We start from the raw sequence: 137,689 nt of genomic DNA, 5'->3' as shown, positions 1-137,689 counted from the left end.
GGCTATCACACCAACTAGTGGGATTTATGCTACGCCGTTGCCCATTCAACGGTCGAGTGGTCTGCACGATAGTGGAGTTAGGTGAGATGACACACCAACTCGGTCCTTAAACACGACAAGATGGATATCTCCCTTCTTTTGCCTTGCCATATTGGCACAAGCACACCAAATGGCAAATCCGTAGAAATGCCATCCATCCCGTCTTCACATTCTTTACAAAAACACCACATTTATCCCATCCCACACTCACACATTTTCTTTATAAAGTACATAGTATTATGAGTAAAGTCCTAAGCGTTTTAATATCGATTAACGTCCAAGCAAAATCAGACGTTAACCTAGGTGGTCAAGGAAAGGTCATCACAAATCAAGGGGTGGCTATCCAACCGTGTTTTCATGCACGTAAATCATATGCAACTTTATAAAACAGGCCATTGGGTCGTGTTTAAAAAAAACTAGGACAGAAACATGCATCAAAGGATGGGATTGAACTTGCCGTCTTCAAAGCCTTCGGGGAAGTCCTGTCTTTCGGGCTCGGGGTCGTGGAACTGATCCTCGTTCTCCTGCTCACAGAACTGCTCGCTGACGGGCTCTCCTTCGTTCACTCCGCGGTCTACACACAAACAAGCATCCAATCAACACAAGATCTATCGTTGAGCTCGAATCGGAAGCACATAGAATATAGAGTACGAAGTATTATTTTTCGAGTGGTTTCCTAATGGCATGGCCAAGACTTGGTTAGGAAAAGCGTGATAAAGTTTCGGGTTGATCAGAGGTCGTTTGTTACATGAAATGATAGGTTTTAGTAAAGGTTCGGGATCGGATAAGGGGCAGGGGCCTAGTTGTAAAATAATCTTGAGTAGGCAGGGGTCTGTTTGTAATTTTTGGAAGCTTTTGGGTTATTCTGGAGAGATCAGGGGTCTATTTGAAATTAAGTTTATACTGGAAGAGGGTTTATTTGCAAATATATTAGGGGTGGGGGTGTTTCTGCAAAAAAGGCAAAAAAGGGGTGGAGGGTTTCTTTAAGAAATAAAGGAAAGGGGAGGGGCTTTTTGGGCTAAATGCCCTTTCCTTCCCCTTCCTTCTTCCCGCAGAGCAGGGGAGGCGGCCTAGGGCGCCGGCGGCGCCGATTCCGGCGGCCCTGGGCCTCGGGGAGGGGCGGAGAGGAGGGGAAAAGGGGCTCGGGTGTGCGAGGGATCAATTCCCTAGCTCACCTCGGCTCAGGGCGCGGCGAGGGAGCGGGGCGACGCGGGCCGGCGGCGGCGGCGTTAACAGAGCGCGGCGGCGGCGCTAGCGCTGAGGGGAGGGGAGGCGGTGCTGTGGCGGCTTGGATGTGGAGAAGCGGTGCTAGGGCGGGGGCTTTTATAGCCGCGGAGAGGCGGTGGCGCAGTGGAGGTGGGTGGCCGGCTCAGCGAGGTCCGCGGGCGGCCATTAATGGCGTCTCGGCCGCTAGCGGCCGTCGTGGAGCGGCTCTCGCGCCGAGGGCGGCGTGACGGTGTAGGGGTGACGGGACTCGAGCGGCAGCGGCGAGCACAGGGCGGTGGCGCAGGCGGCGAGGCGGCGAGCAGTGCCGCACTGTGCGGCCGGACAGGGCAGCGGCGGGCGTCGCGCGGCCGAGCGTCCGGGTCGAGTGCGCTGGGCGCGTGGGCCAGGTGCGGCGGCGGCTGCTGCGGCTGCACAGCGGCGGGTGGCACGTGGGGCGCAGGGCATCGGCGCAAGCGGCGAGGGCGGGACGCGGCCCGGCGAGCGGCGCGGCGGTGATGGCGGCTGCGTGGATGCGCGCCGCGCACGGTGGGAGCAGGCGCGTGCGGGCGTGCGCGTGGGCGGCGGCTTGGCACGACCGGTGTCGCGGCGTGCGGGGCACCGGGCTGGCGCTGGCAGGCGGCCGCGGCGTGGCGCGGTTGGCCCGGGCGCCGGGCGCCGCGTGCGTGCGCGCGTGCGCGTGCGCACGGGCAGGCGCGCGCACAGGGGCGGGGTGAGCGAGCTGGGTGAGGCCGGGGCCTGGGCGGCGTGGTGCGGGTGTGGGAGGGAGGTGAGGCGCGCGCGGGGTAGGCGGACCGGGGCTGGGAGCGGCTCAGGCGCGCGTCGGGGAAGAAGGAGAGAGGAGAAGGAAGAAAGAAAAGAAGGGGGGTGAGGAAAAAAAAAGAAAATAGGAAAAAAAAGGAATAAAGAAAAAGAAAATGGGGAAAAGGGGAAAAAAAGAGAAAGGAAAAGGAGGGGGGGCGGTGCGCGCCAGCGGCGACTGCGGCCGCGGTCGGCCACGCGGGTGCGGCCACGGGAGATGGGGCACGGGGCCAGGAGGGGGAGAGGGAAAAAGAAGAGAGGGAAAAAGAGGGGGCGGGATTCGCGGCGGCCGGTCACGACGCGTCGCGTTGGATGGGGAGGAGATGAGACGTGGATTGAATTCGGGTGTCGGATCAGATCTCCGGGGATCGGGAGATCGGAGCAGGAGGGTTTCCGGGAAGTTAGGGTTAGGGTTTGAGAAGAGATCGAGCTCAACGACGAGAAACAAAATTTTAGCGCACGATTTATTTTAGGTAATTTTCGGGATGTTACAAACCTACCCCACTTAAAATGAATCTCGTCCTCGAGATTCGACTGGTCCCTAAAATAGGTGGGGAAATTCCTTCTTCAAAGCATCTTCGCGTTCCCACGTAGCTTCTTTTACTCCGTGCCTGCTCCACTGAACTCTGCAAATTCATACTTCGGAGTTTCTGGTCCTCCTGGTGACGGTGTCTAGGATTTTCACCGGTATTTCCTGATATCGCAGGTCTGGCTGCAGATCTATCGTTTCAACCGGCACATGCTCTACTTCGGGTATCCTCAAACACCTTCTCAACTGCGAGACATGGAATACTGGGTGTATATCCGACATTTCCTCTGGTAGCTCCAAACGGTATGCTACTGCTCCAACTTTCTTCAGAACTCGGTATGGTCCAATATACCGAGGGGCCAATTTTTCTTGTACCTGAAATCTTCGGGTTCCTCGAATAGGCGATACCTTGAGATACGCGAAATCTCCTGGGTTAAAACTTATTTCCCGTCTTTTCTTGTCCGCATAGCTCTTCTGTCGGGACTGGGCTGCTTTCAGCTTCTCTCTGATCTCGGCTACTCTTTCTTCTGCTTCCTTTATGAGGGCGGGCCCGACTAAAGCACGCTCTCCAACTTCTGACCACATCAGAGGGGTCCTGCATTTCCTTCCGTAGAGAGCCTCGAACGGCGACATACCCAAGCTTGCTTGGTACCCGTTGTTGTATGAGAACTCGGCATAGGGTAAACTCTGTTCCCAATCTTTGCCATAGGTGAGAACACATGCTCTCAGCATATCTTCCATAATCTGATTCACCCTTTCTGTCTGACCATCTGTCTGTGGGTGATAAGCGGAGCTAAAGTCTAGTTTGGTGCCCATGGCTTTATGCAAGCTTCTCCAAAATCTAGAGGTGAACTGGGTCCCTCTATCCGAAACAATTCGACTAGGCACGCCATGCAACTTTACTATATTCTCCACGTAGAGCTTGGCTAGCTTTTCTCCGCCATAGTTGGTCCGTACGGGTATGAAGTGAGCCGCTTTAGTGAGTCGGTCCACTATTACCCATATGGAATCATGTCCTTTCTGGGTTCTGGGCAAGCCTACTACAAAATCCATCCCTATCTCATCCCACTTCCAAACCGGAATGGGTAGGGGCTGCAACAATCCTGCCGGCTTCTGGTGTTCAGCTTTGATCCTCTGGCAAGTATCGCAATGGGCGACGAATCGTGCAATATCTGCCTTCATCCCATTCCACCAATATTTCTGTTTTAAATCCATATACATTTTGGTGGATCCTGGGTGAATAGAGTAGGCTGAGTTGTGGGCTTCATCCATGATTATCTGCCTGAAATCTCCTTTCTGGGGCACACAAATTCTATCTTTATACCATAGCGTTCCTTTATTATCCACTCTAAAGTCTGGTGCCTTATTTTCTCCGGTCTGTCTCCGGATTTCCATCAGTCCCTTGTCTGACCTTTGGGCTTTCCTGATCCTTTCTTCCAGAGTGGATTGAACATTCAGCACTTGGCTAGAGCCTCGAGGGATAAGGTGCACATTTAATCGTGCCATTTCCTCTCGTAAATGGTCATTCTTGGGCCCGTAGGATTTCCGACTTAGGGCATCGGCTACCACATTGGCTTTACCAGGGTGATAGTGAATTTCCAAGTTATAATCTTTGACTAATTCTAGCCATCTTCTTTGCCTCAAGTTCAAGTCTGGCTGGGTGAAGATATACTTCAGACTTTTATGGTCGGTAAAGATTTCGCACTTATTTCCAATCAAATAATGTCTCCAGATCTTGAGTGCATGCACTACGGCTGCAAGTTCCAAATCATGAGTCGGGTAATTTTGCTCATGGGTCCTGAGTTGACGGGAAGCATATGCAACGACTTTCCCATCTTGCATCAGTACACAACCCAATCCTTGTCGGGACGCATCACAATAGATGACAAAATCCCGATGAATATCCGGCAGGGTTAGCACTGGGGCTGTCGTCAATCTTCGCTTCAACTCCTGGAAGCTCCTTTCACACGACTCCGTCCAGGTGAACTTCTTTTCTTTCTTGAGCAGCTCTGTCATGGGCCGGGCTATTTTAGAAAATCCTTCAATGAATCTCCGATAATACCCAGCTAATCCAAGAAAGCTTCTGATCTCACTGACATTGGTTGGCGGTTGCCAGTTGGAGACTGCTTCGACCTTCTCGGGATCCACTGCTACTCCTTCCGCGGTCAGAATATGACCAAGGAAGGCTACCTTCTCCAGCCAGAACTCACACTTGCTAAATTTGGCGTATAGTCTATGCATTCTCAGCTTCTCCAAAACTACCCTCAGGTGCTGCTCGTGCTCCTGGATACTCTTCGAGTAAATAAGTATGTCGTCAATGAAGACTACGACAAACTTATCTAACTCGTCCATAAACACTTTGTTCATGAGGTTCATGAAATAGGCAGGTGCATTTGTCAGTCCAAAAGACATTACCGTAAACTCAAACTGACCATACCGGGTGACAAAAGCTGTTTTCGGAATGTCGCTCTCCCTGATCTTGAGCTGAAAATAACCGGACCTCATGTCAATCTTGGAGAAGTACCTGGCTCCTTTTAACTGGTCAAAAAGGTCATCGATTCTGGGTAGGGGATACTTGTTTTTGATAGTGACTTCGTTTAGTGCCCGGTAGTCTACACATAACCTCATACTTCCGTCCTTCTTTTTGACAAATAGAACCGGGGCTCCCCAAGGCGACGAACTTGGCCTGATGAAGCCAATCCGTTGCAACTCCTCTAGTTGTTTCTTTAACTCTGCCAACTCAGAGGCCGCCATCCTATAGGGTCTTTTGGCTATGGGGGCGGTTCCAGGAACAAGATCAATGACAAATTATATGTCCCTATCTGGTGGCATACCGGGAAGTTCTTCGGGAAAGACATCGGGGTACTCATCCACTACTGGGACTTCTTCCAAGGACTTGGCTTCCATGCTAAACACCATCGGGTTTGCTCCACTTTCCCGGGTATGACAGGTCACTCGGACTCCCTCTGGGTTTGTCAGATGTACTACCTTGTCCGTACAACCTATGAGGCCATTATGTTTGCTTAGCCAGTCCATTCCAAGGATTACATCTATCCCTTCTGACTTAAGTACTACTAGGTCTGCTAGAAACTCTACCCCACTTAAATTGATCCTTACCCGTAGACAACCCAGTTGACACCTGATGTCTCCTCCGGGCGTCCGGGTTAACAGGGGTGTTTTTAGTAGTACTGTAGGTATTTTATGTTTCTCCACAAAACTTGAGGATATGAATGAGTGTGATGCTCCAGAATCGAACAGTACTGTTGCAAGAGTTGAGCTAACTAGGTACTCACCGAGTACAACGCCCTGGGCTCCTTGAGCTTCCTGTGCGTCGATGTGGTTGACGCGGGCTCGTCCAAAAGACTGCTGGGGTTGCCTCTGCTGGTTGTTGGTGTTGTTGCTGTTGCCGCGGAGGGGCACTCGGTTGGCACCGGTCAGAACTGGTTTGGGTCCGTTCACTGTGTTGGAGAAAGCTGAAGTAGCTGGCTTGTTCTTGGTATAAGGGCAGTCGGCGATGAAATGCCCTGTCTCTCGGCAGTTGAAACAGGCCCTCACATTGCTGTTGTTATTGGTGACCTGGCTCGCATTATTCTGTGAGGCCCTCATGGTGTTCTGGCTCCTAGGCTGTGTGTTAGGGGCCCGTGGTCCTGTCACTTGAGACTGAGTTTTGTACTGCATTGGGACTTGGGACCTTGGTGCGTTGTAGCTGAGACTTCTGGTCTTCTGAAAACGATCCTGTTGGCGAGACTTACTCTCCAGAAACTTGCGCTTATTCTCTTTCCTTTCATCAATCTTAGCCTTCTCGGTGAGGATTGCCTTGTTCATCAAGGTGTTGAAATCAGGATAGATCTGAGGAGTGAGCAGGGTCCTGAGTTCTGGATTTAGCCCCTTCTTGAACATGTCCTGTTTCTTTTCGTCGTCGTTCACCTCTTCTGGTGCATAGCGAGCCAATTCCATAAACTGGTGTGTATACTCCTCTACCGTCATATTCCCCTGCTGAAGTGCGCGGAATTCATCTGCCTTGCGCTTCATGGTAGCTGAGGGGATGTGATAGCGGCGGAACTCTCTCACGAATTCATTCCAGGTGATGGTGGAGGCATCTCTGGCAGCAGCGCAGTAATTTTCCCACCAGGCTAAGGCGGTCCCGGTGAGTTGATGTGCTGCCAGGAGGACTTTATCCCGATCCTGGCACCCAAACGGCTCGAGCTTCCTCTGGATCACGCGGAGCCAGTCATCTGCGTCCAAGGGGTTGCTGGATCCGGCAAAAGTGGGGGGCTTGGCCCTCAGAAAGGCTGTTAGCTTGTCGTTGAAGATCTGCTCTCGTGGCTGCCTGTTCATTAGAGCATTGGCCAGTGTCTCCAGTATGAGAGTCTGGTTATGGATCACTTGTGCCAGGTCCACGAAGGGTGGTGGTGGTGGTAGCTGTGCATCCTGATTTTCTCCTCTGCCCTGACTCACTTCTTGTTCTTCCTGAGGATGGTTTTGCCCGTTAAGGCGTACTCCTGCATCAGCGGTTGCAGGGTCCCTGACACGGGAGGCCCTCGTGACGCTTCGGGAAACCATCTGCAGATTTGGTAGGGTTTTTGTGAGATTGGGATTAGGTGATATTTAAGTTATTTAATTCGTATTTTTGAAAAAGGCAGAATTAACCTTCTGCCGAAAGGCACACACACAACAAGCACACAACAAGGCAAACAAGCAACTTTTACTAAAGCGAGGTAGGGTACAACACGGGAACATGACTAGAACGCGTACTACATGTCCGGGTACAGGTTCAACTAGGAATACAACTTAAACTGGAAGGACTAGAAGGGTACAACAACAGGGTAGGGTTGGACACTCTACTCGTGGGGCGAGTCTTCTTCTGGGGTGGTACATGCTTCCGGGGAAACAATCGGCTCGTCGTCCTCCGGGTTCCCGTTCTCTTGGGGCTGAGCAGCAACTCCTCTTTCTCTGACAGCAGTAGATCCTTCGGGGTTCTCGGGTGGAGCTCGAGGGCTTCCAAAGAGCGTTCCCCATCCTATGACGGGTGTCCCAAGTAGAACATGGTCTTCTCCGATGGCCGGAACTGGGGTCCCACTTCTGGTCCATTCTTGCATGCGCCGGTCTCGGGCCTGTCTGAGGCTCTCCTGTGCAACTGCTTCACTGCTGATCGCGGCTGCGGCTCTTGCCTCGGCTTGGGCTGCTCGGACCTGTTGGAGCCTCACCGCGAGTTCAGCTTGCTCGGCACGATTGGTCTGCTCCCTCAGCAGGTGGACCTGCTCATCGAAGAGTTGGTCCAAAGCAGTCAGATAATTAGCCACTTGGTACAAAGGGTCTACTTCGTGGCGGCGCCGTTCCAGGCTTCTCATGCGGGCTTCCCAAATAGGGGTTCTGATGGCCGGCGGAAAGAACCTCATTGGCGTGGGTGCTAGGTGTTCTTTGAAAATCCGGCATAGGTACCGAAGTGCCTTTCTGACAGCCAAGGGATAGGTGTCTTGGTGCCTGAATCCCGTAGTGGTCACTCGCCACGACTGGATGTTGGGGTGGCGCTCACTTCTGGCGATGACTATGATCACCCTGCAGCGGAGAGTGCCATGATGCTCGTACTCTCTGCTGTAGTACCTTGGGCGTTCCGTAACGCCAAGGCTCTCCAGGGCGTTGATCAACAGGCTGGGGAAGCCAGGTGCAGCTTGGCAGTCGCCCTGGGTCCATCCTTCCTCAGCCATCTGAAAACAAAGATAGGGTGAAGATCTTGCACGAATATTTGCGGTACACAAAGGGGTAGATGGTTTTTATTTATGGCATCATGATGGGGTACAACTTCATGGGTACATGATTATTAGACAAAGGTTCTAGCTTAGAGACTACTCCTATCATGGGAATTCTTCCTCAATTCTAAAGGAGCGCTTCTTCAGTGGAAGGTATTGATCCATCACATCATCCTCGGTCTGAGCTCCTAGGGTCACGTCCTACGGCCAACCTACGGCTCTGATACCACCTGAAGCGTCCCCTCATAAGAGAAGACTTAAATATGATACAAAGCACCAGTCCCAGGAAGCTGATGCCACATTTATTACATCAGATGGTTCAAAACCGTACAAACCTTGGAGGACACTCGATACAGATGATGATAATTATTAACCAAGCTACAACATAGCACCAGACCGCAAACCACATAGGGTCTACTACGGGCTCAGAGTACTGCGACAGCGGAGGCATCTCAACGGGGTCGGTTCCACAGGCAAGGTTGGGTGTAGAACGATAACCCTACTCGGCGTCGTCTGGAATGAAGTCCGGGTCTTCTTCTGTAAAAAGTGAGAATGGGGTGAGTACGAACGTACTCAGCAAGTCCAACCACACCCACGGAGGGGTTAAATCAGAATAATATGCATAGGTAAATCAAGGATGAGGTTACGGTTTAATTTGCAGAAAAACAATATTTTAAGCAGGGGTTGATTTTAAAGAAAGTCCCTTTTAGAAATCAGTTTTTGTAGCGACACGGAGTTCACGTCTTAAAACTGCTACCGGACTCCCCGTCCGTCGTAGCACACGGCACAACGGCCGGACACAATTCCAAAACAACTCACACCAGCCCATCCCAAGAAACACTAGTTATGTGACCACACCGTAACTCGCCCAATACCGTGGGCACGGCTATTCGAATAGATTCTTGACTCTGCAGAGGTGTGCAACTTTACCCACAAGTAGGATACCACAACTCGAACTCCGTCGTGTCGGTGTAGATCCCAACATAGCCATTACCCACCATAGCTAAGCCTGACTAGCCATCACGGGATGCACCAAGGGGTCATCGACCGTTCACTTAGGTATAACCAGGCATAAGTCGCTCGGGGCTTATCCCTTTTCCTTAGTCACCCGTTGCTCTCAGCTCTCCTGATGGCTATCACACCAACTAGTGGGATTTATGCTACGCCGTTGCCCATTCAACGGTCGAGTGGTCTGCACGATAGTGGAGTTAGGTGAGATGACACACCAACTCGGTCCTTAAACACGACAAGATGGATATCTCCCTTCTTTTGCCTTGCCATATTGGCACAAGCACACCAAATGGCAAATCCGTAGAAATGCCATCCATCCCGTCTTCACATTCTTTACAAAAACACCACATTTATCCCATCCCACACTCACACATTTTCTTTATAAAGTACATAGTATTATGAGTAAAGTCCTAAGCGTTTTAATATCGATTAACGTCCAAGCAAAATCAGACGTTAACCTAGGTGGTCAAGGAAAGGTCATCACAAATCAAGGGGTGGCTATCCAACCGTGTTTTCATGCACGTAAATCATATGCAACTTTATAAAACAGGCCATTGGGTCGTGTTTAAAAAAAACTAGGACAGAAACATGCATCAAAGGATGGGATTGAACTTGCCGTCTTCAAAGCCTTCGGGGAAGTCCTGTCTTTCGGGCTCGGGGTCGTGGAACTGATCCTCGTTCTCCTGCTCACAGAACTGCTCGCTGACGGGCTCTCCTTCGTTCACTCCGCGGTCTACACACAAACAAGCATCCAATCAACACAAGATCTATCATTGAGCTCGAATCGGAAGCACATAAAATATAGAGTACGAAGTATTATTTTTCGAGTGGTTTCCTAATGGCATGGCCAAGACTTGGTTAGGAAAAGCGTGATAAAGTTTCGGGTTGATCAGAGGTCGTTTGTTACATGAAATGATAGGTTTTAGTAAAGGTTCGGGATCGGATAAGGGGCAGGGGCCTAGTTGTAAAATAATCTTGAGTAGGCAGGGGTCTGTTTGTAATTTTTGGAAGCTTTTGGGTTATTCTGGAGAGATCAGGGGTCTATTTGAAATTAAGTTTATACTGGAAGAGGGTTTATTTGCAAATATATTAGGGGTGGGGGTGTTTTCTGCAAAAAAGGCAAAAAAGGGGTGGAGGGTTTCTTTAAGAAATAAAGGAAAGGGGAGGGGCTTTTTGGGCTAAATGCCCTTTCCTTCCCCTTCCTTCTTCCCGCAGAGCAGGGGAGGCGGCCTAGGGCGCCGGCGGCGCCGATTCCGGCGGCCCTGGGCCTCGGGGAGGGGCGGAGAGGAGGGGAAAAGGGGCTCGGGTGTGCGAGGGATCAATTCCCTAGCTCACCTCGGCTCAGGGCGCGGCGAGGGAGCGGGGCGACGCGGGCCGGCGGCGGCGGCGTTAACAGAGCGCGGCGGCGGCGCTAGCGCTGAGGGGAGGGGGGGCGGTGCTGTGGCGGCTTGGATGTGGAGAAGCGGTGCTAGGGCGGGGGCTTTTATAGCCGCGGAGAGGCGGTGGCGCAGTGGAGGTGGGTGGCCGGCTCAGCGAGGTCCGCGGGCGGCCATTAATGGCGTCTCGGCCGCTAGCGGCCGTCGTGGAGCGGCTCTCGCGCCGAGGGCGGCGTGGCGGTGTAGGGGTGACAGGACTCGAGCGGCAGCGGCGAGCACAGGGCGGTGGCGCAGGCGGCGAGGCGGCGAGCAGTGCCGCACTGTGCGGCCGGACAGGGCAGCGGCGGGCGTCGCGCGGCCGAGCGTCCGGGTCGAGTGCGCTGGGCGCGTGGGCCAGGTGCGGCGGCGGCTGCTGCGGCTGCACAGTGGCGGGTGGCACGTGGGGCGCAGGGCATCGGCGCAAGCGGCGAGGGCGGGACGCGGCCCGGCGAGCGGCGCGGCGGTGATGGCGGCCGCGTGGATGCGCGCCGCGCACGGTGGGAGCAGGCGCGTGCGGGCATGCGCGTGGGCGGCGGCTTGGCACGACCGGTGTCGCGGCGTGCGGGGCACCGGGCTGGCGCTGGCAGGCGGCCGCGGCGTGGCGCGGTTGGCCCGGGCGCCGGGCGCCGCGTGCGTGCGCGCGTGCGCGTGCGCACGGGCAGGCGCGCGCACAGGGGCGGGGTGAGCGAGCTGGGTGAGGCCGGGGCCTGGACGGCGTGGTGCGGGTGTGGGAGGGAGGTGAGGCGCGCGCGGGGTAGGCGGACCGGGGCTGGGAGCGGCTCAGGCGCGCGTCGGGGAAGAAGGAGAGAGGAGAAGGAAGAAAGAAAAGAAAGAAAAGAAGGGGGGTGAGGAAAAAAAAGAAAATAGGAAAAAAAAGGAATAAAGAAAAAGAAAATGGGGAAAAGGGGAAAAAAAGAGAAAGGAAAAGGAGGGGGGCGGTGCGCGCCAGCGGCGACTGCGGCCGCGGTCGGCCACGCGGGTGCGGCCACGGGAGATGGGGCACGGGGCCAGGAGGGGGAGAGGGAAAAAGAAGAGAGGGAAAAAGAGGGGGCGGGATTCGCGGCGGCCGGTCACGACGCGTCGCGTTGGATGGGGAGGAGATGAGACGTGGATTGAATTCGGGTGTCGGATCAGATCTCCGGGGATCGGGAGATCGGAGCAGGAGGGTTTCCGGGAAGTTAGGGTTAGGGTTTGAGAAGAGATCGAGCTCAACGACGAGAAACAAAATTTTAGCGCACGATTTATTTTAGGTAATTTTCGGGATGTTACATTTTGGGCGGAAGCAATCAACACGGCGTGTCATGCATCCAACCGAGTGTATCCCCACCGACTCCTCAAGAAAACTCCATATGAGCTCATCACCGGGAAGAAACCAAATATATCCTACTTTCGAGTCTTTGGTTGCAAATGCTTCATCTATAAGAAGAAAAGGCTCGATAAGTTTGAAAGTAGATGTGATGAAGGTTTCTTTCTTGGTTATGCATCAAACTCCAAAGCATATAGAGTATTCAATCAAACCTCCGGGTTAGTTGAAGAAACATGTGATGTGGAGTTTGATGAATCTAATGGCTCCCAAGAGGAGGTTGTTGGCTATGAAAATGTAGGTGATGAAGAGATTGATGAAGCTTTGAAGAATATGTCCATTGGGGATATCAAGCCGGAAGAGGTGCATAAAGGCAATGATCAAGGGGGAGGACCTTCCTCATCTACACCAAGCACCTCCACGGCACCCCAAATGGATGAAGATCAAGAAAAAGATGATCCACTACTTCAAGAAGATGTGCCAACACCAACACCCCAAGTCCAAGAACAAGAAGAGCAAAGTGTTCCACAACAAGCACAAGTCACACAAGATCCACCCCAACAAGCATCCACGCAAGTACCGCTAGTGAAGCATGGTCGCATCTCCAAGGATCATCCAATTGGTCAAATCATTGGTAGTCCATCAAAAGGAGTAAGAACTCGCTCTAAGCATGCTTCATTTTGTGAACATCACTCGTTTGTTTCTTGTATTGAACCCACTAGCATAGAGGAAGCACTTGAGGACTCGGATTGGGTGATGGCCATGCAAGAAGAATTGAACAACTTCACCCGCAATGAAGTTTGGGTCCTCGAAGCTCCTCCAAAAGACAAGAACATCATCGGCACCAAGTGGGTCTTTCGAAACAAGCAAGATGAACATGGGGTGGTGATACGCAACAAAGCAAGACTTGTGGCAAAAGGGTTTTCTCAAGTCGAAGGTTTGGATTTTGGTGAAACCTTTGCTCCGGTCGCAAGACTTGAAGCTATCCGTATCCTTCTTGCTTACTCTTCACATCATAACATTAAGTTGTATCAAATGGATGTGAAAAGTGCATTCTTAAATGGCGTTATTAACGAACTTGTTTATGTTGAGCAACCTCCCGGGTTTGAAGATCCGAGGAATCCTAACCATGTTTATAGGTTGCACAAGGCACTCTATGGGCTAAAACAAGCTCCAAGGGCTTGGTATGAGAGGCTTCGTGACTTCCTAATCATGCAAGGCTTCAAGATCGGGAGGGTGGACACCACGTTGTTCACAAAAGACGTCAACGGGGATCTTTTCATTTGTCAAATTTATGTTGACGATATTATCTTTGGCTCAACTAATGATTTACTAAGCCATGAGTTTGCTACCATGATGTCTAGGGAATTCGAGATGTCCATGATTGGCGAATTAACCTTCTTCCTTGGTTTTCAAGTCAAACAAATGAAGGAAGGGACATTCATCCATCAAGAAAAATATACTAAAGATATCTTGAAGAAGTTCAAGATGGATGAGTGCAAGCCAATCAAGACACCCATGGCAACCAATGGGCGTCTCGACTTGGATGTGGATGGTAAACCGGTTGATCAATCCCTCTATCGTTCAATGATAGGGTCTTTGCTTTACCTTACCGCATCTAGGCCCGATATAATGTTTAGTGTGTGCTTGTGTGCCCGCTTTCAAGCTAACCCAAAGGAGTCACACCTTTCGGCTGTGAATAGGATCCTTCGGTATCTCAAGCACACCCCTAGCATAGGCTTGTGGTACCCCAAAGGCACTAGTTTAGATCTCTTGGGATACTCGGATTCGGATTTTGCCGGAAGCCGTGTGGATCGCAAGAGTACCTCCGGGGGTTGCCACTTGCTTGGGCGTTCTCTAGTTTCTTGGTCGAGTAAGAAGCAAAATTCCGTGGCTTTGTCCACCGCGGAAGCGGAATATATAGCGGCCGGTGCATGTTGTGCCCAAATCCTATATATGAAGCAAACCCTTTTGGACTTTGGTGTGAAACTAGATAGGATCCCGCTCCTTTGTGATAATGAAAGTGCCGTAAAAATTGCCAAAAATCCGGTTCAACACTCTCGCACAAAGCACATTGATATTCGCCATCACTTCTTGCGTGATCACGAAGCCAAAGGAGATATATCTCTACAAGGTGTGAGATCCGAGGAGCAATTGGCGGATATATTCACAAAACCTTTAGACGAGAGTACTTTTGTTAGGCTAAGGAGTGAGCTTAACGTTCTAGATGCTTCTAACGTCATATAATTGCCTTGTCATATAGATGCATTTCATATGTACATGTGCTAGGGGCTTGTCTAACCTTGTCAAGATAGTGATGAACATGGGTCTTGCATGAGCCGGTGGTCTTGGTTTTGCTCATGGCATGAAGAATGGTTCATCATGAAGAAGCTTGACGAGGGTTCAAACTTGACAAGATAGATTTAAATTTTGCAATGCATGTGCTTGTCATATAGAATGCATCCATGTTTAATTTCACGCTTTGCATTGGCATTGCATCACGTTAGTAGCATCACAAGGGAGCAAATCACACTTCGAGAAAGATATTCATGCTAAATATGATATATCATCTCCACAAGAGTGATAAGATCAATGTTGTGCTTTCATGCCTATTGAGTCACGTCCTATCGAACTTAAAGGTTAAATCTCTAAGTTCATAGGCAAAGTGGCTCATACATTTGGTTTTTGTGTTTAAACCTCGCTTGGTTCTTAATTTGCCTAAGTTAATATAAAAGCTTGCGAGCATTTAGTTTGAGTGTTTGAGGGGTGAGGTTATCTCTCGAAAATGATCCAAAACTGAGTGTTTATGGCTTTGGCTTTGAGTTTTTGATCAGAAGTAGAGTTTGTAGTTCAGCAGAAAATTTCTTTAACCACCGGTTAAACCGACGCCGTGTTTTTTATCTCATCGGTTCAACCGGTGCTTAAGTCTTCGTGGCTAGGTTTCTGCAACGCCTCTGGAACAACCTCCGGCCGTTACTCCGATGGTTCACCGGTGCTTCCGATGTCTGGCGGATGAACCGACGCTTCAGCATCGGTTCAACCGGTGGTACTGCGTGGAGTAAATGGGCTTTGCATAGCCTCTGGACCTTACTCCTGCAGATACACCGACGCCCATCGGATGTTCCGGTGCCTCAGTGGCGGATCTTCCGGTGCCCTTCTGACCACGTTTCAATCTCGTTCAGATCTGGTCAAACTTACACCGGTGATTACACCGACGGTCTTTTCTCTGCACCATCGGACCTTCCGGTGCTTAGGGTTGGCGGGCCCGTCCGTTCTGTTTTCACTTAATCCTTCCACGGGCCCACGCGTCAGTCTCAGTCCTGTTTCTCTTCCTCCTCGCAAAACCGCCGCCTGCACCCACGCCCGTACACCGTGCCGCCGCCGCTCACGCGCCGCCTGCTCGCCACTCCACGCTGCCGCCGCGCCCGAAGCTCTCCACTGCGCCCCTGCCCGCGCGCGACCCCACCTCTTCCGCGCTGCTGCTCCGCAGTCACTCGTACGCCCGCGCCGTGCCTGCACCACCTGTGCGCCGCTAACCACCAGGCCGCCACCATCCAAGTTCTGCGCCGCCGCCTGCAGCGCCAGCACGCACACTCCAACACACGTGCAGCCTCCCCTGCTCCGATTAAGCCTCCCACGCTCAAGCATTCAAGATTGATTTGATCCATCCACCCTTTGCTTAGGCGCTCTCAAGGTGCTCGAGGAATTTCCTCTTAGGTTCTTTCTTCGTTTTCTTCCCTGATTTGCAAGGGTATGACCTTTACATCTTGTAGCAAAGTGAAATTCCTTTGTATATCATCCTTTGCACATGTGTTTACATATATCATTCCCTTGATCACACACATAAGAATCCTGTCACCTATCTTTGCACATGCTCACATAGTTAAATCTTTTAGCATGTCATCGATATCAAGGCTGCTATCCACTAGATTTCACGTCATAGGCTCAAATCAAATCTTTGTTTTGACTCTATGTCAGATGGCTGGTGACAAGAAGGGCAAGAGCAAGATGGTTGTGCAGAAAAAGAAGAAGCGTACCCGTAAGGACCGCGAGCGAGAGCAGGCCGAGGCAGTGGCAGATGCAGCTGACAGGCAGGGCTCACTCAGGATCAGAGAGCCTCAGGCTCAGGGGGAGCCACAGCAGCAGTTACGTCGCTCAGGACGTACTCAGACAGCTCAGGCCACACCTGAGTCCCGCTCACGTCCACGGACTCGAGGTGGTGGCACTCAGAGGGGAGCAGGTCATGCACCGCAGCAGCACACCGACAGTCAGACTCAGACAGGTGGTCAGGACAGTGGTGAGGAGCTGCCTGAGGTTGAGTTGTTTGATCTCAGGGGCATACCAGGACCTAGGGTCAAGAGATTGCGTTATGTGACCCCAGAGCAGTGGTTTCCCGAGCAGAGGGATGTCGGAGTTGATCGTCGTTTTTACACTCTGCTTCAGGAGTCTTTTTACCACACCTACTGCCAGTTGGACATCAAGATTAGTGAGCACAAGATGCTCCACTGGGTAGCTATGCGTGTAGCAGCAGGTGGGACTCCAGTGCTTCCTCTCTTTGAGAGATATGTTGGTTGCCTGCTCTACTCAGTGAGAGGTCCAGGTATATTCAAGAGTGGGTTCGAGTCTTCTACGCCACTCTGTTTATTGAGGAGGACCGGCAGTTTATAGACTTCATGTTCCAGGAAAGGCACTATCGCTTGACCCGAGCACGACTGGCTACCTATCTTGGAGTTCAGATTGCCGAGGAGCCACACTTCATACACTATCAGGCTTATGGCAGCACGATACCTCCTCGACGTCCTCACGAGTCTCACGTTCCATCTGATGAGGAGATCAGTGTTCTGTTTCAGCAGCCTTTCCTGCCTGGCACACCGAGGACTCCGGACAGGCTGACTCCCATGGCACACACTATCCATCTAGCCTTGAGGAAAAGCTTGTTGTTTCGGATTGGATACAACGAGGGGATCACAGCTCTGCAGCAGTGGCTTCTACTTTATATCATGACAGGTCGTGACTTTGACCTAGTCGACTTCTTTATCTGCGAGCTAGAGGATGTGATTCTGGATGGCATGACAGTTCACCGTCGGCATCCGTTTGCTCATTGGATCTGTTGGATTCTGGCTCAGCTAAGCCAGAATGAGCATATGGATGAGCTGGAGCACTCAAGGACACAGTTCAGTTTTTACTCACCAGCTACTCCTCGAGACGGTCGTCGTGGCTCGAGAGGCCAGCGCCGAGCACAGCGGGTTCTGGATGAGCGTTTCTTGGCTGAGGGCAGAGTTGCAGATGATCCGACAGCAGCCGAGGACGCTTCACTAGCAGCTGCAGAGGCCCAGCTCCCACACTACCTGATCACTGACTCAGAGGACTCGGAGGATGACGAGGACTTCATTCCCACTGTTACCGTCCCTCGAGGAGCTCATGATGATGAGGCAGGATCTTCTGGTGCAGCACGAGCCCCCGCTCCTCCAGTCTCCACCGCTCAGGTCACTCAGCCAGATGCACTCGCTGCTATTCTTACTCGGCTCTCAGATCAGCAGGACAGATTTGCAGCAGCTCAGCTGAGCATGCAGGCCGAGCAGGCTCGCCAGCAGGAGGCCCAGACTCTGGTGCTTGAGGGGATTCGACAGCAGCAGGAGGCCATGAGGTTACAGCTTCAGCAGCAGTCTCAGATCCAGCAGCAGATGTTTACCTTCTTCTCGGGATGCTTCGGTCAGCTGTACCGACACACTGGACTGCCAGAGCCTCAGCTCCCTACACCCCAGCAGCTCCAGTTCGACCCCACTGCTCCTCCTCCACCTGCTGGTGGTTTCATGCAGACACCCTTGTCATCTTTCCCGGTGTCACCACTTCTACCGACCGGGTTGTTTGCCAGTCCTGTTCCTACTGCTGCCCCGGCTCCTGCTCCACAGCCTAGTGTCTGGACAGCCGAGCAGCGTGCAGAGTTTCATAGACAGCAGCAGATCCTACACCAGCTCCAGCACCCCTCGGCTCAGTCACTCACGTTCGACTCTCCTTCTCAGCCCGAGGTGCTCCGTCCGTCCGTCGTGCGCCCCACTCAGCCAGACCTAACTCCCGTCACGTCTGCTCCTCCGACGGACTCCACGATCGTCGCCGCGCCAGCTCCTACCGCTACTCCAGCTACTTCTGCTGCTCCGACGACTCCGGTCGAGCAGAAGTCTTCTTCGGTCGACGACGACTGGACAGACGACGACGCCGACGACTCCGCCGCTCAGTTCTCCACCGGACCCAGCCGGAAGACCCCGCCTTCTCCTGCTCAGGATTAGATCGCCTTCCTTTTTGGTGCCTTGTTGCCAAAGGGGGAGAGGTGTTAGGGGGAGGGTAGAGAGTTAGGGGGAGGGTAGAGCTAGAGAGAGAGCTCGTAGTAGTTATCAGGACTTTGATTCTTTGTATCACATTTGGTGTTAATTCATGGATATGTACATTTGTCGCTTGAGTATGCCGTGCTTTGAGACATATCTATGAATTTCGTTTGAGCCGTTGAGCTCTTTGGTCCTGCTTTCGAGTTTGCTTGTGTTTATCTTGCTTTATCTTTCTCGCTCTCTCGTTATTTATGGTTGTGTTGTCATCAATCACCAAAAAGGGGAGATTGTAAGCATCTAGGCCCTCAAGGTATGTTTCGGTGATTAATGACAACCATTATTGTGACTAATGAGTTTGTGCAGCTTAATAGATCATTATCGCTCATTTGGTCGTATGTCAAAAGAGGCCCCTCAATTTTGGTCATTCAAAAAGGCGATCTCGGCTTTTAACTTATATTTGTCAAGGCTAAGGATCTTTCTAGTCCTAAGTGTCACAAAGTTGAGAAGGACACTTAGGTTAGTATAGGTTTTATAGTTTTGTAGTGATCGCACTATTAAGAGGGGTTCATGAGTTAGTAGCTTGATCAAACTTGAGTTGGCCCTAGACATATTACACACTCACTCAAAAACAGCAAAAGATGGTCAATAGAAGTCAACACAACTCTTGGAAGAAGAAACAATCAAAGTCACATTCGAATCCAAGTCAAAACAGCCGAAAACAAAGAAAATCAGTAGCACCGGTTGAACCGGTGCACAAGCATCGGAGCATCCGATGCATGGCGGAAGGACCGATGCCCTGTCGGTCCATCTTCTCTGGATGAAGGCAGATATCAAGTAAAGCACCGGTTGAACCGATGGTCAAGAACATAAGCACCGGTGCAATGAAAGTCCTTTGTTCCAGAGAGCATGTTTTGATGGATTCCAACCTCTCTTCAGCACCGGTTGAACCGACGCTCCGAAATCAAAGCACCGGTGCAATGAAAGTCCTTTGTTCCAGAGAGCATGTTTTGGTGGACTTCAACATCTCTTCAGCACCGGTTGAACCGATGGTTCAGAAACAAAGCACCGGTGCATTGGATGTACTTTGTTCCAGAACGCTTGTTTGAGTTGATCAGCGAACCTCTTCAGCACCGGTTGAACCGATGCACCTACGGAGCATGCACCGGTGCAATGACGCAAGCGTGGATACTGTGTCAGAACTCCAACGGCTACTTCTTTGACACAGAGAGACCGGTTGAACCGATGCCCATATTTTCTATACCGTCGGTTCTTCCGGTGGTCACGGTTTTTCTGCAGAAAACCTCCAACGGCTATGTGACCTCCTCCACTCTATATAAGGGTACCCCCTGGTTCATTTCAGTTGCCTTTGACACCTTGAAAACCTGAGGCCACCCTTGAGAAGAAGAAATAGAGCTTTGAGCAAAAAAAAAAGAGAAGATCTAGTGCTTAGTTTGTGCTTCAACCTTGAAGAACTCATCCATTGCAAGTGTAGCAAGTGAGCTTGAGCTAGGGCCAACTGAGTGTAGGTCAAGTGAAGGCTTAGGAACTTGTTACTCTTGGTGTTTTGGCAGTACCTAGACGATCTTGGTGATCGAAGTGTTTCTCGCGGAGCTTGCCAAGGATTGTGGGAGCCCGGAGAAGAAGATTGTACGTGGCTTGAGCTCCACCACGCCGGGATGGTGAACGGAGACTCTTAGTGAGCGCCCAAGTCTCGGTTACATGGGAGGTGACAAGACTCTTAGTGAGTGTCACAACGTGGATTAGGGGTGTGTGCCAACACATCGACACCACGGGAAAAATCCGGTTGTCTCTTGCACTCTCTTTCATTTCAAGCACTTACTTTCATGCTTTCTTTCATGTGCTTGACCCTAGAGATCATAGCTTAGCTCTACCTTGCTTAGTTTCATATCTTTGTTAGCTTGTGTAGTTTGCTTTGTTTAGCCGGTTGGTGAATTGAGCCTTACTAGCCTTGCATAGGTTAAGGTTGTTTTATTGCTTTAGAATTTTGAAAAAGGCCCAATTCACCCCCCCCTCTTGGTCCATCGATCCTTACACCGCCGCACCGAGGGCATCGTCGTCTCGGTGCTGTGGCATGCGGCGTGAGTGACCCCATGCCTCTCTTCATCTTCTCATCGCCGTTGCAGAGGATGAGCCCAGCCTCAGAAGCCTGGAGATCTAGCCAACGCCTGCACGCTCCCCACAGACGGCGCCAAATGTCGCGGGCTTTTGAGGGTACCCACAGCCGGGTGGCGGAACGCACCCGCCTAATCCCATAGGGGGAGTACTCGGGAAAGTGCTAAGCGATTAAGCCGATCTAGCTTGGGGGCAAGAACGCAAGAACACTCGGTTTTAGAGTGGTTCGGGCCGCCGGAGCGTAATACCCTACATCCACTGTGAGATGTATTGCTCTTAGTATGAATAAGTCTATCATCTGTCCAGCCGGGCTTGAATCCCCTTCCTCTAGCGAGCGTCTTCCTTTTATAGACCAAGGGAACGCGTACACAGGCGTTCTGACCCCGACATGTGGGTCTAACGTAGATGTATAATATACTACGCAGGAAGTTTCAATGGAGCTACAGCGGTTGAGGATCTCTTCTCGGATACGCTTCATTGCCCTGTAGACTCTTTGACCGAGGGGGGTCTTTATTTGTCACATCGGCGAGGCGCCCGTTGGGGCAATGTAGCTTGCGGCGTAGTCTGTCGAGGCTACCGTGTAGGCGTCATAATCGGCGAAGCCGAGCCATCGTGTCCAACTGGCATAGTAGACTGATATACGCGGCGTGGGCGGCGCCAGCGACTGCACTGCGCTCCTTGGTAATACGCGACCAACAGTGCAACCTGGCAAAAGCCATCTCGGGCTCTGCTGTGGCAGAGCGCACTTCCACCTACCGCATTGAATGCAGTAGGTAGGCGAGTCTTCCAGTGGAAGCCCCGCGGCCCCGCGCGCGTGCCCGCACCTACGGACATGTGGCGGCTCCGGACCAGTCCCAGGCAGGGTGTCGGTTCCTCCCTGCTGAGGGGTCCGGATAGTATATGGGGTCCGGGGCCCGGCGGGGGTCCGGTACTCCCTGGGAGGTCCGGGGCCCCCAGCTGTTTTGGCTGAGGGCTACCTCCTCCGGGACATGTGGCGTCACCGGACCTTCCCCAAGCGGGGAGCGGATCCGGAGCCGTTTGCCGGGTGAGTAGGGCTCCGGACCACAGGGGTCCGGCTGCTCGGTCGTCAGGGCATAGTTAAGGATAACTACGAGACTCTTGCTTAGACACAGCAAGAGGGTGTACTCCAGTCCTGGAGTACCGATAACCTGAGTTCAACAAACCTAGCCCATCCCAGCGCACCGCTAGACTAGAGCTTAATGGGCTGATTGGTTGCTCGCATGCTCTCCGTCCAGGCTCCAAGGATGCAAGGTACGCTTGTTTGGATACCTGCGTCAGGCCAGAGCCAGGCCCTCCAGGCTCCAAGTGCAAAAGTGATCTCCCAGCCAGACTCCGGTCGTGCAGAGAAATCGAGCATTTATTTGGAGTCTGGCTTGCAGTGTGTTCGGGCGCACTTTAGCTGTACCCGATAGAGATGGAAGATGCCAACATACAAACATGAAACATCTAATCACTTGCTATGTGCATCCTTGCACAGTGTGTTCGGGCGCACTTTAGCTGTACGCGATAGAGATGGAAGATGCAAACATACAAACATCTAATCACTTGCTATGTGCATCCTTTACGCGTGGATTCAATCAACCAAACGCACAGAGCTCTTGCATGCTAAGCATCTCCTAAGAGTTTGCTAAACTGGTGGCCCAACAATGATGAATTTGAGCCCACTAGTGGCCCAAATGTGAGTGGCATGACATGATACAGTACAACTCAGATACTCACAACGCACGCATATTCACACTTTTATGAACACATGTACATAAATTCTACCCATATGAGCATCTTCGAAAAGTGAGCCGGCAACTACTCCCTCCTTCCCCGTTTATAAGGCATGGTGGAACATGACACGGTCTTCTAAACAACACTTTGATTATTTATTTATCATATATTATATCACTTTTGATTATAAACTTATAATCGTTGTAAAATATATTTGATTATGAATCCAATCATATGAAATTTGCATTATAAAAATAAAAATTTAATAGTCAAATTATTGGTCAAAGATGACAAGGTTTGAATCTTGATATACGTGTATGCCTTATAAACAGGGAAGGAGGGAGTATCTATTTGGTATATTTTTGTTTTTTAAGCTCTACTCAAATAGTAACAACATTTATACCCAAATATTTACCGAGTCATAAGATTCTTTTGTTTAAGTTCTCTTAACCTGTTTATGTGATATACTTTACAATTACTGATGTAAATAGCAGTTATACATGTTTTACATATGCCTTCCCTCCTTATATCATTAGCACTTCTCTTATATCCATATTAGTAATCCTTTTAACACATTTGTTTGCACTTACTACATATTATTAGATCCGAGATACATCGGTTTAGTACTGGTAAAGATTTCAATGATTCATACATTTGAAATTCTCAATGATGTTAGTTGTGGTTCTGGTAGAGCTACGATTTTCCAATGGTGGGTCTGATAGTTTTTCGGAACATGTGGTCACTTTCAAATTATTTTTTATTGCATAATTCTTTTTACGTTGCTCATTATAAATCCATTTCTCCTATATGTGGTGGAATCTGATGTGTTTATTTTTTCTTTGCCTCTCAGTTTCCTTTGTTGTTGCAATCTGAAACATGAGGTTTGTTTTATTACACCCTTCGAGTTCTTTCTTTTCTTCCATCTTCATTTCTGTCTCAGTACTAGCAGTCTACATGTATTCTCTTGCTTATCTCAAACCTATTTCTTTTCAGGTGCCCTGGTTTCACATATTCACCAACTAATATTTTATTCTAATTTTCTCGTCATTAATTCAGTTATCTGCATTCATGTTCTCTATATTTTTTTTACTTAGTATATGATCTTTTCTTTTATGAATTCTTGTATTGACAGTTAATAATGACTAGTTTTACATCATTAATTACACTGTCATTTCAATGTAACCTAGCTGTAAATTATTACCCATGTTGTATGTATTTTAGTGGTAAATGCCTATGTATATTTATTTAAGATTTGAATCCTTTTAAATGGAAAAAACTATCGAACACCCAAGTGTTCCATCACCCTCTGCCACTTGAAATTTGAACATCCAATCATGCTGCCTGATGCAGTGGCGGATCCAGAATTCATGGACAGAGGGGGCTGACATCCTTGTTCCTCCTCCAGCACCCCCTCTCCTTCTTTCTTCTCTTCTTCTTCTCCTCATTCCTCCCCTATTTTCCCTTGATGTGCAAGCACGTAGGGGGGCTGGCGCACCCCCAGCTCCCACGCTAGATCCGCCCTGGCATGATGAATCTGCCACCGCTTGGTCCCAGCTGGTGTTTGCATGCCCACATGTATGTGGAGCTGCAAGATACTTTGCCTTACCGTGTGTTTGGTTGCGGGATCAGTGAGTTGGGTTGGATTCAACCCTCATTTTGAGAACGGATTCAACCCTCATTTTGTATGTTGCCCCACATGTCAGTCTCCTCTCTCTCCATCTCCTTTCTTCTTCCTACCCCGCTCCCGACGCCACCGCCCCGCGCCAGGCCTCCCCGCCCCCGCTGCCGGACCTCCTCGCGATGCGCCCCCGCGATGCGCCGAATCTGCCTGCCCCCCACCGCCCCCGATGCGGGCCCGCGCGCCGCCGCCACCACCTCCCCGACACCGCTGCCACCTCCTCGCCCGCGCCGGACCTCCCGGCCACCGCCGCCACCTCCTCACCCGCGCCGGGGAGGAAGCCCCGCCTCCCATCGCGGGTAGGGACGGCCGCACCGGCGAGCATGGGGCCCGCCCGGCGAGCAGCCGCGATGGAAGAAGACGGAGAGTGGACGGACGTGCGCGTGCGTCAGCGCGACGTGCGCCAACCCGTGGGAGCGGCTCCGTCTGTCGTTTTTTGGCGGAGGGTTCCAACCCGCATCTTCACGGTATATTCCCCAGAGGTCGAACCCAACCCACCTCCAACCCCCATCCAAACATCCCAAAACCGGGTCAAACCCAACCAGGTCGAACCCAACACCCCAACCAAACACACAATGTAGCAGTATGTTGTATGTAGCAGTATACCGATGTAGCAGTATGCTGTATGTAAATTCCTGTGGTACAGTCTCCTATATGTATTTTTACTTAAGTTGGTACTTATTATTTCTACATCATTAATTACACTGTCATTTACATGTAATCAAGCTGTAAATCATAACTCCTTTGTATGTATTTGCATATCATTCTAGTTAAATTTTCAGCTTCCTTCACTAATATATGTTCTTTTCTTTGATGTTTTAGTATTTTCCCCCTAATTCTGTACTGTATAGTGATAAGATCATTTTCTGCTCCTTAGTTGCTCATTTCACGACTAATCTGTTGCATAATTGATTCCGCATTATATGTGCTTCCTGAATCTGAAGTTGTACTCTTTCTTGAACAAACTTTTTGTGATCCTCACTGCTGCGACAGCGTGTCTATTTTTCATTTACGTATACAAGTTGCTGATATTAGTACTAATACAATATTAGTTTTTCTTAAATATCTTAATTACTCCCTCCGTCCCAGAATACAAGTCATCCTAGCATTTAAAATTTGTCCTATAAAACTTGTCATCCCACCTTTTGGACAATACTATGGACCCACAATCGATAGAGAATACATCCACACAGCCCCGTGATTTCCGTTGCACTGCTTCCCCTTCCAACTACTGTTATCCATTCGTTTTTTAATTCCCCGTGATTTTTGGCTCTCGTGACAATAGTGCCCGCCTTGTTTTTTAATTCGGGCTGCAACAGATCGACATGCACATGTGCATGGCGCTAAATATAAGCGCGCTGATTGATGGGATCTCCTCCAACCGGTAGGGGTTGCATGGTCATTTTACTCCCCCACTAATCTGTCTGAAATTTTCCAGGGTGACTAGTATTCTGGGATGGAGGGAGTACTTAGTTTTCTCACTTGCTCAACTTCCATGTGGGCCAAGATATCAAGCTGCCAGTTTCTATCATCAAGTTCAGATGTATCATCATCCATGTTGTCTAGTTATGGTTCCTGCAAATTTAAAGTCAAGTGTCTCCATTTCCTTCAATCCAAGCAATTTGAGTTGAGGTCGTCAAACAATGGCAGTCAGAGAAGGTGTGCTCATCCGTTTCAAGTTCACCTTGGCAGCTCTCACAGCTTGATTCCTCCGGTTTGCAGATGTTGCGGTAGAGCAGATTCGCTCAGAGTATTCAGCCGGCCGTGGTGGAGAAGCCAGCCAAAGAAACGTATCTTGGTCGGCAGCTTCGTTGCCCAAAAACGGACGACATCAGGATCTGTAGGACCATCCTGGTGCACGGCATTGTAGGTGTCGCGCGAGAAGGGGCGACCAGCATGGAAAGAGAGCGATTGCATGTCGGGGGGTATTGCTGAGGGAGAAGTGACGGAGACAATCAAAGAGAATGCTTGTTGGGGAGAAGACGCCGCGACACAGCCCTAGAGCGTCTGCCATCAAGAATGTATTTATGGAGAGGCCTGTGGCAAGCAACAAGTCATCAAGAATGGACTTCAGTTCGCGCACGGAAGCGGCGTTGCCTCGGGTGAGGGTTAAGGTGTCATCGGCGTATAGAATTGGATCGGCGACAATGATGAACATGTAAGAGGAGAGTGGGTCCCCTCTTTGCCGAAGCCTGCGCCGGCAGGTGATCCACCGCCCACGCCATTTAACATGACTGCAGTTTTGCCCGTTGAGAGGATTTTAGAAACCCAAGCTTCTCCAGCGAAGATCAAAACCCCGGGCGTGCAGGATAGCATCAACGCTGTCCCAAGCAACAGAATCGAAAGTTTTTTTAAGTCAAGTTTGAGGACAGCCGTTGGAACCTTCCTTTTGTGGCAGCAGGTTAGCGGCGTAAACAAGTTCTCCGCGATGCTACACCCATGGACGAAACCAGTTTGATCGGGATCAAGGGACGGCAGGTTGAGTTTGATCGGGATCAACAATATGAGGGGCGGCAGGTTTATTTCAGCCTGTTGACCATGACCATTGAAAAAAGTTTCATTGGGCTGTTTTGCAACGATATTGGGCGAAAAGCATCAGCAGACCGAGCGTTGTCCTTCTTCGGGAGGAGAATCTAACCATTAGTAGCCACTAAATTCATAATTCAAATCGGATGGGAACTTTTTTTTTTTAACAAGGGTGTATTCTTTCTTGTTCTGAGTTGGAACCCACGCGAGATAGAGACATGCAATTAGAGCATCTCCAAGAGTACTCAAAAAACACTCCTAATACTTGGTTTCGGTGTAAAGCTGAAAATCAGTGCTCCAACAGTGGTCTTATCCTCCGCCCAATTTTTTCGCGCAACCAAAACAAGCGCTCGCCAACACTAGATTTCCGCCGGCACTAATCGCTGCCAATCCTGAAAATTGCCCGTCTTTTCCTCCAACCAGATCGTGGGATCTCCGGCGTCTACGACGCATGTTCCTTCTGTCCATTGGCACCGGATCCCCTCAGTTCACAGCGGCAGCTCCCCTCTGTCCGCAGCGCTACCTGCCTACCTCCCGTCCACCCAGCACACTCTCCCTTGAATCCAAGTTGCTTCTGTCCACGCCGATTATTCAAGCGGAGCCCTACGAGATCAAGATCCGCTACCTTTGTCAAGGCTTGAAGGAGGTTATGGAGCAAGATATGTGTGACGAAAAAACGGATAGAGATAAAACGACAGTTGTGATTCTTCCCATGAAAAAAAAAGATAGCATATGGGGTTCACATCTTGATGATGTGACACTATTTCAAAAAATTTTGAATAGTTTTTTTTGGAACGGTTACCTTAAGGATTGGAATATCTCTAAAAAGATAGCTTTGGATAGGAGCGCTTGAAGACTAGCTATCAATGTGCCTGAACTTTGAACTTATTTCTTTCGGATTTCATCTCTAGCCTACCCCAACTTGCTTGGGAAAAAAGGCTATGTTGTTGTTGTTGTTTTTTTGGAACTGTTGGGTGGGGTCTCTTTTTTTTTCTTCTAAATTTTTTTTGCCATGATCCTAAAACTAGTTTTTAGACCAGATACTCTAGAGAGGGCAGAGGAGATATACCAACACCCGAAGAATCAGACAAATTAGTTGGCTTAATCATGATGAATAGATTTATTCAAATTAAATTCCGATTGTAGTATGTGTTTCTTAAATCAAAATCTTCAAAACAAATATGGTACTTGTCCATGTTAGGATGATATTTTTATTACATTTTTTTTGTCAAGCTTTAATATTTTTAAATAAGATTTTGCATGTCTAGAACAAACTCACAGAACAAAACAACTATACACTTCGAACAAATTACATACATTCAAAAAATGAAGTGTACACCTCGAATAAATTATGAGAACCCAAAAGAAAAGATGTGTACTGGTGAAATAAGTTATATGAATTTACCGAACAAATGTTTGTGTAACTAGAATACTCCTAAATTATACCTCAAGGTTGTCCTAAAGTTCCTCTACTAAATTATAATATGGAACCTTTATTTTTATTTCTTTAAAAATATCTAACTACGTAGAAATGATGAGACTAGAATATACCATACAAAATATGGTGAATTTTACCTAAAACAAATTATATGAACTTGAGGAAAAAATAGTATGAATTCAAGAAATAAATGATTGTGAAATTGGAAGTAATTAACAATTATACCATCTCACAGCATAAAACTGTACACCTATAAATTGAACTTCTAGTCTCTCACACTACTAAACAGAGTAATTTGGCGATCAGTATGTTGTGCGATATTGATGTTGTTACAAGTAACGGCGACTAAACGATGAAACAAGTAAGATCAATCACAGTGGAGACACACGATTTTACGTAGAAAACCCCTCCAAGGCAAAGGGAAAAAACCACGAGCGCCAGCTAGCAACACTTCTCACTATTTTCAAGAGTTCGAATTACAACGCCGTATGGCGGCGTACAAGAGAATGAATTACAGTGAAACCTTAATCAAGGGTATATCGCTCCGGCCCAGCCTTCGGCTTTACCGGGCCTCCGCTCCGCTTCGTCAGAAGTCGGCCTGTATCATGGCCAACTGAATTTGGAACATATCCAACAGATGTCGCGCCTCCCTGTCAGCCTGTCGTCCGTAATTTTACGCCGTCCATTGCACAGTCAATTTGCTAATAAAAATTAGTAGACGTCCATCGCAAGCCGGTCAACCCATGTCCACGTGAAGGATTTATGTCACTTGAGTGAAATTCCGGCTCTCCTCACTTGATTGTTTGGACTGCCGGATCAAAATCCGACGATTCTCCTTCATCTTCTACCTCCATCATCTGCTACCTCCAGACTGCGCATGCATGCTTACAATAGCACTGCAGTTGACACCTGCAGTCACTCCTCTCCGATTTAAGCGAGTGAATGATAAAAGTACATTGACATATATTTTTCTATTATCTTCTTATCTCACATTTAAGTTGGTTTTTCTTTTATTTCCTATATAATATTTTCCTTCTTTTTTTTTGCTAAGTGTTGGGCTACCTGCTGTCCCGCGGTTTGTGGTGTATTTTCTGTTTCTTTTTTTATTTTATTTTTTTCTAGTTTGTTATACTTCCATTTTGATTAATTTTTTCTTCCAAGTTTTTTCCCATTCTCTTTGTCCCTTATTTTTTCGGTAATGCTAGGCCCCGGCCGTTCGGACGATCGGACGCTGCACCAGGCGTCCAGGCCCACCGCCCCCCCCCCCCCCCCCCATCATTTCCCGAATCTGCCATCAGCCCATGACCCCTTCCCTTCCTCGATTCCCCCTCGGACTCACACACGGGCGACTCCACTTCCCCCGTCGGCCCTGCTTCCATCCCCCAGTGCCCCTACTTAGGGATGGTAACGGGTCTAAACCCAATGGGTTTTGCCATCCCAAACCCAAACCCATGAAAAATATTTGAACCCATTAAAAAACCCATACCCGTGACGGGTTTAGAATTTTGCCCAAACCCAAACCCATTAGGTTAGCGGGTACCCATGGGTCGTCCGTGGGTTTACTATACAATTTTTTCTCATGATCAATAAGTTTAATATCATAAACATCGTTGTAGCGTATTATGAGTAAGAAATATATGTTCACTAAATTTAAATGATCATAAACAAAAGAAATAAGTATATAAATAACAAGTTCTATATTTAAATGATCATAACACCATACAATGTCACAAATCTATCATATGCATGTATAAACACGACAACTGCAAAGCGACAACACCCATACCCACCACTTAAGGGTCACTAAAATAAAAATTGAAGGAAAGAGATGTTAAATTTATTATAATCTCACAAAATAAAATGACAATTGCTCTATGTTGGATCGGGTTTAAAAAAACCGATAGGTTCACAGGTTCGGGTATTATAGGAACAAACCCGTGCTCATAAACCCAACGGGTAGGACTTTGTGCCCATTAACAAACCCACGGGTCTAAAAGTTGACCCAAACCCGTACCCTAATGGAGCAAAAACTCGTCGGGTTTCGGATACCCATTGCCATCCCTACCCCTGCTCCATCCCACACAGATCGATCATCCATGCCGCTCAGCTCGTCTCGATCCTTCCCCATTCCATGCGCTCCTCCCTCTGCTCATCCCAGTGTCCTCTTCTACCCCAAGCGACGGCGCAGCGGGGCGCGGATGGAGCGGCACGGCAGGGTGCGGTTGGAGCTCGTGCGGCCGGCACATGCGCGGGCGGAGCTTGTGCAGGCAGCGACCATGGCGCAATCATGGGCATGGAGGTCCAAAGGTAGAAGACGACACGGAGGAACTTGACGGCGCGCATGTTGCAAGTGTATGTTTCAAGTGTTTCAGATGTTCAAAAAGAATGTTGTAATTGTGATGTTGCATATATTTTACACGCATGTTGCAAGTGTTTTATTTGGATGCTGCATCTTCAACGAGAGATTTGAATGTTCCATGCAACATGAAACATATGTTGTGGCGGGTTTTTCCTCATCATCAATTGATGGCTAATAACTTTTTCCAACATATTTTTTGATGTTGCAAACGGTGATTAGCTATGTTGCAAATGTTTATTTCTATGTTTCAAATGTTATTTTTCAATGTTGCGATGCACCGACGGAGCGTCCGATGGGAAATTTTCTCATTGGACGTCCGGGCGCTAGCAGTGCCGTATTTGTTTTCTCAGCCTTGATGTATTCTTTTCTCCAATCTTTTTTTCCTTTTTCTTTTCCTATTTTCTATTCTAAGGCTGCATATATGAATTTATTTCAATGTATTAACAAGATGGTGTATTCTTTTTCTCATATTTAAGAGCGAGTCATAATCAATGTATACTAATTTATTTGTATTGTAGATTCATAAATTGGTTTGTGAAATGATTTTCATTTTATATGCTAATTTGGTTAGCATGTGTGTATATGCTTATAAAATAGTTTTTTATGGTGTAGATGCATTTATCTTCATAAAATTATTTGTCTATGTATAGCTAATTTGTTCACAATTTCAAACTATTTTTTCACTTTGTAGATAAAATTGTTCCATGATGTTGACTCATTTGTTCGTGATAATCATTTTCCATTATTTATCCTACACAATCAAATACCCGAGATGTGTAATATTTTGTTCATTTTACATTATTATTTATTCGTTATTGAGAATTATTTTTGTGTTGTTAAAATATTTCTTTCAATATCCGAAACTAATTACTAAGAATTAAAAAATATTTTTAAAAAATATCATGCAAATATAGGCAAGTGCGGTGTTGTTTTGAAGATCTTGTTACAAGAAAGAGAATGGTATATTCCAAATTTAATTTGGATGCTCAATTTAGTACTTATAGTATTTTTTAATTTGGAATTTGCATGATTGTGAGTCTCGTCACCATCCCTGTCCTCATCTACATGACTACATGCACAGAATCTCTCCACCAGTTTGCGGAAATAGTCCATCTCAACAATTTGGCCTACTTACAGCCCAAATTGTTGTTCGTACCCACGGTTGTCCGCTTCAGGTGATAGTTCGCGGATCCATCACTCGAAGCGACATATAATCATGCCTTAGAATCGTATCCCCACTGGCCACAAGGTGTGTAATGTAACATTCAGAATGCTTTGAACACTGAGTAGAATTAACACTAGCTCTCTTCAGTTATGTTAGTCTCTAGTCAGGGATGACTGTACCTCCTAGGGGTGGCTCTAATCAGTGGTGTTGTGAGGCAATGAACTTGCATATTTCATCTGGAACTTTCTCAGCTACCTAGATAACGAGTGGATTAGGTCTGAGGGTATATTGTTGTATTTGAGGGTATGCATCTGGCGCTATATGTTGTTATAGAGTTAGAAATATTTTATACGATGAATATCGATGCTTAGAATAAATTTATTTTATACGAACATATGTGCACCATTTTAATAAGGTTAACTATTGTTGTATTTGTGAGCCAAATAGGTGCGTTAATCCGCATGAACAGGACTTTACCCTGTATGAACGCACAAGGGATAAACTTGTTTGCCGCAGGTATACACTTGAAACAAAAATTAAAAAAATAAATTACAGATTGGTCAATCTTTCTATTGTCGGGCCGAACAACCTAACCCTGCTGTCCATTATAGCACGCCCGCTCCATCCTACTGCTCCAGGGCACCGTACCGTATGGACCACGTTGCACCGAACAAAAATCGAAGTGCCGCCGCCTGTCTACTGCTCCGAGGGCCAACCCGTCGTCTAAGTTTTCACCAAACAAAGCAGTTAGATTAAGATACTCATCTCTAGGCTTGATCGTCTCATTGCAAGTATTCGAAATGTTGTAATTTATATGAATTCCTATTTTTTTTTCATACATACGATGTTAAATTACTTGATAGCTTTGTTAGTTAGTACATGACATTGCTTAATTTCAGGATGGAAGCAATCCAAGTGGACAAGGGACACAACATGTTACCCTTATTGTGGTCTGACACTGTTCCAACAAGTATTCGAAATGTTGTAATTTATATGAATTCCTATTTTTTTCATACATATGATGTTAAATTATTTGATAGCCTTGTTAGTTAGTACATGACATTTCTTAATTTTAGGATGGAAACAATCCAAGTGGACAAGGGACACACCATGATGTGCCCTTATTGTGGTCTGACACTGTTCCACAAAGATTCAAGCATGAAATTTTTCTTATTTTCCAACCGGGTGTGCAAATATTGTTAGCCTAGCAAACTACCTCTACTAAGTTTATCACTTTCATCAGAGATCTCAAGTTCACTCACACTCACTATCTGGTGGCTGCTGGTTGAAGAAGGAAGTGGAGCAGCGCACGCGCGCACACACAATTTGGTTGCTGCTTTAAAATAGAACTGGCTATATTTTTACAAAGTCCCCAAAGGGGTGTATATATATACAAGGAGGAAGACTCCGGACACACATTGGTTCCATACACTTCCACTCCCTATAGCTATTGTTGCCAGTTTGGCACAATTATAGCTACTATTACTATTTTCTATACTCTTCTACTATTTTCTAATCTTACTGATGTTGCCAGGCTGCAAGTTGGTATTTGCTACTGGACTTTTCTACACATTTCTAGATCCTTCTGTCAAACTAATAAAAAATGCAAGAGCTAGCTAATTATTCACACAAATATGAGATAACATATCATAATACGTTTAAAATGTAATTTTGTCAAATTGACATTGTTAACAAATCAGCCCTTTTTACTTGCTGGATGATTTCTAAAATAGTTACAACTTGATCATGAGTTTTCATGGGAGTCCTGTATAATTAACAAGACATTGATTCTGCCTTCCATGAAACGTCAACGCAAAAGTATCTTGCGCTTATCAGCAATTGCCCCACCTCTTGTAGGAACTTGTCTTTCAGCAATTGCCCCACCTCTTGTAGGAACTTGTCTTTGTTCATGGATACTTGCTATACATCTTCCAAAGTACAAGTTGACAATACATATTTTTCAGATTTTGGATTGTGATCTGCCCCTGGCTGCACATATAGGTTGTAGTCATCAGAAATTTATCCATATAAATTTACCATTGAAACAATTTGATTACCTAAAAAGGTACTCCCTCTGTTCTGAAATGTAAGTCATTTTGGTTTATTCTAAGTCAAATTAGTCTAAGTTTGACCAAATTTATAGACAATAATATTAACATCGAACTCATCAAATAAGTAAATTATGAAAATATGGTTCATCATGAATCTAATCATTCTCATTTGACGTTCCAAATGTCATTACTCTCTATAAATTTGGTCAAACTTAGAACAGTTTGACTTAGGACAAACCAAAATACCATACATTTCAGAAGAGAGGGAGTATAGTATAAACATAACGAAGTATTACAAAGAAAAAGAAATTGATGTATTGAATTGTCTCTCTAAATTTCACTCTATGGTATAGTCGCATCACTGAAAGTAGTCAGTACATAAGGTTGGACTTAACAAAATTCAAGCTTAAAAATATCCTCCAACTATTTCAGCTTGGGATCCGACGGCAGCATTTTACTCAATATAATCGTCTGTGTGGGTCCGGTATACATCAACAATCGCCTTTACTTTATCCAGGCAAATGGAACAATTTGCAAGAGATTGGAAAGACTGAAGGAAAAGGTGAGACATGAGTCATGATCCCTATTGATTTCAAGATGTAGATGGGATTTTCATCTACTAGTACTTGTCTAATGTTCCAAGGGCAACACTGATCTCCTCATGGTCTCAATGGACGCCGAGGGGTTATTCCGTGATGCATGTAGTAGCAGTGAGTCAAGATCTTCCAATGCTCTAGGAAAACACAGGCATCATTTGGATGATGAAATTGCATTATGCTATATCAAGTCATCAGCCTATCGTCTTGGACCTGAAAGAACATGATTAATGAATGATCCAATGGTCTTGACTAATATTCCATTGCTACCTGAATGTTGATTCACAGAGATGATGCTGGTCCAGAGCGAAGTAATGATCTTGTCTCATCGAACCTTGGTTCCTCAAATTCTAAGGATTTCTCATGAATAGGCTGTAGCATATTAAAATGCCTACTCAAAGTATTGACAAATTTATTTTTTTCTTTAAAATGTTGACACCGGCAGAAGCACTTTTTATTCAACGTAAATCTAATTATGTTTCAAGCAGCAAATTAGAAGGAGCTCTTTGTAGCTGGTTTCAATAGATTGTGCTATGAAAGGCCGACAGACATTGCGGATTCAAATATACTTCATATCTGATACTACTTGCTGACAGTGGCGAATCCAGGATTACCCTAATTGCCTTTCCTGTAAAACAGCATAATTATGGGGGGAATCGTGCTTACAGGAGGCGTTTTGACCAGGCCAGGGGTGGTCCCCTCCCAGGTCATGTGGCATCACCTGATAAGCGAACGGTGGAATAGCCCCCACCACCGCAACACCATTGCGTCAAAGAAAAAGGACGACAGCTCAAAAAGATGCACAAAGAAGATCCTGGAGTGATGCAAGGGATCCCGAGATGACGTGAAAACCCCGAGAAGATTTTAGGACACCCCGAAACTCCTTACAGGGCAATCCTGGACCGCGATAGCCTGGGCACACATGATAAGACCCTGTCCCACAGACAGACGCCGCTTGCAGAATGGTGCCCTCCATTTTTTGGACAGGAGGGTGGCAGCAACATGGCCGAGATCCGACCGGTGCATTGAGGAGAGCGGTGGACGGTGGACAGGAAGAGGAGGTGGGTGGTGGGCAGGGAGAGCAGGGAGCCTACGGTGCAAACTGAGACCTTGAACCATCTATATTCGATGGCATTTTTGTTGTAATTTTGGTGAAGTTTAAGGGTTATTTCGTAACAAAGCCCAAAGAATCGGCAGGATTTTCCCCACAAGCGGCAGGATGATCAATTCCTCGCGCCCGTTGGTTCGTCTGCTGCTTGGAGAATCCCTTCCGCTGGAATGAACGCGAAATCGAAGTGTTTGGCAAGGTTCGTCGAATATTTTCCACGAGATCCAGAATCGGAAACAAACTCGACCGTAATTGATCCATAACCAGCTTATATCTAACTCTATATCGCTGAACCAAAAGAGAGCCTCTAAAGTCCTCAGCGTTGTTTCCGCCAATCCTGTCATTTCGGGTGTTTTTTGCCTTCTTAATTTTTTTTGCTAATTGTGTTCCGTGTGCCAGGTCTGCTTGGGCCCCACAGGAGGTTTATTTGCTTCTTGGCATGGACATGTTTCCTGCCTCTGTTTGGGCCGTTGGTGTCTCATGGGCTGCTCAATGTGTTTCTCGTGTGTTCTGATTATTTTGGCCTCTTTACGTTGTTGGAAGGTGTTAATTTCATACCTACGATGTTAAATTACTTGACCTTGTTAGTTAGGACATGACATTGCTTAATTTCAGGATGGAAGCAATCCAGCTGGACAAAGGACACACAATCATATGCCTTCACTGTGGTCTGCCACTGTTCCAGAAAAAGCTGAAGGATGAAATTTTTCTTATTTTCATGGCGGACGTGCAAATATGAGGTAACATATCATAATATGTTTAAAATGATATTTTGTCAAATTGTCAATGTTAACAATTCAGCCCTTTCTACTTGCTGGATAATTTTTATAACAGTTACAACTTGATCATGAGCGTGGGAGTCCGGTAGAATCAACAAGACATCGATTCTACCTTCCATAAAACGACAACGTTTTCGTTGGAGTCCGGCAAAATCAATAAGACATCGATTCTGCCTTCCATGAAACGACAACGCGGAAGTATGATGTGCTTAGCAGCAGTTGCCCCACCTCTTGTGGGAACTTGTCTTTATGATATTGTTCATACATCTTTCAAATCTTTAAAAGTAAGAAACACCAAGTTTACAATACACTTTTTTCAGACTTTGGATTGTGATCTGCCCCTGGCTGCACATATAGGTTGAGGCTATTAGAATTTATCCATATGAATTCACCATTGAAACAATTTTATTGAATTCATATTTTTTATCATACCTACGACGTTAAATTATTTTAGCCTTATTAGTTATTACATGACATTACTTAATTTGAGATTGCTTAATTTCAGGATGAAAGCAATCTAGGTGAATAAAGGACACACCATTATGTGCCTTTACTGTTGTCTACCACTGTTCTAGAAAAGGATGATTTTTTTCTTATTTTCTTGTGGACATGCAAATATTGTTAGCCTAGCAAACTACCTCTACTCAGCTGATCACTTTGATCAGAGAGCTCAAGCTCACTCAAACTCAACTCTCTGGTGGCTTCTAGTTGAAGAAGAAAGTGGAGCAGAGCATGCGTGCGCACACACAAACACACACACTGGTTTGTTGCTGCTCTAAAACTGAACTGACTATACTTTTATAAAGTTCCCAAAGGGGTATATATATACAAGGAGGAAGACTCCGGATACACATCGGTTCCACACACTTCTACTCCCTACTACTACTGTTGCTAGTTTAGCACTATTGCAGCTACTATTACAAGCTTCTACACTCTTCTACTATTTTGTAATATTACTACTACTGCTAGGCTGCAAGTTTGCATTTGCTACTGCACTCTTCTACACATTTCTAGACCCTTCTATCAAATTAATACAAAAATACAAAAGCTAGCTAATTATTCTAACAAATATGAGGTAACATATCATAGCATTTAATATGTAATTTTGTCAAATTGACATTTTTAACAAATCATCCCTTTCTACTTGCTGGATAATTTCTTAAACTGGTACAACTTGATCATGAGTTTTTATGGGAGTCCTGTAAAATCAACAAGACATCGATTATGTCTTCAATGAAACGTGGAAGTATGTTGTGCTTATCAGCAAATGCCCCACCTCTTGTAGGAATTTGTCTTTATTCATAGATATTGTTTGTACATCTTTGAAAGTAAGAAACACCAAGTTGACAATACAAACTTTTGTTGTGATCTGCCCCTAGCTGCACATATAAGTTGCGGCTATCAGAAATTTATCCATATGAATTTACCACTGAAACAATTTGATTACCTAAGCAAGTATAGTATAAACATAAGAAAGTATTATGTCGCATCACCTGGCAAGCGGACGGTGGAACAGCCCCCACCACCGCAACAACCTGTCGTGTCAAAGGAAAAGGAAGACACCCCGAGGAGATGCACAAAGAAGATCCCATAGTGATGCGAGGGATCCCAGGATGATGTGGAAACCCCGGGAAGATCTTGAGACACCCCAGAACTCCTTACAAGGCAATTTCGGACTAATCTCGGATCACGATAGTCTAGGCCCACATGACAAGACCCTGATCCACAGATAGACGCCGCTTGGAGAATGGCGCCCTCCATTTTTTGGACAGGAGGGTGGTAGCAGTGTGGCCGAGATCCGACCGGTGCAGGGAGGAGGGCGGCGGACGATGGAGAGGAGGAGGCTGGGTGGTGGGCAGGGGAGAGGAGGGGGCCTACTGTGCAAACCGAGACCCTGAACCGTCTATATTCAATGGTATTTTTGTTGTAAGTTTAGTAAAGTTCAAGAGTTATTTGGTAAGGAAGCCCGAAGAATTGGCGGGATTTTCCCCACAAGCGGCAGGATGATCGATTCCTTGCGCCCGTTGGTTCGTCTGCTGCTTGGAGAATCCCTTGCGCCGGAATGAACGCGAAATCAAAACGTTTGGCAGGGTTCGTTGATTTTTTTCCACAAGAATCGATCCAGAATCGGAAACAAACTCGGCCATAATTGATCCATAAACCAGCTTATTAGCAAGTGCGACGAACTTTTTACGGGAGTTAGTAAAACCACAAGCAAACCGACTTAAAGTAAACAGTGCACCTGAAGGTAATTAACATCATCATAACTACACAGCCTGTACAGGGGAGGTCAATCGTGCAGGCTGCAGGGTCACGGATTTACCAACAAGATCTGGAAGTCTGGAACGCCAGAAGCACTTCATTCTTCTTAAAGAGGAGACCGTATCGGAAGCAATGAGCAGAGCCTGAACAAGTGCACTGGGAGGTCGGGAACACATGTTCATGTTCTAATCCTGATGCATCCTCCTAGAAAAGAAGGGGAACCCGAGCCGAGCAAGACCACCAATCCACCATGTCGGCGATCGAGGTAGCTGCATGCTATACGTACAAGGATGCCTTACACTTGAGCACAAAGCCGAGCAGCAGCAGCATGGCCATGAGCCCACCGGAGGACCCCCACACACGGTGGATCCAGTAGGGATCGAACCTCACCACGCGCCGGTCCACGAAGCACGTCACGTTGATGGCCAGGATCAGCACCACCAGCAGCGCCGGCAGCCACAGCGCCGACCCGCCGCCATCCTCCTCGTCGTCGCTCTCCGCCGCGGGCCTCCGGTCGATGTACAGCGGCGACAGGACGGCCAGGACCGCCACCACGACGCACACAAGCTTCTCCGTGGAGGACGACCTGCCCATGGCGACTTGCCTGCTTGCTTGCTTGCCTCCCTGCTCTCTCTCTCTCTCTCTCTCTCTCTCTGTTTCTCAAAGTCTCTCTCTGCTTGCTTGCTGCTTGGTTTCTTCAGAATATATCTCTGTGCTAGCTGTTTGGCGGCTGAACCGATCTTGAGACCGAAGGAGAGGAACCTTTCGATGTTATCTATCGCCAGAGCTTTTGACTACCTATCGATTCCCATCATGCAAAGGAACATGTTCAGATTGTCCTCCATTATTATCCACGGATTGGTGGTGGGCGTTGGACTGTGACGTAAAGGAAGAGAGATTCTTCAGAGCTAGTGAGCACGGAATCAGATGCCGCGAGAGGCAAGCAGCTCAACAGCCGAGTCTCTCCTCAATGCAGTGTGCATGGCTACGGGCATTGGAGGGATCGAATCGGACGGTTGTGATCATCTTGCTGGAAAGGAAGAGTAAAGTTAGCGCCATGATCTTGTGATCACCATATGAAAAGCTTTATCGTTCTGGAAGCTGCAAAGTTGGGGCAGTTCGACGTCATAGGTTCCGCAAGATTAGTACAGCGGGTTTAGGATCGGAATCCGTACGGCGGCATGAGAATGCATGCTTACGCGTGTTGGCAGCCTGGCATTAGGGGGAAGCAGGGGTAGGGAAGAACACAGACGTATCCAGATTTTGTTGCAGTGGTAGAAGTAGGAGCATCGCTTTTTATCTGCTCAGTTGCTGTTCTGGGAGTAGACACGCGTCAGGATTAAGGTTGGTATCTAATCCGACTCAGTTGGTCTCTTCTGAAATGGGAAGCCAAGCAGGTTAGGGAAGTAGTAAAGTGTGAGATGCATCATGGCATCATGCTGATGAGGAGTTCCTCTAAAGGAACTGGAGGTGTATTGAGTTAGGCTCCCACAGCTTAGCATCATTTGCCGTGGTTCGGCAAGTGTTCGGCGTCTCTACTCCGTCGGCTTTATCCTTGACGGTGGATCATCGAATCAATGATGGGTGTTGTCTATCCACCTCTTCTGTTATTCGCCAGTAACAATACGTGGAGCCCAAATGTACTACAATTATGGTGCTGCCTCCAAATCCATGGGAGATGGTCGTGTCTAGCGAGCTACAGTTAGCACGCCTTCCATTGCCCTTAGTCCCCGCTTCATTGGGTGGTCCCTCAGATGGAGGGCGACAGTAGAGCGGCGTACGTAGCAAGGGTGGTGCGGATCTGTAATAATGGTCGTGGCTCGTCTAGCGAACATGTGTTCGGCTGAGACTCCTTTTGGCAATTGATGGTCGCCCCTTGGACCGTGTCATGAATTGTTCTTTGAATTGTACAAGTTGTGTTTTTGTACTGCCTTCCTTAAAACTCGACCAGGGGTGTGAACGGATCCCACCATATTTTATTAAGGGGAAGCAACCCGGCTTCTCCCGGCCGGAAAACCCCCCAAACTCTGGCCCATGCCCGACAGAGAGCCAAGCCTCGTGGCGAGCACAGCAAGTCCACAAACAGAAATTCGTCCCGTTTGGGGTTTGAACACCAGACTTGTGAGGTGCTACTGCCAGCTAGCCAACTCGCTCGGCTAGTGTGTGGTTCGTGTCGTGGACCAGCGAGTAGGAATCGGAGTTGAACACTTGGAGAAGAAGAAGAAAAACTCTGAAACGGGAGGAAGAAGACAGAGATAGCAGAACAGAGAGACAGGGGAAGTTTCTGAACAGAAGAGTATAACAGAATGTCGTGTTCAAGTCTATCTCTCTTCTTGTTACATCCGGTTATTTATACCGGCTAAAACCACAAGCACAGCTGGGCCTACAGAACTGGGCCACTCATGGGCCAGAAACATTCATATGTCCTAATTGTAATTTGAATCACTTACTCATTGCCTTTCGCAGTTAGCCATGCACTGCACCTCTGCACTACACCGATGGGTTCACCCGGTCATGACATTCTCCTCCCCTTGAGAGGCAGCTTGACCCCAAGCTGGGGCTGATGGAAAACGACGACGAAGGTCAGCTTCATCCTCCACTGTGATCAGAGCATCTGGCGATGTACCCCACTGAACTATGATCCGAGCAGCACTTGCTCCAGCATGAGGAATCAACCGAGAGTCCAGAACACAAATCGGCTCCATGGAGTCAACATCAGGAGAATGGACTGAAGTGAGATCAGTGAATACTTCTTGACGAGGAGGGACATGCTTCTTCAGCTGAGAAACGTGTATGACAGAATGAATGCGAGAGCTCGGTGGAAGATCCAATTTATAGGCCACTTCTCCAACTTTCTGGATAATTTTATAAGGACCATAGAAGCGAAATGATAATTTGTGACAATAGCAAGTAGCCACCGTAGACTGCACATACGGCTGAAGCTTCAGATAGACCAAATCACCAATTTCAAATGCTCGTTCAGACCGATGCTGATCGGCTTGTGACTTCATACGCTGTTGAGCTTGCAATAGCTGTTGTTGAATCATAGTAGTGAGAGAGGCCCTCTCTTTCAGCCAGTCTGCTAGATCAGGAACAGTGCATTCATTTGGATCAACAATGCCCAGCTGTCGAGGTGGGTAACCATACAAAACTTCAAATGGAGTGCGACCAATGGCAGACTGAAAGGAGGTATTATACCAAAACTCGGCCAAGGGTAGCCATTTGCTCTATTTACTGGGAAATGAATGAACTGAGCATCTTAAGAAAGCTTCCAAACATTGATTTAACCTCTCAGTCTGTCCATCCGTTTGAGGGTGGTAAGAGGAGCTCATCAGCAACTTAGTGTCAGACAAGGTGAACAGTTCCTTCCATAATGTGCTAGTAAAGATAGGATCCCTATCTGATATGATGGCTTGAGGAAGATCATGCAATTTATAGATATTGTTGAAGTATGCTTGAGCTACTTGCAATGTTGTATAAGGGTGGGAAAGTGGCACAAAATGAGCATACTTGGAGAATTTGTCGATGACAACTAGAATCACATTTGAGTTCCCAGACTTTGGTAAACCTTCGATGAAATCCAAACAAACAGTGGACCAAGCTTGAGATGGCACTGGAAGAGGTTGGAGAAGGCCTGGCAATTTCACATGTTCCACCTTGGCCTTTTGGCAGATGTCACAGGATTGAACAAATGCAGTAACAGTTGCTTTTAAATGAGGCCAAGCAAACAATGACTTAATCCTGTGAGAAGTTGCATGAATCCCTGAATGCCCCCCTATTGCACTGCTGTGCAAAGCCTGAAGAATGTGATTCTGGGCCAACTGGTTATCTCCAACCCAAACTCGACCTTTAAATCTGAGTACACCATCCTGCAGAGTGAAGCCCTTATCATTCTCAAAGGAGATACTGAGTTCAGTAAGCAGTTGCTTAGTGTGTGGGTCATCTTCATAACCTTCCTGTAATTTTTTCAACCAAGAGGGAATGCTAGTCGAAATAGCAGCCACTACCATGTTATCAGGATGACGAGACAAGGCATCTGCAGCAGCATTAGATACCCCTTTTTTATACTGGATTTGGAACTTGAGATCCATCAGTTTAAGGGCTGCTTTCTGCTGAAGCTTTGTGGTGGCCTTATTCTCAGTGAGATATAACAAACTCTTATGGTCAGTTCTTATGATAAATTCTTGAGCAAGGAGATAGGGTCTCCACTTCTCCACTGCTAGCAAAATAGCCATACACTCCTTCTCATAGGTTGATAATGCCTGATTCTCGACACTCAATGGTTTGCTCAAATAAGAAATAGGATGACCTTGTTGCATTAGTACAGCTCCAATACCTGAGTCACAAGCATCTGTTTCTATCACAAATGGCTATTGAAAGTTAGGAACTGCTAAGACTGGAGCCTGAATCAATGCATTTTTTAGCAACACAAAAGCTTCTTGAGCCACAGGTGTCCACTGAAACTGCACACCTTTTTTGAGTAAAGAAGTCAGAGGTCGACTGATCATAGCATAGTGTTGAATGAATCTCCTGTAATATCCAGTCAACCCCAAAAACCCTCTGAGATCTTTCAGATTCTGTGGAATGGGCCAATCAGATACAGCCTGAACCTTAGAATGTTCAGTAGCCACACCTGCAGAAGATATGGTGTGACCTAAATACTCGAGCTCATTCTTAGCAAATTCACACTTGGACATTTTTAAGAAGAAATGATAATCCTGCAGAATTTGAAAGACTTGCTGGAGCAAAGTTGCATGGCTGTCCAAAGATGGTGAGTAGATCAAAATGTCATCCATAAAAACTAGAACACCATTTCTCATGAGGGGAGCAAATATAGAGTTCATTGCAGCTTGAAAAGTAGCTGGAGCATTTGTCAAACCAAAAGGCATGACCAAAAACTCATAAAGACCATGATGAGTTTTAAATGTTGTTTTCTTCTCATCTCCAGAAGTGATCCTAATCTGATGATAGCCAGATCTGCAGTTCAATTTAGTAAACCACTTGGAACCATGTAATTCATCCAGCAACTCATCCACAATAGGCAAAGGATGCTTATCTTAGACAGTGATTGTGTTAAGTTGCCTATAATCTACACAAAAACGCCAAGATCCATCTTTTTTTTTTGACCAGCAAAACAGGTGAAGCAAAAGAGCTGACACTTTTCTGATTGATGCCCTTTTTCAGCATATCTTCCACCTGTTTCTCAATTTCAGTTTTCTGATGGGGAGCATATTTGTATGGTCTAACATTTACAGGTTGTGCACCAGATATAAGAGGGATAGAATGATCAAAATCCCGAAAAGAGGGTAATTGAGAGGGCTCATGAAACAAATGTGAGTATTGCTGAATAATAGCCTGAATGCTAGATGGCACTGAAGCTGGTAATTCCAATTGGTCAGAACCCATGGTTGCTGACTCCACAACACTATGAACTCCAAGAGGTGTAGCATCAGAGGCAGGTACCTTCTTGATTTTGACACAGTGGGTTACTGCATTTTTTTTCAACAATCCTTTCAGCTTATGGGAAGAAACTTTAAAGCACCTGGAAGTGTCATCCTGAATACCATGTAACTGAATGCGACGGCTGTAATGGGGAATTCTCATAACTTTTTTCTTCCAATGCAGCCACATGGGACTGTGATCTTCCAGCCAATTAGCTCACAATATCATATCATAACCTTTTAGGGGCATGTTTGTATCTCTTATGCTCAATCTGAATAGGTATTCTACAAGCGCACAGAATTCACCGGTGTAGCACTTCATCTTGGAGTATTCTAGGGTATCGTGAAAATCCTCAGGGAAGCACTATGGTAAGGTGTATCGTAAATTGTAGTGACAACCTTTACTGATATTATCGGCCGACTAATTCAGCAGGGGTAAGCCAGATAACTGATGAGATAAATGGCCAAGCTATGACTGTGTGACACAGAATATTCTATACCTTAGAGAGGTAACAGCTGGGAGGACAACGAGCAAGAAATGACTCCTGAAACACTTCTAAACTACTGAGCTAGCCTCACTAGAACTAATCTAAGTTTCTAATTTGATGTCGGAACCAGGAGCTTACTTCGGCGGCCTAAGCGAAGGGCGCAGACAGGGGTGAGAAGGGGCCCAACATACTTTCAGCAATCCTACTGCTATGAAAACACCCGAACATGGTGGACTACGAGGGACGGAGAAGGCTGTCACCACTTGCCGCCTACCACTGCGGTACCGTGGGGTGGAACACACTTTCTAGCTAGCACTGAGTCTTTTGCTCTCGGTACTAGGATTTCTCTTGAGGCCTTCAAGAGAAATCCCCCTCAACCTAGTGAACTAACTTGAGTTACACTAGTACGGGCGAGAAAACCCATAAGACTAACTCCGACAAGCAAGAAAGGGAACTTAAACTGAACTAGAGGTAAAACTTACTCCCGCAGACAAGTACAAGTACTTGGGAAGATAAAACTTGCGGAAAGTAAAACTGACTCAAGTAAATAAAGAAGATAACTTATATTGAAAATAGTCAAAGGAAAAGATACAAGAGCTTTACCGAGCTCCGATGACGACTCCGGATCCCCGAGACAAGCTCGACTCGACTCTAACTCACAACTACTAACCTACTCTAGACTTGAGAAGAGAGAATTGCTCCTTTGAGTGTGTGTTTACAAGTGAGGGGGAGAGTGGTATTTATAGGCTTCCAAGGTCGGTAGAAGGCAGGTAATTCCGTTAGCGCCAGGTGCACGCAACTGTAGAGGTGGAGCTTAACTTCCACGCGAAGCCGGGAGCTGAGAAGCTGCAAGGTGGGGCCGGGCGGCCCAACCTAGGCCGGCCGGCCTAGGATTGTGCCACCTGGCCACCGACCTTCTGTGGGTGGCCTCTGATCCCTCCTGGACGTCGGTGCTTTGGGTATCTTCCTCAGATACTGGAATCTTAGGCTGGGCGGCCCGGGGGAGGCCGGGCAGCCTGGTCCCGGGGCCTCTCAGCCCTCCGTTTTGACGACGTTGCAAATCAACACTCCACATTGCCTCTGGGATGGGTGGTTTCCTCATTTGATGATCTTGGCACTGGTATGTGGGTCTTTGGGTTGATCCTTGTGCCTTCCGGGTCTACCAACAGGATATGAAATATTTGCCTTGTTCTGAAACCTTATGAACATGTCACATTGCTCCAGTAAATGTATTGGACCCATGTATGTGGAGGTGTCAGGCCGGTCGGCACGGAATGTGCCGGGCGGCCGGGGTTTTCTCTGATTTCGACCATCTTTGGATAGTGGATTCCTACAAACACAACTCATCCAAAACTTGTGGAACTTATTAGAATCAAATAAAATATGCATAGGACATAGTGCAAAACTCAATTTATTCCCGAGAAGTTGGCGGTCAGAACGTGAGATAATGGCCGTTAACAGGGCAGTACCCTAGTATCATACTGAAAGGAGTGGCCCTGAATGCACCATTGCAACTGAGGAATATATTCAGAGGACAACATAGGACTACCATCTGTAGCTAACAACTGTAATGGAGCACAGTGTTGCACTAAGGACGACAGAGAAGCAGCCACCTCTTGGCTGATGAAGGTGCCAGCACTGCCCGAATCCAACAATATGAGGACCTCTAATTTACCAATGAAACCTCTGAATCTTATGGTTTTCCATCTCTTAGGAATAGCAGCAGGAGGTACCTCAGGAAGAGCTGGTTGAACAGCCATGACCGACTGGGCATCTTCCTCATCACTAGATGGATAGTCAGGAGAATCATCTAACTGAAAAAGCTCCAGTAATTCCTGGATAACACTGATGGATACATGATCTGGGCACTTATGTTTCTTATCCCACTTTTCACCACAAGTAAAGCACAACCCATTGGCTCTTCTGAATTCCTTTCGAGCTTGCCACTTTTCATCCAACACAGCTCTATCTGACTTCTTGAATTCCTCTTTCTTGAAGGCAGGTTTGATAGAGTCATTGATAGTGAAACCCTTACTACCAGCCTTGTAGTCCTTGCCATCAGATTTGCCCCAAGGACGTTTCTTATTGGATTGCAATTCTTCTTCCTGCAATAAAGCCAGAGAACTAGCAGCATCGACAGTTGTGGGACGATGTAAAATGATAGGAGCACAAATTTCTTCAAGCCATTCAGAAATCGTGTGACAAAGAAAACATCATCATAAGAAGTGTTATAGAGCAGCTATGGGACAATTGCTCAAAACGGTGATAGTAATCTGCCACGGAGCCAGTTTGTCGCAGGGCATCAAGTTGACGCATATAGATCTGATACTGATCTCTATCAAAACGCTCACAAATGGCTGTGCAAAGAGCAGACCACGACTGAACACGCCCACACGCAGCTCTAGCGTCTGCAACCAGCTAGCCGCAGGACCCTCAAAATTCAAGGCTGCAAAGCGGGTTTTCATGTGCTCACTGACTCCAAACACCTCAAAATACATTTCGCACCAATCCTTCCATAATTGTGGGTTTTCACCGTCAAATTTCGGAAACTCCATCTTAGGCAGAGAAACAGGTTTGCGAGCAAAAGCACGACCATCATCCCCAGACCCAGACTCATGAGGATTGGGATCAGGAGACGTACCCGTGACCGGGTGTGGCGGGTGGGAACCAAGGATTCCACCGCCAACATCCCGGTGATTGGTGGCGACGTGGTGCCCGCTGGGCCGCCCCGACGAGGATGCAGGTGGGCGCATCTCGTGATGGGGAGCCGAGTTCAGGTCAAAGGGGTTGGTCCACCTCGGTGGAGGTTGCGGCGGAGCAGTCGCTGGCCGTGGAGGAGGACGCACGGGTACCGGGGCAGGGATGAACTCGATGGTGTCGACGCGGTGTGCCGTGCGCTCGGATTGAGCCAGCAACTGGTCCATGGAGGCGCTTGCCGTAGACTTCCACGCTTCGAGCGCCGTGAGCTTGTCCAACACCTTGGTCATGACGGAGTCGAAGCCATCAAACTTCTTCGCCAGATCTTCCATGGCCGTCGACATCTGGGCTTCAAACTTGGTGGGCTTGCGTGGAGCCAGAGCGAAGCCACCCCCGCGTCACCTGTGCCAATTCGTTCCCCAAGTCTATACCTAAGCGGCGCGAGGGAAGTGGGTGGGCGACGGCGCCGAAATGGCTAACCGGCGCGTGGCGGTGGCCGCCGCCGACTGGAAGTCGGTGGGCGGGGCGAGGACGCCGGAATCGGGGCGAAACCGGCGGAGCGACCTGAAACGCCGATGAGGCAGTCGAGGTCAGGAATGAAGAACACACGGTGAGAAAAAAATTTCTGAGTGAAATCCGCAGAGGGATGACCGGAACACGGCTCTGAGTACCAATTGTCGTGGACCAGCGGGTAGGAATCGGAGTTGAACACTTGGAGAAGAAGAAGAAGAAGAAATCTGAAACGGGAGGAAGAAGACGGAGATAGCAGAACAGGGGGGTTTTACATTTTTACCATTATAATGAATGACGCTCATCAAATTATCACTCTTATAATGGCACCTACAACTATACCAGTGGAGGAAAGTTTAAGTTACATTTTTACCACATTTGCTGACGTGGCACGCCACGCCAGCCCCACGCACTGGCGCCTTGTCAGCAGACTCGGGTGAAATGTCCTCGTTGCCCTGATCTGCTCCTCTCTCCCTTCTCTGACAGCTGGGTACCGTAGCTCAACTCACTTCCATGTGGGCCCCACATGGAAGTTCCGTCTCCTACCTCCAGCACCTGAAGACCGACGACCAATGGCCGCTTGAAGCCTGGGCCGGCGAACTTCGGAGAGCGAGTCCCAACACCGGTGGAGAGCTCGTCGAACTCGCAAATCACGATTGGCTCCGGCCATCCCGGCTGCGGCCGTCGCGGATCCCGCGCCCACAAGCGCGGCGTCGCCCCCGATCCCGACCTGTCTGTGCCGCCGCGTACCCGTGCATCAGCCGCAGCGCGGGCACCAACGCCACCCCGTATAGGATCCCGCACGCCTCTAGCACGTCCGGAGGCTGCCGGTGTCGCGCGCCATCGCCGCCGCGGCGTCCCGCGTCGAGGCCCCGCTCGCGGCCGTGCCCGGCACGGACCGCAGCCTACGGAGGCAAGCAAGTCGTCGGTCATGTGTGGCAGCAACAAATACCCCCGGGACAAGGGGTCGCACACCGCAAGGTCCGAGGACAAGCGCCCCTGCCCCCTGCTTGACAAAGCGCTTGCAGTAGAGGACAAGGCCATCTCGGACATCGCACGGCCACCTACACCACCTGATGAAGCTCGCCGGCCCGGGCTTCAGGCGGCCATTGGCCCTCGGTCTTCATGCGCCAAAGGTAGGAGACAGAACTTACATGTGCGGTCCACATGGAAGTGAGATGAGCTGCGGGACCCATCCGTCAGAGGGGGAGAGATGATCAGATCAGGGACAAAGAGGACATTTCACCTGAGCCTGCTGACAGGGCGCCTGCGTGTGAGACTAGTGTGGCGTGCCACATCAGCAAATGTGGTAAAATTGTAACTCAAACCTCTCTCTGCTAGTATAGTTGTAGGTGCCATTTTAAGAGTGATAATCTGATGAGTGTCATCCATTATAATGGTAAAAATGTAAATACCCCGCAGAACAGAGAGACAGGGGGAAGGTTCTGAACAGAAGAGTATAATAGAATGTTGTGTTCAAAGTCTATCTCTCTTCTTGTTAGACCGTCCAGAGAGGCAAGAGCAAATCAAAGAGCAAATGTACTATTTGTCACTGTAGATGTACTGTTTGGCACTGCAGACAGTGGAGGCACGAGGAACGAGGAGGAAAAGGAGCATTTTGCTCCACCGGATGCTCCGGCCGCTGTGGACGGTCTTACATCCGATTATTTATACCGGCTAAAACCACAGGCACAGTTGGGCCTACAGAACTGGGCCACTCGTGGGCAAGAAACATTCATATGTCCTAATTGTAATTTGAATCACTTACTCCTTGCCTTTCGCGGTTAGCCACGCACAGCACCTCTGCACTGCACCGATGGGTTCACCCGGTCATGACAGTTCGTCCGTGTTGTCTTGTGTTGATATTTTGATACTCAACGATGTGAGGTCGCCCTGGGGTGAGCTGATATCCGACGTCTCACTGACAACTCCAGTGGCAACAAACAAACCCACCTTTGTTCTCGCTTGAATATACTACCTTTGCTTCTATTTTGCCGAATTTGACGGTGGATTCTGGCAATCATTTAGTCTGCTAACGAACATTAGCGGGACATGCTCCTTTAGGCTACCTAGACCTTCATAATCACTAGTCATCTCCTTGGCAATGTTGGTACAAACTATGCTGGTCGAATTGTTGGTAAAAAATTGCCACTATCTGGTAAGTTTTGGCAAGCAACTTTGTATGTTGAAAACTTTTCTCGAGCGGGTGCATTGGCAACATGTGATCAATCATCACATGGAGTACACCGAAATTTATCCATAGCCGATAACATGGTCCATCGTGTAGCCCGCCCAATCATGTAGGCAGCCTACAGCCTGGCCGTATGGAAGCGGCGGGAGGTACCAGCGTGATTGGACTTTTTTTTTAATATTTCAACTCTTCAAATACAAATTGTAGTATCTGAACTCAAATACAAACTCACACAACCTAACTCACACCCACTCGCCGCGTGCGGGCGAAGCCTAGCCTGAATGGAAGTGGCCATCCGCCACCGGCGAAACACGACCAGCAAACCACACCCCGCTGGGCCCACAGAACAGCCGAAGCGGATAGACGAAAAGGCAAAAAGAAAAAAACATAAGTGGGAAGACGCGGCCGCAAGGCAGGCAGACAGACCACGCCGCACGCCCTGCTTGAGCCGCGGCGCGCTCCGGCATTTCTCCTCTTCCTCCCGCCGCTCCGCCCGCCTCTGCCGCCGCCGACCCACCCGCCTCCTGCCTCTCGTCTCGCGGACTCCGCGGCTGGTGCTGCCTCCACACGTCTTCCGCGCGGGGGCTGCTGCCGCGACCATGGCCACCGGCGCCGTCACGCCGCCGCCGCCGCCGCCGGCGGCCGGCGCGCGGCGCGGCGTCCGTGCCCGGGGGATCCTCCACCGGCGCCTCGCCGCCTCGTCTATGTGAGCACCTCCTTCCGTCCTTCGGTTACTGCTGTGGTTCGGTTAATTTAGTCTCTGGTTGCGGTTGCTAGAGGAATTTCGTTGTTCTAGCAGGGTTCACCAAACTGGTGGGAACCGGTCCGGTCCGGTTCCGGTTTGGACCGGTACCAAACCGGCCCAAATTCAAATTTCAAATTTAAATTCAAAAAAATGAAAAATTCTCAAAAAAATCCTAAAAATACTTCAAGGTGCGACGAATCTAATGGTGTCAAATTTTCTCAAAAATTCGTTCATTTAGTATAGTTTGCGGGGATTTGAAGTTAAACAAAAAAAGTGTGCATACAAAAATATACAAATACAATGTAAAAGTAGTACAAAAAAGGATTGGAGGGTTCATTTAGACTAAAACATGTTATACAAACATTCATTTAGTATATTTTGCGGGCATTTGAATTTAAACCAAAAAAGAAAAAAATTTGAATTTGACCGGTTACCAGTCAAACCGACCGGTTACCGGTCAAACCGGCCGGTATACCGGTACGAACCGTTTGAACTGCGAAATTTGAATTCAAATTTGACTTCCACCGGTACCGACCGGTTTCCGGCCAAACCGGACCGGTATACCGGTACCGGACCGCACCGGTTTGGCCAGACCGGTCGGTAAGTAAAACCCTGGGTTCTAGTTGCTGATTGCGGCAGAGGGAAGGGAGAATCATGTCGGTCAAGGAAGTAGGGAATCAGGAGAACTTCACGGCGCTATTGAGTAGGAGTACTGAATAGATAGGTTGTATCCTGCAGACTAGATTTCGTGACTAGAACGACCAAGCCAATCAGTCCAATGCAGGATCACACTGTTATTACTATCCTTCCTTTATGGGAAATCTGGATGGTACTCGTTTATTGTGCTGATTATGATGACACGTGTTCCTTCAACCAGAAGAGAAAACGTAAATATGCTGTGGTACTGATGGTCCACTGTGGTTCTAAATATAGAAAATTAAAAGAAAAGGATGCAGCAGAGCTTTTGTAAGATCTTGTGCGTATAGATGTACTGATGGTCTTATGTGTTTTTGGTGATACTTATGACTAATTGCTATGGTGAAGCTAGAATGGGATATTCAACATTAGGACCTATAATTCAACTTACTAGGTTACATTGAAGCCAAGTCTTCAGTGAATATGTCCTTGCTTTTCAGTTACGGAGCTAGTGCTGAGCATAACGTCGTGCTTAGATCTTACGCCTGCTGTTCCTTTATTTTCATGCACAGTCATTTATTTCTCCCAGGAAAGATGAATCTGTGATTTCCACAAATGGCGGAAATGAGGAAATGGTCACTGATAGCCTCAATGTTGCCAGAGGATTGTCTCACCCGGGTCTTTCATCAAGTTTATCCAATAAGGCATCTGTGGTCCCAACTCCTTTGCTTCCTAACGAACCATCTGACCTCCGGTTCAATCGCCTTCGACCCTCAATTGATGAAAGCAAATACAAAAGACTATTTGACTGCTATGTTGCTCGTGAGGCTGTAATTGATGAGGAATACTGGGTATTACTCTTTCTACAGCATATTAGACATTGGTTCTGTTAGCAGACATAGCTTCTTCCACATGTACTTGTACTGGGCTGATTGCTAACTGGTGATTACTAATGATAGTGACTGCTAGCTATTTATTGCTTGCATAACAACATCTTTTATTCAGTGACAGAGAATTATAATTTACTCTACCACTATGCCTTACAAGTTACATCCCTCCTTACTAATAATTCATAGATTGCTGCATGGTTGAGAGCAGAAGATCACTTTGAAGGTCAGTCAGGAAACCGGTAAGTCTTCTTTAAGAGAAAAATGTTGCATTCTCTTCCTTATTGTTTGTAGTACTCTTAACATGGTCCTTGGAGCTACTTTATCATTATTTTTGTTTTCCTGCAGCTATGTTGAAAGCTTTAAAAGAAAGTTTGCATCTCAGGTACTTGGGTAAACAACTTAGTCATCATTTTTACATGCTTAAACACAACTAAGATAAAATGTACACCTTCTTTCTATATAGTGAATGTTAGGAAATTATAATGACCAATGTTCAAATAGCTTCCTTTAGGCTATATTATAAATTGTTCTAATTAATTTTTCACATTCTGATCATTCAATAGTTTCTGTTCTGGTTCACACGTATCAACGTCTGTCATCTCATTGCAGGAATTTCATGCATTAAAGAAGCGATGCAGCAAACAGCATGGAGAAAAGTATATATGTTTTGTCGCGGTATGAGATAAAAAGCTCTGTTTGATTTGCTCATCAATTTTGTTACTAGGTCTTGGTTCCAGCATGCTTAGCTCATAAAACATGTCCCAGGGAATTGATGAAGAATCAAATTGGCTCTCTTACAATTGGCTAATGATTCATGAAAGCTTCATTGTGCAGTTATTTCAGTTTACATTCCATTAAAGCTGTTTTACTGATATTTTCATCAATTTTTACAACTGAAAATCTTGGTGTCCTATGGTTGTTAATATTGCAGGTAAAGAATGATGACCTCAGGCGAACTGTCCTGAATAGCGTTGTTGGTACCTTAGATGTATGTGTAAGGCATCCTCTACATGGGGAGAAATTTCCTGAGGTAGGGTATAATAGCATCTTTTCTATGTTTTTTTCTGCTGCTGGCTTTGGAAGTTACATCTAGAAGTTACTCACAGGAGCCTGGAAGGTCGTCTCTTCATTGTAGAATCTATCAGCCGGATCAGCCAAAATTTGGGTATTTAACTAATGTATGTGTTGCTAAATATGCAAGGCGTCAAGGGATTGCCAGTAACATGTTGTTATTGGCCATAGATGCTGCAAGAATCAATGGTAAAACAATGAGCCATTCTGGAGTAGCATGCCTCAGATGATAATGCACGATCTGCTGATATCTCAAACCTTATCGCAGGTGCTGAAAATATTTACATTCATGTGCATAAAGATAACTTACCAGCGTGGAGGCTCTATAATCAGATAGGATTCAAGGTATATGCCTTGTTTGTTGTTTCTTGAATCCTGATTTTTTTTTCTAAAGTTACAGGACTCTAAATTGAATAACACCTATGGTGTTTACTTTTAGATGGTTGACCAGGATGGTGCCCGTCATTCATCAGATCTGTGCTTACTCACCTTCGGTTCGTAGGGCTAGCTGACTAGGATAGGAGAAGGGACATGCTTCCTTGTTCCATCTCCCTGTGCAGAGAAATGCCACCAGTCCTCAGCGATTTGGAAAAGCAAGAGGGTGTGTGCCAAGGAATACCTTTACAATCTTGTACATGATGAAATTTGTTTTCATAAGTTTGTGAGTTCTGAGGTCGTCACTAGCCCGGTGACAGTTCTGATGCCCCGGAATGTTGTGGTATCTGAATGCTTCAAAAGCTTCTGTCATTGTATAGTTTGTGAATCCTACAAATGTTTGTTGGTTGTTCCCGCCATTCTGCAATGAATTCATACTCTTGAGCATCTTATACTGGAACTAATGCTCTTGTTGCTGATGATACAACCTACAACTGTGAACTGTCAAGTAATTGAGCACCAAATGGACATCAGTGACCTGCACTGCTGATTTCAGATTTCAGGATACTTTGGTAACCACATATACCAGAATCGAGTCTTGCAGTTCCTAGTGACTGGTGAGAATGTGAGATGTGAGGTTTGCTACTTCGCTTGGTGCCTGTAGCTGTGCCGAGTTCTTATATAGTGGTACTATAACCACACAAAAGAATCACTATGAATCCCTGGTACATTTGGGGATCGGCAAATTGTACGTGTTTGTACAAATCGAGAAGTTGAGGATTTGCATACAACAATCAGGCTACCGAGATTAATTAGCCCTATCCAACTGTCTACTTCTACCCTTTTTTTCTGAAAATTCACAAATTTGAAACGTAATCCTGAAGATGAACGACTTTAACCTCCATGGTTCCTCGTAATGTTACTCTACTAGTATTCGGCCCCGTTTGCTTCATTCTAACCTATTCTATTCTATTCTCTTGTAGGAGAGAATCTATGGAGGGTTAGATGAAGTCTATTTGCAAAACCTCTTCAAGAATGAGTGTAACTTTTCGTGACGAATCTAATGATGATAATTAATTGATGATTAGCTACAGTGATGTTACAATAACCATTCTCTAATCACGCAGGCAAAAAGTCATCATTAGATTCTTCAGGGTTCCTAGCACATGGCTCTGGAGTTGGTTTTGTAAACTAACTTTGTTTAACACTGTAATTAGCGGTCACAATCTATTCTAGTAACTTCTAGAGAGTAAGCAAACGAGGCCTTCTTTCAAAAAAAAAACTCTACTAGGAGTATATTCGTTTCACTATACACAGCTGAGCACCAGAGTAATCTCCAGCTCGGATCGGACCCGAACTGACCCAACCAGACCCGCCCCACTGAACGAGACGAGAAGGCGTGTCGCCGGCGGAAGGCGACCCGCCCGACCCAACACTCCCCAGCCTGCCAGCCATGTCGGCGCGTGACCGCGAGACGGCCGAGGCGCTGGTGCGGCTCGCCGCCTCGCTGGACGGGGCGGTGCTCGGCCTCGGCACGGCGGCCGTCGCAGTAGCGTCATGGGTCAAGTACCTCGCCGTCTCGGGGCAGCTGCGCCTCGTCGCCTCCGCGGCGGCGTCCTCCATCTCCGACCTCCACTCCCTGCTCCCTGGCAGCGGCGGAGAGCCGCGGCTCGCGGCGGTGCGGGGCTACGTGCGCCCCAAACCGGGGGGCACGATCCTCCGCACCCCGTTCTCCGGGGAGCACGGGGTCGTCACCAAGCACACCCAGATGGTGAGTTGTTGCATCCATCGATCAGATTAGGGTTTATGCTGGCCTTTGGCAGTATGTATGTTTATGCACTAATTTCGTTTGAGTCTTAGAGAGCCTTCAAGGATTGGGTGCTTATTGATGGCTCTCGTGGATGATAAGCAGATGTATTGGGCGTTTTGGCCATTGGAGCAGTCAGGATATTCTATTTACTGTAAATTCTGCGACGTGAATTAGGTAGAGGTCTCGAATTTCTGTACAAATCCTAAATAAAGAGACCCTCTGTTCGCGACACTATTAGCTCTGTTTACTATTAGCTGTAGTTTCCAGGAGTTAGAAGCTAAGTAGTTGGGACTTAGGAGTTTTACCATTTCCATTTGCAGGAATGGGTACTTTGGATAGTATTTGCTGATTTTATAGTTTCCTGGTTGGCTTGTATCCTAGTTTCTCTTATTCGAGAATCATTAAGAAAATTTTAAGAACACCGAGTCTTTATATGTGTTGAAGTATCTGAGTTTTAAAGTTTGTTAAAAAAAACTTGAGAAGAATTCTTAGATTTTTTCCCCCTTTGTTATTTAAACACACAGATTTTGCCTGCTATTCTTCCTCTATATTGGTGTCTAATTGGTATTATGTGATGTAGTGCTTGTTCACGGAATGGAGAGGCATCTTTGGATGGACCTTTGATCTGCATGCTCTTCTTTTCAGATCATGGAAGGAACAGATTGTAACATCTTTTAGAACGGTATTCCATCTACATTCATATACTGTTATTATTAGGAATACTTTTACCTCAATTTTGACAATGCTTCTATTTTTGCAAGGTTCCGTTTGTTCTTGCCAGTTCTGAGATTGGAAACCCTATTGGGATGGTTTATATCAATGTAGAGAAGGCGGATCAACCATTACCTCTTACAACTGTGTTTCATAAACTTATCCCAATTGAGACAACTCCTTACACATTGTTTCAAACTATTATTGGCAATGGCTATCCCGTAAGTTCTCTCAATTACTACATTGAGAACAGATATTGGTTATGCAATACTGAGCCCTGGAATATATCTCTTAAGCTGTCTCATTGTTTGTTCTATAGATTGCATTATTGGATGAAGAAAAAATACTACCAATTGGAAAGGAGCTTACAGCAATAGGACTATGTCGAGCAAAGGATGAAAGTGTTGAGATCAGCTCATGCCCAGATCTCCCCTTTTTCTTGTAAGATGTTATGTGACCATATGTTTTCGTATTCTTTCTTTCGTGAGGATGCCAAGCACCATGTGGATAAGGGAAGATGAACATGCACAATATGGTATATTCATGGTGCAGTTCCAAGCTTTTTAACGCTTTGCCTTTACTCAGATCTGAGCTGACCAAGGATGAGATGCAAGCTCAGCTGGCTTCGCGTGCTAGGACACTCTTTTGGGGTAGTATTGTTTTGGGAACCTTGTCTGTTTGCCTAATGGGCCGTGCCATTTACAGGTATCTGTTGTGATTTGTGAACTCATTATGTGAACCAATGTACTGACATACTTTCAAAATTCTTGTGTTCGTCTATCAAATTATGCCATTTCTATATCTTTTAGGTTATCATGATTGATACTTGATTAGTTTTAGGGAAAATCCTTTTGAGAGATTTAGGTTTTTGCAGTCCTATGTATCTGATAATTTGAAGTTTGTAAAATTGCAGGTGCTGGAAGAGAATCAAACTGCGGAGAGAGGCTAGGCAAGCACAACAGTTATTTGAGGATGCTGAAGATGCTATTCAAGAAGGTGACTCCAGTGATGAAGAAGTAGGGGACGGGCAGCTATGTGTTGTGTGCTTAAGGAGGAGAAGGAAAGCAGCTTTTATTCCTTGTGGGCATCTTGTCTGCTGTTGCAAATGTGCATTAAGAATGGAACGTGAGGCTGAACCATTGTGCCCGATGTGTCGGCAGGACATCAGATACATGATGAGGATTTATGACTCTTGAGGTACGTGTAAGACTTCATTTGTTATTTTGAAGCGGGTGGCACGTTCTTTTTGTCTTAGTGATTTCTTTATATAAATTACAACATACTATCGGGACCAATACACTGAATAAAATTGTACCTTGTTTTGTTTTGTTGCATCGCATAAAGTACGGATAGATTTGGTTCCGGACATGAAAAGAACTTTATAAGGTCATGTGACGTGGACTAAATTGTGTTTGCTTCAACTGGCAGAAAATGTTAACACATTGCTTCAATCTAGGAACTGGCAGCAACTGTCTTGAATAGTGTGGTTGCTGCAGTGATTGTTCAAATAATGGTAATGGCTGCCCATGCAATGCTTCTACTGTGGATAACTCTGAGTCACTGTGTGTTTTATCTGTTCATGGATGGAATTCATATTCCTATCCAATTTGTCTGATTTAAAAAAAAAACTTAAGTAGCATATGCAACAATTGGAGTTAGGACTTAGGAGCTAATTCTTTTGTTCTAATTATTGCAGGTCCCTTTGCTGATAAAATCTCTGACACTGGCAGGTCCTTTTTACTAGCTGTCCCTGCAAACATGAGGAGCACAACTGGTTATCGTCCTGGACATTTTCCTAGTCTAGACTACTACCTAACCGGCTGCCATGGATTTGTGAATATATAAAAAGTTTGAACCCCTCCCAAGTTATGCTCTTGGCCGCGTAGGACTCTACCTGGCTTATCCTCTTTTTCTTTGCATTGCACATATGTTTGCCCATCATGTAAACATTGAGTTAGCTGTAAAGATAAGGCTAAAAAATTGGTTATTTTCTGTCGTCTGATCTTCACGTCTTGTGGTGCGAAGTGTGTGTTGCAATTGATCGTTCTTGATGTGGATGCAATGCTATCGCATCTCTACGGCAATGCTGAACGGTTGCGGCGGCTTGTCACCAATTGGTCCGCCGGAGCCGTGCCGCTTGCCGCGGATAACATTGCCGGAGCTTGTCTTTTGGCAAACGTCTTAGTTGGACTCAACCATTTAGTTTCGTAGTTACTGTTTTGAAGTTTTGGACTGGAGCATGAACTTCAAACAAAAAATGTCGAGGTCTGTGCCAAAGAATCCATGTTTTCCGCGTAAGCTGGAGTATTTGGAACACTGAAGTTGGAAAAACCAAAAACGAGCATTTGTGAGACAGCGTGTGCTACGGCTACAGCGCAGACATTTGCGTTCGGATTAAATCGCTGGTGCGCGCTTCGCAGGGCTCGTAAGACGCAGCGATGAGGCAGAGTAAACCATCTTGGTACGTATAAAGACAAGGGGAAACAGGTGGTCAGGCAAAGCTGCAAACGTCATCTACAAGTCTGGATTCGCAAACTTTCTTTTTTGAACGGCAGAACCCAAAGAGAAGCCAAAGGAAGCACGGGGAACTGCTGAGAACAGACAGTAATCATCGGCTCCACTCCCGGCGCCAACTTAGCCGTTGCTCCAGTCCTTGGCTTCACCCCGCTCAAGCTCAACGGTCACCCCCTCCCGCTCTGTATTTAAACCTCCCTCAGGCGCCCCGCACTTCCCTACTCAACACCACCTCTCACCCGATCACTGTCGAGCTGACAGCTGAGGACAAGCACCGCACCGCACGAGTCAGAGCTCAGAAGGCAATGGCGTCGCCGTCGGCCACCGGCAGCTCGAGCCTGCGGAGCAGCTGCTCCCTCCCCAACCTGCTGGTCTGGATCCTCAACCTCTCCCTCCTCGCCCTCGCCGCCGCCGCGCTCGGCCCGGTCTTCCTCCTCCGCCCGCGCCCGACGGCCTTCGGCTGGGCGCTCGTCTCCGTGCACGCCGCCACCCTGCTCTCCGCGCTCGCCGCGCTCTGCGCGCAGCTTACCCACCTCTGCCTCGCCGCCCACGCCGCGCTCGCGCTCGCCGCGATGTTCGGCCACGCGCTGGCCTCCGCCGCCTTCTTCCTCCGCCGCGACCGCAGCCTCGCGCTCCTCGGGTCCGCCAGGGACCGCCGGGAGCAGCTCGTGCTGGCGTTCCTGGAGGAGATGCTGCTGCTGGGCATGTTCCTGGCGCAGGCCGTGGCGCTGGCGGCCGCGTGCGTGGTGCGCCGGCGGTGGGCGCGGGAGCACCAGGCGGCCGAGGCGGAGAAGGCGGCCGTGGCGAGGAAGAGGGGGAGAAAGATGGCGCGGGTGCAGGCGGAGTCGGCGGCCGCCGCGGAGGCCGGGGTGAAAGCCGTCGACGAGAAGGTGATGCGGAGCAGCAGTGGCAAGAAGGTGCACTGGGCCAACAACGATGGATTCGAAGAGTGCTAGAAGAACAAGGCAGTTGGACACAAGTAGAAGAATCAGTAATAATCTCCTGTGTCATGGTTCAGAGATATGATGGCCATTATAGTGTGGCCAGAATTGCCTAGAGTTGCTATTTGTCGTTTGGATTGGGGCTATTATGTACAACTAGTGTGAGAAGTTCTGTTTACTGAAGTTTCCTCACTGCATGTGACTGAAATAATGCTTAGCTTGTCGCACAATGCTAGAACATGAACAGTAATCATGCATTCATACGCCCCAATGATCTCATCCAATGAACAATAATCCACTTTGTTTACAAACAGGCCCTTACAAATTTATTTGAGGGCTCTGGCAAAAGGTAACCTTATTGCCCTTCCGGGTGATCGGTATATTTACTACTCTACTTATATGGTACACAAGCATGCTACCCATGTTATTAGCACGATAAAACGATGAAACGTTCGAGAGTAGATTTGAACATTTAAACGTTTACACGAACGTTTAAACGTCGTGACAGACAATATAATAAAATATCAATATATCAGAAATTCCCACAATATACAAAGTTAAATACCAAACAATCAAAATAGGTTCACATAATATAGGTTACCAAATGGCCCAGCCGAGCTCCTCTCTTCTAGGGCACACACATATGCTCCCTCTGGAGCTCTCTCTCCAGTCCCCCACTCCCCCTGCGCCGCTCTCTGCTCCACCCCGAGCTCTCCCCTCCGCACGCCGCCTCTGCTCCACCCCCTCGCGCCGGCGCCGGCGCCGCCGGACCACCAGGCGTCGCCGCCGACAGGGCCCTGCCCCATGGGACGCCGCCACCGCCAGACCCGCGCGCCGTTACCGTCGGATCCGTCGCCGGCGACCCCGGCTGCCGTCCGTGCCAGCCGCACGGCGCCCGCCCGGAGTCCCGCGCCGGCTCCCCACCTCTACGCAGGCCGGATCCACGCCACGCCGGACGGACCCCTCCCAAATCCCCACGTCGGCGGCTCTCTTGTCCCGTCCCCCGTAGTGGGACGACGCCCTGTGGTGCAGGAGGCGGCCGGCGGAGAGGGATGAGGGCAGGAGGCGGCCGACGGAGAGGGAGGAGGCGGGCAGGCGGCCGGCGGACATGGTGAACAGGGAGTATGGCAAAACGTTTCGTCGTTTCAAGATTTCTGGGCGTTTTACCGTGTAAACGACGTGAACTTTTAATAACCAGGCATGCTACAACTGACAAGAATCGCGTGCTAGTTTTAGTTCGCCCAGTTTCAGCCCGTATGTCTTGAGCTGGAGCAGGAAAACCGGTATCAGCACACTCTATCATCCAGTACCATGATGAAGCACTATCATACGGCTGGGAAGACTGAACGGAACGATTCAATTTAATCTAGAGCTCAAATCACCCTGTCGTTTCTCTGTGTTCTGAAACGACCCATGCAGCTGCAGAAGCAAAGAATTGCTGACGACAAAGATGGAGCTCATGGCCATCAACCCCCCTGCACCATACACCGCCAAGAGACCAAGATAGTGTCATTAACAAAGCTCAACGAACTAATATTAGGAAAAGCCCCCAGTAGTCCTGATCAACATTTACCTGAGAGTGATGGTGTCATGGCGAAATCAAATTGAGGTAGTAACACTCCAGCGGCAATGGGAATGGCTACTATGTTATATGCCACTGCCCACGCCAAATTTTGGTGAACTTTTGCCATAGTTGCTTTCGACAGGGACAGTGCATCTACAACCTGAGCCAGAGAATGTTCTTGATCACCATCAATACCACTTGGGTTCCTCTGATAAAAGAATCATGAGGGCAGAACCTTACCTGAGAAAGTCTGTTGCCTAATAGAACAACTGAAGCTGCATCAGAGGCGGCATTCTCTTTTGAGTGAGTTCGCATAGCTATTCCAACATCTGCAGCTGCCAAAGACGGCGCATCATTTATTCCATCACCAACCTGGAAAACAGCAAGTACAATTAATAAAGTTAGGAATCAATGTCAGTAAACAGGCTAATACTTTGTATTATCTCAAATGCTGAGTTTGTCAAGCTTCTATTTTTTGAATATGCTCAGCACTAACACTTATTTTAACATAATCCAAAGCAAGAGAGTACTAGACAGAATGGTTTTATGGTGACAAATAAATTACCATTGCAACTCTGTGTCCCTCCCCTTGCAAAGTTGATATAATGCTTGCTTTGTCCTGCGGAGTTAGGGAAGACTTTATGTTTTCATTCCTAATTCCAACAGTCCTCCCAATGCTTGTCACTGCTTCTTCCCTATCCCCTGATAGTAGAAATGTTGAAATGCTTTCTTGCTGCAATCTGATGATTAAAAAGAGAAGACCGATTTAAACGTGCTGCACTGCTTGGAGCCTTGGACTATACAGATAAGGCAGTAATAGTTGTAAAGCTTGCATGATACGTTAAAAATAACATTAGCAGCATAGCATTTCATGGCACTGCTGACTGCTGAGTATAACCCAAGACAAGAGAAATACATCTGTAATGAGAAAATAGTCAAATACAGTTAAAATGCATGTAATTACTCCAGAAAATACCTGTCGACAGTTAACCTTGCATCTTCTCGCAAAATATCTGATATAGCAATAGCACCTATAATTCCTTCTCCTTCACGACCAACATAAGCAATTGACTTCGACTGATTTGATGATGATGCTTCACTGGACAACATAAACTCCAGACGGTTTCTAAGGTCTCTCAGTTCAGTTGGTGATGCTTTAGTTTCAAAACGATTGTGTACCCAATCCAAAGCGCCTACTGCAACTAAACACCCATCTACTTCTGCCAAACAGCCAAATCCAGGCTCTGTAAGCTGACCAATTGTGATTGGAATGTCCAGCTTGAGCAGTTCAGCCTTGTTCATTATAGCATTTGCGATTGGATGCAATGCTGTTTTCTCCACTGCAGCAGCAAGCCGAAGAACCTCAGCCTTCTCATATGCCAGAGAAGCAATAGAGGTAACTACTGGTTTTCCTTCTGTAAGTGTCCCTGTCTAGAATCAGAATAACTTTAAGAAAAAATATTTTACATGAAAAATGAATATGATAAAGGAGACATGCGTACCTTATCAAGCACAAGAGCATCAATTCCAGCCAAACGCTCTAAAACATCACCTCCTCTAATAAGTAATCCTCTTTTAGCACCTAGTCAAAGGAAAAGGAAGTATATGGGACTAAACAAAACTATACAATCAGGAAAAGTTGCTGTATGGCAGTATAATGAGCGACTGAATTTTAGAGCAGTGGCCCAAGTTTGCTCATCGAAGAGTCAAAAATTGTAGCTAAATTCCAAATTGTATTATATAATCTAAGATCAGAACAAACGAATGGAAATAGATTGTGTAGGAAGTTACCCAGGGAAGTTCCTATTAAGATAGCTGTAGGTGTAGCTAATCCAAGTGCACAAGGGCAGGAAACAACCTGCAGGGTGTATGTTCATAAAATTAGCCCAAAGAACACTTCAAACGTGGTATTGAGAAAGGAAGTTCGGAACAGCTTTCCAATGAGACTTAAGGTTTTGCTTGTGCAACATATTAAGGGTACTCGTAAACTTGTTAGTTGATCAATTATGAAATTATTCAAATGTGATAAATTTCCATGCCCTAGACTGAAACACTGAATTTCCTTCTACTGAACAATAACCATAGCAGGACCACTTACTAGTACATCCACAGCAAGCTTTGTACTCAAAAGCAATGAATCCCCATCTGGGCCAGCAATATCATTCAGAAGGACCTCCGGAAATAAGTGTGTGCCAATGTAATACCTTAGGGAGGGAGAGGGTTAGAAAAGCAATATTTGCTTGTCACAACAAGATTTTCGTGTATATTTCATTGAATAAAAGAAAATAAAAGTAAGAGCACACCAGAAGGAAAAGGTTGCAGCAGCCAACGTCATAACAGTATACACAAATGGTCCTGCAATGGAATCTGCGAGCCTTTGAACAGGAGCTTCACGTGCTTGGGCATCCTCAACCTGTTCAAGGATAAAGCATATATAGTCAAACACCTTTCCCTGCTTTGTTTTACGGTCAACAGCAAAGGGTGTGTTTCCTGACCATGCGGACTATCTTAGCAATTGTTGATGATGGTCCAGTACAAGTTGCTCTGATCTTCAACGGGCCATCCTTCAAAACAGATGAAATAATGGGCTGTTAGTTTATCCAGCTAAGAAGTCTGTCGGAACTTGTGAAGTTTGAAGGTAGGGCAATATCCAAGTTCAGGTGAGAGCATTGTAGTGAATTTTCTGAAGTATATCTAGTTAAAGTGTCCTTTCTACATCAATCAAGACATGGTAAAATGAGTGAAGAACTTACCAAAAGTCCAGTGATAAGCAACTTTGAATTGATTAAATAAATATGGATGAGGAAAATGCATGACATGGAAGGCAACATTTTAAAGAAACATTATGTTTATTTTTGAAGCACTTAAAAAACAAAGTTGATTGGAAACATCTTATTTAATTACAGACCAAGAATATTGACCAAACTTTCAGGCAAGAAATTATATGCATACCCAGTTCACTGTTCCTGCAAATACAGGAAGCCCTGTCTCCTTGGCTACAGGCAAGGACTCTCCAGTAAGCATTGATTCGTCAACAAAACTTGATCCTCCAATGACATCACCCTGCAAAATGGGTATAAGATAGTTCAATGGATTGGTTAACAAGCAAACAAAAAAAAATGAAACTATGGAATGTCTCCATACATCTACAGGTATAGTTTCTCCTGGTAGGACCAATATCGAGTCTCCAACACGGACATCATCAACAGGAACCTCAATTGTGATTGCATCAGAATTCAAAATAGGGTCCGAAGAAGGGTCATCACTTGAGGAAGTAATAATTAACCTCGATTGAGGTGATAACAGAGACTGCCATAGAACACCAGACGTCATTAGTTTTAAATAAATCAATTATGTTGCACGAAGGTTATATATGGTGTGTTCCTTTGCTATACGTCATTTTACAAAACAATCATTTTTCTCTAGGGTTTGTAGAAAATGGAATTAAAGATGGAAAAACTGCTTCTCGCTGGAACATTAGTTAGGCATAAATCAGTACTTACAATGAGCTCGTTCATATCACTGGATGCCTTAAGCCTTGCACTTTCTTCAAGAGATCGTCCAAGAAGTACAAATCCAAGAAGCATGACCTGCATGCTACAAGGAAACTTTCTTTAACAAAATTTTGCTATGCAAAACTGAACTCACAACTCAAACTGTTGTTCAATCAACTAGAAAATTGGTTTGATGATGTGTGAAAAGCAAACTAAGTTTCAAAGTTCAGTGAATTGATACTGGTTTTCTCAAAAATATTGCAGGATCCAAGAGCAAAACAATACTGCAGCAGTAAACATAACAACAAAAGAACAACTTAGTTCAGTTAACAGAAAAAAAATGGACTCACCGGTTCATCAAAAAAGGTTGAATTCCACTCCAACTCAGGGTTCAGCAAGGACACCTTATGAAATGGAACGCTACATTAGTATTTACCTATATGGCTAGACAGAGAAGTTGAGCACTATAGACCCACTTACTGCACTGATAGCAAATGCAGCTGCAGAGCCGAATCCTACTAGAGAGTTCATGTTGGGGGAACCTTGCTTGAATGCTCTAAACCCATCAAACAGTACGTCTGGAGGCACACATTGAAATGATGTGAGGAAGCGAGAATGGAATAACTGGAGAAGCAAGGTGCTGAAAATGTGATGAAGTTTCATCCAACTTCAGTTTTGATTCTTAATTCTCACAGATCAGAGCTGTTAAGATTCATAACGTTCTTAATTCTGAGAAATTGATTGTATATAAAAAAAATAGCAAAACTAGCAGTCGTTATCACACGACAGCGTGTACACGGCACATTAATGCACACTATGAGGAAATGTTGGAACAAATTATACCTCTTCCTGGCCCAAACAAAGCCGTGGTAGCAATGCCACATTTCACATAAGTATTATGCAACAAATCCAAAAACGTTCCTGCACCATGCATAAACCGATCAGAGGGCCCTTCGCGACAAAAATAGGCTTCACATTGCCAAGCCGCAAAATTAGATCACGCTCTGATCTCTCGTAATTTAAAACTCACCGTGCCCGACGTGGATGCCAAGCGAGTGGAGGATGTGGGACGCGTGCGAGCCGCAGCAGAGCGCGATGAGGGTCCACGCGAACGCCACGCGGCCCCGGCTCCGCGCCAGGAGCTCCTCCTTCCTGGCCGCCATCTCCCTCCACTTGCGCGCGCTCTCCCCGGCCCCCGCGGCCGCCGCGCCCCCTCGGCGCGCCGTGGTCGGGAACCCGCACTCCGTGAGCTTCGCCGCGAGCTCCTCCCCCGCGCCGGGCGGCGCCGGCGCCCGCAGGCGCACCGCCGCGGACTCGGCGAGGAGGTTGACGGCCGCCGTCTCCACCCGCGCGTCCGCGGCCAGGATGGCCCGCACCCGCGTCGCGCAGCCGCCGCACATCATGCCGCTCACGTCGAGCAGCACGGCGGAGCCGGCGCCGGCTCCCTCATCCGCCGCCTGGGATCCCGCCGCGTCGACCGCGCTCGAGGCGGACGAGGGGTCGGCCGTGGCGCGGGGTGGGCCCGCAGCAGGCACGCCGCGCGGGTGGAGGCGGCGCTGGGAGTGGGAGGTTGGTGCAGCGAGGCGGCAGGGAACCGGGCGGAGACGCTTGAGGGGGAGAGGCCTACCGCCCGAAACCGAAGGCCGGACGCGTAGGAGGGAGTAGGTCGCAGTGGTGGCCATGGAGACGATCCCGACTCCAGAGGCCTCTCCAGGCAGCGGGGCGGAGGCAGAGAGCTTAGGGTCGTCCGGCGCCGTGTGGGGGAAGGACGTCCGTGGGGGAAAGGGTGGAGGCTGCCATGGCCCATGGGTGGGACGCGCCAGCTGTGGTGATGCGAGCGAAATGAAGAGGGGGAGGGGTGGTGGGTGGAGTGGACTGGTGGTTGCTGCGCGCCGGGATTTTAACTCGCCGTCTCGCCGATGGCGACGCGGCGCGGCCGAGACGACAGGGTGTGCAGTGCAGTGCAGTCCATTCCAATGAGGACTCTGATCCAATCCGTTTCGTTTGAGCTGGACGGGTCGGGTTTCTTCCGGACGGCAGCATCTGAGCCAGTTTTTCTTTTTGAGAGGAAATCTGAGCCAGTTTTGGGCTAGCTTCTGCCGTGATAAACGTGGCGGGTGTTCGCTGTTTGGGATTGGGAGTGAGCAGGTCCAAGGATTCGTGAAACACGACTGCACCCACCTACACTAACGCGAGTGTCAGGGGACCTTGGGTGCCTACTGTACGCTGTCGCTTGCATGCATTGAATTGAGGCACAGTCGCACAGAGCCACTAAGGTCCAATGAGGAGGTACATATGTAATATGTTCATATCTAAATATCTAATGGATTTCACGTTTCATTTGGTTTCTATAACTTACCAAAAATATTTTTCAAAGATATGATTATAGGCTTATCCTTTGAAAATAACTAAAATGCTAGAGAACACCTTTTTGAAGATGTTCCGCCATGTGAACTAGGATGGAATTATTGCAAAATTACCACAGTTGATGAAGCATCTTAAAAGAACAACGGTTCATATCTAAATATCGGAATTCGGAAGGAGTTCTTTTTACATTGTGATACAATCATCCCATGAAAAAGAAACTAGAAAGGGTTCGTTACCAACACTATCAATCAGCTCCGGGTTATGCTGTTTTGCATTGGTGTCGTCGGTGGGCTTGCTTCGGAAGCTTGGAATTGCTCTAGGAAGTACGGGATGCAGTTTTAATATTATCCAAATCATATTAGAACTCAACAATTGCTTGATTTCTCTTAGCTTCTGCTAATTTCCAAATACTCCAAGGGCCAATCTGAAATAACACGATATCATCTGATTCTGTCTCGAAACGTTATCTGAATTCTGTAACCTCTCGTCCGCCAATCCGCCTCGTCCCGCTTGAGCGCCGCCGCACCAATGGCCTCCCCCAACGCCGACCCGCCTCCACACCACGCCTCCACGCCGCCACTCCTCCTCGCCGTACGCCACATCCCTTTCCCCGGCGTCCACCGGCCGCGCGCGCTCCCCGCCCCCGACGTCCTCGCCCCTCTCGCCCGCCGCCTCGAGGAGCTCGCGGCCGCGGCCGCCGCGCACCCGCTCCTGAAGCCGCTCTTCGCCGTCCACTCCCACCTCTCTTCCTTCTCTGAGGTAGGCAAGCACACACCGTCTCGTTGACCTCGATCGCGATACATGCTAGACACGAGAGCTAACGCCGTTTGTGGTTTTGATGGAATGAGCAGAGCAGGAGGCGGCTGGTGGCGGCGCGGCGGGACACGCTGCTGTCCGGGGAGCACTGCTTCGCGGCGGTGCTGGGGGACTCGGTGGCCGGCATGGTGGTGGCCAATGGCATCAACAACTTCCTCAGCCTCTACAACACGGTGCTCGTCGTCCGCCTCGTGCTCACCTGGTTCCCCAACACGCCACCCGCCATCGTCGCGCCTCTCAGGTAAGCATCCACTGCAACTACCTCTCATGTAAGCACGATACACTTGTTATCGATGTATCGTGCGAAATTTGAAAACAACTCAGCCCCTAGGTCGCTAGAAAACATTATGGTTTTTTACAGCAACCCACATTTCCTACTAGCCACCATATTTGCTACTAGGATGTGCGATTTCCCATCAAAAGTTTCAAAATATGGTTCAGTTCTAGTTATTCAGTCAGTTCTCCAGTAAGTTAAGGAGACCAATGAAAACCAATACTGCAAGAGCAGAAAAGCTTCTGCTTTGCACGTTTCTTCAGATAAAAGAAGAGCTTGGGCATGGCGAAACAAGTAGCCGGATTTGGATGCTCCAACGCGCCAAAAGTCTCAGAATATGTAGTTTTCCTGACGTGTACATACATGACCATGATGCTAATGCAAATGCAGCACGATCTGTGACCCCTACCTGAACATCTTCCGGGGCATCATCCCGCCGCTCGGGGGAACGCTGGACCTGTCGCCCATCCTCGCCTTCCTGGTCCTCAACGCCTTCACCAGCACCGCCGCCGCGCTTCCGGCAGAGCTCCCGGACCCCGCTGCAGCTCCACAGCACCACCGCCAGAGCTGCGCATCGACATCCAGCTGCTCGGCGCCCCTTGACCTGACGGCCAACCAGAGGAAATGGATGCAAAGAATGCAGTCCCGAAAGTCACACGGAGGAGATGGTGATCACTAAGCTTTGTGTTCATCAGTGCCTTGTTACCGGCTGGAGAATGGCTCTGATCGGACGCTCGCAGAACCTGCACCCCCAAGCATCAAACGCAGTTCTGTATGCCTGCTCTGTAACCATCGAATGCAAACCTCCAGCAATGCGGCATGCAGAACTATTTTGGTCGATCACGAGTACGCTTCAAATGTTCTTTTGTTGTATTGTGTTGCGTACTTTTTGAGGTCTGTGCTTTCTGCATGTATGTAGAGGAACCTGCTTGACTGTTAGTATTACAGTTTCATCTTCAGGCGCCCAATTTTCTTAAATTTCAACTATGTGAGCGCTAACTAAATTCTGACTGTGAACGCAAACAAGCACAAGTTCGAGCCATAAACTCATAAGGTAATAGCGCCCGTAGCGCCTGCAATTACTTGATAGCGGACCCAAGATAGCACTATTTGCTACATTGATGGTTCCAAGTGACAATGAAGATCGATCAAATGGCAATAAGAATGTTAAAAATAATGATTTAAGTGATGATAAAGAATGTTGGGATGACAATGCTCTTCTTTCATGATATGATAATCAAATTTTAATATGTATCCATTCATCTTCTTACATCTATTTATTAATGCTTCTTTGTCATTCTTGTACCGTGAAATGTAATGGCTTTACTTAGAATTTTTAGATTTTTTTAAGTAAATTTGATGTTAATATTCGTATATGCTCCAAATTTTGAATATTTTTTGAATTCCACTATTCAGACTTAGCACCCTCTATCCGGAATCGACTTGACAGACACTAATCTGCAACTATGCCGCTATACGATATTTATTAGCTTGCCGTAGCTCCTGGTTCAAGCTTTCAGCTACTTCTGATTATCGCATTCTGCAACTAATGAACTTGACTCTGACATGATGGGGAGGATCCAAACTTTCCATTGACCACAGTGCACAACAGATATCTTTACTGGCTTGTGGAAGAACAAAAGATCAATGAATGTTCCCCATACAAAAAAGAAAAAAGAAAAAAAATACAATAACAAAGCTGTAAGGCCGTAAACCTTCTGTTCCTCTCACCATCCTAATTACTTTTCTTGTGACTTACAACACATACTCGGTCCAGTTCCTTCTCTGGAGCGCCTCATGCTCTCGTCGATCAACTTAAATGTCTTCTTTACAAGTTTCTGATCCAGGGCAGTTGTTCTGTAAATCTTGAAAACTCGGTCTACACGATCTGGCATGCTGCTCTGGAAGTAGAGCTCCTCAAACTTCTTTTTCACAAACCTGTAAAACGACCGTCTAGACCATAAGCAGCAGTTTTGCACATGCATGTATAGGATAGCAAAGTGGGAAGTTGTTTTTTGGCATGTAAATCTGGCATTGATAGAGTGATGGGGAGACAGTAGCACACTCACTCGTAGGCATGTTCAACCTCCTGTTTACCAGGCGCAGTAGGCTGGTAGTCTTTAAACCACTCACAAACACTCAAAGGAACCTACATAAGGATGAATCAGACAAACGTTGGTGCGCGAGCAAACTTAGCATTACTCAGTACTTGGTGTTAAAAGATGACCTATACCTTTTGTATTTTCCTCTCAAATATGTCGAATTTGTTGAGAAACAACATGAATGAGGTTTTCTGGACGTCAGAATTGCATCAAGGTAGTGCTCAAAATGACCAGAAATTAGCATGAGAACAAAATACTCTGATGAATTTTACACAAACCTCGAAACATCTTTGCTTTAGGACCCAGTCAAAGAGTTCTTTGGTCTCCATCATTCTGTTCTTAGTCTCATCCTCAAATAACACCTGATCATACCTGAAATTAACAGCAAGTGCTCAACTTTTGTTCAGAATATTTCAAATTTGTATTTAACGGAAAATGGAGTTAATATCAGAAACACCCCAACTAAACATAACAAACACATGAATAACGAAATGTTCTGGCCATCAAGAAGCATTGATCAGATTGTACGCAGCAACTTATAAACAGAAACTTTCTTGGTGCTGTGCATCTTGACAAAAATATAAAGTTTTCAGAGAAGAATTCGGCAGTTTAGGATATATTCAAATCAATGAAGTGTGAACAATGAAAATGTACTTACTCACTAATGGCAGCGCAAAAGATCACAGCATTAACACCTTCAAAAAGATGAATCCACTTCCTTCTCTCATTTCTTTGGCCGCCAACATCATATAACCTATAGACCTCTCCACCTCTTTTGCTCTCTCCTAGAGGGCTGCAGGAAAATAAAAACTCACTAATTAGAAATTTTATGTTAACTCAATAATAACAATTTAGTTTGTCATTCAGACAACAGAAATATGCAAATATCATGTCAGCAGGTTACCTAAACTGAATTTCTACCACACCATTTGTCCGTACTCTTGCATGAAGCACATCCTCCTGCAAAATCAGTCCGTGTCAAGTACTACACATAAGTACTTCAGAGATAAAATGCAAACCCTTAAGACCTATTATCGAATATCCATGCACAGAAACAAAAATAATACGATGGAACATTCACAAAAAAGGACACTAAAACAAAAGATAAGTTTTAGTTTCTATACGCCTTGAGAATGACTTAACCAGAACTAGATGATTCCATTGTATCTAAAGGCTACTTCTAAATGCACCACTATAATATTTCAAACAAATAAATGCAATTTGACAAATTTCTTTGCTTAGGAGGGGAAATCGTTGCAAAAACTGAAACATGGTCTGGATAATGTAGCGCCATGCTTATGTTTTCGAAGTTGTGGAAGGAACCAAAAGTCTTTTCAGCAAAGAAAATTGAAAAGGGTTCTGGTTGAGAAACACAAGGAAACACAAAAGGTTGGGGACATCTATAGCAGTCTAGTAGAATTTTCCCTCACTTCACTACAACTGTGCATCGGGATTCTATTCAAGCTAATATACAACATATAATACTGAATACTTATACTAATAGCTAGGGCTGGATAACGAGCCGGCTCGGCTCGGCTTGGCTCGGCTCGCTCAAGCTCGGAATCTTACCGAGCTAGCTCGGCTCGGCTCATTAACCTAACGAGCAAAAAACTGAGCTCGGCTCGGCTCATTAGAAGCTCGAGCAAGCTCGGTTTGTCTCGCGAGCTGAAGAGGACGAGCACGCAAGCAACGCCGCAAGGGCGAAGGCCGCGCAGCAAACGATGGCGTGACCTCACAGTGAAGCGCAAGTTGGCGACCAAGTTCATCTCCATCGTTTTAGCAAGAAAGAGAACAGAAAGAGAACGGAGCAAAGGGGAATGGTGTAAATTTCCAGAGCGGGATCAAGCGAAATTGGAAATCATGGCCAAGAAAATCAACATTCAAGAAATTATAAGTGGCAGCATTCACAACACAGCGATCCACAGACCACAGGTGATTAGGGGAATGGTCGTATCACGCACAAGACTCCAAAAAAATCTTTAGCAAAAACTCTGCAAAATCATATAGCTGGTCAATTGGAAGGGGAAGGAGTAGCAGCGAGATTCTTGAGAGGTCTCCAGTTATTTGGATCTAGAGAATACGGGGTACAGCAACGGAGCCACGGATGTCATGAAGAGGAACGGGATGGATGTGCGCACGCGAGATCTACCGCTCCGGCAGCGGAGCCTCCATGGCTGCATGTTGTGCGAGAGGAGGATTGACCAACTGGGCGATGCAGATGCAAGCTGAGCTCGGACGCTTGGACCAGGGGTACTTGTAAAAATTGGGCTGGACCTGCCTATTGGGCCGGCTGGCCTGCTGCTTGTGCTCGGCTCGTTGAGCTCGCAAGCTGCTTGCGAGCCGGCTCGAGCCAGCTCGTTATTTAAAAAATACCAGCTCAGCTCGCTTGAAAAATGTAACGAGCCAAGCCGAGCCGAGCCGAGCTAGTCACAAGCCGAGCGAGCTAACGAGTTACGAGTTATTTGTCCAGCCCTACTAATAGCCTCCTAAGGTCTTGAAAAAAAGGGCGATCTATATATCTCTCATTTGACCCAGCTTCTAATGCACTAAACACAGTCAACACAAAATAGTACGGTAATATCAGAAAACCTGTAACTAAGGCTGTCTCTTTAAAAAAAATTAGATGGACATAGTTGCATACCTTTGTTGGTAAATAATCTACTTCAGCTAATCGGTCCAAATTGTTCATGAAGTACTGTGCACAGTCAGGGACTTGCAGAATACTTCCACGTGAATAAGTTTCCTACAAATGCATTTCTCCATAATCAAGTTATCTGTTCAACTGTTTATACAATTTATTTAAATAAAGTAGCAACGTTTTTCACCTGAATGGCTGGATCTTGCCATAGTTTTCTTACATCCTGTACAAGTTCTTTGTTCAGCAATGGGTAATCCATTCTTGCACCAATTTCTGATAGTTTCTCTCCAATCTCCTGAAGTTAGGACAAAGTTGTTACTGGTGTTACTGGTTCAATAAAGTGGACAATTATAAGCTTCTATGAGCTAGCAAGGCATCACAATGCCTACAAAGGTGACATTTGATAACTGTTTAGCCTCAGAACCAAGAGCCAAAAACAAATGTTACAGTTGAATTTTGAATACTCAACATTTCAAACAGAAATTAGTCAAGCATATCAAGCTTAGCCTTCTTCTCCCAACCAATCGGATATATCAGGAAGGTTTCCATTTATCAAAAGAAATAAATGATTTTCTAGAAAATCTAAGGAGGAACATATAAAATGAATGGCTACACATAGTTTTCCCCTTTTCCATTTGGTTGGGTTTAATGTTCAATGGATATCATTTCATTAGCAAGTGAAACAAAAAGCATAATAAAGCATTTGAGATCAGCACAGTTACAAGCTGGTTCAACTATTGCAATCATATCAGCAGTGCCACATTAGAATCATTACATTTCAGAATAACCAAGTTTCTATATTGACAAATTTAGCTCTAATTACTGAAGAAAACAAGGGAACAAACCTGATTATCTGGGGATAGAACATATTTTGAGGAATCTGGTTCCACTTGGGCTAGCTCTTTAGCTCCGTCATATAGAATCTGTGCACATATAACTCATTACTGAGGCAAAATATATGTAAACACATCCCCATAGGAGCAGCATACGAATCTAAAATCAAAATTGTTCTGCATAATCCCCACTATGCTGTAAGAAACAAAATGACACACCCTTTCTAGTATAGCATACTTTAATTGTCTGATACACATTTGCATGGATGACTGAAGTATAGCTCCTAAGTTCTGTCTCATCGAAACCAGTTTGGAAAAGGAGCTTTATCTGCAAATGAGCAATCAGAAATATATGTAACCTGCTGATGGCATAGGAATTATGATCCGCAAAGGGATGCCATGGGCCTTACCTGTTTAAATATTGTCGACTTTCCCGATTCTCCAGCACCTTGCAAAGAAAGATAGACAGGCAAACTAATTTATTGATGACCAACATGCAAAGATAGCATTTTCAAGACTAAAAGATAGACAAATAGAATTGAATAGGGAGAAAATATAGAGATATTAATTTTGGCTGACCCAGCAAACTATCAAGACAAAAGTCCACACAGCAACAGATACTTCACATGACAAAACACCTCTTGAGTTCGAGTAAGTAGGTGCTACCAAGAAGTAAGAGCTTGTGGATGTGTTGCTCTGCCTTTGTCTCTTGCAAAATCCGCCGGTCGATGTCAGCAGACTGGACACACATACCATATGAGTATCAGAAGGCATCAAATGCAGCTGCTAGTAAGTGCTAACCAACTCAAAATCGAAACCTACTAATAGCATTTACTTGGTCTAAACGACAAGTTTACCTTTGCATTTTCAGTTGCTTCAGCCTCGTTTAAGGAATGAGGTCTGCTACAGGATGAGCCCATGCTTTCAATCACGCAGGTAAGCACAGACATTATTCTAGATGCGCACTCTCAATCAGGGGCGGACCCAGCATATGACATTGGTTAAACATATACACCCGATAATTCTTGCAAACGAAATCGAAGTTAGTAGGTAATACATTGTAACTGGATTCAGATCCGAACACAAATAGTTTTGTTAGGGTTTGGGGTGCTCCGTCTCGCACAGCAGAAGGAAAGAGAAGGGGCGGGCATACCTGGAGGATGTGCTCGTCGCCGGCAAAGGGCTGGGCGAAGACAGGACAAATGGCGCCGCCGCTCGTCCAGTCGTCGCCGCCAGGGAAGGAAGAGCAAGGAGGTGAGAGTCCGAGAGACGAGAGAAGGGAAAGGTTTAAGAAACAGAGGGAATACGTGAACCTGAGCCGGATGAGCGGTTTGAGCCCTGAGCGGGAGGGCTGTGAATGAGCCGAGCTCGAGTGACCCTGCCACCTAAAGCTGGAGGACGCCGAGCCGAGGTCGATCCAAGGCGTGAGATGAGATGTAAACTTGATCACGACAGAGCGACTTTACGAATAGAAAAAAGTGTATTTTTCATCCCTTAAGTATTGTAAAAATGTCTTATATTTCATTTGGTGCAAATCAATTTCTTAACTAACTAAAATAGTGTATTTATAATCTCACCTTAATTTAATAATATTTTAGTATCATATAATATTATTGGCAAAATAGCCAAAATAATTCCTGAACTCTTGCCAAAGGGTCAACTTCGTCCCTGTAATTTCGTTTAGACCAATTTAGTCTTCAACTATTAAACTTGGGGTCAGTTACATCCTTCACCCAAACTGATGTTACTAACACCGTTAAAACAGCTAACACCAATTAGGAAAAGACTCAATTGCCCTTCCGCCCTTCATCCTCCATTCCAGAGTTGGAATTTTATGGATATCATCCTATTTAGAGGGTTGGAATTTGTCGAGAATCTGATGAAGATGCTCTTGCTCGGAACACGTGGAAGTGGAAGCGGAGAAAATTAAAGCGGCGGTTAGATGCTGGCTCGTACGGTGACTGCAGCAGACAAAGCGGCGCAAAGTCATCGTCTCATCTCATCGACAATTCGGCGTGGCGTCGAAGCAAGCACAACCTTTTCCGGTTGCAGCGTCACTCGGTACTTGGCTTGCATGCCAGTATACTCCACGCAGCATCTTCACGAAGAAAATCGGTTCGCTTTTGCAGTTACAAATAGCCATATGGCTGAATTGAGATGGTGTCATCTATAGAGCAAATCTGTACCAGTGAATGGAGTGAGGCGCCTAACCAAGTCTTATTACAAAGTACAAACAAAGCAGGGCTACCAATCCACAATGCATCTTGCTGCGAGTCGCCACTAAACCGAGGGATCGGGCTTGTGAGCAGCCAGCAAGAAGTCTAGCATGACCTTGTTGAACCGGGCCGGGTCCTCCAGCTGCGGAGCGTGGCCGGTCTTCTTCACGACCTCCAGCCTAGCGCTGCCGTTCAGAGACCTGAACAACACGGCAACGTTGGCACAGGGCCGGCACCCATCGGTTTGATAAAGAAAAAAAAAAGGAATTGCACAGCGTGCGCGCGGAAACCGTCAGAGTACCTCTGAACCGCAAACGCCTTCTCCAACGGGAACAGCTGGTCGTGGTCTCCCCATACAATCAACACGTCCTGCACATGCACAGCACACGTTGGACCATTCCAAGACCTCATTTTTTTTTGAAGGAGAAAACCTTGGCTTTTCTTGAAAGCAATAACGTTCGTTACAGAAAAGGAGTGGGGAAACCCATTTAACAAGAGAAGAAGAAAACAACAGGTCTAAGCTTTTTAATTGATCACAGCATGGCGCCATCTAATAACGCATGGAATTATGAACAGATAGTACCTGAGGTATTGGTGTCACTTGGAATTTCTCCGTGCCGACTGTAATCCCCTTGAGGAGATGAACAAGACGCTCCCTGTTCTCCGTGAAGAGTTTCTGACAGATGATGGTAAAAAACCATTCAGTAATCAGCACTGAACTGACTGGCCTAAAGAAGAGGTGAAATCAAAGACAAATCAATCTCTGGAGGAGCACGGCTGCACCGACAGGACTCCAGCCGTATCAAGAAAAGGACCATTCCGTGCCGTTCCGGGCGTGGAATGGCCAGGAATGGTTCCGGCCCTGTGTAAATTATCGAAGGACGCTTCGGCAAGGAACCATTCCGACGCAACCGAACGGGGCCTAAGTATTATTGCGAGTGGCTCGGTTTGTCTCTGCCCAAAGTAAATGCGCGATTGGCAAAGTAGTTGCTGGCAAGTGTGGACTACAGCAGCAGTGCTCTGGGGTTCACGACTTCACGCCAGTCTGAATCTGACTGAAGAAACTGCTGCTGTTGCGAACCAAGCTGATACTATCTGTGGAATGGAATGCATCGTTCATGACCCTAATTTGTTTGTTTAAGAACTCGATCGAACACTTGGTTAATTGTGTGGGTTAGGTACCTCGCGCGATGAGACGAGATGCCCACGTTATTTTGACTTGTTTTATAACGCGGATTGCGATTGAAATGACAAACAAGTGTAATGTTACTAATGTACTAGGATGGATCCATGTGGTGTTGACTTGAGGACCAAAGAAAGGTCGTTGGAGCGCAAGATTCCGGTATGCAATCGCACCTGGATGAAGTCCCGGAGCAGGAAGTCCGGCGTCATCGCTCGCGGCGGCGGGCGGTAGGAGGCCAGCTCCAGGAGCTTCCGCATCGCGGCGGGCTCGGCGGGGAGGAGGATCTGGTCTACGCCGCTCCACCCTTCGCCGGCGCGCTTCAGGAACCCCCTGTCGTCGGCCGCCGTCTTGAGCAGGTCGGAGCTCGCGATCACGACGGGGCCCACCCGGCCGGCCCCCGCGGCGCGCGCCAGCCAGTAGGCCACGAACCCGCCGTAGCTCGTGCCCGCCGCGGCCACGCGCCTCCCCTCCATCCCGGGGAGCGCGTCCAGCAGCGCGGCCAGCGTCGCGGCCTGCGTGGCCTCCGACGGCGGCGGCGCCGTCTCGAACGGGTACGTGCTGCCGCCGAAGCCCAGGAGGTCGGGCACGACGACGTGGAAGTGGCGCGAGAGCGGGCCCACCTGGCAGCGCCACTGCCAGGTGGCCCGGGGCCCGAAGCCGTGGACGAGCAGGAGCGGCGGCAGGCGCGGCTCCCCCGGCGGGGCCCAGTAGTGGACGGTGCACGTCGCCCCGGCGCCGCCGTCCGGGTACGGGAGCGTGACGGCGTTCGGGCGGAGGCCGGCGGCGAGGAAGTCGCGCCGGGCGAAGTAGTCGAGCACCGGCACGAGGCTCAGGCTGCCCCCCATGGCTGGCCGGTTCTGTTTGGTGGCACCACCGAGCAGTCTCTACCAAGCGAAAGGTGCCAGCAGCTAGCAAACAGCACCAGCCGACAGTGTGGAAGTTTGCATGCCAAGGGATGGAGGGAGTGGAGGCGATGCGCATGTGCTTAGCTTAAATAGAGCCAGGTTGGTGGTGGGGGAAGGAAACGGAGGGCTTCCAGTCATTGCGGGTTTGCAAGGGAAGGGTGGTTGAGTGGACCAAACATTTTGCAAACAGCCAGTTAGGAGGAGGGGCCTTTGAATGGGGACGCTGGTGATGTTGACAGCTTCAACGAGAGAGAGAGAGGCATCTGTTAAAGATGTAATAGGTGTGTCGCCGATGTGGTGCTAAAGAGAGTAGCGAGCAAGGGAAGGCTCATGCGCTTTCTGTTTCTTCTTCTGTCGCTGAAAGGGGGGATTGTTTAGCAGAAAGAATAAAATACGTCTGACGGCATAAACTCTAGAGTGATAAACTTTTTTGAAGGTTGATGAAACCCCTGTAACCGATTCAAGTAATGTACTACTCCTTATTCTTTAAAGACGAAATCAGATGGCGGACGTTCTGCGCGCAGATCAAACGTCCGCAATGGTCCATAAGAATGATTGCAGATCATTCATTCTATCTTGTCCGGATGACCGGACATAGAAGGCTCTGTCTTCCTGCGTTTGGACCCACAAACACACACACTCGCGTTCGCGTCGTATGCATCTTCCGTTGGAAGCAAGCACTCTTACTGGCGGTGGTGAATGCAGGGCCTTTTCTGGGGTTTGCTTCCGTGCTACGCCGAGGCCCGGCCCGTTTCGTTCAGGCAGGAGGAAAACAATTGATAAATTTGTTCACCTGGTCGGCACTCGGCTGGCTCATATTCCTCCACTTCCCTTTGTTTTCTTCTCTGGAAGAAACAAGGAAGAGGACCGCCCACCAAAAGGGTGATTGATATGTATGTAAAGGCAGCACAGCATGATGCCGAGCAGAATTGGATTACATATCAATGAGTCAACAATTTCAAATTTGCTAACATTTACGTCTTTAAATAGATTTAGTTTAAACATATATTACATAATTAATCTAGTAATTCTCATTTTATAACATAAACGTTAATACCATTTTGTAAATTTAATCGAACTTAAAATTGTTTGACTCCATGGGAAACCGAAAATGAGAGTTGCATTCCTTTTTTTAGAGAAATATTGGAGGATTGGAGTATATGCTTCACAAGTGGACTGTCAGCATCGCAAGAATACATTTCGCACATAAAGTCAAAAGGGCGGACAGTTCAGTAGTATGGCTCGCACTTGAGCCAGAGGAAAAGACAGGGACAGACTGTGAGCATCAGGGCACCCCCGCAAACAGAGCCCTCTGAATTTCAGCCACAGAAGTTCAGACATCATGCTACAATTCCTTCGAGCTCCCACATTGCATGATTGCGGGTTTGTCGAAGCAGATCATAGATGCTCTGCTACATTTTTTTAATTACAGTTACATTTCTGTCCGGGGCTCCGGATCATACGATGCGAGCCTTATTTTCCGGCATGTGGTGGAGAGACACCAATCCACCATTGGTGGTAGTGTGCGTTGGAAGAGCTCGTTGAAGCAGGCCTTGCTTCTGCTGGGCCTCTCCGAATTGAAGAAGAAGAAGAAGAAGAAGGAAAAGGCCTTACTTCTGGGCCACGGCGACGCCCGGCCCAATTCGCCGTTCGTCCAGGAGGAACGACTTGATGAAGTTGTTGACATGCTCGGCCCCCTCCAGCTGCAGCGCGTGCCCTGCGTCCTTGACGATCTCCAGCCTGGAATTGCCTCCCAGATGCCTGCGTTCAGTAACGATTCATGGCAAAATGTTCAGAGATGAATCTAAAAAAGATGTTCAGACATCAGAAGCAAAGAAAGAATTCTGCACAGTGCTGCGCGTTTTGCACCTTTGCAGCCGGTGGCCGAGGTCGACGGGGAACACCTGGTCCTTGTCTCCCCAGATGATCAGTGTTTCCTGGGGAGTGGAAGCTGAAGCTTGTTAATGAACCAAGAAGCCAACGCAAGAACGACACATGTGCATGCAGGTGTAGCTGTGATGTGGTAGAGTGGTAGTACTAGCTAGTTACTAGTTACTCCCTCCGTCCCTAAATAACTGTCGCTTTCGCTTCCCGAGAAATATCTTTGACTAATTTTATATAAAAAATATTAATATTTATGATATATAATTAATATCATCAGATAGATCTTTTAATCTAGTTTTTTAACATATTTATTTGGAGATATAAATGTTACACATTTTTTTTTACAAATCGAGTCAAACTTGTGGCACGCACACCAACAACGACAATTAAAAAGGGACAAGGGAGTACCTGGGTAAGAACCGGGAGGGGATCGAAGCCAGCTCCATTCTTGAGCAGTTCCAGCAGCAACTCCGCCCTCTCCTTCCTCTGATCCACGCACATGAGCTGCGGCCGAGATCCGAGAGAGACAAAACAAAACAACAAAAAAGAGAAAGGCTTCACTATCACTGTCAGCCACCACGTGCAAAACGTGCTCGATCGAAACCGACAGGATGGCAGAAACTGACAAGCAAAGTGTGGACACGAAACCGATCGAGCCGCCGGCCCCTGATAACACACGGATCCGCTGATGGAGATGGGCACCGCACCGGACTTGTTTCGCGGCACAGCGTAGCATAGCTGCCGGAAATGGCCGGGGACAGGCGAGGTTTGATCCCATCCATCCATCCATCATCAAGAAACTAAGAAAGAATTTTATTTGGGGTCTCGCTACGGCGGGCTAGGTAGCACGTTCCACGTGCACACACGTCGCCCCTAATCCTCGCCGCGATTACGTGCTCGGAGATCCTTCGATGTCCGACGGCAGGCGCCAGCCAGATCGTAGGTTCATCGGAACTAGCTAGCGAGACGGGGCGGAAACCGAGCCAAAAACTCAAAAGAGAGAGAGAGACAAACACAAAAGCCAAGAAGGAAAGGGGGAAAAAGGAAAAGAAAAGGCTCACGCGAGCCGCATAAAAGCGCCATCGATCTATACCGTTGTTATTTATAAGAAAAATGTATCATTTTAAAAAAATCTATCATTGTTTCAGTTTAATCTCCCTCACACAAAATACTATTGAATCATTTAAAATCAACAGCTTTTATTCTGTCTCGCATAATACTTATATCTTGGTTTGCAGCCACAATGCAAGTAAGCCACTCGTGCCTGGCAGAGCCCCACGTGGGCTTACATAGCTGCACCGGCATGGTCGAGTGCCGAGCTGAGTTTGGTGGTTCCAACTTCCAACCTGTTTTTGATATCGTAACTCTACAAGACAAGGGATGGAGCCCTTTTGTATAATTGTACTACACTACAACTGGTTGTTGTTTAATCTAGACTAGATGGGCAGCGCCTCCGATGGAGCCAACGAAGTTGGAGTAGGTGCTGGATCGGCGGAGGGCTCCACCAGGAACGTGTCGAGTGGCGGCGGCAGCCAGCATTCAGGATTAGGGTGGGGGCACGGCGGGCGTGGGAGTGCAGTCCTGACAGTGTTTTAGGATCGGGGAATCTCTCTCTCTCTCTCTCTCTCTAACTAACTACTCCGGGTGGGCCACGTAGTGAGCCAGCCGGGCGAAGGAACCGACGAGATCCGACCGCGTCCGACCGGCCGGACCAGATCTACCACGCCCCGTCCCGAGCCCTTCTCCCGGCCCCTCGCTCTCTGGAAGACACCACTGCCACGTTGCTTCAGCGATCAGCCCCAAGTGGGGGTTCCACCCACGTAGAGAAAACGGTGAAAGCTAGCTGGCGCACAACCTCCAGCGTACTTACTAGGGTCCTAGCACGTTGAATCGAATTCAATTGCACACGAGTTGTCTGATTCAGTTCGGTTAACCGCCAGAAGTTCATCATAACCAAAGCGGCAGCTACGTTTATTTAACCTTTTGACCCCCACTCGATCATAAGTAACTCTAGACCCTAATTAATCACAAACTATTATGGTTAGTATGCCCGAATAAAGTTATTAATTAATTATTATAACAAACACGTACGGTAAATGGTAATGGTAAAAACACCAACATATGAACATAGCACACACAATTGATTCGCCGGTATAGCAACTACTGATGCAGTATGAAACTTTAGTAGTTAGTTGGGCCAAAATTTGTCATCAACTTGTTCATTTTCGAGACGGTTGCATTGTTGGCAAGACGTGGCTAAAGGGTTAGTTAATTAATGCATGCACGCACTGGTGCGCCACCTAGTTTCGTACAGACGTGTTATCGATCACTAACCCCTATCTAGCCTAGCTAACCATGCATAATCTCAATTCTGGCCGGCGATCGATAGATATTGCTAATACCAATAATGTTGGGCAATGCGCCCACTAGCGGGCTAGATCGAGATGGACAAAATTTAACACGAAAGCAGACAAGCATGCTGCAGCATGCACATCAAAATCTACTCCACCACACCACGCAGGCATAGAAAGCTACTACTATAATATTGTACACCTGAAAAAACAATAATAGCTTGGGAAAAATATTAAGAAACAGACAGAACGGGAGCAGTGACTAACCTTGATGAAGTCGTCAAGGACGAAGTCCGGCATCCACGGCGGCGGGCGGTGCATGGAGCGCCGCACGAGCAAGCGCAGCCCCTCGGCGGTCTCCGGGAGCAGCGCCTCCTCGACGGTGCGCTCCTCCCGCGCGGCCATCTCCCGCATCTCCCCCGGCGTGGCCGCGACGCCGCTGGTCATGACCACGACCCTGCCGACGGCGCCCCTGGCCTCGGCGGCGGCCATCCGGTACGCGACGAAGCCGCCGTAGCTGATCCCGGCGACGTCGTAGCGGGGCACGCCGAGGAGGCGCATGGCGTCGGAGGCGCAGCGCGCCTGGAACGCCACGGAGCGGAGCGGCGAGGCGGAGCGGGAGTGCGCGCCGAAGAAGACGAGGTCCGGGGCGTAGACGTGGAAGTGGCGCGACAGGCGCGGGAGATTGCGCGCCCACGTCCACTTGGCGTCCCCGCCGAAGCCGTGCAGCAGGAGCAGCGGCGGCTTGCGGGACGGCGAGGCCGGGCACCAGACGCGGAGCGTGGTGGCGCCGGGGAGGCGGAGCAGGACGGGGCGGAGGCGGACCCGGGCCAGGAGGTGGAGCGAGAGCGCGGCGTCGCGGAAGGCGGCGAAGCGGAGGCGGAGGAGCAGGCGCAGCAGGAGCAGCGAGAGGGAGAGCAGCGCCAACAGGGTCGACGCGCCGTGCCCGTGCGGCGGCGGCTTCATGTTCATGGCCGCCGCGCCGCGCGACAACAAAGATGCCTTCCCAGATCGGGGGACCCCGGAGCAGATCAGCAGAGGCGCAGCGTGTGTATAAATAGGCTGCCCCGCTCGTCTCGTAATTAACGAGGTCAAATTACCTAGAGGCCGCTCGAGCATGCCTCACTGTGCGTGCAAGGTAGAGTGTCAGTGTACCCATGCGGCAATGCTCCGTCCGAGCAACCACGCACGCCGCCATATTCCTGGCCCTGGCTGCATCTTCTTGCCTCATCCCGGCATCAGCGTCGGGGACCATGGCGAACTACAGTGTCGCTTGAGCACAGTTTTGTAGATGCAGGCGCTCGAGTCGCGTGTGGCCCGCAAATCTGAAGAGACGATCGTCCGATCCCATCTCGGCTCGGCAGCCAGATAATCTTGGGAAGCCTGATGTGCCGGTTGGCCGGCGAGCATCGGCGTCTCCTCTTTCCTGGCAATGTACCGCCCGGCCCGGGGGCGCCGACCGTGACTCGGTTTCTCGGCGCACGGGCGCACGGCCATTTGCGACGGATGCCCGGCACCATGTGGCGCCTGATGCTTGGGAGAGCATGCTCTTTGCCTCTGAACCACTAGCTCGTCACTCCTTACACACATGACACATTGGTTGAGTATTGTGAACCACTCAGTCTTGTTTCTCAGTTTCTCAATTTCGACCGTCAAAGTCCAGAACCAGAAACAACCAACGAATGATTGTACAGTGCCTTTTAGAAAAAAAAATGTTCACGACAAACTAAAAAGCTACTAGTGAAGTGAAAAGGGTAGGTAAGTTAAATAAATGGTGTATAATTATTAGTGTTGTGAGGTGACATCAGATTATTAATGATGTTAGACACTTTTTTTTATTTATAACATATACTTAACGGGCCAAGATTTTGAGCCCTCTCGTGAGTCTTGCCCCAAGTCTTGCCCCACGTGGGACGCATGTACTGTTCATGCGAGACCCACCTATTCTTAAGGTGGGGCCCATGTACTATTTCAGTGGGACCCATGAAATGACCCTGCGTGGGACCCACACAATGTTCGTGCGGGACCCAGTGGGACCCACGCAATTTTCCGGTGGGACCCACATACTATTCTGGTGGGATCCATGTGGGACCCACGTACTGTTTAGGTGGGACCCATATACTATTCAGGTGGTACTGTTCATGATCCCGCGTACTCTTCAAGTGGGACCCAGGAGGGACCACAACTCTATTGAATGAGTCTCTTTATCTTTTTCAAAAAATTATGTTCATTCTATTATTTGAAAACATAACTATATATTTATTTATTACATATATATATAAATAACAACTAGATTTTGTATATTACGATCACATGTGGTAACCCTAATACTTTGTGGACTTTGCTTTCACTTTGTAAACTCCCAAAATACAATCGAATTATTCATTCATTGCCAATTTTATCTTTTTCCCATACCAAAAGCAATATTCAATGTACACTAATCCATCAACTATATCTACTAATACAAAAAAAAAATGAATCCCTAACAAAAATAATCTGTATTCGTAATTGTCACGCTCTCAGATTCGGAACTACTATACCAATTTAATGTAACTTTTATATTTGCTTCAACACATCCATACGATGTTGCTTTGAACATAGCATGGGATAATAATTTTCCATTATTATTTTAGGCCAATTTTTTAGGTATAGGCGCAGGCGCGCATAGCGCGCTAACCTGTGTAGTTACTACTAAAGTCGATTTCCATTTTCCAATTTCCATCGGGGGCAAAAGCAAAACGGACAGCGACTAGACAGCCTCACAGCCAGCACCAGCAGGCATCCACGGCGAATCTTTGGAGGCATATCGAGCGCGAATCTTAAAGCGTTAAAGCAGACTCGCAGTTTCTCGCCCTCTCCACTCGCTCGGGCAGGCGCCGTTTCCGGACGCGTCTAAACCCTTCTTCTCCCCCGATGCCTTCACGCCGCCGCCGCTTCCGCTTGCCGGCGGCCATCGCCATGTCGCCGGCGGCCGCTGCAACCGACGGACGCATCCGGAGCTACGAGGACTTCGCGCGGGTGCACGCGTACCTGCTGGCCGCGGCCGGCATCCCGCCGTCGCTGCACGAGCGGCTGTACCGCAAGCTCGCGGACGAGGTCTTCGACGGCGGGGAGGTCTTCGCCGTCGAGCCCTGCGAGGGAGGGATGCAGAGGCGCCTCGTGCTCGCCTCCGAGGAACCGCTGGGGAAGGAGTCCGATGTCTTCCTCGTCGACCACGCGTGGTCCTTCCGCCTCCCTGATGCGCTCAAGCAGGCAAGTGGCGTGCGCTCGTGATGCGCGGAGTGAGTTCAGTTAGCTTGTTGAGGAGCGAAGTGTTTGGGTTTTCAAGGGTTCAGCGTAGCTTCACGTTTTTGTGACGCGTGCCTCAATAATCAATTAATCACTACTCCTACGAATAACGAATTGGAAAAATTGCCATGAATCCGTTCAGTTAAATTATCTGCTTCCAGTGGAGTATGAGTCATTTCGTATGCCCTATTTCAGTTTTTGGCTAATTGGAGTGATTAGAAAACGTATGGGCTGAAAGTGTTTACAGTTGGTCATTCTATAATGTGATTCATGAAGTGGCAGCTGGAATTTCAGATACCTTAAAAGCAACTAGTGAAGTGATCTCATGCTCGAGTTTTCAAGGGTTCAGCGTAGTGTCCACTTGCAGGTTTTTCATGTTAGTATAGGTGATCTCATGCTTGGGTTTTGATGATTTTGCAGTTGCGGGAAGTACCAGGATTGGCTGAAAGGATGGCAGCATTGATGTGTGTGGATTTGGACCGGAAGGTCGAAACTGAAGAGTCAGAAGATGAGCAGGACGATGAGAAGAATGTGAGCTTGGAACATGTCTTACAAGTAGTGGAGACAGAAAGGGCTAGAGTACAGGAAAGGGGAACTGATTCTGCAGCATGGCTGGAACTTGAGGAACTTGGAATTGATGATGATATGCTAGTAACCTTGGATCTATCTGCGAAATTTCCGGTCTGATTCTTTTTTCTAAGAAAACCGATCTGATTCTTTCTGATGTACATGTTCTCATTTGCTCATTTTTAATATACTCTTTGAAAAAAATGGTTATGCGCTTGATGTCAAATTCCCCATAAAAATGAAATGGAAATGTTTTTTTTATTATAGATTTATCTGTGAATTTTGGCGTTTGTCTAATACTTGAATATTTATAGTGGCAACTTCAAGAATTTTTTTTATCACTTTCTATGTTAGTTGTCAGGAGAATTGTTTTTGACACTTTGTTCTTTTTACTCATTTTATCTGACCTATTTCCTTTTGTATGTCACTAGAATGTGGTAGCTCTCAACCTGTGGGGAAACAGGCTGCAGGATACAGAGAAAGTCATACAAGAAATCAGGAAGTGTCCAAAGCTAAAGGCACTTTGGTTGAACGACAATCCTGTTCTTGGCAAAGGGTCAGAACTGAACTTATCTTTTCCTTCTGTTGCCTGCTTCTCTAATTCTTCTGTGCATATGTTCATGGCAATTCAAGGGTCAAACAGAATACAAATTGAGGAAACTTGCTAATAATTATACTGATGGAAGTTGGAAGTGATTTGTCTTCACAAAATACTTTAACGTGGACTAATCATAGCGTTCATGCAAATCCTAGGCCCAACATTTGTACTTTGTGGTTGGTCAAACGATTGATTTAAATATGGATGGATTTTAGCTGCCAAAAGTGGGTTTCGGAAGGAAAAGAAGTAAACCTGTTTGTCACCTCTTTGTCATCCATGCATTCTGAGCTATTATATTGTCATGTGGTCCTCAGTATAACATAAGAGTGGTTTTGGGTCTTCTCTTCTTACAAGGGCTAACAAATATACGCGCGGAGGTTGGGACACGTAAACTAATTATCTCAAATACAGATGGTCTACTGCTTTACATTTGATCACAGTACATGTTTTTGGTAATAAACAGCAATGCCATGGAAGGGAAGTGTGTATCTTCCTGTCTGCTAAGAATCAAGGAATCATTCCTTCCTGGATTATTGGATTCTTCTAGAATTTCATGCAATAGTCTTGTAATAGCTTATGCTATCATTGTCTGACATTGTGTTGTCCTTTTGGTGTTCTAGTATTGACAAAGCAGTTCTAGATAGTCTCTCTGGATTGGAAATATACAATTCACGTTTTACGAGTAAAGCTGGAGAGTGGGCATTGAGTTTCTGTGCTGACATTGTTGGAGCAGATAATCCCTGTTCCTTTGTGGAAAGCACATTGTTGGATAGTATTGCCACTATCGATCTTTCTGATAGGTGCATTCACAAGCTACCAGAGGTATCCAATGTCCTCGACTGATCTTTTATAAATAAATACACAGCTTTCAGAACCCTTTTACTGACAATTTCCCTCTCTGTGCGTTTAACTTCCCAGGCTCTCTCTCCTAGTAAACTGCCATCTCTGTCAAAATTGAACATCCGTGGTAATCCTCTGGATCAAATTTCTGGTGACGATCTCCTTAAGTTACTTAGTGGATTTACTCAGTTACAAGAGTTGGAGGTATTATGCACCAGCCTACACATCTTCCTGTGTCCTTTCTCAAGCAATTCTCTATATTGCACTACTGTTCCACTGACATGCCCAAGATGATGTCAGCTTCTGAATGAGTGGCATATTGCGGAACATTCACTTATTCAGTAGCATATGGTGGATTCTCTTGTTTCCTTTTGCCCCCTAGATTCTTGAATTGGGTCACTTAAATAAAGTTTTACATGACAAACTCATTTCACAGGTTGATATTCCTGGTCCTCTGGGAAACAGTGCAATTTCCATTCTTGAGTCTCTTCCTAATTTATCGTTTCTAAATGGTGTGAATTCTTCAAGTATAATAGAGAGTGGGAAGCATATAGTTGACTCTGCACTTCAACCGCGGCTTCCAGAATGGTCACCAGAAGAATCCCTCGCTGAAAGAGTTATTGGTGCAATGTGGTTGTATCTTATGACATACCGGCTTGCTGATGAAGAAAAGATTGATGAAACACCTGTCTGGTATGATTTCCAGTCTTTCTTCTTCACCTTTTCTGAACCATTACTGCCTCGCTTTTAGTAACTTAATAGTGGTCTCTCAAAAGTTTGCCCAGAAGATAATCGTTCCTAGAATTAGATTACGGGCTTATCTCAGAGATCTACCTTTGCATTATTGTAAACAGAAAACATGGGCTGCCAGCACAGGATATTTTGTTGATCAACTGTATTATCATTTGATGGCTGGCTATTTATGCAGGTACGTCATGGATGAGTTGGGCTCAGCCATGCGCCACAGTGATATTCCAAACTTCAGAATAGCTCCATTCTTGTTCATGCCAGAAGGGAAACTAGCCTCTGCTATAAGGTACTGCACTTTGAAAATCAGTTTTTCTGTAACCTAACTAACACTATATAGTTTGCTAATATTCAATATTTTCAGTTACACAGTTCTGTGGCCCACTCTTGATGTTCATACTGGAGAAGAGTGTACCCGGGATTTCTTGTTTGGTATTGGCGAGGAGAAACAACGTTCAGCTAGGCTTACAGCTTGGTTTCACACACCAGAGAACTACTTTATTCAGGCAATTTTGTTCTTTTTTTTACATGAAGATACTTCTTTTGGGGATTGGAGGCTGGGGAAGTAGCCTTATGCTAACTCCAAATATATAATTTTTTTTAAAAATACTTTATAGGAATTCAGGAGGTACCAGGAACAACTACAATCAAATAGCATTTGTTCTTCGACAAAAATTAAAGAGACACCCTCAACCAAAAGTGTACGTCCAAGTGATGGCCGTGCACTTCGAGTATATACTGACATACCTCATGTAGAGGAGTTTCTAACACGGCCAGAGTTTGTTCTCAGTAAGCAACATTCATTCCTGTCTTATCATTTGTCTCTTCTTTTCTTTCACGGATTGGCTGGTTTTCAAGATGGAAATGTATTCTAGCTATCATTCGCTCAAGTTGTTAACCCATCCTTGCGGTCATTTTCCTTCTTCTTTCTGCACCTTTTTTCCTTCCCATCAGAACTTACGTTAACTTGAAAAGGAATGATTAGCTTGTCAACTACAGGAGTATTCATTTATATGGAGAATCTTAGCCTTTATGTAGCTATTCATTTTTTCTATTGCTTTATCCAAGAACTCTAATAAATATTATGTTATCTTTCTTGTACCCTGTTATAATACTCCGTGCTATATTTCATGCACCATATAATTTGTAATAGTTTTTAACTTGTATTGTCAACCTATCTTTTAAAATTTTCAGGAACAAACCAAAATCAATGTGAGCTAATTTGATCATATATTTCATATCGTTTCCTTTAATACACTTTTAGAGTCATGACAATTAATGAAACTTAGTTGGGCGTCTCCCTGTATTTCTGCAAATATATGCTTCAAAGGCAACTCTTTGACATATTTTCTGTTTACCTGCAGCAACTGATCCAAAGGAGGCGGACATCATCTGGGTAAGCATGCAAGTGGATTCAGAAGTAAAGAAGGCAATAGGGCTCACGGACCAACAATACACAAATCAATTTCCTTTTGAAGCTTACCTGGTCATGAAGCACCACCTAGCGGAGACCATCCATAAGGTGAGCTACCGGCATGTTCAGTGTGTACCTCTCCTTCTCGTGGGCAGGGGACCTTTTACAGCTTACAATGTAAATATAGAACTGGTTTGAGTTCGGCAGCATAACCATTAGTGGCATCTGAAACTAAGATCAACTCATGCAGGCATGGGGCTCACCAGAATGGCTTCAACCTACATATAACCTAGAGACCCATCTGTCTCAACTGATTGGTGACTATTGTACAAGGAAACGAGATGGCCTGGACAACTTATGGATCATGAAGCCTTGGAACATGGCAAGAACTATTGACACCACAGTTACCGGTGATTTATCTGCTATCATCAGACTTATGGAGACAGGTCCCAAGATATGCCAAAAATATATAGAACGCCCTGCCCTTTTTCAAGGAAGGAAGTTTGATCTTCGGTACATTGTTTTGGTCCGCAGTATATGCCCTTTGGAGATATTTCTTTCTGATGTTTTCTGGGTATGGCCTGAAAGTCTTTTGATACTTGATAAATCTATGTGTCCATTATGGTTCCCTGTCTGATGTTGATGCCTGTGAGTCCTGTTTATGTTTATTTTATCGCAGGTTAGGTTAGCAAACAATCAGTACACTTTGGAGAAGACTAGCTTTTTTGAGTATGAGACCCATTTCACTGTGATGGTAAGATCCAACTCATCGCCACTTCTATGGAGTTACATCATGAACTAGTTGCTGACTTGGTGTTGAAGATTTATTAATGTTGCAAGCACTTTTCTATTATATCAAGTACCAAGTCAGGTTATATCTTCTAGCTTTATTCTTATACTGTAATCAGTTGTCATGATAAGTAACCAGTTACCTAATTGTTCTCCATCCAGAATTATATTGGAAGGATGAACCATATGAACACGCCAGAGTTTGTCAAGGAGTTTGAGAGGGAGCACCAAGGTAAAATATCCTGAATGCTTTCCTCTTTTATGTAACTTCTGACATTGCTGACACTCAATTAAACTTTTAGTTAAATGGCTGGAGATCCATGAAAGCATACGTTCTATGATACGGTGTGTTTTTGAGTCGACTGCCGCTGTTCATCCTGAGATGCAGAACCCTTTCTCCAGGGCCATCTATGGGGTAGACGTTATGCTTGATAGCAGATTCAAGCCAAAGATTTTAGAGGTTCGTCTCAAATACTTTCCTGTCTGACGATTGGTACCTTGGATTTCTCTTCAAGATATTGTTAGAAAACCTGCTTTGAACTTCTCTTCATGAACACCAACTATAGTGATAAGTGCTTGCTCCACACAGGAGCTAGAAAAAAGCTTTAAGTTTCACCATTTTATGCCCGGCTCAATACGAAAATACGTATGCAGGTGACGTACTGTCCAGACTGCGGGAGGGCGTGCAACTATGACACGCAAGCTCTGGTAGGGAGCCAGAATACCATCAGAGGCAGTGATTTTTTCAATACGGTGTTTGGCTGCCTCTTTCTCGACGAGCAAACAAATGTATCGCCGTTGTAAGCATCACCCGGAAGGCTGTTGTAACTCGTAACATCAAATTTACTACATGGCATGTATAAGCTGTCAGGCTTTTTTTTTTGCCCTGTTTCTGATCGTAGTTTGCCGAAGCTTTCCGTGAAACTAATTGTTTTTTTCTCGAATATGCGCGCTGCGTATCATTATATTAAGACGAAGTAGAAATTGTTATAGTGTTCGGTTACAACCCAAATGGAACGGACTCTAGATGGACACAAGCCAGTAAGCCAGCTGAACACAATTCAAAAGATAAACTCTCACGTGAACTACTTATATCCCGCACAATCTAAATGAAGCGTAGCTCTCAGTCAACGCTTCATTCCATAAAGGGAGAGTTTTTGCTCTTGTTTTTCAACATCGGAAACATGTCCTGCAATGCGTCCACGTGATGTGGCGGAGGTTCGTGGAAGAAATTGTCCACTGCTTGCTCCACCGAAACCGCCAAGAGCAGAGGCGCACCAACCTCACCGAGGCGGCCTATCAGGAGCACCCGTTGCTGGTTTACGTGAGACTAACTGTGATCCTGTAAGTACTAGCTATTCAGCACCGTTGCTGATGAGATTTTGATGCTGCTTATGCTTTCAGTGCTTGATAAAAACGCTGCATACTTGGATCAAAAGAAACATAGCGCAAGCTCAGGTCTAGGAAAAGCACGTCCTGAAGGCAAGCTAGCCCTTACCCCTCTGATACTCATTCTCACAGTAACTTGAAAGCATCGTCATCATACGAAGCTCGCGTGTCATGAACTCGATTCATCAATACTGCTATTTATACGCAGCTACGCTGATCACTGAACCTTAACAAAGACATGCTAGCTAGCTCGTTTCGTGCCAAAAGTCGGAGCAAACCAATCCAAGAGCAACCATGAGAGCAGCAGCTGATCGTGCTGCCAGCATCATCCATCGAATCCTCCTCTCTCTCGTCCTCCTCGCCGCCCTCTGCGAGTCCGACCCCGACCTCCTCTTCGACTACTGCGTCGCCGACCCGGCGGCGGCCGCGTGGTTCCACCTCAACGGCCTGCCCTGCATCGACCCGGCGGCGGCGCGCGCGGAGCACTTCGCCACGTCGGCGCTCTCCCGCGCGACGAACCCGTCCGCCACGCTGTTCGGGTTTAACGTGACGGTGACGAGCCCCGCCGCGTCCCTCCCCGGCGCGAACGCGCAGGGGCTCGCCATGGCGCGCATCGACCTGGCCCCGGGCGGCGTGGTGCCGCCGCACTCCCACCCGCGCGCGTCGGAGGTGGCGCTGGTGCTCGCCGGCAGCGTCCTCGTCGGGTTCGCGGACACGTCGTACCGGCTGTACACGCAGCTGCTGCGCGCCGGAGAGGCGTTCGTGTTCCCGAGGGCGATGGTGCACTTCCTGTACAACATGGACGTGGCGGCGCCGGCCGTGGTGCTGTCGGGGCTCAACAGCCAGAGCCCCGGCGCGCAGCTCGTGCCGCTCTCGGCGTTCCGGACGGAGCCCCAGATGCCGGAGGAGATCCTCAAGATGGCCTTCAAGATCAACGGCCAGGACGTGCACAGGATCCAAAGAAACCTAGGCGGATAGTAGTCATCATAGAGACGAAAGAAATTCACCTCTGCTTTCTCAGATTTTGCATAATATCTTTGGATTAACAATAATAAAGTTTAAACATGGGACACCCAGGAAAAAAACAAAAAGGGCCGAAACTAAAAGCTTGGGCTTCTTTTCATGTCCATGGCCCAGTAAATACTGTGGAGAGAAATACGAAGAGTGACACACGAATCATGTTCATGTCACGCTGATGCACACAAAAGCTATACCTAAAGATGATGATCTCTGCATTTGACTTGTGAAGGTTTCTGGACGGTATTCGGGCGCAAGGTTTCGCTCATCAGTTAATCTGCGTGCGTATGATGCGTTGGAAAAAACCCGGTGAGACCTGCTGCACGTGGTGGGCAAGCCGGTCAGCAAGGTGCAAGGATGAACAAGAACACGGGCTAATCTCAGTAGAATTTAAAAGCACTCTGCTTTAGCGAGCGAGAAAGAGATCGGCCCCCTTTTTTTCCTCCTTGAAGTAAAGGAAGAAGAGATCGATCTCTCTCAGATACCACTTTCTACTCTCCTTTTAGGGGACACCGATGAATTCCCACGGCCATGGCCAAGCTCCGATCCATGGGTATCAATCTTTATCTTGTTCGTCGTCTTCTTCGACGTGAATCTTCCATTGACAAGCAAGCAAAGCATGACCCAATTTTCCTCTCTCTCCCGTCTCTTGTGTGGCCATCGTTTGTCCTTGCAGAGCAGAAACAGTGTACTCTTCTGCGTCTCGTACGTCTACGGTCTACTCCTGACGTGAGTCCGTGGTGGTTGGCGCGACCTCTTCCTCCGTCGCCGACGACCTCCGGACGCGATCTGAAAGCAGAGGCAAGGCGCCTCTGCTTTCTACGCCCCCGGTCGAGCCTTTTCCGATCCCCTCTTTTGGGGAGCATCGGCATCGATCGGTAAAGGCGAAAGGCATGGCGGCGACTGAAGCCGTCATGCCGAGCATCTCGTTTCCTGCCCAGATGTTCTGCCCGTTTCTGGAACACGACTAGGGCTCGTGTGATTTTCGACGCGGCTGTCTGAATTCAGAAGTATGAATGAACCGTCAAACAGGGCAATCTGAACGCGATCCACATGCTCGCGGCAGGTGAAAACCCGTCAGATCGACAAGCGGCTTACGTGATTTTTTCTTACAAGATCTGAGGTCATGAACACAAACAAAATTTTCTCTCTCATTTAGTTTCAGCATCCCTTCTGTGTGACAAGCTACATGGTACTGTGCCAACTCTGTGCTAAACCTGAGAAGAATACATGATCCAAGACATCCATGAAATCTAGCAGGAGGCTGTCTATTAGCCTAGCATGCTGCAGCAGTTGTGGAGTTCAAACTTCAAACTGCACGGCATGATATTCTCTATTCTGCAGCAACAGCTAGTAGAGAAACAAAACCTGAATATGCTGAAAAATGGCTGCATGATTTGATATCTGAAGACTCTGTCAAGAATCACAGTGGTTCAAATCAGAATTCAGAAGTGTAAGGATCGGGTGCTCTAGCCTAAGAGGGGGAGGGGGTGAATTAGGCTCTCTAAAAATCTTAGACCTATTGCTCAAACTAGTTTGCACAAAACTTAAACTAAAACAAGCTATTTAGATGTGCAATTATGGTTGTTCTAGTATGAAAACCCTATTCCAAAAGAGTTTAGCAACCTATAGACTTTCCTATCAAGAAACTACTATATGAAAGTAAAGTCATACAAAAAACTAGTATGAAATGCGGAAGCTTAATGAGCGGGATAGGAGATAGCAAACTCTTGACGCGGGTATTTATCCCGTGGTTCGGTTAGCCACAAAGGCACACCTACATCCACGTTGTTGTAGCACTCACTAAGAGTATTGCTACTCGGCCACCAAGTCTCTTCTGTGAACACAATCACGGTCACCTTGGCCCCGGGTTCTACTAAGGAGCTTCTCCACAAAGGATGGGGGTCTCCACGTCCCCCGCACAAAGTATCGTCGCCGCTCCACACCAAGTCGGAGGGTCGGTGACGTTGCCGGCGAGCTTCACAGCTCCAAGGGGCCGGCGCACCAAGCTCTTCTTTTGGTTCACTAGAGAACCACAGCACAAGGGCTCAAGGCCTTGTAATCTCACTCACTAAGAGCTAATCTTTTACACAACACTCTCAAAGTGTGCTAAAGGTTAATGATATGAACACTAAGCTCTTGGATGGCTTGGAGTGGTTCTTGGGTGTGTATGTGACTTCCTTGAACTCCAGCAAGCTTCTGCCAGGGATGACGTCGGTTCATCCGGTCACTCTAAGCAACTGAAGTAGCCGTTGGCTTCACTGACACAGGACCATCGGTTAGACCGATGCTTAGGGCGTCGGTTCAACCGGTCAACTGGACTAGCCGTTGGACCTCCCTCTTCCGCTGACGTCAATGCACCGATGTTTTGCCGGTTCAACCGGTGCTGAAGACTTGGCTCCTGCGCGCTTGACATCGTCTCTGGAATATGGTACGTTGAATGCACCGATGCCTATCTTGAAGCCGTCGGTTCAACCGGTGCTTCACTTGATTTTCACATGACCTCCAGAGGCGCACAGACTTGTGCCAATAGCCAGGCCGTCGGATCATCCGACAACCATCGGATGCACCGATGATTATAGCATCGGTTCTTCCGGTGCTACTGATTTCAGTAGAACTCGTCCAATTCAGTGTTTCTTTGAGTTATTTCTTCGTGTTTTGCTTTGCATGGCCTTTTTACTTCATCCCTGGGATCTAGAAATGTTCACTTAACAATACAATTAGTCTCATTTATTGCGTTGTCATTCGATCACCAAAATCACTCGAAATAGCATAAATGGTGCCATGTTCGTTACAAGAAGGCATGAGTCGTGTACAACTAATCTTGAAAGGAGATTAGACTGACAACATACAATTCATCTGGATCTGAAACGGACTGCAACTTCAAACTAGAATAATCTCTGATTCTTGTATGCATATCCGTCATGGCTTCGTTTTGCAAGAGCACACAAGGCGTACAGGCACTGCTTCAAACATGTGCCGCGCACGCTCCAATTACAAGCAATTTCAAGGGGCCCATCGATCGTTTTCGGTTGTTCTAGGTAAGGACCGATTCGTCTTCGTCTCAAGTCATGTGGGACTGGAAATGTGTTCTCCTGGTGAAGTTCAGATATGGCGCCTGAAGTGTGATGTCTCTCAAAACTATCCTGCAGACGCAATCCAGTTTGCTGATACGAAGTGTTCAATCCTGCACCTAATCCCTGACATGGACATGGCAGACTATACACTGATAGGTCGTCCGACAGAGACGGAATCAAAAGGGTGTTTAAAAAAGGGGTGGCTGCTTCTGAACTGAAAGTTTTTCTTGCTCAAGAAAACTGGAAAGACAGTAGTAGACTTCACCATTCTGTACGTGAACAATTTCTAAAGGCGGCGTGGTTTAGCTTTGCTTGCTTCTTCCGGCGTTGACAGTAAGCTGGTTAAAGGGCCGGCTAGGTTAACTTAGAATCGTTAACTTGGCAGCTAGTTTTCAATGTCGATTGTTGTTGTTGACAAATATTTTGCTCAAAGTCAGTGTGTTTCAAATTTCAATCCGGCTAAATCATGTCTCGTTGAAATCCGAAGGATTCAGCTCTAGTAGATCACCAAATTCAGCATCTCTTTGAATTGTGCCATGGAAAAAAAATGGTGACGCCCATGAATGAATGCATGGGCAAGGTTTAAATGATGAAATCTTGATAACAAATTCAGCATTTCTTTGAATTACGCGGTGGAAAAAATGGCGTGTTCATGATTGAGATGAATGGACAAGGTTTTACACGATCAAATCTAAGGCCAGCTTATATGATACATGCATCTCCATCTCGAAATTAACTGTGTATTTCTATCTAGAAAGACTATTAGTCGGCAGCCTGCTGCCCATTCGTTCTCTCTCTCTCTCTCTCTCTCTCTCTCTCTCTCTCTCTCTCTCTCTCTCTCTCTCTCTCTCTCTCTAAAACACCCTGATTAGCAGGCGTGTTTCCAGTATATATCAATCATGCTAGTCATCTCTCGGTAAAGTAAACCTGAAGTATTAGCTGTGGTTGTACCCAACTCTGAGTTAATAGGGGAATCGCTCATAGGCACCCTATGTGGTCTTGACGTCTTCTCCATCTCGATCAAGATGTTCTTGTCGCTTCTTGACTTGCTGCACTATGCTGGCAGTTTGTTCATCTCAACTTGATCCTGTACGCGCTGCCAATATAATGCGTGTAAAATACTATGCTTTCAGATGGTTTCCTAGCTCTTCGTCGTCCTCTCTCTCTCTCTCTCTCTCTCTCTCTCTCTCTCTCTCTCTCTCTCTCTCTCTCTCTCTCTCTCTCTCTCTCTCTCTCTCTCTCTCTCTCTCTCTCTCATTATAAAATCGGGGCTGTGTGGATCAGATCAGGACAAGCACCTGCGTCCAAGTGTGTGTCGGGATCACTGATACATTTGATTAAGACGCGCTTGCTTGTCGTCCCTTGCATATACCACTACAGAAACAGGGTCGAGCTGTCCGTTGCGTTCAACAGGTCAAAGGCCGCTGCTAGACTTGCTTTTGATCAGGAATCGGACGGTCGACAGACTCTGTATCGACAGGTTATTAAGCAGCTGGCATGTAGGAGAAAAGAAAATCCTGGGAATCACGTACTCATTCACTCGGGAAAATTCTGGCTAGTTTCGTGGATGTACGACTGGGCAGCCCAATCCAATCGTTAATGTAGCACGTGGAAGCTACTGTGCACAGCTGATTTACTGCTAGTAAAAGTAGCTGTTAGGCGAAACTAGGGATAATAAACGGATAAGCGAGAGTACATGTGCATGGATAGACAGAGATCGAGTTTGCACTTGGCAGGCCAACCAACACTTACATTTCCACATCAAGATTCATGGTGGATATTTTTCCAAAGGGGAAATTAGAAATAGATGAGCATCAATTGATTTTCACAGCAGCTCACCAACCCCCGTTTAAGATCTTTATTTAACCCTTGGGTCCCAGGCCTGACTGTTGCTGTCAAATGAATCCATGGTACTCATCGAATTGGTTGGTTGGTCGGCTTGGCAAGGTAGCACACAGGACTTGCCTTGGGTTGCGGCGGCCGGGGGGCCGGGAGATCGTCGTGTCCTCAGCTCGAGCTCGACGCCGACGTGGGAAGCGCACGACTATGGATGGATCATGGATGGACAGCTGGATCATGCTGCGAATTGCATGCAGAGCAGAGGCTGTCGCGCGCATGCACAGTCCTGCAGGCTGCAGCTGGGATGACGACGGCCGCCCGGCCGGTGGCTTGGCTTGCTCGCGCTCCACCGGCCAGGCTCCGGCTGGGTCAAGCATGCATGCAGTGTCAGGACTCACAGGAGTATGCATGCGGCCACTTTTTTTTTTTTTTGCAAAAGTCAATCCGGCCACTTAATTACCCACATGAATCTTAGCAAGCCATGAATCTGATCCATGGCGGCCGGCGCTTTATTTCCAAAAAAAAAGAAACACGAAATTAATAAACTGAAAACAACGTGTGACGAATGTTGAGTGGTATCCGTTTCAAAAAAAAAAGAATGTTGAGTGGTAGTAGCTTTGAATTCAGATCTAGCAGGAAGGCACGAATCTGATCCATCTGGCCTGGTCTCTTACCCTGTAAAGAAATTCTCCGTGCAATGCGCCTGCCTGCCTCGATCCACCATCATGCAAGAAAAGAGGACAGAGGAACGAACCTTCTGTTAGATTTAATGTGGGGTTGGCCCATATTTTATTTAGCAATTAAATCAAATAAATTCTAAAGCTCGTGTTAAATATTGTGCGCAATATGTGGAGTGCATGCCGCTGGCCTGAAGCGGACCTGGTGCTTGCATGACGTGGTTCATGCATGAATTGGATTAACTGCTGGCTATTTATGGGCTAGGAGTGACCTATTGGAGTTTTGCCCAATGAAGGTTAATGAGGCAACAACTACGGGAGTTTTAGAAGTTTCTGCATGGAAATTATGAGGAAGGTTATTCTTCTGTAGCGTCGTGACTCCTTGGTTCTGGCCCTTCAGTAGCCTCTCCACCTTTTCAGTTTTCTAAGCTGTGAGATAAAAGGCAAGACTCGCTTGCTACAGTTTAGTGATTGAACGCGCACTGGTCTTCACAATTCTGCTGCACCCAAAAGCATCTCTGTTCCGGTTCTTGCGCGCACAATCACTGAAAGAATAGGCCTCCGAAACGCTGTTGTCTTTGAGTTCACCTGCTCGGGTGAAGGCCAGCAATCACATTTTTGGGGAGTGTCCGCAAGCGGCACGACTACTCGCTTCGTCCTCTCCTTCCTGCTGGTGACGATCATCTACTTCCCGGCGTCTCGTTGTTGATCAGCACTGCTTCCTTTCTGCACTGCATCGAGCGAGACGACTCGACCCTGCTTCCAACTCGGTTTATATCAAGCCAGCTCGAGCCGGCTCGCGAGCTGCTCGCGAGCCATAACAAGTCATGTTAAATCTCAAGCTAACAATTAAAATTGGCTCGGCCCATATAACCACACATCCCTTGACAGCTCGGCCCAGCCCAATTGTGAAACCCTAACCTTTGTACAGTACACCACACCACCACCCCCGGTCCACTCGCAGTCAGAAGCAAGTCACGAAATCATGGTCTCCTTTCCCTTTCGCCCTTTCCTCTCCTCCGGATCCCGAGCCACCGCCGTGCCTGCCACTGCCCGCCACCCTGCCTGCGCAGCGCATGCCGTCCTGCGCGCGCGGCACCGCCACCGCCCCCGCCAGGCCCCCTGCCGCTTCCCTATTCGCCCACCGCCCCTGCCAGGCCGCCACCCTGCGCCCTGCGCTGCGCACGCGGCATGCCGAAGCTGAAAACCGCCCTGCGCATGCTCTGAGAACGCCGGCTGCACCAGTGCGCCGAACGCCGCCCGCATCATTGCGCCAGCTCGAGCTTTTGTGATTTTGGCTCGTTAGCCAAACGAGCTGGCTCGAGCTTTTTAGCGAGCCGAATTGAGCTGGTCTGTTGGCTCGTTTGTGTAATGAGCCGAGCTGTAACGAGTCGAGCTGGCTTGATATCCAGCCTTAGCCACGTTGCCCTGCCAAGCGCAACTACTTAACACAACGCAGGATAATTAATCTGCTGACATGATAGCTTTTTACCTTAGCTTGTTTATTAAATATCAATCCGCATCATCGTTGAGTTGAGTAGTATATCCTGTGCCCTGTGCGTGCTTTTGTATAAATATAGCAGCGCACCTAACCGCCGGCTCTTGTACTATCTGATTAATAATTAAATACTCTTACCACCATTGTTATATGAGGGAGGGTTGCTTTCCTAAGCAGAGGCTATCTCCCGTCTTCCATATGTGTGCTTCACGGCCAGCTTGGATGAAACTTTCTGAAATTTGGTGTGCTATCTGTCCTGTTCTTGAATTGGACAATCATGCTGAACCATGCATCACATGGTTTTTTTTGGGTATGTAGCTAGAGAGAGAAGGTCCTGTTTAGTTCCCAAAAGTTTTCGGACAGCACCCATCATATCGAATCTTTGGACACATGCATGGAGTATTAAATGTAGTTGAAAAAAATTAATTACACAATTTAACTGATTAGCACGAGACGAATCTTTTAAGTCTAATTAATTTATGATTGTATATTAATTATCAAATAACAACGAAAGTGCTACAATATTAAAATCTAAATTTTTTTGCGAACTAAACAGGGCCAAAATATCTTTTTTCTAGATAATCTGTTCCATCTGATGTGATGGAATATTTTAAAATGTACGTACTTGTGCGCATTTATATATGGCACGGACAGTGTATTTGAATTGTCTTTTTTTTAGAGTAGTATTTGATTTTTTAATTTCAACTCTATTTGATTTTTTTCAATAGAACCGTCACATTCGACACCGTGCAAGACTCTGTTTGACACTTGCACTGTGCTACACTTTTTAGCAAGGAGCAATGGAGCATGTGCAAATAGTTTTTAGTAGGATGTGGGAATTATTATTTTAATATTAAAAACATAACCCATGATCATGTGAGAATAGTTACTAATTTATGTATTGCTAGATTAACCTTGACTGCGAGTCAAATTTTGTAAAAACGACTCTTAAAATCCGCGAGCGCCCTATGAGAAGAGCAGTGAGGGCATATATTAATATTGCTCCTCCTACCATATAGCTGAACTTAACTGTCTAGTTTATAAGAAAAATTAAATGCGGCTATGCTTGATACTTCAAAGCAAGTAAAAGTTTTGAACAAAACAAAACATCACCTTTCACTCGCTCTCCCGGACTTTGGACCTACCGTGGTTTTCTTAAGCGAGGAGGTTTGCATGCATGGTCCAAGCTATATAAAATATCGCCCGAAGCAACACGAACTGGATCACACTAACCCCACAAAATCCCAGACAACCTTAATCTAAATTGGAGCCCAATGACCGAGAAGCCCAGTGATACGTGCCCATTAGCGTGCGCGAGTACTATATGGTTCACCAGATTTGCTCGATCTCCTTGCTGTTTAGAGGTCGCCGTGCACGTATACGTACGTGTCTCCGGCGGCCGGCCGGTAGGCATGCAGATGCTTGCGGTGCAGATTATTCTGAAGCGTTTGCTTGTTGCTCAGGCCGTCCAAGCACGAACAACTTCCCTGGCAAGACTGTTGCAGTACGAGTTCTCGAAAGCACAAGTCGTGGTACAAGTTATTGCGATGTACAACACTAGTACACAGTAACGAGTCGTAGCAAATCGATCGAGATCATGTCAAGATATATGGTACTGCAAATAATAAATCCTAATCCCCCCCCCTCCCACCCCAAATTAAACACACGTGCTGCATACACCTGTGATGGCTAGCTTGGTCTCTGTACCGTCTGAAATGAACGCAAATAAAGCGGCCACTTGTGAATTGTGATTTGTGAAGTCTCCAAAAAAAAAGTGGTCATTTGCATCCACATACATATCAAGCCCGCATTTTTTGTTTTCTAACCTTTCTCGCAAAAGATTTTCACAAATAGACCCTCAGCAAAACGAATTGCGTCTTTGGACCCAAGGGGTCGGCGCCATGGCTCGTGGCGCCGAGATAACACGTCTCGGCGCCGTGAGTCATGGTGCCGAGATATTTGCCATTGCGCTGATGTGGCGTCGACATGGCAGCTACCTCCGTGCCATAACCGGTGGCGCCGAGCTCAGCTGCTGCGGCGCCCAGGTGCTCCTCGAGCGATGGCGCTGCACCACCGGCACGCTAGCAGCTGCCCAACGTAAGTACTGTGCCACATGACGCCACATGTATTTCTCTGTCTTTCTGTGTTTTGGCCCTACGCCTGGAGCTTTCACCAAGACGCATATCCATATACTAGTTTGACATTGTAACATCCCAAAAATTTACTAAAATAAATCATGCGCTAAAGTTGTTTTTCGTCGTTGAGCTCGACTCCCCCTTAAACCCTGAACCCTAGTCCCAGAATTTCTCCTGAACAACCCGACACCTGTTTTCAATGTGTGTCCCATCCATTTCCCATCCAACGCGACGCGTCGCGTCCGACCGCCGCGAATCTCTCCCTCTCTTCCTCCTTTTCCTCCCTCTCCTCCCTGGCGCGCACCCGACCGCGCACACCGGCCGCTGGCCCGCGCAACCCGCGATCGCCACTGGCGCGTGCCCACTTTTCCCTCCCTCGTTTTTTTGTTTTCCCCTCCCCTTTTTTTTTCTTTTCCTCTATTTCTTTTCCCTTTTCCCTTTTTTTCTTTTCTTTCCTTCTTTTCTTTTCTTTTCTCCCTCCCCTCCTTCTCTCTTTCCTCCCTTCCTTCCCCGTCACGCCTGCCCGAGCCGCACCACGCCACCACGCGCGTGCCTGCCCGGGCTACTTCGGTGCACACGCCTCCCCTCCTCCCCGAGCCCGAGCGGCCTGACCACCTCGCCAGCCCCGCGCGCGCGCCACGCCGCCCCGCTCCGGCCTGCTACTACCGGCCTCGTTCGCGCGCACCGCAGCGCCCCGCCCCGGCCAACCGTGCGCCCGCGTGCGCGCTCGCGTCGCGCCGAGCTGCGACGCGCACGCGCACCGCGTGCCCGCGCCACGCGCCGGTCCGTACCCGCGCCGCTCGCTGTGCCCGCGTGCGTGCCTGGCCACGCCGCGCGCCGCCCGTTGCTGCGCCGCCCCGCTCAACGCCGAGACGCCCGCCACTAGCAACTTGCCCCGGTCCCGCTCGCCTGCGCCCACGTGCCCGCGCGCTTGCCCCGCCGCGGCCACGCACAGCGCCCGCCCTCGCCGCTAGCGCCACCGCCCTGGGCCGCACAGCGCCACCCTGTGCTCGCCGCTGCCGCTAGCGTCCCGTCAACTGTGGCCGCCTCGCCGCCCTTGCCTCGCTCCGCGACGCTCGCAAGGGGCCAAAACGCCATCAATGGTGCCCGCAAGGCTCGCCGGCCGCCATCACCGCCTCCTCCACTCCACCGCCTTCCCGCGGCTATAAAAGGGACCCTAGCCCCGCCTCCAAGCCCACCTCAACCTAGCCGACCCCTGCGCGCCTCCTCCTCACAGCTCTCAGTGCCGCCGCCGCACGCCGCTAGTGCCGCCGCCGCCTGCTCACGCTGACCCGCCTCCTCACTACGCCCCGGGCCGAGGTGAGCGGGGGGGATCAATCCCACACATCCCACTGCCCCTTTTCCCCCTACCCCGAGCCGACGCCGAGCCCCCACGCCGCTGAATCGCCGGCGCCGAGCGCCGCCCCCCCTCCTCTCCTCTGTTCCGCGCGGGGAGAGGAAGGAGATGGCAATTAGCCCAAAAGCCCCTCCTCTTTTCCTTTATTTCTTAAAGAAACCCTCCACCCTTTTAGCCTTTTTGCAGAAACACCCCCACCCTTAATATATTCGCAAATAAACCCCCCTCTAGTATAAACTTAATTTCAAATAGACCCCTGATCTCTCCAGAATAACCCAAATGCTTCCAAAAATTACAAACAGACCCCTGCCTACTCAAGATTAATTACAACTAGGACCCTAACCCCTTGATTAACCCATAAACCTCTACACAACCTATTATTTCATGCACCTAACGAACTCTGATCAACCCGAAATTTTACCACGTCTTTTCTAACCTAGTTTCGGCCATGCCATTTAGAATCCACCCAAAAATATTACTCCGAACTCCATATTTTATGTGTTTCCATTTCGAGCTCAACGATAAATCTTTAAGTTCTGTGTCTTGATTGGGTGCTTGTTTGTGTGCACTGTAGACCACGGAGTGAACGAAGGAGAGCCCGTCAACGAGTAGTACTGCGAGCAGGAGAACGAGGACCCGTTCCGCGACCCCGAGCCTGAAGGACAGGACATCCCAGAAGGCTTTGAAGACGGCAAGTTCAATCCCATCCTTTGATGCATGTTTCTGTCCTAGTTTTTATAAACACAACCCAATGGCCTGCTTTATAAAATTACATATGTTTTGCTGGCATGAAAAAACGGTTGGATAGCCACCCCTTGATTTGTGATAACCATTCCTTGACCACCTAGATTAATGTCTGATTTTGCTTGGACGTTAATCGATATTAGAACGCTTAGGACTTTACTCACAATACTATTTATTTTATAAAGAAAATGTGTGCATTTGGGATGGGATAAATGTGGTGTTTTTGTAAAGAAAGTTTAGACGGGATGGATGGCATTTCAAAGGATTTGCCATTTGGTGTGCTCGTGCCAATGTGGCAGGGCAGAGAAGGGAGATATCCATCTTGTCGTGTCTAAGGACCGAGTTGGTGTGTCATCTCACCTAACTCCACTATCGTGCAAACCACTCGACCGTTGAATGGGCAACGGCGTAGCATAAATCCCACTAGTTGGTGTGATAGCCATCAGGAGGGCTGAGAGCAACGGGTGACCAAGGAGCAGGGATATGCTCAGTGTGACTTATACCCCGGTTATACCTCCGAGTTAGGTCGATGACCCCTTGGTGAATCCCGTGATGGCTGGTCAGGCTTAGCTAAGGTGAGTAATGGTTATGTTGGGATCTACACCGACACGACGGTGTTCGAGTTGTGGTATCCTACTTGTGGGTAAAGTTGCACACCTCTGCAGAGTTAAAAGCTATTCGAATAGCCGTGCCCACGGTATTGGGCGAGTTACGGTGTGATCACATAACTAGTGTTTCTTGGGATGGGCTAGTGTGAGTTGTTTTGGAATTGTGTCCGGCAGTTGTGCCGTGTGCTACGACGGACGGGGAGTCCAGTAGCAGTTTAAAACTTGAACTTCGTGTTACTCAATACAAAAACTGATTTTTCTAAAAAGGTTTTCTGTTAAATAAACCCCTGCATAAAATATCATTTTTCTGTAAATTAAACTGTAACCTTATCCTTGATTTACCTATGCATATTATTCTGATTTAACCCCTCCGTGGGTGTGGTTGGACTTGCTGAGTACGTTTGTACTCTCCCCACTCTTACTTTTTACAGAGGAAGACCTAGACTTCGTGCCAGACGATGCTGAGTAGGGTTATCGTTCTGCACCCAACCTTGCCTGTGGAACCGGCCCTGTCGAGATGCCTTCGCTGTCGCAATACTCTGAGCCCGCGCTAGACCCCATGTGGTTTGCGGTCTGGTGTTATGTCGTAGGTTGGTTAATTATTATTATTATCTGTATCGAATGTCCTCCAAGGTTTGTACGGTTTTGAACCATCTGATGTAATAAATGTGGTATCAGCCTCCTGGGACTGGTGCTTTGTATCACATTTAAGTCTTCTCTTATAAGGGGACGCTTCAGGTGGTATCAGAGCCGTAGGTTGGCCGTATGACGTGACCCTAGGAGCGAAACCCGTTTTCAGACCCTTTACCTTAGGACTTTTCTATCCATAACCCTTTCTTGACACAAACACTTACCTTTGGTTCTTGCCCTGTTCCAGATGGCTGACAATGGATGGATTGGCGGAATCTGTCATGCAGAGTCCGGCCTTCCAAAGTTGTTGATACTCAGCCTGGAACGAATCGGAGTTGTGGACCCACCGGAGTTTCTCTATCGGGAGTACGACTCCAAGGGCACTCTTCGGTGTGACCTGATGATCTTCATAGCAAGAAGCACCCGCTACCCTGATGTGGACCCCTGGTTCATCTCCACCACTGGATTCCGTTTCCCGGATACCTATCGGAAAGCCGCCCGTAAAGCCCTGCGACGGCTCCGAATGATCTACAAACATCACCTTCAGCGGACTCCTATGGGATTCTTCCCGCCAACTGAAGGAAGAGGACGCACCTGGATCGCCCGGATGAGAGGACTCGGAAGAGAAGAAGAAGACCTAGAAGACACAGTATCCCACCTGTCCATCTACCTCACCGGCCTGGATGAGCTCTACCGCGAGCAAGCAGCACAACTAAAGCAACAAGTCCACAGAGCAGAAAAGGCAACCCAGGAGCTGGATGAACAACGGACGAGAACCGTACACGCCGAGTATTCCCTAGCCGCCCTCCAAGTCCAAATGGAAGAAAAAGAGGCAGAACTGGAAGAGCAACAGGTAAGAGCCACACGCGCCGAGAATTCCCTGGCCGCTCTCCAAGCCCGAATGCAGAGGTACGAGGCTCGCTGGGGAATAGGTGGGTGGATAGAGGAAGACGAAGAAGAAGAACCCGAAGAGGCTCAATGGGATGTAGGCATTCAGACCGAAGAAGAAGAACCCATGGAAACCCATTAGGATGTTGGTACTCAGACTGAAGAAGAAGAACCCGAAGAAACCCATTGGGATAAAGGCACTCAGACCGGGGATGACTTGATGGATCAGTATCTCCCACTGAAGAAGCGCCCTCTTAGGATCGACGAAGAATCCCCATGATAGGAGTAGCACCCAAGCTAGAACCTTTACCCTTAATAATCATGTAACCATGCAATCTGTACCCCACCATGTTGTAATAAATGTGATCTACTCCCTTGGTGTACCCCAAATATTTGTGCAAGTTTTTCACCCTATCTTTGTTTTCAGATGGCTGAGGAAGGTTGGACCCAGGGCGACTGCTAAGCTGCACCTGGCTTCCCCAGCCTGTTGATCAACGCCCTGGAGAGCCTTGGCGTTACGGAACGCCCAAGGTACTACAACAGAGAGTACGAGCACCATGGTACCCTCCGCTGCAGGGTGATCCTTGTCATCGCCAGGAGTGATCGCTACCCCGACATCCAGCCGTGGCGAGTAACCGCTACGGGATTTAGGCACCAAGACACCTATCCCTTGGTCATCAGAAAGACACTCCGTTACCTGTGCCGGATTTTCGAAGAACACCTAGCACCCACACCAATGAGGTTCTTCCCGCCGGCCATCAGAACCCCTATTTGGGAAGCTCGCATGAGAAGCCTGGAACGGCGCCGCCATGAAGAGGACCCTCTGTATCAAGTGGCTAACTACCTAGCCACTTTGGATCAGCTCTTCGATGAACAAGCCCACCTGCTGAGGGAGCAGACCCATCGTGCCGAGCAAGCTGAGCTCGCAGTGAGGCTCCAACAGGTCCGAGCAGCCCAAGCCGAGGCAAGAGCCGCAGCCGCGATCAGCAGTGAAGCAGTTGCACAGGAGAGCCTCAGACAAGCCCGAGACCGGTGCATGTAAGAATGGACCAGGAGTGGAACCCCAGTTCCAGCCATCGGAGAAGGCCATGTTCTACTTGGGACACCCGTCATAGGATGGGGAACGCTCTTTGGGAGCCCTCGAGCCCCACCCGAGAACCCCGAAGGGTCTATTGCTGTCGGAGAAGGAGAAGCTGTTGCGCATCCCCAAGAGAACGGGAACTTAGAGGACGGCGAGCAAGGACTACTCGCACGTACCGCCCCAGAAGAAGACTCGCCCCGCGAGTAGAATGTCCGACACCACCCTATTGTTGTACCCTTCTAGCCCTTTTCGGTTTAAGCTGTATCCCTAAGTTTGAACTTGTACCCGGACGTGTAGTACGCGTTCTAGTCGTGTCCCCGTGTTGTACCCTGCTTCGCTTTGATAAAGTTGCTTGTTTGCCTTGTTGTGTGTGTGCCTTTCGGCGGAAGGTTGATTCTGCCCTGTTACTCGTATTAAACAACCTAAACATCACCTAATCTTAACCCCAACCCACTTGTTCTACAGATGGTTTCCCGAAGCGTTACGAGGGCCTCCCGCGTCCGGGACCCTGCAGCTGCTGATACAGGAGTACGTCCTAACGGGCAAAACCATCCTCAGGAAGAACAAGAAGTGAGCCAGGGCAGAGGAGAAAATCATGATGCACAGCTGCCACCACCACCCTTCATGGACCTGGCACAAATAATCCATAACCAGACTCTCATACTGGAGACACTGGCCAATGCTCTAGTGAACAGGCAGCCACGAGAGCAGACCTTTAATGACAAGCTGACTGCTTTTCTGAGGGCCAAGCCACCCACTTTTGCCGGATCCAGCAACCCCTTGGATGCAGATGATTGGCTCCGCGTGATCCAGAGGAAGCTCGAGCCGTTTGGGTGCCAGGATCGAGATAAAGTCCTTCTGGCAGCACATCAACTCACCGGAACTGCCTTAGCCTGGTGGGAAAATTACTGCGCTGCTGCCAGAGATGCCTCCACCATCACCTGGAATGAATTCATGAGGGAGTTCCGCCGTTATCACATCCCCTCGGCCACCATGAAGTGCAAGGCAGATGAATTCCGCGCACTTCAGCAGGGGAGTATGTCGGTGGAAGAGTATACCCACCAGTTTATGGAGCTGGCTCGCTATGCACCAGAAGAAGTGAACGACGACGAGAAGAAGCAGTATATGTTCAAGAAGGGACTAAACCCAGAACTCAGGACCCTACTCACCCCTCAGATCTATCCTGATTTCAACACCTTGATGAACAAAGCAATCCTCACTGAGAAGGCCAAGAGTGATGAAAGAAAGGATAACAAGCGCAAGTTCCTGGAGAGCAAGGCCCGCCAGCAAGATCGTTTCCCGAAGCCCAGAAGCTTCAGCTACAACGCACCAAAGTCCCAAGCCCTAATGCAGTACAGAACTCAGTCTCAAGTGACAGGACCACGGGCCCCTAACACCCAGCTCAGAAGCCAGAACACCATGAGGGCCCCGCAGAGTAATGCAAGCCAGGTCACCACCAACAACAGCAATGTGAGGGCTTGCTTCAACAGCCGAGAGATGGGGCATTTCATCGCCGACTGCCCTTATGCCAAGAACAAGCCAGCTACGTCAGCTTTCTCCAACACAGTGAACGGACCCAAGCCAATGCTGACCGGTGCCAACCGAGTGCCTCTCCGCGGCAACAGCAACAACAACAACAACAACCAGCAGAGGCAATCCCAGCAGTCTTTTGGACGAGCCCGCGTCAACCACATCGACGCGCAGGAAGCTCAAGGAGCTCAGGGCGTAGTACTCGGTGAGTACCTAGTCAGCTCAACTCTTGCAACAGTACTGTTTGATTCTGGAGCATCACACTCATTCATATCCTCGAGTTTTGTGGAGAAACATAAAATACCTACAGTACTACTAAAAACACCCCTATTAACCCGGACGCCCGGAGGAGACATCAGGTGTCAACTGGGATGTCTACGGGTAAGAATCAATTTAAGTGGGGTAGAGTTTCTAGCAGACCTAGTAGTACTTAAGTCAGAAGGGATAGATGTGATCCTCGGAATGGACTGGCTAAGCAAACACAATGGCCTCATAGGGTGTACGGACAAGGTAGTGCATCTAACAAACCCAGAGGGAGTCCGAGTGGCCTGTCAAACCCGGGAAAGTGGAGCAAACCCGATGGTATTCAGCATGGAAACCAAGAACTTGGAAGAAGTCCCAGTAGTGAATGAGTACCCCGATGTCTTTCCCGAAGAACTTCCCGGTATGCCACCAGATAGGGACGTAGAATTTGTCATTGATCTTGTTCCTGGAACCGCCCCCATAGCCAAGAGACCTTATAGGATGGCAACCTCCGAGTTGGCAGAATTAATGAAACAACTAGAGGAACTATAACGAATTGGCTTCATCAGGCCAAGTTCGTCACCTTGGGGAGCCCCGGTTCTATTCGTCAAGAAGAAGGACGGAAGTATGAGGTTATGTGTAGATTACCGGGCACTAAACGAGGTCACTATCAAGAATAAGTACCCCCTTCCCAGGATCGATGATCTTTTTGACCAGTTAAAAGGAGCCAAGTACTTTTCCAAGATTGACCTGAGGTCCGGATATTTTCAGCTCAAGATCAGGGAGAGTGATATCCCGAAGATAGCCTTTGTCACCCGATACGGGCAGTTTGAGTTCACAGTGATGTCTTTTGGGCTGACAAATGCACCTGCTTATTTCATGAATCTCATGAACAAGGTGTTTATGGACGAGTTAGATAAGTTTGTCGTAGTCTTCATCGACGACATACTTATTTACTCGAAGAGTATTCAGGAGCACGAGCAGCACTTGAGGGTAGTTTTGGAAAAGCTGAGAGTGCATAGGCTATACGCCAAATTCAGCAAGTGTGAGTTCTGGCTGGAGAAAGTAGCTTTCCTTCATCATATTCTGACCGCGGGAGGAGTAGCAGTGGATCCCGAGAAGGTCGAAGCAGTCTCCAACTGGCAGCAACCAACCAATGTCAGTGAGATCAGGAGTTTTCTCGGATTAGCTGTGTATTATCGGAGATTCATTGAGGGATTTTCTAAGATAGCCTGGCCCATGACAGAGCTGCTCAAGAAAGAAAAGAAGTTCACCTGGACGGAGTCGTGTGAAAGGAGCTTCCAGGAGTTGAAGCGAAAATTGACGACAGCCCCCGTACTAACCCTGCCGGATATTCATCGGGATTTTGTCATCTATTGTGATGCGTCCCGACAAGGATTGGGTTGTGTACTGATGCAAGATGGGAAAGTCGTTGCATATGCTTCCCGTCAGCTCAAGACTCATGAGCAAAACTACCCGACCCATGATTTGGAACTCGCAGCCGTAGTGCACGCACTTAAGATTTGGAGGCATTATTTGATTGGAAATAAGTGCGAAATCTTTACTGACCATAAAAGTCTGAAGCATATCTTCACCCAGCCAGACTTGAACTTGAGATAGAGAAGATGGCTGTAATTGGTCAAAGATTATAATTTGGAAATTCATTACCACCCGGGAAAGGCAAACGTAGTGGCCGACGCCCTTAATCGGAAATCCTACGGGCCCAAGAATGACCATTTACGAGAGGAAATGGCACGATTAAATGTGCACATTGTCCCTCGAGGCTCCAGCCAAGTGCTAAACGTTCAATCCACTCTAGAAGAAAGAATCAGAAAAGCCCAAAGATCGGACAAAGGACTGATGGAAATCCGGAGGCAGACCAGAGAAAATAAGGCACCAGACTTTAGAGTGGATAATGGAGGAACGTTACGGTATAAGGATAGAATTTGTGTACCCCAGAAGGGAGATTTCAAGCAAATAATCATGGATGAAGCCCACAACTCAGCCTACTCCATTCACCCAGGATCCACCAAAATGTATATGGACTTAAGACAGAAATATTGGTGGAATGGGATGAAGGCAGATATTGCACGATTCGTCGCCCGTTGTGATACTTGCCAAAGAATCAAAGCTGAACACTAGAAGCCGGCAGGATTGTTGCAGCCCCTACCTATTCCGGTTTGGAAATGGGACGAAATAGGGATGGATTTTGTGGTAGGACTGCCCAGAACCCAGAAAGGACACGATTCCATATGGGTAATAGTGGACCGACTCACTAAAGCGGCTCACTTCATACCCGTACGGACCAACTATGGCGGAGAGAAGCTAGCCAAGCTCTATGTGGAAAACATAGTGAAGTTGCATGGTGTGCCCAGTCGAATTGTCTCAGATAGAGGGACCCAGTTCACCTCTAGATTTTGGAAGATTTTGCATAAAGCCATGGGCACCAAGTTAGAATTTAGCTCCGCTTATCACCCACAGACAGATGGTCAGACAGAAAGGGTGAATCAGATTATGGAAGATATGTTGAGAGCATGTGTTCTCACCTACGGCAAAGATTGGGAACAGAGTTTACCCTATGCCGAGTTCTCATACAATAATGGGTATCAAGCAAGCTTGGGCATGTCGCCGTTCGAAGCCCTTTACGGAAGAAAATGCAAGACCCCTCTGATGTGGTCAGAAGTTGGAGAACGTGCTCTAGTCGGGCCCGCCCTCATAAAGGAAGCAGAAGAAAGAGTTGCCGAGATTAGAGAAAAGCTGAAAGCAGCCCAGTCCCGACAGAAGAGCTACGCCGACAAGAAAAGACGGGAAATAAGTTTCAGCCCAGGAGATTTTGTGTATCTCAAGGTATCACCCATTCGAGGAACTCGAAGATTTCAGGTACAAGAAAAATTGGCTCCTCGGTACATTGGACCATACCGAGTTCTGAAGGAAGTTGGAGCAGTAGCATACTATTTGGAGCTACCAGAAGAAATGTCAGATATACATCCAGTATTCCACATCTCGCAGCTAAGCAGATGTTTGAGGGTACCCGAAGCGGAACATGTGCCAGTAGAAACGATAGATCTACAGCCAGACCTGCGATATCAGGAAATACCGGTCAAGATTCTAGACACTGTCACTAGGAGAACCAGAAACATCGAAGTACGGATATGCAGAGTTCAGTGGAGCAGACACGGAGTAGAAGAAGCAACGTGGAAACGCGAAGACGCTCTGAAGAAGGAATTTCCCCACCTGTTTAGGAACCAGCCGAATCTTGAGGACGAGATTCATTTTAAGTGGGGTAGGTTTGTAACATCCCGAAAATTTACTAAAATAAATCATGAGATAAAGTTGTTTTTCGTCGTTGAGCTCGACTCCCCCTCAAACCCTGAACCCTAGTCCCAGAATTTCTCCTGAACAACCCGACACCTGTTTTCAATGTGCGTCCCATCTATTTCCCATCCAGCGCGACGCGTCGCGTCCGACCGCCGCGAATCTCTCCCTCTCTTCCTCCTTTTCCTCCCTCTCCTCCCTGGAGCGCACCCGACCGCGCACGCCGGCCGCTGGCCCGTGCACCCCGCGATCGCCGCCGGCGCGTGCCCACTTTTCCCTCCCCCCTCTTTTTTTCCCCTCCCCTTTTCTTCTTTTCCTCTATTTCTTTTCCCTTTCCCATTTTTTTTCTTTTCTTTCCTTCTTTTCTTTTCTTTTCTCCCTCCCCTCCTTCTCTCTTTCCTCTCTTCCTTCCCCGTCGTGCCTGCCCGAGCCGCACCACGCCACCACCCGCGTGCCTGCCCGGGCTGCTCCGGTGCGCACGCCTCCCCTCCTCCCCGAGCCCGAGCGGCCTGACCACCTCGCCGGCCCCGCGCGCGCGCCACACCGCCCCGTTCCGGCCTGCTCCTACCGGCCGCGTTCGCGCGCACCGCAGCGCCCCGCCTCGGCCAATCGTGCGCCCGCGCGCACACGCTCGCGTCGCGCCGAGCTGCGACGCGCACAAGCACCGCGTGCCCGCGCTGCGCGCCGGTCCGTACCTGCACCGCTCGCCATGCCCTTGTGCGTGCCTGGCCACGCCGCGCGCCGCCCCGCTTAACGCCGAGACGCCCGCTGCTAGCACCTTGCCCCGGTTCCGCTCGCCTGCGCCCACGTGCCCGCGCGCTTGCCCCGCCGCGGCCACGCCCAGCGCCCGCCCTCGCCGCTAGCGCCACCGCCCTGGGCCACACAGCGCCACCCTGTGCTCGCCGCAGCCGCTCACGTCCCGTCAACTGTGGCCGCCTCGCCGCCCTTGCCTCACTCCGCGATGCTCGCAAGGGGCCAAAACACCATCAATGGTGCCCGCAAGGCTCGCCGGCCGCCATCACCGCCTCCTCCACTCCACCGCCTTCCCGCGGCTATAAAAGGGACCCTAGCCCTGCCTCCAAGCCCACCTCAACCTCGCCGACCCCTGCGCGCCTCCTCCTCACAGCTCTCAGCGCTGCCGCCGCACGCCGCTAGTGCCGCCGCCGCTTGCTCACGCTGACCCGTCTCCTCGCTACGCCCCGGGCTGAGGTGAGCGGGGGGATCAATCCCCCACATCCCACTGCCCCTTTTCCCCTACCCCGAGCCGATGCCGAGCCCCCACGCCGCCGAATCGTCGGCGACGAGCGCCGCCCCCCCTCCTCTCCTCTGTTCCGCGCGGGGAGAGGAAGGAGATGGCAATTATCCCAAAAGCCCCTCCCATTTTCCTTTATTTCTTAAAGAAACCCTCCACCCTTTTAGCCTTTTTGCAGAAACACCCCCATCCTTAATATATTCGCAAATAAACCCCCCTCTAGTATAAACTTAATTTCAAATAGACCCCTGATCTCTCCAGAATAACCCAAATGCTTCCAAAAATTACGAACAGACCCCTGCCTACTCAAGATTAATTACAACTAGGACCCTAACCCCTTGATTAACCCATAAACCTCTACACAACCTATTATTTCATGCACCTAACAAACTCTGATCAACCCGAAATTTTACCACGTCTTTTCTAACCTAGTTTTGGCCATACCATTAAGAATCCACCCAAAAATATTACTCTGAACTCCATATTTTATGTGTTTCCGTTTCGAGCTCAACTATAAATCTTTAAGTTCTGTGTCTTGATTGGGTGCTTGTTTGTGTGCGCTGTAGACCACGGAGTGAACGAAGGAGAGCCCATCAACGAGCAGTACTGTGAGCAGGAGAATGAGGACCCGTTCCGCGACCCCGAGCCTGAAGGACAGGACATCCCAGAAGGCTTTGAAGACGGCAAGTTCAATCCCATCCTTTGATGCATGTTTCTGTCCTAGTTTTTATAAACACAACCCAATGGCCTGCTTTATAAAATTGCATATGTTTTGCTGGCATGAAAAAACGGTTGGATAGCCACCCCTTGATTTGTGATAACCATTCCTTGACCACCTAGATTAATGTCTGATTTTGCTTGGACGTTAATCGATATTAGAACGCTTAGGACTTTACTCACAATACTATTTATTTTATAAAGAAAATGTGTGCGTTTGGGATGGGATAAATGTGGTGTTTTTGTAAAGAAAGTTTAGACGTGATGGATGGCATTTCAAAGGATTTGCCATTTGGTGTGCTCGTGCCAATGTGGCAGGGCAGAGAAGGGAGATATCCATCTTGTCGTGTCTAAGGACCGAGTTGGTGTGTCATCTCACCTAACTCCACTATCGTGCAAACCACTCGACCGTTGAATGGGCAACAGCATAGCATAAATCCCACTAGTTGGTGTGATAGCCATCAGGAGGGCTGAGAGCAACGGGTGACCAAGGAGCAGGGATATGCTCAATGTGACTTATACCCCGGTTATACCTCCGAGTTAGGTCGATGACCCCTTGGTGAATCCCGTGATGGCGGGTCAGGCTTAGCTAAGGTGGGTAATGGCTATGTTGGGATCTACACCGACACGACGGTGTTCGAGTTGTGGTATCCTACTTGTGGGTAAAGTTGCACACCTCTACAGAGTTAAAAGCTATTCGAATAGCCGTGCCCACGGTATTGGGCGAGTTACGGTGTGGTCACATAACTAGTGTTTCTTGGGATGGGCTAGTGTGAGTTGTTTTGGAATTGTGTCCGGCAGTTGTGCCGTGTGCTACGACGGACGGGGAGTCCGGTAGCAGTTTAAAACTTGAACTCCGTGTTACTCAATACAAAAACTGATTTTTATAAAAAGGTTTTCTGTTAAATAAACCCCTGCATAAAATATCGTTTTTCTGTAAATTAAACCGTAACCTTATCCTTGATTTACCTATGCATATTATTCTGATTTAACCCCTCCGTGGGTGTGGTTGGACTTGCTGAGTACGTTTGTACTCACCCCACTCTTACTTTTTACAGAGGAAGACCCAGACTTCGTGCCAGACGACGCTGAGTAGGGTTATCGTTCTGCACCCAACCTTGCCTGTGGAACCGGCCCTGTCGAGATGCCTTCGCTGTCGCAATACTCTGAGCCCGTTCTAGACCCCATGTGGTTTGCGGTCTGGTGTTATGTCGTAGGTTGGTTAATTATTATTATTATCTGTATCGAATGTCCTCCAAGGTTTGTACGGTTTTGAACCATCTGATGTAATAAATGTGGCATCAGCCTCCTGGGACTGGTGCTTTGTATCACATTTAAGTCTTCTCTTATGAGGGGACGCTTCAGACATGCTGTCCCTGTGTGCGGACTCGAGAAAAGTACTCCAAATATTTGCTCACTTATTCTTGTATTAGTCTTTTTCCTTCTACCGCATATGTATTTGATTAACTTGGCTTGTGAGATACTAGCATCTAATCAATTGTAAGGGTATTCTTAACCTTTCTACAGTTTTAATAGCATTAAATATACCTCTACATATTTCCTCTGTCCTCAAATATAAGGCATTCTGATATTCAAAATTTGTCATCAAATATAAGACATCCTAAATTGAGAGTGGACCCAACCATCTTAATTGTGCATTATTTTTAGGTCTTTTCTAATTAAAAGATGTGCATGCAAGCATATAGGTGCATGAAAAAGGACATGCTAGTTTAATTAGCACACTTTCGATGCTTGTGCTGATCAAGCATCGGCAGCTCCAGTGGCAAAATCGAGGCTTAGAAATTTCTCTCTCCCAGCTTTTCACTCACGCTGTGGCTGCTCTTAAAAAGTCAAGAAGGAATAAGCATTGGGATGCTAAAGCTCTGATGAACCGATATCAGAAACTAGTCAGGTTCAGTACTTGATCGAGCACATATATTAATTCGTAACATAAATGCAAGAAAGTGTTGGACAGCTGCTAGCATGCCGGGCAGCCCATCCCTCGAGGCTTGCAGAGCTGAGCACCTCAGCGCCGCAGCAGTTGGCGCTGAGCTCGGCGCCACCGGTTATGGCGCCGAGGTAGCTGCCATGTCGACGCCACATCAGCTCAGTGGCAAATATCTCGGCGCCATGGCTCGTGGCGTCGAGGTGTGTACCTCGGCGCCACGAGCCATGGCGCCGACCCCTTGGGTCCAAAGATACAATTGTTTCGCTATGGGCCAATTTGTGAAAATCTTTTACGAGAAGTATCAGAAAGCAAAAAATGCGGCATATCAAGCTTCCTGGCTCCATCCTCCCAGCCATCCAAACCAAGTCAGAATCGAGGCGTCCGTACGTACGTGTCCGGCCCCACAGTTCAGTCTCGCTCCGCCCGAGCTACCAAACCAAACCACGGCCGGTTAATCACCCGACCGCAACCACTCCGCCTCTCTCTCTCTCGCGCGCGCGCGTCTCGCTCCGCCCGAGCTACCAAACCAAACCACGGCCGGTTAATCACCCGACCGCAACCACTCCGCCTCTCTCTCTCTCGCGCGCGCGCGCGCGCGCGCCAGGATTAAGGATTAACCCACCCCGCAAGCAATCCAACGAGCGCCACCACCACCGCTCCGACCCCGTATATATACCTCGATGCGTCCAGCCAAAGCAGCCGGAGAGGGCGCGCGGTGAAGAACCAAACCGAGCCGAGACCGACGACCGGCCGGCCGAGACTACGAGCGTTCCTCGCGGACGCGCGGCATGGCGAGGGCGGCGTGGGGCTCGCTCTTCGGCTGCTTCGGCGGCTCCTCCGCCCACGGCGGCGGCGCCGGGAAGAAGAAGGGCGGGAAGAAGAAGAAGAAGGGCAACAAGAAGCCCAAGGTGGCGGCGGCGGGCGGCGGCGGCAGCAGCAGCGGGAAGCCGCGGCTGCAGAGCCGGCTGTCGTTCACGGAGCTGAGCGGGATGGTGTCGCCCGAGGACCTGTCGCTCTCGCTGGTGGGCTCCAACCTCCACGTCTTCAGCATCGCCGAGCTGCGCGCCGTCACGCGGGACTTCTCCATGACCAACTTCATCGGCGAGGGCGGCTTCGGGCCCGTCTACAAGGGCTACGTCGACGACAAGACCAAGCCAGGCCTGCGCGCGCAGCCCGTCGCCGTCAAGCTGCTCGACCTCGAGGGCGCCCAGGGACACACCGAATGGCTGGTAATTTTATTCTCTTCTTATATATATATTGCTCTGATCCATCATTTGCTAGCTTGCACCATGTACACTCACTACCTGGCTAATTAACCAACGTAGTATATATTTACTATAAGTACTAAGCTACTCCCTCCGTTCTTAAATATATGACACTATTGACTTTTTTTCTTCGTTTGACTATTCGTTTTTTCTACAAATATTTATGCAAATAGCCAAATCTTCGAGTTAGATTCAAGAGACTCTTGATAATAGACGTAAAGGTACTCATTTCACTTCATTTAACTAACTGATTAATTAAATAATATTGGTCAAAGTTCAAGAAAAAAATTAACGGTGTCATATAAAAAAGAACGGAGGGAATACTATAGGAGTATTTCACTTGTAGTATGTAGGATCGAGCTGCTACTTGGCATGATTGACCTCTAGCTAGTTGATCTTCTGATAGTCACTGACATATTGAGTGGTCCGGATAATAAATAGCACGGGCAAATTTTAACTGAGGAGGAGGAATTTGCTGATCATGAAACAGGATCAGCGATGTTGTGCACGCATGAGGAGTGTTTAGCGTCTTTCAGCGCTGCTTTCTCTCCTGCTTTAATTGGTTGATGAGACTTTTTTTTGCTTCTTCCAAGTTAGTTAAGCTGCTCTGCTGATCCTCAGGTTTGAGTCAGTCAGTTAATTAGCTCGATCGGAATTCTCATCATCACCTTGTATATGCATATAGGCCCCTTGAAACCAATCAAATTTGAAAGGTATTTATTATTAGTGCTAGTTAGATTATGTTGTTGACATTAGCAAGTTGTACTATTAAAGGCAACATGCTCCCAACAAAATGTTAAGATTTTGAGAATCATAAAAGGCCGGCTGAAGTAATATTTGGCAAATAAATTGTCTCAACATGCACGTTTCTTTATTTTATTAATTGAAGGATTATTAATCATGTATTTGTGTGTACCTTTTAAATTATTTGTCAATACTCAAACAAGTTGCCTGTTCTTAGAAGCAGAGGTTCTCTGTTTTGACGCATTCCACGTACTGAACTTGCTCCCGAAAGCCGAAAGCCCTGCCATCCAGTTGCCAGCATGGGCAGTAGAGGGTTCTTCAATGGAACAGTGTTTGCTTAGTCCAAAGGCTTCGTCAGCCTAATGAAAGGCAGCAGAATAATGAGAACGATTCCCTTTCCACTAACTGACATACCCATCGAACGCGTTGTTCTGAAACCATGCAGACCGAAGTCATCTTCCTGGGGCAGCTGCGGCACCCTCACCTCGTGAAGCTGATCGGCTACTGCTACGAGGACGAGCACCGGCTGCTCGTCTACGAGTTCATGACCAGGGGCAGCCTGGAGAAACATCTCTTCAAAAGTAAGCACCTCTCATACATACATAACCACAGTTTTAACGTTAAATTAAAAAACCATTTTCATTGCCTGGTTACATTAATTACCAATTTCAAACATTGACATGCTCTTTCAAAAAAAAAACGTTGACATGCCATTTCATACATGGCATGTCATTTTCCTGTGGCTGCAAGAGTAAAGCGTAAAATATAGGCCCTAGAAAACACTGTAGCGGCAAGAGCCAGCGAGAGCATCAGAGCATCGAGTTTGCAGGCGACAAGGAAAGGATATCCCTTGCACGTTGTTGTCAGGCTCCTTTTTATTTTCTTCTCCTCGTCGCTGCATCGCTAAGCTAGGAAAAGGATTGGAATCTCGAGGTGCACATCAGCCTCGAACCGGACGGACGGCTCGATCCGTCTCACCAACTTCTTTTCTCGCATAAATAAAACTTTGATTTTTCGGCGAAAATTGGTGGCGGAACGGGATCCGTCGAGAGCAGCTACCTTTCCGTGCTCCACACCCTTCGATTTTTTTCCCTTCCTCTCCTCTCTCCCGTTTTCCGTGATGGTTCAAACTGCCTTTCGGACCTGTCGTTGCGGCGTCAATTGCAGCCGTGTTACATTATCTCATCTCTCAACTGGTCTCCCGGCCGGCCTCCTCTCCCAGTCATTTTCTCTTAACCACCTTGATATTATTCACACCCATCTCGATGATCATGCCAGCTGCCTGCAAAATGTCAAGCTTGATTCTAGGGTTGTAGGAGTAGCAGGACACCTGCGCCACTTGCTGCGCATCTGCCATCTGGTACGACTTGCTGTGTGTTCCCTGCTTTAATCTTTATGCAAAGTAAAAAAAACCTATTTTAACTGCTTGTGATTAGAATCAGTCAAAAGGTTTGTGAATTGTGTTACCACTACGTACGATCCATCTCGATCATTACAGGCACTCGATCGAAGGGCCTCTTATTTAGCAAGATGCTCTTCATGCTTTAACAGAACGTGGTACAACGACTTCCATTCACTCTCCATCATGGTTATCAGTAGAGTAATTACATGGTTTAATTTTCCAGATAGTGCTTGGATTTTTTTTAAGGTTGCAACTTGCAAAGTTATTAGTACTGGAAACAGTTAGCCACAGTGGCGGAGCTAGAATTTTGTAGTTGGGTATTCCCACTTTCTAAAAAATCCAATAAAAATACAAGTTCAGAATATCGACAATTAAAGATACAAGCTCATTTTTTGGATCTTACTTCATATTCAACAATGAACTAGTTCATATGCTAGGTGAACAACCTATAGTTAGTTAAGTCTAGCGCTACTTTGTAAAGATTGTAATTGTTCAGTCCCAAATTTGATCATAAGTCTGCTCTTAAGTTTGCTCTGATGGGTAAAGGAGCATTTAAATGTTCAAACTACACATAATTAGCTAAAAATACGCAGCTTCTTCTATCAAAATTTGGTACCTATAGCTTGTTCAGATAAGCTGCAATATATGATTGCCACAGACTAAACCATATTATCTCAGGGTAATCAACAGATGGCGTCATGATGCCTGAAGCCTCGGCATGTTCTACCGCGGGTGCAGCCACACCGCCGTCCATGGCAGCCTTGCCTCAGGCTCCCTAACCCTAATGCATTGCTAGCTTACGGCGGCTGGTCCCTCCCATTCACCCTAAGCACCGACTACATGCAGCTATCTGCATCCTTGCAACTGGGTTTTGGTTTTTGGGAACCAGGACGCGGTTGTACAAGAATGTGCGTGAGATAGATTGAATTGATACATGGACAGAGAGAGGATTTGTGGGCGATGGGACCTCTAAAGATCGTATTTGGCTGATTTCTAACCTAGAGAACAGAGAATATAACCTAATATAAGTTATACATATATACATACTTCAAATGTACGTGATTGTTTGGGGAAAAAGTTGGGTATTCCTAGGAATACCCAGGCATCCACCTAGCTCCGCCCATGGTTAGCCAATGACGTGGAACATCAATCTTACTATTACTAATTGGAGGCTCCTTTGAAGTCTCCACATGAAGCCACTTAGGATCCTAGGTGGACACTCTAAAAAATAGAGAAATTATATAAATTTTTACAAAAAATCAGAAACATCTAGCCATCAATTTAACAACTCTAATTATAATAGCTATTGGATCTGTTATCTTTTCTTATAAATTACCCACCTCTGCCATTATAAAAATATACTAAAGTAACCCCCTAAACATGTATCTAAATTACTCACCTATGCCATTATAAAAAATCTAAAGTAACCCCCTAATCTTCGTGTAAATTACCCACCTATGCCATTATAATACAAATAACCCCTAAATTTGCATATAAATAATCCAATTATATCATTATTAGAAGTTAAATTACTCATAAATCTGAATTTAAATTATATAATTATAATAAAATATTAAACTATCAATATAAAAATCTAAATTACAATTTCTATCATTACTAATATTATTGTTTATATAAAATTCTACCCACGATGTGTCACCATGTATTTATGTATGATGGAAGAGATAAGACTACCAATTTACATACAAATAGTTCAACTATAAATATATATATCGAATACATATGGAGGTGGGATGCAAAATGAAATCTATTGTAACTAAATAATGATAAATTTATATTTTATAGTATGTGTTATAATATTTAATTAATGAAAAGACCGTGAGATACGTAATTATAATTATTGATATCATTCTTATATTAATTTTAATTTGCCCGTGCGGGGGCACGGGTTGATAGGCTAGTAAATAATAATTAGGCAAGTGAATTGCTTGTTCTTTTATACGCTGTGTATGTTGCACATGCTATACAAATCTGAATAGCTAGCTGCACGTGGTTTGATGAAATACGTAAAAAATAGATTCGTATCATATATGCTACTGCAGATGAGTACGTCAAGAATTAGGTGAAGTTCATTTTACTCAATCTAAACTAGAGAGGATGTGATGGTATCGGAAATGGACATGTTCCAAACAATTTGACAGCCAGCTGTACATGTTTTTACTCATCCTCATCATCACAGCTTCCGTCAATGCAAATTCGATGCTATCAGCACTAAGTTTGATTACATCAGCTGATCAAAACCCAACTAACTTCTTGTACTCGATGTATGTGTACATGTGTGTGTGTAGAATACGCGGCGTCGCTGCCATGGTCAACACGGCTGAAGATCGCCATTGGCGCTGCCAAAGGGTTGGCCTTCCTCCATGAAGTCGAGAGGCCGGTCATCTACCGGGACTTCAAAACCTCCAACATCCTGCTCGACTCGGTGAGTGCCTGAATGCGTAACAGTGCACGCTATCGACCCACACACATCTACCTACCGCTCTCTCCACAGAAAGTTCAGGGTCATCTCATCTATCTGCGGTTGGGTTTGGTTTGGTTTGGTCGATCTGGTCTGATGGAGCGAGTGAAATATCCATCCCAAGCAAGCTAGTGAGTAAGCTGCTGCTGAAATCGTCAGGTCGCCAAACCAAATGCCAAACTTCTGAACAACAAAAGCTTGACCTGACCTGACCTGACTATTCATTCAGGCCTGTGAACCAGAACGGGTCAAGTGTCAACCATTGCAACGCCGCTATAGCTCCCCGATGGCCCTATCGCATTGGCCTGTCGTGTTCATGCATGCGTGCCACGAAAAAAAAAAGATTACCTTTTTCTTGAAGAAAAAAATTAAAAATAGTATGATAAAATCTCCAATTCCTGCATCTGATAGATTAATGGAGTAGTTGGAGGTTAACTGCTCTACGCAAGGCTGCTGACGTTCGCGTCCATTGGCTACAGTAGTGCCGTTCTCATCACTTATCGCCTGCTCTTCTCTTGTGGATTTTTTTTTGTAGGATTTCAAGGCCAAGCTGTCCGATTTCGGTCTCGCCAAGGACGGGCCGGAAGACGACGAGACCCACGTCTCGACACGAGTCATGGGCACGCAGGGCTACGCCGCGCCGGAGTACATCATGACCGGCACGTACAAGCAGCTAGCACACCAGATCAGCTACGATAAATTATTTGTCCGACGACGACGGCGGCGGCGACTAACCTCGCCGAGCATTTGTGCGCGTGCGTGCAGGTCACCTGACGGCGAAGAGCGACGTGTACGGCTACGGCGTGGTGCTGCTGGAGCTGCTGACGGGTCGCCGGTCGGTGGACAAGAGCCGGCGGGCGCGGGAGCAGAACCTGGTGGAGTGGGCGCGGCCGTACCTGACGGACGCGCGCCGGCTGGACCGCGTCATGGACCCCAACCTCGCCGGCCAGTACTCGGGCCGCGAAGCGCAGAAGGCCGCGGCGGTGGCGCACCAGTGCGTCAGCCTCAACCCCAAGTCCCGCCCGCACATGTCCGCCGTCGTCGAGGCGCTCGAGCCGCTCCTCGCGCTCGACGACTGCCTCGTCGGGCCCTTCGTCTACGTCGCGCCGCCGGAGGAAAACAGCAACGACGGCGACGCGGCTGCGGGCAAGGGGGGCTCCGGCGGGCGAGGCCGGAGGAAGTCCAGCGATGGCGCGGCGGCCGTCGTGCGGCCGGAGTAGCTAACTAGCTAGTATGGGCTTGCAGTGCTTGCTCGCCCTGTCTCTGGATTGTTGCTGCCTGTAGCAGCTGGCTGAGCTGCCGATTAAGCCAGCGTTTGTGTAATCGAAGCAGGTTGCGTTTGGCATGCCTACAAGAGGTTTTGAAGCGTGCACGGTACATAGGAGCATCTCACACTTACTCCAAGAGGATGCACCCGTTTACTTTCTTCAGGGTTTGGGGAGTGGATAATGGAGCTTAAAAATAGTTAAATGAAACTGTATACTCCCTCCGTCCCATAAAACTAGTCATCCTAGAAATTCTAAGACAAATTAACAAGAAGGTAAAATGACCATGTTTACCCCTATATATTATCCATATTTGACGCTAATTGATTCTTGCATGCACATGCACTTTTTAAATAGGGTAGAGTAACTTATTTTTTGGGACAAATTTTGAATCCGAGGATGACTAGTATTTTGGGACGAAGGGAGTATGCATTTCAATTTGCAAACAATGTTTTTGCACGCACGCACGCAAATGGACCATATATAGTTCTGGAACTGAGGCCCATTCCGACCCAAATGGGCTGACAATGGGAACGCGCTCAGCCAGAAGCTCTAATATTATTCACGTCAGCCGGATCCTCCTTTGCTGCATCATGGAATTATGGGAAACAAACTACCTGAAACCAATTTACAACAGAACACACTTTTTTTTTGTTTTTTGCGAAGCAACAGAACACACCTTTTTTTTTGCGAAGCAACAGAACACACCTTTTTTTTTTGCGAAGCAACAGAACACACTTCCATATCACATAGGGGTATATCATGTACATGGTAACCTATCGACAGACTATAAGAGAAAGCGTAATGATCAATAAACAATCTATCAATAAACAATCTATCTACACAATTGTATTATAACAAATTGCTAGTGTAATGTATCTTTATCGACAGATGGATACGATGAGCAGCTCCCATCTCTACTAGCATTAACACCTTGTGGACTCTCCATGAATGTTGTCAAGGATGGCAATCACGCCGACTACAAAGGCCTGGTCATAACCTGGTTGCACCACCACCTGGTAGAAGTCCCTCCCTGCCACCATCCCCTTCACACCAATCTGCGGTGCACATCAACAAAAGAACCCCCCAAAAAAATGCATCACCCATTGGATCATAATGTAATTCTACTCCAAAGTTAGGGCCTGATTGGTTCAGTGCCAAAACTTGCCCTACCAAAATTTAGGCAGGCCAAATTGTGGGCATGCCAAAAAATTTTGGCCAAAACATGGGCAAGAATATTTGGTTAGCACTTGGTTGAGTGCCAAAATATGACAGCCAAAATTTTGGCCACCAATTGGTTTGATGCCAAAATACCAATGCCAATATCCATGAATCAAGCTATGCTATAACTGATTAGAACATGCCATTTGCATTACTGCTGATATATTTACAAACTACACAAATGAGTTCATACTGTCCAGGCAGCTTCATCTAAGATCAACACAAAATAATATCCCTTGTGCTAAAGGATCGAGTACATTTTTCATTGACTACCTACAATAGTTCTCCGTAGCAAAAGTTACAGCAACATGCTCCTCCACTACTCCAGCGCCCCTCATCACCGCCGGTTCAAAATGGCCATCACCGCCGGTTTTGAGGGGCGTTGGATTTAACTCGACAGTGATAAGGAGGGCCATCACCGCCGGTTCCACAACCGGCGGTGTTGAACCTGTCCCAAAACAAAAAAAAAACCCTCCTGCTGCTCGCTGCCCGCCGACGCAGAGAGGAGGTGGCGGTCCCCTGCTGCTCGCCGCCCGCCGCCGTAGAGAGGAGGCGGCGGCCCTCCTGCTGCTCGCTGCCCGCCACCGCAGAGAGGAGGCGCCGACCCTCCTGCTACTCCCAGCCCGTCGCCGCCCCACGAGCCCTCCTGCAGTGGACTCTCCTCGCCGCCGCCGCCCTGGGCCCGCTCCGTGCCGCCCCCGGACCTTGCTCCGTGCCGCCGCTGCGTGCTCGCCGCTTCCCTACCTGCAGGGGAAGAGAGGGGAGGCGAGGTTAGGGAAGGGGAAGGGTCGGCGGAGGCGCTCTGTGTGACGGGGGAGATGAATGGGGAACGGACGGAGCGAAGAATGGATGCAACGACGATCCGGCGGCGGGCGGCCAAATCCGGCCAGGTGGGAGCGGCGGCCGGGTGACCACGGCCAGATCTAGTGGCGGGCGGCCAAATCCGGCCAGGTAGGCGCGGCCTCCGGGCGCGCAGCTGCCGACGAGGGCTAGGGTGACGTGACCGGCGAAGCAAGGCAGGGTCCTCGCAGCGGCGGCCCACACCCACACCGAAGCTCGCCCAGCTGCGACGGGGCTGGGTCCTCAGGACAGCGGCCCGCGCCCGAGATGGCTCGCGCCGGTGGTGAAGCTCGCCCTCGCCGGAGCGCGCCGAGGTTGGGGCCCGTGCGCCGGAGCATGGCCTGGGCGCATCCTGTCGCTGACCATAGCGGGTCATGGGAGGAGGCGGAGCAGAAGGGCAGGCAGGCGAGCAGAGCAGAAGGGCAGGCAGGCGAGCAGAGCGGGCAAAGGAGCGGTAGGAGGGAGCGGAGGGGCGGGCTGGATGGCGAGAGAAGAAGAGAGGGAGCCTCGGGGGAGATGAGTGAAAGAGAGGTTTAGAGAAATTAAAATAGGTGGATAACACATCACCGCCGGGTCATATTACAACCCGGCGGTGATGCTAACATATCACCGCCGGTTCGTAATACGACCCGGCGGTGATACTCTCGAGAGCATCACCGCCGGGTCATATTACGAACCGGCGGTGATACGTTAGCATCACCGCCGGGTTCATTTGGAACCGGCGGTGATAGTCTATCACCGCCGGTTCGAAACAAACCGGCGGTGATGATGCGTTTGCGATGATGTATTCTGTAGTAGTGCTCCTGTCCACTGACAACACTTCCAAAATAATGCCATTTAATTGCATCTGGCCTCCTAGAGCACGTCCAAAATACCACCAGCTTCAGCATCCAGGCCATATTCACTCAGAGGTACCATATTCACCTGCATACTTTTTTCTCGAACGTGCAGGAGAGCTGCGCATCAATATATTAAGAAGGAAAAAACGGGGGTAAAGAGCCCCTAGAACAAAAGATGTTACAACATTGGAGGGTTTGTAACACACCCTGAAAACACTTAAACTGATTCTCTCAAAGAACCCTAGGACCAGACCAGACTGACAACAAGAGAGACTAGGAGGGAGCCAAGGCGAGGAGGTGAGACACTCCTCGAGCCCCTGCTACAGACCAGCACTGAGCCTCTTCTTTAAACTCTGAAATAACCCAGGGTAAGGCAGGTGTTCCTCCATCAAAAATGCAGTGGTTGCGATGTTTCCAAACTGACCACGCTCCAAGGATAATAATGGAATTGAATCCCTTTTTTTACTTGACCCGAAAGCCTACTGCTTGCTCCATTCCACCATTCTACAAAAAACTGATCATTCATCTGTGGAGCAACAGCCTGTAGACCAAAACTCTGTAGAATGATGAACCAAAATTGCCGGGTGAACACACAAGAAACCAATAGGTGGTCAATTGTTTCACCCTCCTGGTCACATAGAGGACATTTTGGTGGGTGATCAAGACCATGCCGTGCAAGCCTATCAGCAGTCCAGCACCTTTTGTGGGCCACTGTCCACATGAAAAATTTGCATTCCCCGGGGCCCAACTCTTCCAAATTATTTCCCAGGGACTGAACTGAGTTGCTCCAATAAACAATGCCTCGTATGCTGATTTGGACGAGTATTTTCCAGAAGTTGTGAACTTCCAAATGTGTGCATCTTCCACTTCCGGCTGCAAGACGACATTGGAAAGAATGTCCCACAAATGAAGATATTCAACCAGCACCGGCACACTCAAAGCACCTTTAATATCTGAGATCCATTTTCCATCATTGAGTGCATCATAAACCGTCCTTTTCCTTGCTCTGACTGCTATAGCACTGAATAAATGAGGTAGGGCCTGTTTTAAACTCTGGCCGAGCAGCCAGCAGTCTGTCCAAAAGCGAGTATTTTTGCCATTGCCCACTACTGTTTCAACTGCCACTTCAAAGAAGGATTGGACTTTAGATGAAGCTTTGATGGGGATGATGGCCCATGCCTTTTCAGGGTCCGTTTTCTGCAGCCATAACCACCTAAGTTGCAAGGCATATCCCATGTTCTGAAGGTCAGAAATGCCAAGACCCCCCAAATAAATTGGTCTTGTGACCTTTGGCCAGGCTAGCAAGCAATGCCCTCCCCTTGCATCTTTTCTGCCTTTCCAAAGAAATCCTTTCCTTATCTTGTCAATTGCCTTCAAGGCACAAGGGGGCAACTCCAGTGCCATGAGGATGTATACAAGCATTGAGGTGAGAACGTATTGCACCAAAATTGTCCTGCTAGCTTTAGTAAGCAAATCAGCCTTCCAGCTTGGGAGTCGATCTGCAATTTTTTCAATGATGGGTTGTGCCTGTGCTTTGGTTAACTTGTATGGGGAGAGGGGTACCCCTAGGTACTTGCAAGGAAATTCAGACACTTGGCATGGCAAGGAGTCCTGCAGAACAATCTTGTCCTCTTCATTGCACTGTATGGGGAGAACACTACTTTTCTGAAGATTTGTTGTGAGGCCGGATGCATTACCAAAGAGCTGCAGGATATCCAAGGTGATTTCAATGTCGCTTGCTGACGGTTGCAAGAATAAAACCACATCATCAGCATACAGAGAGATCCTGTGCTGCAAGGCTCTTCTTGCCAAAGGTTGCAATAGCTGTTCATCTGCGGCTTTCTTTACCAAATGACATAGCACATCCATGACCAGAATAAAAAGCATAGGAGACAGTGGATCCCCTTGTCTTAGGCCACGCTGATGGTGAATCTTTTCCCCCGGGGAGCCATTCAGTAACACTTGGGTGGAGGAGGTGGCGAGCAAGCCACTGATGATGTCGCACCAGACTTGTGTAAATCCCAACTGCTTCATAACTTCCAGAAGAAAAGGCCATGACACTGAGTCAAATGCCTTGTTGATATCCAGTTTGAGGAGAATGCGAGGTTGTTTCTGCTGGTGTAGGAATTTTGTAGTTTGATGAACCAACATGAAGTTGTCTAGAATAAAATGCCCTTTTATGAAAGCACTTTGATTAGGAGATACCAGCTGATCCAAAGTACCAGCAAGCCTGTTGGCAAGAATTTTCGTTACAAGTTTGGCAAAAGAATGTACCAGACTGATTGGCCTATAGTCCTTGATGCATGAGGGATCCTCTTTCTTAGGTAGGAGGGTGATGTAGGCAGAATTGAGCAACTCAAAATTATCAAACTTTCTGCTCCAAACAGCTGAAATTGCAGCCATTATATCTAATTTGATAATCTGCCAGCACCCCTTATAGAACTTGCCTGTGAAGCCATCAGGACCAGGGGCTTTGTCGGAAGGTAGGGAGCTAATCGTTTTCCAAACTTCTTCTTCCGAAATAGGTGCTTCCAAATTACTGAGACCAATGCTTGGCATGTCTAGTTCTGACAGGTTAACTGTCACTTCCCTATCAATGCTCTTTCCCAACAGATTGCTGTAAAAATAAAAAATGTTCTGCTCTTTTTCTTCATGCTTAGTGAGAACAACCCCATCAACAGTTGTGAGTCTACTGATGAAATTTTTTCTTTTTCCGATGACGGGCATGGGCATGAAATAAGGTTGTGTTTGCATCCCCCTCGCTAAGCCAACTGATGCGTGATCTGCTTCGCGCTATGGTGCGCTGCAGGGAAGAGAGAGCCAAACAATGTGGTTTAAGCTTATTTTTCAGCCAAGTTTCAAGCATGGAGAGACCTCGTGAATGAGCTATTTCCAGTTGATGGAGAACTTCCCTGGCTAAAGCTAGCTGTGAGTTTACATGCCCGACTTTCTTTTGACTCCAACTTTGTAAACTTCTCACTGTTGCTCTGAATTTTCTTGCTAGGGTGTCCAAAGGACAATGGGAGACTGGTTCAGATGCCCAAGCAGCTGCCACAACATCCTGGAAACCATCCAGCTTGGTCCAAAAAGGTTTCAAAATGAGATCTGGCCCTTCCTGGTTGGACATCATTCATTCCTAAAAGAAGTGGGCAATGGTCCGAGCCATCAGTAGCGCAACTCTGCAGGAGACAATTAGGAAACATTTGTTCCCAGTGTGCTGAGCAAAGAACTCTATCAAGTCTGACAAGTGTAGGTGAATCCTGCTGATTAGACCATGTATATTTGCGACCTAGCAGAGGTAACTCACTTAGTTCTAGATCATTGATCAGACGACGGAACCTTCCCATCATTGCTCGGTTAACATGACCATTATTCTTATCTTCAGTGCGTACAATTAAATTGAAATCCCCGAGCAGTAGCCATGGTCCAGGACATGCTGCCCTTACATCTCGAAGCTCTTGCAAAAAGAGAATTTTATTGTCATCCCCTTGAGGACCATATACACAAGTGAGCCACCATGCTTGTGAGCCGCTAGGAGAAAACTGAATTGAGATGCTGAAATTATCAACTCTGGTAGCGCTGGCAGGTCCCAGCCTATGGCGCCATGCTACCAGGATTCCACCACTTGCACCCGCAGAAGGCAGTTCAAGCCAATATGGAAAATCCGACCCGAGCAAAGAAAGAATGCACCCACGGGGGATGCCTGACATTTTTGTTTCCTGTAAGCAAACAATTTCAGCTTGACAGGAAGTGATCAAGGTTCTTACAGTATCTTGGCGCGCCCTGGAATTTAGCCTGCGCACATTCCAACAAATTAACTTGGAGGGATTCATTTTATTTGTCACAAGAGAGGAACACGACCATGAGCAGTGAGATGTCAGCGATCAGCCGCCATTCCCTGTTCCTCCTCCTCCGGAGCAGCCCATCCAAAGAGTGCTGACAATGCCAAAGCCTGGCTGTCGGGGAGATGTGCTGAACCAGTGAAGAGCTTGCTGTATTCCTCCAGACTTTGTTGGTCAATGCCGGCCGTCTCACCGATGATACCCAGAGCCCGCATCACCTTCTTCGTTCGCAGAGAGTCCCCACCACTAGGGGGGCAGGTTCCATCCCAGTGATGCGACGGCTACGTCGCGGAGGGGCGCAGGGGGCACAAGTGCGGGAGCGCAGCCTGTTAGCTCGCGGGGTAGGGAGGATCTTCGACGTCTTCTTGGTAATCTTTGCCAAGAACCTCCCCCGCTGACCAGATTGCGGACTTGCGCGAGCTGGTGAAGAACATGGCCCAGGAGGTGCGGCATCCAGCGCAGGGAGCCGCCGGGTGTAGACGCGCGCAAGACCAGGAACCAGCGATCTTGCAGGTTCAGACGAATTAGCAGCTGCCGAGGTGGTCGCAGCTCCTGATCGAGCATCCGCCGTGGGTGTAGAGAATCCGCGTCCGCTGCAGCCGTCATCGCAGGTGGCAGAGGCGCGCCGTCAACGGAAGCCAGGGGCTCCGGAGGCGTGCCGTCCAATGCCGAGCAGGGCACGGCGGTGCCAAGCGAAGCGGCGATCGCAGATTCCTGACATGCCGGGCTGGTCGCAGCAGAATCAGCCGTCGTCGGGGGTACGGATGTCACAAGAGTCGTAGGAATCGTGTTTGGTCGCCGTCGATGAGGGCGTCATAGAGGACACGATGGGAGACGCGTCCTTGTTTGCCGTAGCAGAGTCAGGCGCAGCACCCAGGCAATCCAGACACATCGTGGCGGCCGTAGGGAGATCACCACTGACGGTGGCCACCGGTGTCAGCGTAGTCACGGCCGCATCGCAATCCTGGGCGAGGGCCCCGCCAATTGTGGGCCCAGGGTCCACCGACCGGTCAACCCAGGGAGATGAGGGAGCCGAGGCGACGAGGGGGGCAGCTGTTCCGCCATCGGGGGAGGCCCCGAGGGGACATGAGTAACCACAGCCGCCGCCGTCGCATCGTCAATCCCGCATGATGTCGCCTGGGTGGCAGGGCAATCAACGCCAGGTACGGAGGACGAAGCAGCGCCTTGGGCAGGGGGTTGGGCCGCATCCGTGGTCCCCAGCCGTGACAGGACCGAGACACGGCCCCCAGCAGGTGTCGCCGCCGCACGACGTCGAACCCACCGTCGGCGACGATGATGATCAGTGGCCAGAGGAGGTGGAGCATCCGGTGCTTCCGACTGGTCGCCACGGGTCCTAGCGGAGATCCAAACAGGGTAGGATAGCGTTTGCCGCGTCTGCACATCCTGCTGCCTCACGCCCTCTGGTTCCGGGATCTCCAGATCAATCACGGGGGATGCAGCTCGGACTAGAACACCATGCCGTGATGCGGAAGACCTCCCGCTGAATGTCAGTATCCGGATGAACGACGCTAGGTACACAGCAGCCGCTCAGGAGCTGCAACACCGTCTCCAGCTCCCAAGCGTGCGTCGGAATTCCGCGCAGCTCGACCTCCATCGGCATGGTGAACGCCGCAGCAAATGACTGGAAGAAGCGCGTCCACCGCATGAAGTGAATGCGACCAGGAGGGATAGACAGAGGTCGCCCGTCGTTGAGGATCCGCGTAGCCGAGAACTCGTCCGGTGAAATCAAGAGGAAACGGGCATGTCCAAAGTCGATGATGGACAGCAAGGTCTCCTCGATCTCGAACCGGCGGGCAATCGCCGGAATGATGTGCTCCTTCAGGCTGTCAGGCTCATCCGCGATCACAGAGACGATGAGAGCACACCCGGCCAAGCGCTCTTCCCGCTGAGCGATGGCAGCCAAACGTCTGATCATGCAGCGCGGACGAGCAAGGCCGTCAGCAATGGCATCCCGGCTAGCGTCATCACTAGAGGAGCCGATCAGATAGTCATTGGGATCTTCGGGGTAGGGAGGTGGAGCCGAGGGCGAGGACCCACCCATGTTGCGCCGCTTGCGGGAGCGCCGCCGTCGCCGGCTAGGGCCAGGGGCGTCCCCAGGAGCGGTCATCGCAGCTACCGGAGTGGGAGCCTAGGCCATCGGAGCCGGAGTCGTCGAGGGTGCAGCAGAGACAGGCCGCCAGACCAACCGAGAACGGGGACCCGACGAGGTGACCACGCGCCGTTCCGGATAGTCGGAGCACCGGTGACCCGTGGAGCGGCACCGAAAACACCGTGTGCCAGAGCGGCAGGATGCCGCGCGGTGCCGGGCGGAGAAGCAGTTAAAGCATCTGCCTCGGAGGTCCGCCGGAACATGCCGGGGTTGACGCGCCAGACACCGTAGTTCCTTCCTCTTGCGACGGCTCACCACGGAAAACCAGCCGTCCGCATCAGGGACGGGACAGTGTCCGAGATGAGAGGAGCCGCACGGGCGCACCACGACGCGAGCGTCCGCACGACCAGGGGCGGAGGAGGGAGGGCACGCCGGCGCCGCCGAAGCCTTGAGCGCAGCCAAAAGGACGTCCTTGAAGGAGCGCAAGGGGGCGCCGCCTCCAGACTTGCCCGACGGGGGAGTATCCCTGCTCCAACGCAGCGCCTTGCCGCGGCCAGATGGTGCGCCAGGAGAGCAGAGTGGGGAGGTGGCCGCCGAGGTCGGGGTGACCGCCGGCGTGGGGCTGGTGGTGGGGGTGGCTGCGTCTGGGAGGGGAGGAGTCGGAGAGGGGGCGGGGGGAGACGAGCGGAGGCCATAAGGGAGACGTTGGTAGTATTGCTGGTAGCAAGTACTGTCCCAGCAGTCACTAGAACCATACTTGGCACCTAAGTAATCAGTGACCCAAGTTCCAAATGACTGATCAGATGCAGCGTTCAAGTAGTTGCGCAAGTAAACCTGCTCGGGCTTGGAAAGGAAGGATGCAATATCAACCTTATCTCGTGCTGGGAAAGGTATATCCTCAATACGCTTCCAAAGATTAGCATAAGGATCTGCAGGTGCATGGCCATTTGATGCAACAGAATTGGCAAGCATGACAATACTTGCTGCAATTTTATCATTCTCTAATGCTTTGGCACGTTTTGCTTTCTGCTTTCGAAGCCTTTTCATAGGCGATTTCATATTTTTGCGCTTCATACCATAACTGAAGCCAAGTCCAGGTGAAATGCTACCGAGCAAAAGGGCCTTCAACTGGTGGACTGCACCGAGCGATAGTGTCAGAATCATTCTCACCAGGTTCAGCAGTAAATGAATCGTCACTCCCTGATTCGGATGTATCATCTTCCGCGCCCAAAGTGTATTGGTCAACAGCTAAGGATCCTTTAGCTTGGCCAGATTCTCCAAATAGCTCTTCCATGAGATGGAAGAATTTGATAGGTCGAGTAAGATAGTTATATTTCAAAGTCTGAAATAAATATTAACCAATGAGTCAATTAATACCTCCAGTAACTCATACATGAAGTACACACTATTGCACAACCTAGTGACTATGTACATGTTATACATAAATTATGCAATGGAAAACTTACACCAAGCTTGGAAGGTGATCTCTCTGAATATGGAAGATTGAACCTTTTTGACGCTGCATCAAAACCATTGCCACTCTTGGCCATAGCTTGCTTTATCCAATTCCATTTCTCCTTGAATGCCCTAAAGTGACGATAAACTTGATGTCTGGTAGCTCCTATTCCAAATCTGGCATTCAAAGCTTCTGCACATAGATGATGGTGGTGCTGCTTCCACCTAAAAGGAGCAGGTTTGTCCTTTTGGTAGTCAACATACCACTGAAGCATGAACTCCGTGCTGTCATCAGTCCAGGTTTTGTACTTGTCACGACATACAACATCAGCTCTTCCAACTTGCTTCTGCACATGTAGTCGTTGAATAGAAGAAAGTTACAGTACTAAGCATAGCAATCATGTCATTAACTTCTCAGCACAAGTTCATTAATATAGTATACAGACAAAATGGCTACACAGGCACCAAAATACACAAACAGAAACAATATTAACTACCTAAACTAACCCAAAGACAGGAGCTGCTGCTGAAACACACTAATTTTCAACAGTAACATTGTCGGTAAGTCTATCGTTCCACATCTGCTGGGCTATTGAATCACGTATGGCAGCCCACTCACGTACATCAGCTTCTTGGTCAGAGACACGGTTCTTACTCCTAGGTAGATGGTCATACCAAGTTGCCTCATCATATATGAACTCATCAACTCCATCATCCAGTATCCAATTATGAAGGGCACAACAGGCAATGACCACCTTTGGCTGTGACTTCAAGGGTATGAATGGCTTGCTACTAAGAATCTTGAAGCGATTCTTGAGAGCGCCAAATGCCCGCTCAACTGTTGTCCTAAGTTGGGAATGACGATGATTGAAAAGCTCTTTTGGACATTTGGGGTCATGGGCTCCATGAAACTCTTTTAGGAGATAGCGAACACCACGATAGGGTGGCAATATACCTGGTCCAATAGAATTTCCCTACAGCCAAGTTAAAATATCATGTAGTGTTAGTTTATGATGTTAGCACTATGTTCCAATTTTCAAAATTCATTAATACCTTCTGGAATTTTGAGCCCATTTGGACGAGACGGCATCACGCAACACGAGAGAATCATGAGCAGACCCCTCCCACCCGGCTAGTACATAAGTGAAGTGTAGATCAAAGTCGACAACTGCTAAGACATTTTGTGTGGGGTACGACTTGCGGCCCCTAAACCTATCCACAAATTTAGCAGGCACACATGCCCTGATATGAGTGCCATCGAGAGCCCCTATACATCCCTATGTACAAAGAGAGAAGCATGTGTCAAGCATTTTTGCATATAAGTTGTTAAAATAAATATGTCCATGCATTTCGGAGAGTTACCTCGAAATATGGGTAAAATCTGTTTGGGCTGTTGGTAATCTTAGGATGTGTGGATGTTGATCTAACATAAATTAGTTCAGGAGCCAACTTCACAAGGGCACGTAAGACGATGTTAAAATATCTACTAACTGTCCATCCAGATCTCCACATTCCAAATGCTACAGAGGACTGTGTGTGATATTGCCCAACAATCTTCAAAAACATAGCCACTTGCTCCTCTACTGAAACATGAAGTGTATCAAGCAATAGCCCCCTCTCCCTAAGCCGAGAACAAAGCTTGTAGAACACAGGTCGGGACATCCGCAGCTGGCGCATACATATTCCATCGGAGGTATCAATCAACCTAATTAGTTCACTAGTACGCCAGATATCCCGCTGCAAAAGCGGAGCATACTTTACACGTTTGGCTCTACTCCTCTTGTCATTTTGGTTCTTCCACCATAAGACCAACAGTAGAACAAGAACAGCTAGAGCATTTTGCCTCCACACAAAGTAATAAAGGAATGGATGCTGATTGTTGTCCATCTATCTACAGGCCTATATCCAACATCGGGAAGCAAAAAAGGAAAACAGAGATGCAAATCATATATTACAAGCCAAATTAAACATTGCTGAAATAATAAAAGACACAGGCAGGCTAGTGCGTAGCATAGATCAGCTGTCAATGAATTGATTCTCTCTGGTAAACACATCAACTAAAATACTGTCCATCAAGTGTGAGTAAATTGACACTAGATGAATATAAAAAATATACTAACATGTCAATTAGTCTGTTAACACTTTAACATTATGATAATTTTATTAAGAGTTCCCAAAATGCTTGTAGAAATTATATGAGCATGTCAGGATTTCTATGCAAGGTCTGCACAAATAATGAGCAGGATTCACTATCATGTAAATCAGAACCCACCATGTTAAATAAAGGTTTGGGTGGCAAGTGTCTGACCTATAATACTATGACCTATAATACTATGGCAGGTGTCTAAAATTGAAAAGAACAAAATTTTATTGGTATGCAGTTGGAAATTCCTGAAGCAACAACATGAAACCAGTAGGACTAGGCAATATTTGACGGTCGAAACTGCAGGCCGCCAAGCTGACTAGGTGGCCAGGCAACAAAATCCCCCATCCGGCAGTCCCTCAAAATATACCAAATTCCCAGGTCTAGAAACGTAGCAGCTTACTACAGCTATGCGCCAAGAGATCAAAGGAGGAGAATTTCAGAGAAAATTACCTTAATCTTTGGACCAATGGATCTAGCAGGTGTCGATTTAGTTTATGGATATTTTCGTCAGCACTTTGGTGCATCAGATCTGTAAACAGAGACTCATAGAAAGTTAGATCTACAAAATTGATGGCTGTCGTGGAGGAACACATGCTAGTTGGAGTAGATGGATCGATTGGGGAGAAGAGAGCACCAGACCAGCGCAGATTCCCCCGGGTCCTCAGCTCATGAAAAGATTTTCCTATCCCATCTGTACTCGAGGTATGCCTTTTAATCTGCAACAGGAATGTGTGGGGGAAGTCTGGGGCTTTGTTGCTGAAGGCTGAGAACTGGGAAGTGGGAACTCGAGGAGAGGAGATGGCGGGCTCGTTGCGGCTGTGAGAGGAGGAGATGGTGGCGGGCTCGCTGTGGGTGTGAGAGGAGAGCGCCAGCTTCTTTCAAAAAAGAGAGGAGAGCGCCAGTGACGGGAAGAGGGAGTCCAGCCGGGATAGCCAAAACGTTGGCGACTTGAACACCGCAGATTTGCCCAGAAAGTTCGGCGCGCCTACTTTTTGGTTTCAAACCAAGCGAGCGCCAATTTTATCAGTCCGCCCTTATTTTGGCGGGGCAAGTTTTGGCACTGATCCAATCAGGCCCTTACTCCAAATTTCATAGTCCTGGTTGTGGAGCCTTTACCTGCGCTGCGACCTGGCCTGCTTGGTTTTTGATGGCACAAGATCTCTGGACAAAAGATCCAGTCACCTCATAGTCCCAGTGCCTGTTTCGCCCCTTCGGTTCCACAGTGACCTGAACATCACCCTTCATGCAGAGGACAGGCTTAGGATCCTGCAAGCTGAAAACCAGCTTACTTGGTTCACGGTTCACCATAGTCGGTCAGATATCCTCTCCACCAGTTGTTAACACACAACGCTTGAACAACACCTCCCTGTGAGATCAAGTTTGGTCGGTTTTTCAGACACTTGGAATAGCTGAAGATCTTTTGTATTAGTAGAAGAAGCATTCAGAAAATTTGATCGAAGATTCAGAAAAGGAAACAAAAACATTAAGGTTAGCTCCTGAATTCCTTTCACCTTCTTGTGAATGAACAGGATTGCATTGCCATCACCATCCCTGACAATCAGCTGCCCACTAGCACCTATGATCCCACAGCCATCGACGCTGAAAACGGCCCTCTGATCCTGGTCCGTGACGACAAAGCCACCACCATTGACAGTGGGAGGGCGCCTGCGCACCATCAGCACAGCGTGCGAAGAACTACAGAAGATCTTGCTGACAACGGGAGCTATTGTTGTACATGCACCCATGGTATGCAACCTATGTAGCTCTTTCTTACAGTTGAGATAAAGGAATAAATAATATTTTCCAAACTCGCAGATAGCTATATATGTGCTATGCTTCTAGGAGGCACATGCATTCGCTTGGAAACACAAACAAGGAATATATAGAGTCATTTGAGTATGGATGTGTCGCATGACTCATCTGTCTACCTGCCTAACAAGGATTGCCCATAGAGGTTTATGAACTCGTTGATCATTGCGAGCCAAGCATTATTCTGGATGAAGTATGACATTTGAA

General features: G+C 47.9%; 14 protein-coding genes across 28 annotated transcripts in view; 7 read left to right on the top strand and 7 right to left on the bottom strand.

Moving 5' to 3' along the window:
- Window positions 1-38,095: 38,095 nt before the first annotated feature.
- LOC120692721 lies at window positions 38,096-40,230 on the bottom strand. Its single transcript, XM_039976104.1, has one exon. The coding sequence runs from the start codon at window positions 38,819-38,821 to the stop codon at window positions 38,504-38,506; it is 318 nt and encodes a 105-aa protein (XP_039832038.1). The 5' UTR covers window positions 38,822-40,230; the 3' UTR covers window positions 38,096-38,503.
- A 5,269-nt stretch (window positions 40,231-45,499) lies between these two features.
- Window positions 45,500-47,626, bottom strand: LOC120692720. The gene is made up of 2 exons (XM_039976103.1): window positions 46,798-47,626; window positions 45,500-46,261 (listed from the first exon to the last, which is right to left on the bottom strand). The coding sequence occupies exons 1-2, from the start codon at window positions 46,843-46,845 to the stop codon at window positions 45,611-45,613; spliced, it is 699 nt and encodes a 232-aa protein (XP_039832037.1). The 5' UTR covers window positions 46,846-47,626; the 3' UTR covers window positions 45,500-45,610.
- A 2,324-nt stretch (window positions 47,627-49,950) lies between these two features.
- On the top strand, window positions 49,951-53,758 carry LOC120692719. Its single transcript, XM_039976102.1, has 9 exons — window positions 49,951-50,260; window positions 51,525-51,786; window positions 52,012-52,064; window positions 52,171-52,207; window positions 52,435-52,500; window positions 52,757-52,855; window positions 52,932-53,085; window positions 53,165-53,241; window positions 53,336-53,758. Exons 1-9 carry the CDS (start codon window positions 50,154-50,156, stop codon window positions 53,396-53,398), a joined length of 918 nt encoding a protein of 305 aa, XP_039832036.1. The 5' UTR covers window positions 49,951-50,153; the 3' UTR covers window positions 53,399-53,758.
- Window positions 53,759-54,609: 851 nt separating this feature from the next.
- Window positions 54,610-57,794, top strand: LOC120692716 (E3 ubiquitin-protein ligase SPL2-like). Of its 3 annotated transcripts, XR_005682713.1 has the most exons (8): window positions 54,633-55,042; window positions 55,662-55,763; window positions 55,843-56,013; window positions 56,112-56,233; window positions 56,378-56,497; window positions 56,706-56,989; window positions 57,221-57,305; window positions 57,489-57,794. XR_005682713.1 is itself a non-coding variant. In XM_039976099.1 (7 exons), exons 1-6 carry the CDS (start codon window positions 54,725-54,727, stop codon window positions 56,986-56,988), a joined length of 1,116 nt encoding a protein of 371 aa, XP_039832033.1. In that variant the 5' UTR covers window positions 54,610-54,724; the 3' UTR covers window position 56,989; window positions 57,523-57,794. The 3 variants fall into 3 exon arrangements, 2 of the variants coding, with proteins under 2 accessions (XP_039832033.1, XP_039832032.1); XM_039976099.1 differs by lacking the exon at window positions 57,221-57,305 and having other exon boundaries at window positions 54,610-55,042; window positions 57,523-57,794; XM_039976098.1 differs by lacking the exon at window positions 57,221-57,305 and having other exon boundaries at window positions 54,615-55,042.
- A 518-nt stretch (window positions 57,795-58,312) lies between these two features.
- LOC120692718 lies at window positions 58,313-59,512 on the top strand. Its single transcript, XM_039976101.1, has one exon. The coding sequence runs from the start codon at window positions 58,612-58,614 to the stop codon at window positions 59,260-59,262; it is 651 nt and encodes a 216-aa protein (XP_039832035.1). The 5' UTR covers window positions 58,313-58,611; the 3' UTR covers window positions 59,263-59,512.
- Window positions 59,513-59,761: 249 nt separating this feature from the next.
- LOC120692714 (copper-transporting ATPase PAA2, chloroplastic-like) lies at window positions 59,762-66,292 on the bottom strand. The gene is made up of 18 exons (XM_039976090.1): window positions 66,275-66,292; window positions 65,336-66,011; window positions 65,149-65,226; window positions 64,786-64,883; window positions 64,656-64,709; window positions 64,315-64,401; window positions 63,956-64,120; window positions 63,764-63,874; window positions 63,307-63,375; window positions 63,115-63,224; window positions 62,910-63,015; window positions 62,603-62,669; window positions 62,314-62,393; window positions 61,788-62,242; window positions 61,377-61,551; window positions 61,052-61,183; window positions 60,821-60,971; window positions 59,762-60,722 (listed from the first exon to the last, which is right to left on the bottom strand). Exons 1-18 carry the CDS (start codon window positions 66,275-66,277, stop codon window positions 60,604-60,606), a joined length of 2,736 nt encoding a protein of 911 aa, XP_039832024.1. The 5' UTR covers window positions 66,278-66,292; the 3' UTR covers window positions 59,762-60,603.
- Window positions 66,293-67,142: 850 nt separating this feature from the next.
- Window positions 67,143-68,740, top strand: LOC120692717 (ylmG homolog protein 2, chloroplastic-like). The gene is made up of 3 exons (XM_039976100.1): window positions 67,143-67,431; window positions 67,524-67,729; window positions 68,153-68,740. Exons 1-3 carry the CDS (start codon window positions 67,201-67,203, stop codon window positions 68,439-68,441), a joined length of 726 nt encoding a protein of 241 aa, XP_039832034.1. The 5' UTR covers window positions 67,143-67,200; the 3' UTR covers window positions 68,442-68,740.
- A 592-nt stretch (window positions 68,741-69,332) lies between these two features.
- On the bottom strand, window positions 69,333-74,694 carry LOC120692715 (guanine nucleotide-binding protein alpha-1 subunit). 6 transcript variants are annotated; one of them, XM_039976095.1, is made up of 14 exons: window positions 74,489-74,694; window positions 74,193-74,359; window positions 74,002-74,074; window positions 73,746-73,783; window positions 73,555-73,663; window positions 73,348-73,425; window positions 72,690-72,797; window positions 72,506-72,607; window positions 70,769-70,824; window positions 70,523-70,657; window positions 70,143-70,236; window positions 69,996-70,055; window positions 69,832-69,911; window positions 69,333-69,700 (listed from the first exon to the last, which is right to left on the bottom strand). In XM_039976095.1, the coding sequence occupies exons 5-14, from the start codon at window positions 73,633-73,635 to the stop codon at window positions 69,502-69,504; spliced, it is 993 nt and encodes a 330-aa protein (XP_039832029.1). In that variant the 5' UTR covers window positions 73,636-73,663; window positions 73,746-73,783; window positions 74,002-74,074; window positions 74,193-74,359; window positions 74,489-74,694; the 3' UTR covers window positions 69,333-69,501. The 6 variants fall into 6 exon arrangements, with proteins under 6 accessions (XP_039832029.1, XP_039832025.1, XP_039832027.1 ...); XM_039976091.1 differs by having other exon boundaries at window positions 73,574-73,663; window positions 74,489-74,692; XM_039976093.1 differs by having other exon boundaries at window positions 73,746-74,074; window positions 74,489-74,693.
- Window positions 74,695-75,420: 726 nt separating this feature from the next.
- On the bottom strand, window positions 75,421-77,712 carry LOC120692583 (2-hydroxymuconate semialdehyde hydrolase-like). Its single transcript, XM_039975939.1, has 4 exons — window positions 76,908-77,712; window positions 76,135-76,227; window positions 75,853-75,920; window positions 75,421-75,751 (listed from the first exon to the last, which is right to left on the bottom strand). The coding sequence occupies exons 1-4, from the start codon at window positions 77,577-77,579 to the stop codon at window positions 75,616-75,618; spliced, it is 969 nt and encodes a 322-aa protein (XP_039831873.1). The 5' UTR covers window positions 77,580-77,712; the 3' UTR covers window positions 75,421-75,615.
- Window positions 77,713-78,816: 1,104 nt separating this feature from the next.
- LOC120692898 (2-hydroxy-6-oxononadienedioate/2-hydroxy-6-oxononatrienedioate hydrolase-like) lies at window positions 78,817-83,203 on the bottom strand. Its single transcript, XM_039976286.1, has 4 exons — window positions 82,142-83,203; window positions 79,932-80,027; window positions 79,509-79,576; window positions 78,817-79,400 (listed from the first exon to the last, which is right to left on the bottom strand). Exons 1-4 carry the CDS (start codon window positions 82,991-82,993, stop codon window positions 79,250-79,252), a joined length of 1,167 nt encoding a protein of 388 aa, XP_039832220.1. The 5' UTR covers window positions 82,994-83,203; the 3' UTR covers window positions 78,817-79,249.
- Window positions 83,204-84,714: 1,511 nt separating this feature from the next.
- On the top strand, window positions 84,715-91,063 carry LOC120690472 (tubulin--tyrosine ligase-like protein 12). Of its 2 annotated transcripts, XM_039973124.1 has the most exons (15): window positions 84,715-85,126; window positions 85,583-85,843; window positions 86,161-86,285; window positions 86,948-87,149; window positions 87,246-87,371; window positions 87,604-87,860; window positions 88,096-88,203; window positions 88,279-88,420; window positions 88,532-88,703; window positions 89,279-89,436; window positions 89,579-89,902; window positions 90,008-90,082; window positions 90,280-90,349; window positions 90,420-90,577; window positions 90,772-91,063. In XM_039973124.1, the coding sequence occupies exons 1-15, from the start codon at window positions 84,788-84,790 to the stop codon at window positions 90,919-90,921; spliced, it is 2,667 nt and encodes an 888-aa protein (XP_039829058.1). In that variant the 5' UTR covers window positions 84,715-84,787; the 3' UTR covers window positions 90,922-91,063. The 2 variants fall into 2 exon arrangements, with proteins under 2 accessions (XP_039829058.1, XP_039829059.1); XM_039973125.1 differs by lacking the exons at window positions 90,420-90,577; window positions 90,772-91,063 and having other exon boundaries at window positions 84,740-85,126; window positions 90,008-90,163.
- Window positions 91,064-91,723: 660 nt separating this feature from the next.
- On the top strand, window positions 91,724-92,699 carry LOC120691440 (germin-like protein 3-1). Its single transcript, XM_039974510.1, has one exon. The coding sequence runs from the start codon at window positions 91,801-91,803 to the stop codon at window positions 92,482-92,484; it is 684 nt and encodes a 227-aa protein (XP_039830444.1). The 5' UTR covers window positions 91,724-91,800; the 3' UTR covers window positions 92,485-92,699.
- A 24,035-nt stretch (window positions 92,700-116,734) lies between these two features.
- Window positions 116,735-123,425, top strand: LOC120691915 (serine/threonine-protein kinase RIPK-like). 2 transcript variants are annotated; one of them, XM_039975117.1, is made up of 5 exons: window positions 116,742-117,291; window positions 118,517-118,652; window positions 121,783-121,919; window positions 122,491-122,614; window positions 122,721-123,425. In XM_039975117.1, the coding sequence occupies exons 1-5, from the start codon at window positions 116,851-116,853 to the stop codon at window positions 123,173-123,175; spliced, it is 1,293 nt and encodes a 430-aa protein (XP_039831051.1). In that variant the 5' UTR covers window positions 116,742-116,850; the 3' UTR covers window positions 123,176-123,425. The 2 variants fall into 2 exon arrangements, with proteins under 2 accessions (XP_039831052.1, XP_039831051.1); XM_039975118.1 differs by lacking the exon at window positions 121,783-121,919 and having other exon boundaries at window positions 116,735-117,291.
- A 2,788-nt stretch (window positions 123,426-126,213) lies between these two features.
- The window catches only part of LOC120691289, a 12,594-nt gene continuing 1,118 nt past the window's right edge, over window positions 126,214-137,689 (bottom strand). Inside the window, exons 1-6 of one of the 6 annotated variants that reach the window (XR_005682170.1) lie at window positions 137,185-137,689; window positions 136,308-137,039; window positions 136,124-136,202; window positions 134,890-135,426; window positions 134,581-134,804; window positions 133,895-134,501 (exon numbers count right to left, since the gene is read on the bottom strand). The exon at window positions 137,185-137,689 is cut by the window's right edge and continues 1,106 nt beyond it. Coding sequence is in view for 2 of the 6 variants with exons in the window: in XM_039974332.1 (XP_039830266.1) it covers window positions 132,112-133,290 (1,179 nt within the window). In the remaining 4 variants the exon portion in view is untranslated. Of the gene's footprint in view, window positions 133,415-133,538; window positions 133,875-133,894; window positions 134,502-134,580; window positions 134,805-134,889; window positions 137,040-137,184 lie in introns of those variants that run through there. The other 5 variants (XR_005682171.1, XR_005682169.1, XM_039974332.1 and 2 more) reach the window with 5 other exon arrangements.

This window comes from Panicum virgatum, chromosome 9N (genome assembly GCF_016808335.1).
Source record: "Panicum virgatum strain AP13 chromosome 9N, P.virgatum_v5, whole genome shotgun sequence".
In the NCBI taxonomy this organism is placed as follows: Eukaryota; Viridiplantae; Streptophyta; class Magnoliopsida; order Poales; family Poaceae; genus Panicum; species Panicum virgatum.
The sequence above is the reverse complement of the archived record's forward strand: the minus strand, read 5'-3'. Positions and strand labels throughout refer to the sequence as shown.

What these genes read in the sequence shown, in the direction of transcription:
- LOC120692898 (XM_039976286.1), bottom strand. Translation starts at nt 82,993, where the DNA reads ATGCTCGAGCGGCCTCTAGGTAATTTGACCTCGTTAATTACGAGACGA. An exon ending in TCCTTGACGACTTCATCAAG is followed by an intron (nt 80,028 to 82,141) that starts GTTAGTCACTGC and finishes TCTCGGCCGCAG; the next exon opens with CTCATGTGCGTGGATCAGAG. An exon ending in CTCGGCCACCGGCTGCAAAG is followed by an intron (nt 79,401 to 79,508) that starts GTGCAAAACGCG and finishes TACTGAACGCAG; the next exon opens with GCATCTGGGAGGCAATTCCA.
- LOC120690472 (XM_039973124.1), top strand. Translation starts at nt 84,788, where the DNA reads ATGCCTTCACGCCGCCGCCGCTTCCGCTTGCCGGCGGCCATCGCCATG. An exon ending in GCATTCACAAGCTACCAGAG is followed by an intron (nt 87,150 to 87,245) that starts GTATCCAATGTC and finishes TTAACTTCCCAG; the next exon opens with GCTCTCTCTCCTAGTAAACT. An exon ending in AGACCCATTTCACTGTGATG is followed by an intron (nt 90,083 to 90,279) that starts GTAAGATCCAAC and finishes TTCTCCATCCAG; the next exon opens with AATTATATTGGAAGGATGAA.
- LOC120692721 (XM_039976104.1), bottom strand. Translation starts at nt 38,821, where the DNA reads ATGGGCAGGTCGTCCTCCACGGAGAAGCTTGTGTGCGTCGTGGTGGCG.
- LOC120691440 (XM_039974510.1), top strand. Translation starts at nt 91,801, where the DNA reads ATGAGAGCAGCAGCTGATCGTGCTGCCAGCATCATCCATCGAATCCTC.
- LOC120692716 (XM_039976099.1), top strand. Translation starts at nt 54,725, where the DNA reads ATGTCGGCGCGTGACCGCGAGACGGCCGAGGCGCTGGTGCGGCTCGCC. An exon ending in TCACCAAGCACACCCAGATG is followed by an intron (nt 55,043 to 55,661) that starts GTGAGTTGTTGC and finishes TATGTGATGTAG; the next exon opens with TGCTTGTTCACGGAATGGAG. An exon ending in CCAGATCTCCCCTTTTTCTT is followed by an intron (nt 56,234 to 56,377) that starts GTAAGATGTTAT and finishes GCCTTTACTCAG; the next exon opens with ATCTGAGCTGACCAAGGATG.
- LOC120691915 (XM_039975117.1), top strand. Translation starts at nt 116,851, where the DNA reads ATGGCGAGGGCGGCGTGGGGCTCGCTCTTCGGCTGCTTCGGCGGCTCC. An exon ending in GGAGAAACATCTCTTCAAAA is followed by an intron (nt 118,653 to 121,782) that starts GTAAGCACCTCT and finishes GTGTGTGTGTAG; the next exon opens with AATACGCGGCGTCGCTGCCA. An exon ending in GCCGGAGTACATCATGACCG is followed by an intron (nt 122,615 to 122,720) that starts GCACGTACAAGC and finishes GCGTGCGTGCAG; the next exon opens with GTCACCTGACGGCGAAGAGC.
- LOC120692719 (XM_039976102.1), top strand. Translation starts at nt 50,154, where the DNA reads ATGGCCACCGGCGCCGTCACGCCGCCGCCGCCGCCGCCGGCGGCCGGC. An exon ending in AGATGCTGCAAGAATCAATG is followed by an intron (nt 53,086 to 53,164) that starts GTAAAACAATGA and finishes ACCTTATCGCAG; the next exon opens with GTGCTGAAAATATTTACATT. An exon ending in ATAATCAGATAGGATTCAAG is followed by an intron (nt 53,242 to 53,335) that starts GTATATGCCTTG and finishes GTTTACTTTTAG; the next exon opens with ATGGTTGACCAGGATGGTGC.
- LOC120692714 (XM_039976090.1), bottom strand. An exon ending in CAACCTTTTTTGATGAACCG is followed by an intron (nt 64,402 to 64,655) that starts GTGAGTCCATTT and finishes TGTAGCATGCAG; the next exon opens with GTCATGCTTCTTGGATTTGT. An exon ending in ATGCTCTTGTGCTTGATAAG is followed by an intron (nt 62,243 to 62,313) that starts GTACGCATGTCT and finishes TTCTGATTCTAG; the next exon opens with ACAGGGACACTTACAGAAGG.
- LOC120692720 (XM_039976103.1), bottom strand. Translation starts at nt 46,845, where the DNA reads ATGTTGGCGGTGGAATCCTTGGTTCCCACCCGCCACACCCGGTCACGG. An exon ending in CCCGCCACACCCGGTCACGG is followed by an intron (nt 46,262 to 46,797) that starts GTACGTCTCCTG and finishes GCTTTATTGCAG; the next exon opens with GAAGAAGAATTGCAATCCAA.
- LOC120692583 (XM_039975939.1), bottom strand. Translation starts at nt 77,579, where the DNA reads ATGGGGGGCAGCCTGAGCCTCGTGCCGGTGCTCGACTACTTCGCCCGG. An exon ending in TGCTCCGGGACTTCATCCAG is followed by an intron (nt 76,228 to 76,907) that starts GTGCGATTGCAT and finishes ATCATCTGTCAG; the next exon opens with AAACTCTTCACGGAGAACAG. An exon ending in AAGTGACACCAATACCTCAG is followed by an intron (nt 75,921 to 76,134) that starts GTACTATCTGTT and finishes GTGCATGTGCAG; the next exon opens with GACGTGTTGATTGTATGGGG.
- LOC120692718 (XM_039976101.1), top strand. Translation starts at nt 58,612, where the DNA reads ATGGCGTCGCCGTCGGCCACCGGCAGCTCGAGCCTGCGGAGCAGCTGC.
- LOC120692717 (XM_039976100.1), top strand. Translation starts at nt 67,201, where the DNA reads ATGGCCTCCCCCAACGCCGACCCGCCTCCACACCACGCCTCCACGCCG. An exon ending in ACCTCTCTTCCTTCTCTGAG is followed by an intron (nt 67,432 to 67,523) that starts GTAGGCAAGCAC and finishes TGGAATGAGCAG; the next exon opens with AGCAGGAGGCGGCTGGTGGC. An exon ending in GCCATCGTCGCGCCTCTCAG is followed by an intron (nt 67,730 to 68,152) that starts GTAAGCATCCAC and finishes ATGCAAATGCAG; the next exon opens with CACGATCTGTGACCCCTACC.
- LOC120692715 (XM_039976091.1), bottom strand. Translation starts at nt 74,285, where the DNA reads ATGTCTGTGCTTACCTGCGTGATTGAAAGCATGGGCTCATCCTGTAGC. An exon ending in GGCAAGATCCAGCCATTCAG is followed by an intron (nt 72,608 to 72,689) that starts GTGAAAAACGTT and finishes ATGCATTTGTAG; the next exon opens with GAAACTTATTCACGTGGAAG. An exon ending in TTTTGCGCTGCCATTAGTGA is followed by an intron (nt 70,237 to 70,522) that starts GTAAGTACATTT and finishes TGTTAATTTCAG; the next exon opens with GTATGATCAGGTGTTATTTG.